Below are 122595 nucleotides of genomic sequence, written 5' to 3'. Positions count from 1 at the left end.
GCCGCCGCCGCCCCCGCGGACCCCGGCACCCTCCCCGCCCGAGCCGCCCCCGCTGCGGCCGGCGCCGGGCTCGGGGAAGTTTGGCCGTGCGTGAGGATGCGGATTTATTCCTTCCCCCCTCTCTTTCCCTGGCCGCCGGCGCTCGGCGCACTGGAAGCGGCGCTGCACAAAGCCCGGAGCGGCGGCGAGCCCTGCGTGTGCCGTAGTTGGTGTGTGTGCGGTGTGTGTGCGTGTGCGTGTGCGGTGTGTGCGGTGTGTGCGAGTGGCGTTTCTTGTTCTCTTGCAGGGTACAATGTTAAAAAGCCACCGCTAGTCGCCCCCAGTGCTCCTACTCTCTGGGTCTTTTTGTCTCTAGTGCAGATTAAACGTCACGTCCGCACTTGAACTTGAATTTTATCCCATTGTACAGAGGCAGCCCCAGCCATAGAGAGACAGAGCGCTCCCAGAGAACCAGGACTCCGCCATCTTCACATTGCAATATATAATAGTAATAGCCAGCACCAGCCCAGCTGCACTGGGGGCTTCCTTCCTTCCAGTCCCAGTGCCAGGCGAGGGGGGAAGAGTGCAAAGTGGTGCAGGAGCACTGGCAATCCAAAAGCACCAGGGCAAAGCAGTGCCACTTGAACTGGGAAAGAGGAGACACAGTTTCGGCTACCCCTTTTCAAAAAATTCTCTCTATATATCTACCCAGCAAGGGTCAATCTTTGAGAAACATTTTTTTTGGCGATCTTTTTTTTTTGAGTGGGGGCTATCCCAATTCTAGTACTTTTCTTCTTTTTTTTAACTGCAGTTTTTTAAAAAAATTTTGATTTTTTTTTAAATTTTTTTTTTTTTTTTTTTTTTTTTTTTTTTTTTTTTTTTTTTTTTTTTTTTTTTTTTTTTTTGCCCTCTTGGTGGAAAAGCGCACTTGCCAATTTGCCAAGCACTCTGGAAAGAGGAAAAGAGAAAAGTGTCACTGGCGGTGCATATCCTCCTAAGTTCAAGAAGAGATCTGGAAGTCCAAGTGGCAGAAGCAGTGGAGAAAAGACAGTGTGTGAAAGAGAAAGAGAGCGAGAAAGAGCTTTTCCTGATGATGATGATGATGATGATTTTTAATTGAGAGGGAATCCCAACCAGTGCACCACAGCAGCAACAAAAAGGAGGCGGTTTTTTTTCGTTTTTGATTTTTTTGAAAGAAGAACTCGATAAAGAAGAAGAAGAATAAAGAGGGGGAAAAAAAAGAGGAGGAGGATCGGCCCCCCAACACATCCCCCCAAACCAGTGCAGCTCTCCAGGCGATGCCAGTGTAAATGCCAGGGCAATGTCCCGTCGCAAGCAGGGAAACCCGCAGCACTTGTCACAAAGAGAGATTATCACACGTAAGTTTGAACTTGGAACCAGACCGAGCCGAAATCGAGAAGCAAAATTAGGGGGGTGGAGGGGGGGAGAAGCCCGAAGTTTGCTGTGCGTTTTTGCAGCGGTGCGGAGGTGAGGCGGCCAGGCAGGCGGGAGGGCAGGCGGCGTGGACGGGGAAGGAGCTGCCGGCGGGCAGAGCGCGGCGCGGGGCTCTCCCGGGGAGCGGCTGCGTGCGCGGGGGGCGGCGGAGCGGGGCGCGCTGCCCCAGGCCGGGCCGGGCCACCCCGCCGGGGCTCCGCCGCTCGCTCCTTGCTTCGGGGGCAGCACGGAGCGGTGGGAAAAGTTGGCCGAGAGCCTCGCCTCGGCGTGACAGCCGCGGAGGGTGGGGGGAGGAGGATCAAGGTGGGCAGCAAGGGAGGGAGACGCGGAAGGGCCGGGGGGACTTAGCGGGAAGCACATGGAGACGGTGGGCCGGCGGCGGCGGGGCCGAGCCCCCCGGCACCGGAGCGCGGGGCAGGTAGCCGGCCAGCTGCGCCCTGCCCGCCCCAGGTGCATCGCCGGCGGGGGAAAAGAGCTCTCCGAAGCGCGGGGCAAGGCAGAACCAGCTCAGCTGGGGCTAGAGGCAGGACAGGGGCTGCCGAGGGGCCGGGTGCGGGCGGGAGTGTCTGTCGGTGGCGGGGGGCGCGAGGAAAGCCGAGGCGGGGACCGGGGATGGAGTGCACGAAATGCGGGTCGGGCAGCGGCACCGGCTCGCCTGCGGGGCAGGAGTGGAGGCTGCACTTTGCTGAAGCTCCCATTGTAAGTGAAAATACACACAAAAAAAAAAAAAAAAAGGAAGGAAAAAATAGAGGGGGGGAGGGAAAGCGGCATCCCCCCCTCCCCCCAGCACCAGAATCCCCCTCCTCCCCGTTCCCACCCCTGAAGCTCCGGGAGAGGGGCGAGTGCCTGCAGGCAGAGTAGGGGGCAGGTCCCCGGGCGGGAGCCCCACTCCGCCGCTCCCGTCCCCGGGGGCCCGTGCCGCGAGGCGGGGGGGAAATGTGGGGGCGCCTCCCGGGGCGTGCGGCCCCCAGCGCCCCGCGCTGCTCCCACGCCTCCGGGCCACGGGGAAGGGGCAGGTCAGGGGGGGTCCCCATTTCCCTCCTATAGCATAGGACAAGTTTGGGGGGTGGTAAAAAAATACCCGGCACGCCGTGGCCCCGCACCCGGCAAGCCCGGCCGGACCCCTGCCCCCCCCGGCCCGCAAGACGAGTCCGCAAGTTGTTGTGCTGCGGGGGGCGGCGGCTCGCACGGAGCCAGCCCGGGGCTGAGCCTGAGCCGCGGCGGATCCGAATATTTATGTTGAGATTTTAAAAAATTTAAATAAATAAATAAAATATTTCCCCGGCTTCTCTCCCCTCCCCTGAAAGCCAAGAATAGGAGCCATCTGCCAGGAGCATTTGGTGCTTGCGAGCTCCTCTCTTTCTTTGTTACCGGTGATAAATTTCTGTTTGTAAGATTTCCTTGGGAATCGAGATATATATGTGTATATAATTTTTCCACTTCCATTGGGATTTTCTTTTCATAGCAGAGGGCTGTTGGGGGACGGGTTGAGTTCTGAAATACAAATTTCTTTCTCTGTTTCTAGGTGTTTTTTTTTTTTTTTCCATATATATATATATGTATATACACACACATACATATATATACACATACATATATGCATATGTATTTTTAAATGTGCGTCTTTATTTTATAAAAAGTACCCCTTCACCCCACCTCTAGCCCATCAGCTGGTGGAACCTTGATGAAGATGCATCTGGTATTCAGCTTTTGCTGGGGGGGTTGTTTTTAATTCATTGTTATTTTGGAACCAGATTTGCATCACCATAAAAGGTGGAGGATGCCCCCCTTCCTCAACTCCCTCCCCTTCGTTAATTGCATTTTTGATTTTAACCATCCGGTTTGGAAAATGTTTATCCTTTTTGTTGGTGAGTTATTATTCCCCCCCCCCCCCCTTTCTGTTTTTTAATTTTCTTTTTAAAAGTATCAACAGCCATCTAAATCGCCCAGTGTAATTTCTCCCACTTGTTTTCTGTCTCACTTGCGAGGAGATGTGGGGTGTTGAAAGGGGGTGTGCGGAAAATCTGTTTTGTTGCGCACGTCTGAATTTGTTTCAATGGGTGAAACATTTCTTTTCTTGCTGATGTTGCTGCTGGGGAGGGGGGGAAGGGGGGTGGAGAAGAGAGTCAGGTAGGTTTGTTATTCCAATTTGATCTCCTTTTCCGATCGCTTTACTTGAAGGTAAATAATGAGGCAGGAGAGTATTCAAAGGTGCCGAGGAGCTGCGTGTACAATGGGTTTAGCGGGAAGGCTGGGGGAGGAATGGAGAGCAGAGCAGTAAGAGCTTCCCTCCCTCCCCTCTTGTATTTATCTATCTCTCCATCCTGAGGAAGCTGGCGGAGAAATCAGGCTGCATACTGAACAGTGGCAGAAAAAAAATGAAGGTATCCAGGGGAAGGAGGTGGTGGGGGGCGGGGGGGAGCTGCGCCGGGCTGGGGTTGGGGCTGGGGAGCAGGAGCGCAGGCATTTCAGCGCACAGGTCTGAGCCTCAGCTGCAGGCTTGCAGGAGAGGGGGTCGCAGTCTCTGCACTCCTCGGGAAGTGTCATTCGTGGGGGAAAAGCAGCCAGGCAGTGTCCTCTCTAAAGAGGAGTTTGGAAAGTAGTGGGCAAACAGAATAGGAAACCAAAGCACTCACAATAAAATAGAGTCAATCCCAAACCAAGCCCCCAAAGCCAGGATGAATTGATACTGTTTTCAGAAATCTTGCTTTTATGTTATGTTTAGCTTGGGCTTTTTTTGCCCTGTCTCCCTTTTTGGCATCTGTAAGGGGAGTTACATTTCAGGATGGATTGGAGGTCTGTGCCAGGCAAGGAAAGAGATGGGGAGAGAGATGGGGAGAGAGACAGAGAGAGAGAGAGAAGGGTTTTCTGACACTGTTCAGCTGGAGTTTATTTGGTTTCATCCACTTGGTGTTTGGAGAACGTTTAGATCCTGAGTGTAAGACAAACAAACTCAAAAAGGAGAGAAAGTGCAATGTAGCTGTGCTCCGGAGTTGCAGCATCTCATTAGCACAGTGGTCTTTAAGTGGTGCAAAACGAGTGGCCTGCCTGTGTTTGCCAGGCTCACCCAGGCAGCCTTGTAACCGTGCAGGACAAAAGAAAGAGGTGAAACACATGGAGAGAAAAAAGCAACTCTGGACCTTTCTTCACCGCTGGTGGACAGAGCAAACTTGGTAGCCAAGCTCATTTAAATGGGTGGACAATGCAAAAGAGCTGATTATGTGTAGGAGAGGAGGCTGAAGTGTTGAGCTGCTCAGTGCAAAGAAATGTTATTTTGGTTTGGTTCAAATTGCTGATTTTCCAGCTTAAGATCTTCCATTTTTAACTTAAGAAATCTGTTTTCAAACTAGCCCTGCATTTTGCATTTGAAGGAAATGTGAAAGGCAAGAGCATGTGAAAAGCTCGCTGGTAGCAGTTTTGCAGAAGGCGGCAAAGCTAGAACATTTCTGTAGAGCAGCAGCAAAGATTGAGAGGCAAAGGCACAGGAAAATCATACAATTCCAGGCAGAGAACCAGGTTTCTCAAGACAGGTCTTCAGTACCTGGTCAACAGGTTTCCTAGGAAGAGCAATAATTTCCTGTATCACTTTGTTTTGTACGTAGTCATTAAAAATCATAACAAAAACCCTATGATTTTTTGCATGTCAAAGTTTTGCAAATTGCTCCAAGGAGCTTCTCTTAAAATGCATTTAGATTTAGCGCAATTAACATACTTTCCCTGCAGAACAAAACCCACACCAATGTAATCAACTCTAATACAAAGAGAATGTAAGCTGTGACTGAAGAATTAGAGAGGAAATTACTATTATTTTAAGGATGGATGACTTTTTCATAATACCTGCATGGCTGTGCACAGCAAAGCACAGCCTTTTAAAAGACATTATATGTGTTTACTTTAAATAGGACAGGGGAAAATAAAGGTTGCATGCTGTCGACTTCAGGTTGTCTTTCATTTGAATATATTTCTATTGGACGTACAAGATAAGTAAAAAAAAAAAAAAATACTGGCACATTTTCATAGTTTCTCTTCTTTAAAAATGTTTTTGAAAACTGCTGCAGAGTAACTAGGTTGTGGCTGGGGGTTGTTCTGTCCTTTTTGCTTGGTGTGTCCGGTGGCTTAAATTGATATACAGTGGGTGAGAAACCATTTTGCAGTTTTTTTCTGGTCGGCAGATGCAGAGCATATTTAGTCAGGCTTATTTAAATACCGAGACATAAAACTCTTCGAGATTTCACAAACTGCCTGCCTTTAATAGAAATGGTGGGAACCCTTGGTTTGCACAAAATGTGTGTTTTTCTGCAGAACAAAGGGTTGTCTTGTGGCATATTTGGCAATAATTATGACTTAGAGAAGTGTGCGCTCGAAGAAGTAGTACAAATTTTTGATATCATTTATAGACTCTGGTTGACTTCAGCTGCTCTTCCCAGGGCTGAGCTCGCTGCGAGCAAACCTCTGCTTCCAAAATGCCTCGCACGCGATATTAGCTTGTCTCCCACATTTCCTACCTGCATCTCTTTGCTCTTTGTGTTGTTTGTTGATGGAAAATACTTTCCAAAATAAACTTCGCCGGCTGCCGGAGCCTGCCGTGTGCCCCGGCCGCCAGTGGCGGGGGTTGGCGACTAGGGGGAGCTCCCAGCCCGTGCGATGGCCGCGCCGGCCCCGCCGCGGGACGCGCGGGATGCGCCGCCGGAGCCCGCACCGCCGCGCCCGGCGCGCACCGTGCTGCCGAACGCGCTCGGCGTAAAGTTGTAGTATTGATTTCCATGCGAAGATCTATACAGAGCTAGCCGAGAGAGGCTGACAGCGAGACAAATCTATTTTTAACTAAATCGCGGCTGATTAATTGACTCGGGCGGACAGGAGTTTTTAATTAAAATTAGTTTTTAACGGTGGTTTTTATTGTCAACAGACAATGTTTAAATTCTCAATTTGTTGTTGTCATATGGTGATAGGGGTAATGATACCTGCACATGAGTGAGCTTCCTGCGTGGTGGGGAGTGGGGGGAACCCACGGAGATCCGTATGTTTGTTCCAGTGGATGCAAAAACACAGAGTGAAGAAGCTGGAGTTGTAGGACAAGATGTGTGCAGCAACAAAGCAGACACACATCTACAGAAGTTGGCTTCTATTACATATCAGAAAGCCGCATGTAATTCTGCGGAGCGGATTTGATATGAGACAGTTTAACGTACTTTGATCCTCAGGTCCTACTGCTATCTGTAGTTCCTGCAAATGAAAATAAGCATTCTTTTTTCCTAGAGAAATAAACACAAAATCATATCTGTCACATAGAAGTTGCTGCTGAGCAGCTCACAGGCTTCTCCAACAGGCTTGTGCTGTTCTCTACTGCAGTCGGCTTGCGTGTCGTGGATGGACTTTAGCAGGACGTTTTCCTGCCCAAATGTATAATTTAGTGGCGTGCACATGGGAAGTTTTGGATATGCGTTTCACTTATCCTGAGAACTCCATCGAGTTACAGCACTATTGACATAGAAGAAGCATCTTACTTTTAGGGTGCAGTATGAGCATGGAGGTTATCCTGTGACAGGAAAGTGCGCTTTATTCTAACCTTCAAGAGAAGTAAATTAGGTCAGACAAAGGATCAGGGCTGTCATCAGCTGTACAAAAACCCTTCACTCTCGGGTAGAGAGGACCAGTAATTTATCTGATGATTTCTCTACTTCATTTAATGTTTGAATTGTGCTAGTTGGAAGCATATAGACAGCAGCCTCATTTGACAGACTGGTAAGCTGAAGAGCACAGTGCCTGGGCCGTTGCTGATGCTAGTGTTGCACAGCCATGGGGAAAACCTTCCCTTCTTCCCTCCCAAAACCTCAGGCTTCACTTACTGTGGCTTTCCTTCCACTGCAAGATTGTTAACTTTTATCAAGAGAAACAGCTATCCCCCTCTCCTCCTCGCCTTCCTTTACCCACCAAGTGCACACACATCCATGCTCCCCTTCCTCTCACTCCCTCCTCTGCCTCCCACCCTTCCCACTCCCTCAGGTCAAAGCCTGGTGGAAAAGCCTCCCTGCAGAGACCTGTTACCCCAAAATGGCTCTTAGCCTCCTCGCCAGAGCATTTCCTACTCTTTGGTTGCAGTTTGGTTTCTCTAGGGTTGCAGCGCAGTTGGTTGAATTTGTTAGCCTCCCTTCGGTACTGTCCAGAGAAAGCATGTAGAAAAATAGAGTGGCTGGGGTTTACCCACATGCTTTAAAGTCGGCAATTCCACTAAAACACTTGGTGAAGCATCAGCATTGTCTGTAGACAGCTTTATATGTATGTATCTTTTTAATGAGGGAGGGAAAAGGCATCAATAACTGCATGCATTGATAAATGCATGATTCATTCAGCTGCTTGTACTATAGCACCTTCCTCCTCGGTGTTTATTTACTTTTTAAAAATGTATCTGGGCAGGCTGCACACCATTTCTCAGCACTCAGCTGCAGCCTCAGAGTCTCCTAAACATCAGTTACATTTTCTCGCTGTCTGCCCTCCTTCTCAAAAAGCTGTTGCTTGCTCAGTACTGTAGACCCTTGCTGGAGCTTTAAGTAGCAGCTTATTTCTTTGCTTTTTTTTTTTTTTTTTTTTTTTTCCAAAGGATATATAAAAAATGCCTAAAGGAGACTATTCGAAAACAAATTAAAGTAGAGGGACACACTTCATGCATTGCAGGCACGCGCCAGTAGAAGGGGGTTAGAAGAATATAATCATTTTACTGGCAAAAGTGACACCAGATCGGGGATTTGATTAATGGTGCAGCATTCACAGGGACTTAGTTCTGTATTTTTGACATATGCAAGTCTTTTGTGTAGTTGCCTCAGTGCAAGAAATTCCGTTTTGTTTTTTTCCTGGAGCAGCTGATAATTTGTATGTGTGCTGGATATGCCCAAGGTACTTTCCAAAGACTAAGCACTAGACAGCACAGTACAAAAAAGGAATCCAAAGTTAAGGGAGAGGAAAAAAACATACTGGTTTACTTAACTTTTTTATGACCCCTTTTACTAAGCCACTGGAAGAAGCCATAAATTCGCTGAATGTTATAATGAATATGCTTCAATGAAAGTAAAAAAAAAAAAAAGAAAATTGTATATGAGCAACAGTGTGCCATAAACAATTGAAAAATGCAGTCTCTTTTGAGTCTGATATTTAAGAAAATAACAGATCTGTTGTGTGTTTAATACATGCTCAGAACTAATTGCTTAATTTTGATCATGCCTTTTAAATCCTTGGGTAAGAATCTCTGCTTCCAGTATTCTTTTCTATGTCAGTTGAAAGCCTGTACCTAAATACCGCTCCTTCTCCTTTTGTGGCACCGAGCACTCCTTTCTCTCCTTGGTTGTCGTTTAGTTTTAAATAAAACAAATGTATTCACTGGGGAACAAAGAGTGCTTTTATATCACATCATCACATCCCATTTTATCTGCAGAGATTTACAGCTTCTGCAGTCTATAGAAGAGCCTATACATTTTCTGCTTTCAAAAGCAGTAAATATTTTTTATGAATGCATAGTTTACTTAAGAAACACACTACTCTCTTCCGTAACACTGTACATAGTTTCTGAAGAAATAACATCTGACAAGTGTTGGAAATTTGTGCAGATTCTTAGATATTCTTGTCTTTTGTCCTGTTTGGGTCCGGCATGGTTATTATGTCATTTTCCTTCTTCTTTTCCCTAAATCCTGATCTGTTGAGTGGCTCTTTGTGGCAATGCTTGGGGTTGTTCTGTCTCAGGTGTGTAGAGTTCAACTGCTGTGAGGGTTAAACTGCTTTTTGAGAGACTCGGTCTTCTGCAAAAGGTGTCTGAGGTACCAGTGCTGCAGCGCGGTCCTTCACCTCGCAGCCCTCGGCGGGAGCTGAAGCGTCGCAGTGACCGGGTCATTTCGCGCACCCTCCCCGCACTCTGCCGCGTCCCGGTGCCCGTGCGGTCGCAGCGGGGGCGGCCGCTCCGTCCTGCCCGCCGGGCCCGGCACCCTTTGTGCACTTTGCACATGCCGGGAAAGCGAGGGGATCACGGTGTGATCCCATGTGTTTTCGGGGATTCTCCATCAAGTTGTCTCTTTTGGCAAACTCAGCCTCGGACTTACATTTAGGAAAAAATTAAATACACGAACAGTTGCTTTGCTGTCTTCAGAAAAATTAAAAATTGGTGTCAGATAAGCGGTGCCTGGTACTGCTGAGTGTGATGCTGGTGCAGTATGTAGGCGTAATCTCAACTCTGCACCTTGTGGCTGCAGGGAGCTGCTGGGATGCTCTGGAAGCAGGTTATTGATAAACTTCGACGGCAAAGAGCCGCGTTGCCCGCTTTGAGCAGCGTTAGTCTTTGTGCAGCAAGGATCCTGACACCGATCTCGGTGATAACCCAGCCAGAGAGCGTGTGATTCGAGCTACTTTCCGTTAAGCATGTTGATGTTACAGTAAATGTGACATGTGGGTGTTGATTGAAGGGACATAATTTTCAGGCCTGCTTTGGGCCAACACCCTCAAGAGCATATCAGTCCTTTGTGCTTGCTCCCCAACTAGGCTGAGCTCTCTGTGCTGCGCCTTCAAGACAGCAGTGACTGTGAGGAGAACTGTGCACTTGACGTGCTGCAGCACATTTCTAGGCTGTATCCTGTACCTGGCTACCAGGAACTGTGTCCTCATGGTGGACTCTGGGTTCCCCAGCTTGTCCAAGAGAAGGGTGGCCCGTGGGATAGCCTGTGCCTTGTCCCCCAGGTGGGCACAAGGGTGGGCAGTGGCTGTGGCAGGGTGCTGGGGCAGGCAGGGCACCCAGCAGCACTCTGCAGTGAAGGCACTGGCAGTGCTTGCCTTCACCACCCCGTTATTGATTTGTGCAGAAAGCAGCCACGGGGAGGAAGCTTCACATGCAACACTTTGGCCCAACACCAAAACATTTCCTCTGCCCCCTTTGCCTCATTTTGATACTGTAGAACAAGAAAAATAAGGAAAAGAATAGCTTGGCAAGTTCTAGATCCTTTCTTACCCTGGTTCTGCAGAGCAATAAAAAGACAAGAAAATAAATGATTGCTGTCTGGACCCAGCCTCACCCAAACTCTGTGAACAAGCATCCATGGTTCTGTCCTTTAAAGCCTTGGAAATGACTTTTAGCAAAACAGCCGTTTCCACTATTAGTGGGTAAAATTTTGAGACAATTGACAGGCAAAAAGTAGTTAGCATTTGCGTTCACTTTAACACTGGGCATGAGAGCATTGTTTGCATGGGGCACATATGCTTTAATGATGTCACCATGCTGGAGTAGGAGTGCTGGTGGCTTTGTGAGAGTGCCTTTATGGAATTAAGGAGTTTGTCCACTGTATTTTGGTGTGGTAGACCTTGGAGATGCTGCTTAGAGTCCAGTCAGCAAGTGTAATGCTTTTTTTGAGTAAAGCAAATGATTTTGATTGTCTGGTTGCTTTAATTTCACAAAGCCATCACATAACAACTGTGTCACTCATGTCCCCAAAGACTGCCCATCGCCAGCTCACTGTGCTCCCTAGGCAGGCAATGCCAAGGCAATCCTCTGTGTAGGAATCTCTGGATGTAGGGAAAATACTGGGCACACCTTAACATGCCTGAAAGAACCAGGGCACGAATCCTGGCTGGAAATAGCTCATTTGGTTTTTTTTTTTTACTTTTTCCATGTAAGCGACATGAGATGTTTTCCCTCCTCCTATTTTGTGTGGCCTAATTTCTTCTTCTTAAAAATATAAATTAATTTAAAATAAATACTTGTGAAGAAACACCCTCCTACCTCTAAACCCATCTACCAACAACAGCAATAAAACCACAGAGTTAAATTCAAATAATGTGAAGCGACTCATTTTAAACCCACAGACACAAGCAGAGTCAGAACTTTAGATTGAGACTGGCCTAAATTGCCCCACTGGTATTAAAGGGCTTCTTAAACAGCCTAAGATCTTGGCTGTTGTATTAACCAGGCATGACCCAATGCGTTATGGGCTGGACTTGCAGGCTTTTTTCTCTTTCCCTTTGTGGGTTTTAAATCTCTCCTGTAATGTTACTTGAATGTAGGTTTTTAATGGCTTAATTGAGTTGTCAATAGGAAGCCTTTTCTTTCTTGTGTTTTTTTATTCTGAGTAAAAAAAAAATAAATGCAAATTGACATGGATAAAATGCATTTGAAGATCTATTCAGTATTTTGTTTTTCATTCTTTTATGTCTGTTTTCCATGTTGTGAATAAGGGGATGTAATATAGCTTTTGCATTGTTGGGTGAATAGCTGGTCTCATGATTGATGATTTATTAAGCTCAAATCAGAAATAGAGTTGAGTAAAAAAAATCTTTTGATAGTTTGAAACCCAATTACTACTGATCACGAGGGCTCGGCGTACCAAGAAAACGAAAAGCTGATTTTTGGTGATGTGACGACTGCCAAAATATGAAGGAATACCAGATGTTATTTTAAAAAAGTGCCATTGCAGAGTCCTTGGAAAGAGAGAGTGAGCGAGTGTAAGCTAATAGGCATATGTGGATTTAACTAATATTCAAATGAAGTGTAGAACTGAAAAGAAAGAATTCGTAACAGTTTAGCTGTTCAAATCTCCTTCATGTTTGCACTGACGCCTGGTCAGGACCCTTATCAATTGCAGCAATTTTGCTACATTTTCTGAAGAGCACAATCTAAATCACAGGCAAAAAAAAAAAAAAAATCCTCACATCAAAAAGATAATAAAGTTGAGATCCGTGCTTTTCTTTATATTTGTTACATATATATAAATGCCAAAATTCAGCCTTTGTAATTTAAGACACAGACTTTAATCAAAAGGCTTTACAGGGATGTTAGTGAAACTAGTAACAAGCATTTTTCCTCCGTGCCATCTTTTATTCTTACGACCCTTGGTTCAGTTCTTGTTTTTGTGTTGTCTTTTCCAGCTCTTTGTCCCATCTCCCACTTGTGTATCTTCGTGCCTGTGTGTCCCTCTCTGTACAGTTTTTTAAAATATTTTGACACACTCTTCCCCCTTAATAGGAATTCTGGCTACAAATTGCGTGCACATTTCTAAAAGACCCTTTTCACAGTCCTTTTCTTTTGGCTCTAAAATGATGTATATGTAATTGGTAATTAAAGGTGCAAGCCCTCTTCAATATAAACAATATTGCTCAATGTTAGATCATTAAGGGAACTGCAGCACTAAATAATTACCTTTTGCATCGTGACACACTGTTCGCAGGTATCCGCTCCCTTCCCAGCAGTGCCTTTTCAGCACAGGGTTATAGTCACATTTTCACTAAGGCAAGGAGACATCTTTTCATGATATAAATTGGTGAATTAATTGCTTAGTATTGTCTTCAAACTCCTTTTAAACCTAGAGTAAGAGGAAAACGGTAATTAATGATTTTCAGAATGAGTGAGTTGGGAAGCATGAGCCTTCTCGTGCCCATCGCTGGCTCCAGCAGGATGGTCCACGCCTGGGCACTGCTCTGGGGTCCCTGTCCTTTTCTGCCGTCGCTGTCGCTGCTGCTGCCGCTCTCTGCTCTGCTGTTAGAGAGCTCTGATGCAACTTGTAATACAGCTGGTAGATATGCTGATCAGTTATTTATTCTGGAAGGCAAAAATGGGAATGATTATTTTCCTAAACTACCTTTTTTCGAGGCTTAACCATTTTTGTTGCCAGGCAATGCATTTCGCCTTCTACCTCTTGTCCGTTTTCTATGTGTTTCTTAGTTTTTTTTTTTGTTTTTTTTTTTTTTTTTTTGGTTGGTTTTTTCCCCCCCAATTGCTGTAGAGTGGGACAAATATCCTTTTGTTTTCAGAATGGAGAAGAGTCCAGGTCTGAATTATAACATTTGTCTATCACAGTTTTACTTTGAGATATTTGTTTTACTTACTTTTCCCAGGAAATCCATGAGGAAACTAATAGAGAACATTTTTCCTCCTATTCCTTTAATCCTGATTCGATTAGAGGTCTCAGCCACTGATTTACATACTGTTAGTTCCTCTGTTTTGTTCAGCCCAAATCCTATAGTCCTTGCAGAGGAAAACCAGCCTTAGGCAAAAGTCAGTGGAAATTTTGCCTGAATAAAGTCCAAGGTTTGTATGATTTGGCAGTTACATGGCAGAACAAGACAAAACAAACAAAAAACCATGTTTTGCCCCAGAAATGGATTGTGATCCACAATTATTTTATAGTGTAAAAATTGCCTTCTAAGTACTGATTTAAAACATACTGGGTTTTATTAATTGTGACATGAGAAGTTACATATTTCCTAGAAACTGATTCAAGTCACCCAGAAATTCTTTCCCAGTCTTTGGGGGTAAAGGTAGGAAATTCAACACGTCTGTGGACAAGATTTAAACAAAAAAAACTTTTATTAGCCTATGTAGCAATGGCAGGGTTTTTGGCATTGGAAAAATAGAGTGGAATATTTCAGGCTCAGCCAATATTCCAGTATGTTAAATAAGTGCCTCATTCCCTTTCCCACTGTGCACACTTTTGAAACCCCTTAACTGCTCACGAGACCATACCCTGGTTGTTTTAGTCTTGCAAGTAGTTTTTTGTAATTTCTGCTAATGGGTGGTCATTTAATCTTGCTGGTAACTCTGTAATGGGACAAGGTGGTAATAATTTTGTATGGCACGGGGAGCCTGGTCCTGCTAGTTTGGTGCATAAAAGCTTTCCCCCTCTCCCTGAAAAAGAAGGAAAGACTTGGGTGCATAAACTTTGCTGGATGGGGCCTTGGCCAGATGGCTGGGAGACACGGAGGGAATGAGAAGGTGGGATAAAAAGAGAGGAACTATTTCAGAATGTGACTCGGGGCTCGAACGCTTGCAAAATGGCTCTTTGCTGATATCCTTGCAGTGCTGGCAGCAGTGGGAAGGAGCTGTCAAGAAAGCTATGCCAGGTCAGCCTTTCCATTTTGTTTCAGGCAGGCTTGGTTGCAAAATATATTGAAATCATTCTGGGAGAGCGGAAAAGCTGAAAAATAAAAGAAAGATCTAATCAGGCTTGGCTCCTTTGAGGGGGGTGGGGGGAGGCTGGGCCTCTGGTGATGCATCCTTCAGAGTCTGTGAACACTCAAAGCAATCTCTTTCTCTTTTCCCCTTGTCCCTTTCCTCCCTCTTTCTCCTTGTCCATGCAAAGCAGAGGCTGACCATGTGGAACCGGCACTGGCCGACGAGGACGAGAGCCTGGCAATAGCAGACCCAGGCGGCATCAGCATCGCCGCAGGCGGGACAGACCCCGACTTGTTAACCTGCGGACAGTGTCAGATGAACTTCCCGCTGGGAGACATCTTGGTTTTTATAGAGCACAAGAGAAAACAGTGCAATGGCACTGGTGGTGTCTGCTATGAAAAGAGCATGGATAAGAGCAGCCCTCCCCCCTCCTCACGCGCCGAGCTCAGGAAAGTGTCAGAGCCAGTGGAAATCGGGATCCAAGTCACACCCGATGAAGAAGACCGTCTTCTCACGCCTACAAAAGGAATTTGCCCCAAGCAGGAGAACATTGCAGGTACAGCACGTTTTACACTCAATCAACTTGCCTAGGTAATCTTTTAACTAGAATCCTCTAGAAAGTGCCATGAAACAGGCTTCAGCAACACGTCTTTATAGGAGCCATCCATCTGGAGGATCCTCACAGCTCTGCAAGGCTGTCCATCCCCTGTTTAATTCTTTGTAGTTGTCTGTGCAGGGCCAGCTGCTGGAGAAAGGGGCCTCTCAGGCAGCTGGGAGAGCTAAGGGGCAGTCTGTACATCTGGGAAAAAGCAGAAAGTTGGGGTCAGAAACCATTTCAGGAGCATCCTTAAGCAAGTAGCAGTGGCAGAGGGATAGGGGACTTTGATGAGGTTCCCAGTTCTGTCCTGTTCCAGATACCCTTTGTCACATGCAGACTTACTGGGAAGGGCTGCATCCTGACACTAGGAAAAGTCCTCTTCCCACTGACTGGTAGTGGGAAGAAGATTTCTTTGTGAAGGCTAAAGCAGGGTTTCATGAAGTCCTTCATTTTCCATTCCCTGGGGTAGATGTCAGCTTCCTGGCCTGCACTGTAGCCTGTGCTGCCTGTTCTGGGTCTCCTTAGATGGCTTGGGTTGGGTGGGTAACACCTCCACTCTCATGCACACCCCAAAGAGATCTTCTGAATAAGGATACAAGAGCATAGGCTGGCCTGAGTGAGTAAATTGCAGGCATTTCTTTTTCTAAAACTCTCACATGTGGTGAAGTTAACGTTCATTCAGTGGACCTCCCCCGCTCAGACGTGGGCAGGCAGGTGATGATTATCCACCTAGGTGAGGTGGTATGCAGTGGTTCCTGTAGAGTGCCTGGCATGGGGTTGCTTCCATCAAGCAGGGTGTTTTTCCCCTCTGCAGTGGTGAAAGGATGACTCTCCTCCCTGCTAGTGAGTGGGGGTTTTATGTTACACAGCAGGATCTCCCCTCAAATGGGCCTTTTTTGTTCAAACCAACTGCATCCCATACAGAAGACCAGTGACAATCTGCCTTTGCTGCCAGTATCCTGATTTATCTAGGAATTGTCCTATGGGATTAGATCTGACAGTCCAGATCCAGTCCTGCCTGTGGTAGAGATGCTCCCATGAGGGGATCCCCAGCAGACAGGTGAGAGGCTCCTATCTTTAAAACTGAAGCTTAAGAGGTTTAGCTTAAGAGCCTTTAGTGTTGGAGATGTCTGAGCAAGTCCCCAGCACCTGTGACAGGCTTGGGTATCACATCAATGAGGGTGTGGGCTTTAAAAGGCTGAGGGCTTCAGACCTTCTGTCTTTTAGGACAGGGCATACAATGCCCATTGATTATACTGTTTTCTTCTAGGACTATTTTTTTGGGGTGCAGCCACCACCCTGACATGGGGCAGCTGTTAGCTCTGGCAGCATTAGCTGTGGCAGGCCTGTGCTGTAGCACTGGAAGCAAACCCACCGTAACACCTGACCCTGTCTTTTCCTCATCCCTTTTCAGCTTTCCTCATCCTTTTGCAGTCGTGAATACATTTCTTGGTAGAGGTGATTACATTGTGGTGAAGCAGATTTGAGGGCTAGATTTCCTTTCCATTTGGTAGGAGCAGAAGGGAAGTATTCAGGACCTTCCCTAGTCTGCTGAAGGCTGCCTGAGTGCTGCTGAGCACTCCCAGAAGCTGTTGATCTGTGCAAGCTGATGGCACTCAGCCCCTTGCGGAGGGTGTGCAGCACTTTTTAGGAGAGCTCTGCTGCAGTTGCAGTCCAGAGCTCATCTCTTACTAATCTCTGCTCAAATTCAGTCCACAGTACCTCAGTGGCTACTCCCAGAGCAGAGGGTGCTGTCCCATCCCAGCTTCTCGGGGTCGGCAACAACATAACCAAAGCTTTTGCCATGCAGAAAATCTGCTGGGGTAGGAGGTCATGAAGGAAATGTTCACATGTGGAAAAGGCATAAAAAAAATTAAAAGCTAATCTGGAGCACCTAATCTCTTTCAGACTAAACTGCATATCAAATGAAAAATATGTAGGAAAGATTTTGAATTGAGAAAAATAAAAGGGTTTATCATTTGATTGGCATTTTCTCAGCAGTGCATGGAGATAGGGACATCCACTAAACAGTGCTGTAATAATACTTTCTCAATTAGGAGCCCAGCTCTGAGATAAAAAGGTGCAGTGTCCTTCCATATTTTTTTTAATAGCAGCGGATAGTTTTCAATAGTGGGATAAAAGCCTCACATTACAGCCATGGAGGGTAGCCATGAAAAACCCACAGAAGTCATTCACTGGAAAGGCTTTAGTGGGATATACCAAACCCCTTATTTATATTTCAATAGAAAGGCTTTCTGCATTAGCCAAGAAAATCAGAATCTGCATTTAACATTAAAGGTATTTCCCAGTGAGCGGCTGTAGAGCATTGTTGTTAGATTTGTTAAAAAAAGAGACTAAATACGATTTCATAAAAGGGAAACTTAATCTCTAAGGCAGCTTTCTCCTACCCTGCCACCCCCTCTCTTTATTTTTTTATTTTTTTTGTAATAATGCAACAGCCTACAGTATTTTTACTTTATATGTGACGAAAGATATTCTTAGCCTTTCTGTACTGCGACAGGAAGAATGAATTTCTTTATTCCACCAAGAAATATGTAAAATAATCCCTTAGAAGTATGGGGAGATATGTTTGTTCAAAGCATTTAAAATGTTATTTTAATCAAAGGCACAAAACACTCTACATGCTGTGTCAGCTAAAGGAGACCATTACATTTTAACAGCAAATCATGTTCTTTTTCCCCCTCCTAGCCAGCCCCCCCCTTTGAAACTAACTTTTTTTTTATTAAATAAAAAGGCGAAAAAGATTAAAGAATAAAAAAAAAAAACTTCAGTGGCTCAAATGTATAAAGTAATTTAATATGGTGGAAGCATTAATTATTTTAGCTTAATTGAATTCTGAGGACTGCAGTAGTTGCATTTTTGTAGACAAGCTCTGTTTATTATTTCTTTGTGTAGATTAACAGTAAAGGAAACATAGATAACTTTCAGTTATTTATTGTAAAATAAATGTGTCAATTCATGTGTAAAGCAAGCTGTTCAAAGATAATTGAGTCTTTATATTTGAAGAGGGAAACCAGAAATCACCCACTCGCCACTCTGGCTCCCTGAAATATGCTGCCACCACTGCTGTCCTCGAAGAGGTTTCAGCTCCTCTCCTTGATCCTGTGTTATTTTTGCAGACCTTCTTATTTGGTCAGAATGATTTGTAAAGCCTTCTGTGGTGTGACAAAGACACCAGACCTTACAGCTTCCCATGGCTGAATGCTCTGAGGGTATGTCAAGTGCTGAGCTTGGCTCTGCCCCATGTACCTCTCGTAGCTCTGGGTGTGAGGATATTGGGATGCAGAAACCGCGCTGAGTATTCATCCTGGCACAGGGTGCTCTTGAGGCCTTTCTTCCTCTCTTTTTTTTTACTTTCTGGGTAGCTCTTCTTGCCCCAGCCACTGAATGCCTCTTGACCACACAACAGACCTTGTGCTGCTTTGAGGGACACGTTGAGGCAGGGCTTAGGAGCCCACGAGAATTTTTATGTATGCAACACAAATCTCTGACAGACATTTCTATATTCCAGTGGAAACAAAGGCAACTTTGTCTCTGCAATCAGCTTTTAAAGATCTTCTGATAATGAAATCTGTCATCTTTCCCTGACTGGTAACTTGCAAATCCAAGTTTTGGAGGTGTTTTCATTTAGTTACCACTGTCCGTAAGATGTGTGGTAGCATGTCAGCTGGCACTGGGAGGACGTGACTTGCTTAGGAGCAGTCTGCCCTGTAAAGGTTTTTTTTTTCTGTTTTGTGAATTGGCTGACCTGTTTGAAAATCAGTTCTGCCTCTTGTACAGAGGGTGTGATAGTATCGAAGAGATGTACCAGATTGTTGCACAGCAAAACATAACCAGGCCAATGAGTTGGCAAGCAGTTATCGGTCACTGCTGCTTTTATTTCACTGCTGGCAGGTATTTTGGAAAAAAAATAGACCACTGTTGTATTTTATACTTCTTTTTATCTTTCATATTTATCAGATCTTGGGCATAACCAGGTGACCTGTCCTGGCTGAAGAATGACCTGGGAAGGTGCTCCCACTGTCGTTTCACAGATGGTATCTCATCTCTTCCCCATGGCCCTGTGGTCTGTTTGTTAGAAGGATTCTCTGAAACTACCCAAGTCAAAAAAAAAGTACCAGTCTGCCTGATTTTAATGCTAAGTGGTTTCACAGAACCCCAGCAAAGAGGAGGGAGCCTCTGTGGAGCAGGCACCACTTGGAGCAGAACTTCTCCAGATTCACTGGCAGGCCTGCACCTTCAGGCCAGCAGACCTTCACAAATATATAACTGCAGCAGCAGCAGAGGTTCACTAAGATGATGAGCTAATTTTTGCAAAGATAGTGCTAGGAAAGAGGAGGGGGTTGATTGGAATTCCTCATTCATCCTGTCCCAGCCACCAGTGCTGGGCTCCATACATTGTAGTAGATGTACATCATGAAAAAAGGCTCCCTGTCAGAGGCAGGATTTAACTGCAACCCCTGCTCCATGAATGTTCATTTCAGGCTTTTGAATGGTAAAACTGCCAGTGAGAGAAACTAAATAACTCGCATGTGCTGGAAACCAGAGATAAACACCGCTGCAGGTTGCCATGAAATGGGCTATTTGATATATTTAGAATTGTTATTTTTCTCCAAATTAAGATTAGTTAAATCCATGTGTGTTGTGTGAGTGACTGTTAACTCAATGGCATGGATTATCCTTTTTTCAAATCTTGACAGCTAATTATTATTGCTGCCTACCCTGAGACATTCTCTTACAATGTACCATTATGGACCCGTGCACCCATATTTAACTGCAGGACTCAGACAGCCATCGTGATGCCTTCACACGTGAGGGGAGGGAAAGGCGAGCTGAAACAACCCAAGGATGGTGACATCAGGCAGGCTGGGAAGAGGTGTTCTGAAGCTGAGATGGCACAGGGCTTGGTGGCTATCTCCTTCCCAAGGCTGTCATGGCACCAGGTCTGCTACCAGACCCTCCCTGGGGTAATGGGTCTTGCAGGAGTGGCTTTTAAAAGCGAGGCAAGGAGAAAACAGCATGTGAAGAAAAAGAGGCTTCTAGAAGTATGTGGTGACAGTGCTTGAGAAACTCAGCTGCAATCCTTTTCATGAGGCTTTTCCAGGCTTGTTTCTTCCCTTGAATCTGCTAGGGTATTCCTGAGTGCAGAGGAGTTACCTGGTCACCTCCTCCTACTCCTTTGCTGCTTCAGCAGGTATTTAGCAACACGTTTTGTTAATTGGTGTTGCTGAACAGTAAGGGGAGGACACATGACACAAGAAAGGTGTCAACTGACAGTGCCCTGAGAGTGGGTTAATGAGCAAGCTTCCAGCCCCTGGGACCTTGTTGAGGTCCTTGCTGGGGGTGTGGAGAGAAAAACAAGCAGGGTGATCTCACACAGAGCCCTGCTTGCACCTGCTTGGGTGGGGGTGGAGGGCATGCTTGGGGAGCTCGGCTCTCCTCTGGGGACAAGGCACCCTCAGTCCACAGGAGCAGCCTGCAGTGGCAGCTGCCCTCCCCTGGTTTGCTGAGGCTTCAAGCTTAAACAAGGGCTGCTGAAATGTCGATGGCTTAAAGTTTTAAGGCTGCTGGTGGAGGTCAGCATGGTGCTCTCTAAGGAACATGACTGTGCCCGTGTGGGTGATCCTAAGAGAGGGCAGTGTGGAGGGTGCCTGTCAGCATGCACCCCCAGGGCTGCAGCCATGGTTCCAGTGTCTCTCACCAAGGCGGCAGCACGGACCCTGCTAACCCCGGCAAGAGTTAAAGGTGAGAAACCTGCCAGTTACAAAACCCTTCCTTCCCCTTGCCTGAACCGCACCACACCCTGGGGCCCCACAGCACCCTCTGCTCAGACCCAGCCCGAGGCCACCAACCACCCTCTCCCTGCTGCCACCTCAGCTTGTCCCAGTTTTGTCCTGCCCAGGGTCTGGCCCTGCCGGGCACCAAGGGTTTCCCGGCATCTGCCAGTAAAGAGTGAAATTAATCACACCGAGTTTTAAAAGCAGATTAAAAAAAATACTGAGCATATTATGCCCTTGATTTTCGCTGCTGATCTTAGCTTTTTGTTTTGTTCTTCTTACCATCCCGTTTTTCAAAGTTATCTTCTGTGCCCTGTATGTGGTTAGTAGGATTCCCACAAGGCTGCAGGAGTGGTGGGGGTCCAGTTCACCCTGCTGTGCCCCTGTTTCACCTGGGGTAATTCCCCTGAAAGCAGCAGGACCCTGCTGGATTGACTGGGTGGCACGAGTGAGGACCTGCATGGTGTGCTGTACTGAGAAACAGGAGCTTGCTGCTGTTATTTTCTCCCTCTCTAATCTCTCCTAGTCATAGTCATCTTCAGTTTTGTGAGTGACAATGCTGGGTAAAACCTTTTCGACAGAAGTGCCATTTTGCAGGCTGATGAGAGGGGATTTAAGAAGGTCATTCAGTACACACAGTTGGTCTTCTTGCTCTGGGGTGAATGCGTGTGAGGAGTCACTGTTTAAGAGCAAAACTTGCTTGCTTGTACCACGTTGGCGCTGCTGTTAGCCTCTTTTAATTCAGTGGAAGAACTCTGAACTTGGAGTTAGAATCCACTAAAAATGTCACCCAACAAAGTGTCTTTTTTGCCTTTATTTAAATCCTTTTGTGAAATTACTTGGGTTATTTGTCCAGAAACTGTATGCATATCTGGTTGTTGTTATTATTAACCATGGAAAGATTGGTAGATTTTCATAGGCAACAGTAATGGTGAATGGTGAAACGGCACTGTTCAGCCAGCCATTACTCATTTTTCTTGACAACATTGTGAGCAACTTTTAAGAGCAAATTAAAAGTAGTGCCCAACCAGCTTGTGGACTGCTTTGGCATTTGTGTGGATGCAACAAATACCAATATACTTGTGCTTGTTGGAGTGTTGACTGCAAGAAAAAATTTATATGTGTTTTCAGGGGAATTTTGGATAGGGATGTAGCTAAAGGAAAGCCGGGTGTGTGGAAGTACTATAAAAGAGAAAAGCTGTCTCCAACTATGTTCTTCTCCAATGGTGGATAAATACTTAAAGGCACAGAAGTGGTTCCTTTGCTTGAGCAGGACAGAAGAGTTGCTATAGCATGGGGTTGCCTCCCTTCATGTGTTTTCCATAGATTGTTTTTCTTTCTCAGCCAGTGTTTGAACTGTGCTGCCTATACACGCAGTGACCAAATCAGCTGTGACATAAAGGTTGAACCTTTCTAGGTTTTTTCTGAGATTGGAACATTTTTCTATCATAACTGGAGAAAAAAAACCAACCCTGTGAAGTAATCATACTTTTTGTACAAGAAAGGCTTGGATTTCTATGTCATGTCACGTAACTTCAAAGGGCATAGATTTGGGGCTGACTTTCAGCACTGGCTTCAGTGGCCGAGTGGGAAGATGGGAGCCTGCAGGGTAAGAAATAGAGGAGAGAGGCCAGGTATAGAAATAAAACCATGTTTCTCAGCAGAAAATCCTAAAAGCCAGGAGAAACTGGGTAACTCTTGTCTTGGGAGATGTGTGTGCTCTCTCCAATGAGAACATCCTTTTCTGCATGGTTTCTTTTCCCCATTCCCTCCCACCCTCCAAATGGTAATTGGTGGGCTGTGCAGTAGAAATGTTATAAAAAAAAAAAGAAGAAAAACTGGGTGGGTGGGGTATCTAGGGATTTGGTGTCTAAGCTCAGGAGTTAAGCCGGAAATCCCAGAGATGTAATGAAAACAAAACGGACTTTTCACTCGCGCTGTGGCATTCTGGCAGTGAGAACGCTTTCGTGAGCCAATGTTTTCATTGTAGGTTTTCTCGAGAGAAGTAGTGGAAATGAATCGTTAACCCCTTAACAGGAATGAATGTGGTTGCTGCAGTGAGGAGAGGAGAGCCGTCTTGGCTCCTAGTTGCTGTGTTGCAGAGCTCGGGGGTGTGTGTATGTTTGTGTGTAGTGGGGAAGGTGGGGTAGATACTGCTTGTAAGGAGTTTAATAATGTTAATGGCAGATGTGAAGTGGTTACTTAGTGGTTGTTGTTTTTTTCTCTTTGCATGTACGCCTTTGCAGAAAGATTCAAGTGTGATCAGCACAAACCACTGTTAAGCCCAACAGCTCTTAAACTCTCTCCTTCTTCTGGCATTTGGTAGCATATTTCTTGAGCAAGAAAAGGGGGACACTGTTCACTGGTCCCTCGGCAGAGTCATAAAAGCTGCAGATGCAAAAGACCTACCAAGTAGCAGATCCCAGTTTTCTTGGAAAGTGGAAGTACAGGATGTGTGTCTGTAGCAGGCACGCTACGTATATAGCTTTAAATGTCCAGCAGTCTTGGATGGTGTGCAGCCTCACAGGAGTCAGCCTCTTCTTTAAAATTAAGGGAGTTTGTAGAGGAAGAGAGCTGGGAGTGATTAATCTAATTTACCTTAACAGCCACTTTTGGTGACAAGATCTTGTATCCTTGTCCTCCATGTTGTGATTAGGCTGCATCTTATTTCACTATTTTATTTCATGTTTTGATCACTGCTGGCACTTACCCTGTTTCTCTCTCCATTCTCTCATTAGGGTAATTTATCTGCATGTATTCTTGCAAGCAGTACAGAGCATCAACCCCACTGCTCTAGCTAAAGAATATCTCATCTACTTTTTAGCATCTTGGAAGAGCAATTAAAATCATTATAGACCTTCTTCCAGCTGCCCTAGACCCTCCAGTCTAGCCCTTGCATGCAGGTTGTGGGACGCTCGGTGCTGTGCAGACTTTGGATGTAATTGCATAGCTGCTGCAAAGAGCTGTGTCTCTGCAGCTGACCTTGCTCAGCGCATCTGGCCTCTGAATAGATGTTTGCCTTCTTTCTTCCCACTTTGACAGCTCCCCCCCTCTGCACTCCAGCCCCTCACTCTGCTCCAGCCCGCTCCTTGTCTCTCATGCTGGGACAGCACGGCGGCAGCAAGGTATTTGTGGCTGAAACTGCCTTGGCAGTGAGGAGAGCTTGAGGAAAGCGTCAGTTCTCCTGCACGCTTTTCGGAGAGGGGAAAAATAAGAAAGGATGCTGTTGAATAAATGATGGTTCTACATGTTTTTTATACCACACTGCTTTTGTAATGGTCATTTAAACAAGGTGGAGTGGTGGGGGAGGAGAGAACAAGATGAGACTGCAGACAAGGATTAAACAGCCCTCTTCCTCTTTTAAGACATTTATTATTTTCAGAGTCAAACTTGTAGTCAGCTAATGTAACTGTAAAAGTCTCCTTTGAATTATTGCCGAGGTGCTCTGAAGTCTTCTATTAGAGCTGATGTACTTGTGTGCAGACAAAATCCAGATTTGAACTTAGCACCTACTTGTTTTATTTTCCTTATTAAACCAACTTCTGGTTCATTTTTTCCTTTCAAGACCCACTTTTTGTTTCCCGTTTTCTAGACTACCCTATTACTAGCTCATAAAAAGAGTTAGAAACTGACGGGAAGTTTCCTGAGCAAGAAGGAATTTTTTTTTCTTCTATTTTTTTTTTCTTCCCCCTATGTCTTGGCCTGGAGCCAACCTGTCTTTCAACAAGTAGAGAGCCATTCCAAGTTGAAATTTATAGAGCAGAGTCCAGGTTCAAGGGCTGAAGCCCGCCAACAGCTCCAGTCTCTTTGTTACTGATTAATTCTGCAAGCGGTTCAGCTGGTTTGCTCACTTCTGCCCGCTCTTCACAGCACCGCAGCGCTTCCGAGCCGCCTGCCGCTGCTTCGCCCTCCCCTGCTTTTCAGCAGGGCTTTATCCCCTCATTGTATAGCATCCCCCCAAATGTATTTAACCCCATGCAGTTCAAGCTGCAGTGAGTTGACTTTTTGACAAAAATTACAAAACATCCTCTCCCTATTTCCTCCACTTTTTTTTTTTTTCTTTTTTTTTTTTTTTTTTCCCCCCCCGAAAGCTGATTTTAAATGTCTGGAGCTTCCCATTTCACTTCAGCTCATATTAATGATTGCTTCTTGGCATCAGTTAGAACCCAAGTTCCCAGGTTTTAATTAGTTTACTCAAATGCACACAGTGGAGCAAAATAGTTTCTTTCAGCTTTACCTGCAAAGGATGTTTCCTGTCTCAGTGAGGGGGTTTTCCTCACAAAGGGATTTGAAAGGCAGAAGTTTTCAAGTGGTCTCAATATGAGGCCCCACAAGAGCGAGTGTGGGAGGTGAGGGGGAGAAAGAGCAGAAAGAGAAAAAGAGAGAGAGAAAAAAAACAAACAAAAAACTAAACCAAAATAGATTTTGGGAAAGTACCTTGAAATGGGGATGGTCCCAATCCTGCAACAAATTGGATGCTGAACCACAACCTTATTGACGTCAATGGGGGTTTTGCCATTGGCTTGGGCGCAGGCCGGATTCCATCCTTAGCTGCACCGAGCTGTAGGTACGCCAACAGCCCTCTGCAGTCAGCGGGATTACTGATGTGCAGAAAGTTAAGCATGTCTGTAAGCGTTGGCAGGATTAAGATCTGTGCTGGTATTTTCAGACCAAGTGAAATGCATGTGGGAGTTTTTTAAAGAAGAAAGTGCATGGGAGTTTTAAAAAAGGGAGAATATAGCCGAGCCTGCCATTTTTAAGTGCCTTGGGGAAAAACCTGGGTTGCTATTAAAAATATCGGAGGACTAATGTGTTACTAATTGTGACACAATTAACTTCTTAAAAGTATTTGATTGTGACTCCCAAGAAAATAAAACGATGGAGATGAACAGCTAGAAATTCAGGCCTGTGTTTCAGTTAAAACATTTCTTTCCTATTAACTAGAAATAAAAGCAAGCCTAGAGGTTCACTTTACCATGCATCTTGGTTACTTTGTTCCTAGAAGTCTACTTTTTAGTGGGTTATTTAAAGAATTAAAAAAAACAACAACACGGAAAAGAAGCTCAAACCCAGTAGCTGTCTGAGACCCCTGTATGTGGCTTTACCACACAGCTCTTAAATTCTTGTTTAAACATTTCTCAAGAGCTGATTCTTGGGAAGTAAAAATGTGTGCTGTTTGTCTCTAGCAGATTAAAAGTTTACCTTTAATGTGACAGCTTCTTAAATCTAGTGTCGGAAACATGCCTCTGTTTTATGGTATTATGAAACAGGTCTGGAGCAGAAACAACGTATTTAAGTAAGAGAGAATGAGATAGAATTTGTGGGTTTCTTTCTTTAATCGTTTATAACCAGAAACCTTTTCTCTGTCTGTCTCTGAAACTTTTGTTCATACAAGTGGCCAGCACATGTAAACCACACTTTGAAATTTAACAGTTAACCTTAAAAAATATTAAGTTCAGCAAAATGGCTTCTTTTTTTTTTTTTTTTTAATTTTTTTTTTTTTTTTTGTAATCTACAGACAGCTCTTTGTAATGATCTGGCAGAGGAATCTAAAGTAGGTTGGGTTTTTTTCTCCCAAACATTTGTAATTTTAGCAGTAGGAAACTGAAGCACACCCGAGCTCTGATAAGGCTCTTTCACATCTGCCTCCGCCTGTGTGCTGATTCCCTGGGGTCCCATTTATAACAATCTAACAAGATAGAATCTGCCTTTGAGTATCAGTAAATATGGCTAAAGATCACAAAACTGTACTCATAATTGTTCAAGACTAAAAGGCAGAATATAGTGTTAGATTAATGTTTATGGTACAGGGTCTTTATGCAAGAAGGAAGTTAAAACAGTAAGCCCCCAAAACTCCCTAGAAAACCCCTAAACCCCCACTCCAGCTCCCAGACTCTGCTGAAGGATGTTATCCTCGTTGTGCCAAGTTCATCATTTAAGTTGGTGCATGTTATTTTTGATTTGGAAGCTGATTGAGAATTCCTGGTTGGGGCTGATTCTCCAATGGGATGCACAAGATGGTTTTCTGTTAGCAGTGCTAGTACAGGAGCAAAAGACATTTTTACTGGCCACCAGAAGCACCCATCCCTTCAGGAGGCCTTGGAGAATGCATTGTCTTGGACTGGCCTCAGCCTTGCCATGCCTGCTCTGCGGGTAAGGAAAAGCACGCTCAATCCTCAATGCTCCCCATCTGACAGTCAACATTCATTAGGAATAATTCAGCTAGGGGAGGTCAAGGGTGCAGTGGTGGTTGGAGACCCCTAGCAAAAGCACCTGCTTGTTTTGGAAGGACTGACGAGCTGGACTGATGAAGTTTGTGGGCTGGAGCCTTGAGGCTGCTTGGGATAGGGTTTTTTCAGGGCAGCCAGCAGCTTGTAACAGGCGTTACCTGGGTGGGGCAATTCACTGGCTGTCCTCACTCCCTCTGCAGGAAGCTTGGGAATAGCTATTGTCTTCACTTTTGGGAGACTTCCCTGCTATCTGGAAAGGTTTACTTTTTTGAGAGCTAGTGAGTGGAGAAGACAATACAGATGGATCTGTTTCTCTTTCATTAGCTCTTTTAGGATGTTTGTTTAAACATGTTTTCTTTGCTTTTCAAATGGTAGATGTCAGTGTTTCAAGTATCACTGCTAACAAAAAATTAATTTACAAACAGATCTTTGAAAATGTCCAGGCCAGGATATTGTTAAAATTCTGGTTTTAGAAATGGCAGAGACCACTCTGGAAATGTACAAAGAGATGATGTGGAGAGGAGTCAGTGCTAGCCTGCATTCAGGGCTGGTCCCTCTCAGAGGCTCCTGCCAGAGCAGGTCCTGGAAGGAGCCAGTGGTGGGGCTGGGTGCTGGCCAGGGTGCCTAGAGAATGTGCTGAGAGAGTGGTTGTGACTTTTGCAGTGAAAACCCCATGATTTGGGGAATGGGGTAAAGGTACAGAGAGAAAACCTGGAAGGGCAGATGTGTGTATGCTCCTGTGAGCTTGTTTCGCGCTGAGGAGGCTCTTGAGGGTGAGACAGTAACTGGAGTGTGCAGAGAACTGTGCTTGCAGAAATACCCCCCCACCGTGCCATGATGGGAGAACCCTGGCACTTCCAGAATCACTTCTGTTTCCCACCCTCCTGTCCCTATGCTTCTCCCAGCCCTGGCTGTATGCTGACAGTGCAGAGCAGAGCCTAAACCCTGTCCCCTGTAACCCTTCTGTAAACAGGTTGGTGTGGTTTGATGGCTGAAGCACAGGGGACCATCAGCCCTTTTTCCCACCCTGCAGCCCCAGCTTTGTTCCTGAGAGAGGAACAAGTCCAGGAATTTTTAGTGCTAGTTGCTGTTGGTTTTAACTCTCCCATCTCTTTGCCAGCACCAGCTTTGAGACGCCTACAGGAGATATGCACTCTCATTTTCCAGGAGGCAGAAAAGATTGTGAATGGGTTTATGTTCCAAAGTGCCCAAGCTGCAGGGACTTGGGGCAGCCTGCAGTGCTCAGCACCCTTCTGGATGAGGCCACAGGTGCTAATTTCCGAAATTCCAGTGGGGAGCAGGGAAGAGCAGCAGAACTGTGCCTGGGAGAGCTGCCCTCTGGTTCACAGCCCTACCCATTTGTGTGTGCATGGATATTTTTGAAAAGCCCTAATCCCTTTGAGCCTCTGTGCTGTTAGCATGCTCCCCCATCCCCAAACTCCTTGGCAAAGATTAAACAAAAATGAAATCACAGGCCAGGCATCGGGGAAGGCGGTGGTGTCTCCCATCCCCTCTCACAGCCTGCACTGGTTGGTGAGGATGGATGGAGGATGGGAGGCTCCATGCCACTACCTGGAGCCTCAACAGCATTGCCACTGTGGGCACAGTGCCAGGAGATGGCCCCTCCCTCATAAATGAAGGATCTAAGAAAATTTACTTGTGAACATGTGATAGGGCCCTTCCCTGTGTGGGTAGGCATGAACCCCAGAGCTGGGTGGCTCAGGTGAGACCTTGTCTGAGTTTGGCTGGGCTGGGACACATGTTTTGCCCTCACCTCCATTCTGGGTGTTGGTCCCAAGAGGAGCTGGCGCTTCTCTGTTCTGTATCCCTGCAACTGGGTGCTGAGGAAGAGGAGGAGGCAGGGGGGCAGCTGGGGGTGGGGAGGGGAAAAGAGAAAAGATCTGTGACAAAATCATGCGACACCCACGTAAATATTGTTTGTATGAATTGGGTCCTTCATCTTTTGTTAGCAGCAGCTTGTTAATTAACAGCAGATTAGTGCTGCTTTCTTCTGACACATGAATATATTTTGGGCTAGGAAATACTTGTACTCCATAAAACTGTGTGACTGAACAATTCAGAAAGTACCAGCGGAGCGCCGTAATGGATTCCCTTTTCATCCCCTCCCCCCTTCCTCCTCCTCCTCCTCCTGCTCTAAATGCAAGCAGATTTCTGCAGTCTAGTGCAGAAGAGACATGTTAAACACAGCTAAATAAATCATGTTTACTCTTGGCGTTCTTGGTAGTGAAAAATCTGTTGGCTGTTTTTACTTCCTTATTTCTCAGCATTTGCTTCCTACCTGTTTTTGAGCCTGTGCCCAGAAATAGTAGTTTTGTCAAACGAGTGGATTATGCCAACCAGCAGTTCCCTCTGCCAAGGAAGCTGCTGGATCGCAAAACCCGGTGACTTCTTTCTTGGAGTGACACTGAGATTCCCACTCTTCCTCCCCCCCACTCCCCATTAGAATATATAATAAAAGTATTAAAATCTGGAGAAGGAGAAAATCTAACCAGATCCTGGCAGTTAAGAGCCCAGATTAAGGAAAGTTGAACTTCTGTTCCAGAAGCCCTTCTTTAAGCTGTTTGTGGAGGTGAAAGTGCTGGAGATAGTAATAATAGGAACCAGACATTTTCCCTTTTCTATTATAATTCCAAGTCCCATTCCCACCCATAAATGGGAGTGGGTTTTCTTTCAAAGTTTTTCTGGTTTTTGGTTTTGTTTTTTTTTTTTTTTTTTTTTTTTTGTTTTTTTTTTGTTTTTTTTTTTTTCCCTTCTCTCTACAGAGAGCTTTACAGCTGGGAAGGAGAAGTAACTAAGCCTTTATTTAACAAAATTGGCTCTGCTGTTGCAGGCAAAGGGTGAACTCTGGTTTTTGGTCTGAATTCTGCTCCTGACCCTGCATTCTTGGATGACCCTATAAACCTCCTGCTTGAGTGAGGGGTTGAGCTTCCTTTGCAAGATGGGGTAAATGCAAATGTGACAAAGCAATGCACAGCGCAGGTATATATCTATATCTATCTACCTATATAAAACAAATATATTATGTAGTGTGGCACATTTGCTGTTGTCAACAGAGCTGTGTAGAGTGGAGAGGAGTGTAGCTCAAAAGATAAATGAGTCAATTTTCACAGAATCCTGGGTGTTACGTGTTCTTCTTTGACCCCAGGTGGCAACTTTTTAGCCTTCCTCATGGCTGTTATCCTAGATGTCAGTGATCCCAGATGTGACTGTAACATGGATTATGAGTCTGGTGGACTCTCCCTGTTTAGTTTTAAAATTAGAAAAAAGATCCTTTTTCCCATCAGAGCTTTGCATGTATTTACTCTTTGATCACATTGGAAGGGCCTTATCCTGTCTCCAGAGAAGCTTTAGTTCTGCTTTCAGTGGTAACAGGGATCTGGCCCGTGCTGAATATTAGCATTTTAATGGTTTACTTAAAACCCTATTGCTGGTACACTCACAGGGCTCCCGGCACGAGGAGAGTCCAGATCTGGGGTTTTGCAAAGCAATGTTGCAGGCTGCAATGTCTCCTGAAAGAGAGGAGCAGGGATGGCCCATTTGTCATAGATTATTAGTATTGTCAATAATAGCATGTCTACAGAAGCCAAATTAATTCCTTCTTCCACTTAGTACTAAGTCCAAGAAATGCCAGATCAGTTTCAGAACAGGGGAAAAAATAAACAGAATCAAAGTTTGTATGTTATGATCCCTCTGAATTTCTGGTGGGAATACTCTGTGATAGAAATGATATTTCCATAGAGGCACTGGCTGCCAGTTTGCTTAATTACATTAAATAGTGGTGTAAACCTCTGCAGAACATAAACCTCTGTTACAGCCAGTCATTAGAATATTGAATCATAAGGAATAATGATACCAGTGCTAACGGGTTACAACAATCTTTATTATATTAGCGATTGAAGTGTTATTTAAAAAATAAGGTTTGTTGTAGCGGTTTAGGTGTGCATGCATATTTTCTCTGATCACCTATTAAGAGACTGAAGACTGGATTTGAATTTATTACAGGCAAATAAAGGGCTTGCTTCGAGGAAGAACTACTAGATCGCTGCTTATGATTTTACAATTTGATTCCACTTGTCCTTAAGGAAGGTTCATAATGCTTACTATGGAAATACCATCTACATCTAGAAAATTAGGGTTAAAAGGATGACTTTGTTGAAACTAATTACAAGCTGGTTCAGTTTTTTAGTTGGTGACATTTTAGAGATTTTGCTCGTAATGCAGGAGGTTATAGAACGATTTGGTTAGACTGTGATATAAAGCAATAAGCAGTCATTGGAGAATATTGACATTTTCATCAGAAACAAAACAAGCCTAGTCAGCTTTATTTTAATAATTTTAATTTAATTTAATATTGCTTCCTCATCCTAACTGTGGATTTTTGAAGGAATTCTCTTGCCTCACCTTGCTTGTACAGTATGTCTGTTTTTTTTATCTCTTTGCATTTTTTTTGTGGGTACACTTTCCTAGGTAAGTGTATTCAGCTTCTGTTTCAAGCAGACTTGATAACAAAAAGCCTTTTTGTCTTATGCTTTTACATTTTGGAGAAAGATGCTATTCTGTACAAATAATGGGTAAATTGAGAGTTACGGGGAAATCTGGTCCTGAAAATAAATACCTCAGAAAAATTCTTTATGTAGAATGGTTCTTGGTTTCTTGTACTTTGCTCTTAGTTTTGTGTCAGAGTGAAAGGATTACAGAGTTCTTATTATATTGCACTTGTGTTTTACCTCTCCTGGTGCAGGGTTCAGTTATCCTGTCTAATTAGTGCTTGTGACTGGCCAAATTCTGTTTGGATCCAAGTCTTTGGGTAAAACTTCATTGTTCTGTTTAGCAGAGGGATTGGGCACAAGTTTCCAGCATGCTTCCTCGTGCAAATGAAACGCTGGTTCACTATTTCTTTTTTTTTTGGCTTACATGATAGTCTGAACTAAGTTCCTGGTTGCTGGTTTATTTATCTGCTTTCTTTCATTATTTAAAAGCTGGTTAATTTCCTAGCCTTTTTTTTTCCATTCAGAGAACATTATTTGCTGAGTTGTGCTGGTGTCCAGTGAATTGAAGACTGAATCTTTAGATCCTCAGTGTTGTTCTTATTTGGTGGATTGTTTTACCATCTCCAGATTATTGCTCTGCTCATTTAATTTGACAGATTCAGTTATCAGACTTGGGTCTACTCGTACACACATAGCTGGAGTAGTTTTCACCTGAGAGATCCAAAACTCAACGGGAACCCTCATTTTAAAAATCTCTGCTGCTCCCTCCCTCCCTACCCAGTCACTCACTCTGTTTTGCTTTTTCAAGTTTGCTTGGTGTTAGTGAATTTCTTTTCTAAGTGTGAAAGTGCTCCATGCACAAGCAAAAATTTGAAAATCATGAATGTGCCTGTTAATGCCCCTCCCTTCCCCCATGTATTTTAAAGTTATATTACTTTAAGTCTGGTGTATGCATTCGCACTAGGCAGGTAGACTATTTTTCACATTGAAATTCAGCACTTACAGTGTCTACACTTACATTGCTTTTGGCAAGGTGTGAGCCAAAAAACCAGAAGCTGTGATTCTCCCCCAAAGCTAATTGTTTCTGTATATTAAGTTTGTCCATCTGTGCTGTGCAGGGACATGGCATCACCTGATGGCTCTCCTTTGCATTTCCAGCAGTGAAGCAGTTAACATTGCTGCTGCTTAATATATTGCTGTTACAGAGTCTTTTTAGTTTCCAGGACATTTAACTAAATCAGGTGGATGTCATTAGCCGATTTTCACAGATGGGGAGACTGAGGCACAGAGGGGCAGAGTGACTTCATCTGCTTCTTTTTCCCCACCAAGTTCCCTCCCATTCCAGGAATTGATTTTGCTGCCAAACAGCTGAAGAGCTGCTAAAGCCTCATTTTGCCTAATTCCTCCAAGTTTTTTAAATTGTTGTTATTTTTTATCGTGAGGGATAAGGAAAAAAACTAGGGACAAAATTTAAAACTACTAGTAGAAGGCAAACTTCAGAGCGAGGCAGATATACTTACCCAAGCAGGAGATCCTGCTGTTCTCTTTTCCAGAGGCCGTATTCACCCTGAGGATACATGTTTGCAATGCAGCATCTGCCAGTGTGTGTGGGACTCAGCTCCGAAAGGCCAAGGCAGAGAAGTCCACTGGTGTTACTGGCTCCTGCTTATTTGTGGCTCTTCCCTGGCCGCTTCAATTCCTTCATTTTAACCTCTTCATCATTCTCTTGTGGTCAAGCCCTCTGATTATTTGTAGTGGTGTTTCTTGCTCTAGCTGCATATATATATTATTTTGCCCTTTGGAAGCAGCTTTTTCCATCCACTGAGTTACTTTATTAATTTCAGGGCCTGTTAAATTGCTACAGTTGTCTGTTGGGTAGCTATATATTTTAATTACATCAGAAATATTTGCTGGTAGATAGAAATATTCATGATATAATCAGGTCTAAAATTTTTAGTACCCACAAGGATTTTTACAACCACTGAAAACTCCCCAGGACTTAATTACAAGAGTTGGGGAAAAAATTGGGAAAATTGATGAACTGTTTATTTTCTACCCTTCATGCCTTTTGGGGAAAAAACCCCAAAACCACAAGCCTCCACGAATCAGGGTAATTATTATTATTTGTTAGTTTATTGTAGTAGCTTCTGGACATTGCAGCTCAGATCAGGCCACCTTGGTGTTAGACACTCGACATTCCCAGAGTGAGAGCTGGGCTCTGCTGGAGAGCGTGTTGGGGGCTGAACAAACCAGACAGACAGTCAGTGGGAAGGTCAGAAGGGAAGCTGAGTTCCAGGAGAGAATGTGTCACAGCCTATGTGATACATACCATGGGGTGTGCACCCCAGCCTTCTTCCCAGCCCAGTGGTCTGCAAGACCACTCTCCTGAGATGAGGAATTTCCTGGTTTCCTGTGTTATATTTCTAGCACATCTATTGATATGTCATATTTACTCATGCCTTATGATGTTTTTAGGCCAAATCCTGCCCTGTTTTCCCTTGCTCTTACACCCAGTTGCTCTCATCACAAAGGGATATGGTCCTCCTGGGGCAAAGGCTTGTGTTGGTGGGGTGGGCACAGGACACAGCAGGAGGAGATGATGAATGCAGCCTTGGGGTAGGCGAGCGTCCTTTTTCTTGTGTGTTTAATTGGGGGTGAGCCAAGATGTTTCAGCTTTTCTCTTTTCATGTTCATAGCACATACAAGGGGTGAGGAACAAGTTTAGATGAGCATCAGGTGGGAGGAGGGTACAGGTGGTCCTGCAGGAGGCCCTGTGGAGACCTGGCTCGGGCATGCTGCCACATGGTACTTGGATACCTCTGGGGACCACCCACCCAGGCCCCTGAGTGGGGTCACTAACAATCCCCACCCCTGTTTTCTAAAAGAGGGGGTTTGGCAAAACAGTTCTGCAGGCACAGAGTGGGCTAATTCCGTGAATTCACATGGTCTCAAGGTAAGTAAAATCCTTCCAGACCTGTCCTTGGTGTCCAAGCCTCCAAAACATTGTATGCAAATACATGGATGACATAATGTGGATTTTTACACAGTGAGAGGAATTGCATGCTCTTTAGATATGTTGGGATATTTATTAACCACATGGGGTGTTCCAAACTCAGTTTATTTATCTTCGTAAAGTACTTCCAGATCTTTGCGTGGAAGGCACTAGAGAAATGAAAAGATTATTATTATTATTATTGTTATTATTGTTGTTGTTATTATTATTACAGCATCTAACTACTGACAGGCAACCACAGCTGCATGCTCAATTCAAACCACTTAAATTTAGGGGCTGATTTTTACAATATGGACTCTTAATGCTTTTTCCCATTGCCTCCATATGCAGAAATGTGTGTTCACCTGCCCTGCAGAAGTATCATTATTCTCCAGAAATATGTAAATGGGGTACTTTTAAAGAAAGAATGAAAGTATGGAATAAATATTAAGTATTCACATTTGCATGGTAGAATTTAATGGCCATTTAAGAAGTGCTTCAAAGCGACCAACTGTAGGAGCTGGTAGTTGCTCCTCTGTCATTAAAAAAGAAAATGCACTGATTAAAACAAAGCCAAAGAATCTTGTAGACAAAGGATAACATTTTTGGTGTTCAGAGGTCTGACACGAGCTACAAAGAGCCCAGGAAATGGAGATCTGAGTTTCACAGTCGAGCGTTTTAATCAGTTCGGTTGTGCACAGCCACTGCCGCGTGTGAGTTATGTAATATCACACTTCACCCGCCCACACGCACTCAGAGACAACAGACATCTTCGAAAGGTCTTGGCATTATTCAGAGCAAAGACTCCCAGCAATACCTCGGCATGGTGTTTAACCTTATCTTTACTTGCATTTAGGCATATTTTTTTTTCCTCTCATTCCTTTCTTTTTTTTTTTTTCCTACCGTTCTTTTCTGTGAAACATCAATAGTGAATAATTTTGTATTTCCAAAAATGAAGCAAATTTAGGGGGAAAAATCCCATTAGCTACATAATGTGTTTTCATGACAACTTTGAAGGTTCTTATCATGGCCATTTTTTGCATTTTCTAGCATTGTCCTCATGCTTCTACTGTTATTATTTTAAGTATAGTTGAGACTTTACATTCTGAAAACAGCAATTAATTATTAAATGGTACCTAGCCTATGCTTTCCTTAGATTTTTAAATAAGAAATAATTAACCAGAGTTTTTAAAGGTCTGCAGAAAAGGCAAACAGGCCTGTGAAACCCCAGGATCTAATAACAAAAAGGTGAGTTGGTTTTCCAGCACCCTAACACTTTGAAGATATCCTTACTGTGGCTTTTGAGTAACAGAAAGAGCTCAACCACATTTCATTCTGGTATAATATAGTCCTGAAGTTAACTGTTTTTCAAAGAAAAACAACAAAAAAATTAGCTGGCTGCTAATTAGATGTATTTTAACTGCAAAGTCATTTTAGCAGCTAATATTGTTACTATGTGCTTCAGTGTGAATCCTTAGTGAAGCTATTAAACTGTGAGAGCCTGAACTTATCAGACATTTTATAATGTGACTGAATTTTTGTATCCTTGTTCAGAAATCTGTGGGGAGTGGAGAACCTTTCTGGCTCAGACATAGAAAACACATTTTTTACCAACTGATTACCAGGGTGGGCACCTGAGACCTCCTTGCATCCTCCTTTTCATTTTTTTCTTGCTTTCTTTTCCCTGGCAATAATATTTCTTGTTTCTGTTGCACTCCCTCCTCTCCCAGACAGCAGTCAAGCCCTGCAGTGTGCCCTTTATCCAAGGAAGGGGATTTAACAGCAGGGACTGGTCTTGGTGATTTCAGGATACTTCTCACTCCTGCCTGTTGTGTACAACAAGTTGGCGATTCTCAGTAGCCAGGAGGCTCTCAGCATCAGGCAGAGTCCTGCTTTTGAAAAGCAATAGCCCACAGCAGAGGGTGGCCTTAGCCATCATTTTCCTATCGGTTTCTGACCCAGGATTCTGACTTTGCAATTGCTGGGTTGTGTTTCTCAGGGTTTGGGTATTTCCCCCCATCTTATTGCACTGGTTGATTTTATTCTCCTTTGCACTGTAAAACAAAGTGACTGATACGATATCCAAACTGATGAAAAAGAAGGTGATTTTTCCCCTCTTTATTTGCTCAGATTTGAATTAGGTTATCTGCCTATCTTGTTTATGAAATTTTGTGCTGTCTTTTCTGCACAGACTGTGACTCCCAAATCTTCCACAGCTCCATTTCCATATTCCTGCGTGCTTGTTCTTTGTTAATCACTTGGCAAGCGCTTATTTGAATATTAAAAATTTCTTTAATCATCAAAGGCAGGAGCACAGCTTCATGAATATTCATATTTTTTCCCTCCTCAGACTGGATTCTAGTTCATTACCCTGCAGTAAAGCCAAACAGTCATCAATCGCGCTCATTACAGCCGCTGGCGTTTTGATTGGCTGCCTGCTGCTGGTAGCCCGCGTCCCCCATCCTCCCGCTCTCCTCCATGAGCTGTCGTGTACCTGCCAACAACAACAACAAAAAAAAATATATCAACAATGCAAGAATAAAATTTCTCCGGTTGAAAAACAACTCTGCAAACTTGTCAAGCAGTCCTCATCACTTTTTTTTTTTTTTTTTTTTTTGGTTTTACACCAAAAATCAAAAAAAAAAAAAATTAGAAGGGAGAAACTTGAGCTTTAGAAATGAATATTTGTCAAGAGAGTTGACGTAAGTTTCATTTGCATAATGACTTTGTACTTCTGCATTAATAAAATTTGCATATGAAGCCATGTTAATTACTCCTGATCATGCTTTTTGCATTCATGCATAGTAATTTTCTCCGACTTGTGAGAATTAATGTCTTGGCATGGGGGGAGGAAGGGGGGGAGTTGGGGTACTGTCAAATTTCTGTGCCAGTGCCCCTCACTCACACTCTTTCTCCTCCTTGCTCACCACGTCTCGTTCTTGATCTATGACTCATTTATGCATTATCATTCGAAATTCTTGGGAGAAAGAAATGTATCAATTCAAAGGGAATCCTGGCCTGCCAAAATGAAAAAATCCCTGAGCAAAATACAAGAAGAAATCTCTTTTCTGCTCTCCTTCTTCTCTACCTGGTGCAACTCTTGCATTTCCAGCTTGAGCAAAGTTTCAGTCTAAGCATCACAATCAGTGTGGGGAAGCCTCTCCCAAAGTGCTGTGTGTGTGCTGGGGGGCAGGTGAAGGCTGGCGTGCAGGTGTGTCTGGCTGAGTGCTGGACTCCGGGTGTGAGTGTGTACAGTTGTGCGTCTGCACACACCAGGGAGTCGTTCTGCCTTTCCTGGGGGATGCTGTGTGTATCTGCCCCTCGCAGGGGGCATTGCTCTGCTGGTTGCTGTTGGAAGTGTTTGCGCTTGTGTGTATTTGGAAGTGTGTCTCTGTGTGCGTACGTGTGTGTGCTTGTGTGTATTTGCTTCCCAACCCTCTTGGTGTCTGCAAAAAGAGACGTGGCAGAGAGACAATACTATCAGGTGGGAACAGTCCACAGGAGAGGGTGTGATGCATGTAAGGCAACTTGTTTTAGAAAAAACTTGGAAAAAAATCTGTTGGAGAGATTAGTCTATCATTTTTGGAAACCTGCTGCAATGGTTCATGTAAAACTCCCCTCAAAACATCTGCAGTATTTTCCCTGAACATGACGGGCACAGGGCAGGGATGATGCTTCAGCCTGCACTCCAAATTTGTAGTCGTACACTGTTTGAACAGATGTTTTTCTTTTTATTGAAAGAGAATTTTTTAATAATGGAGCTGAGCTTTATTCTCTAACCAGCTATTGATTGGATTTTCTGTCACCAGACAGGCACAGAGAAACACATAGAAAAACTTGGTTCGTGCCCTGTAAGCAGCTCACACGTCTGCCTGTGCACGTGCCTGTCTGCCTGTACACGGATACACACCCAGGCACCCACACAGGCAAGCACAGCCCCCCTGGGACACACCAGCTACATGTGGCTGCAGTTACATGTGACATCAGATGTAATGCCAGGTCTCTTAAGTTAAGACTGCTTCCCCTGGTCTAAGCCATGATGAGGTGGGACATTTTGAATGCTGCTTTGGCTCCTTTGTATTTTGCTCAGGGACTTTTCTGCAGATGTGCAGAGGAGCGTGGTGTTTTACATACACCGTATCATATGGCCAGTCATGTCTAGGCTCTGGGAGAGGGGCAACAAAAGGATGCAATTTATGCCTTGATTGTGGCTTTTGTCAGGTTCATCTAGGCTTTTCCATTTTCCATCTGGGGTCATGTCCAATTTACCTTATCAATTTACCTTATTTTCTTCTTTGCAAGTTTAAAAATAGCAGAGAGAAAAAGAAAATTACTCTTAGTGTTGCATTGGAGTCAACATCACCTGTGAGCTACTGCCATGTACAGGTTCTGAGGAAATGCTGAGCCTGTTTAATGCACGAGAACAAAATCTTCCTTTACCATCAGCAATGCAGATGTTTTATTTACATGGTGACAGTCCCTGTGCGTGTTTCACACTCATGCTATGTGCAAAACTCTCCCTGCAGAATGAATGCAGAATATATAATTGAGATCTGCAGTGCAGGTGAGTGATTTCCCAGTGCTGACCCAAGAGGAAAATCGAGCTTCACACATCGTGTCAGGGATGTCCGAGCAACACAGTGCTGCATGTGTGTGCCTGCTCTCCCCAGCCAGATGGGATATTTGCCTCTAAGATTGCACTGCAGTTCTTGTGGTTTGCTTTCCCTTTACTGCTGTTTGTGGCTGTGCCCTTTGTGGCAGTCAGGGGCTCACAGGTGTGTTTTCTCTTTGAAAATGTGATGTGGTCGATTGGATGTAGAATTCCAGAGATCAGCTCCACTCCCTTGCCTCTTGCTGTGTGGGCTGAGCAAAAAACTCTCTGCACCACCTTAAGATTCTATCTGTCTATCTATCTGTCTATCTATCTATCTATCTATCTATCATCTATCTATCTAATCTGTCTCTCTAGCTCTCTTTTTATCTTTGTTCATTTTGTGTTTGTCCACCAGTTGTAGCAGTTAAGTTGAAGAGCCTCCATCTTCATTTTCAGCTTTAAATAGACCCTTTGTGGAATAAAAAATACACCTAGGATCCCACAGAGAGGAGCTGAAGAGATGAAATGGGAATATGTTCCTAGCAAATACAAGCTGAGTGTTTTTGAACACAACTGGTTTTTTTTTATAGCTATGAAGAGGTATCATGTACCTAACGCCTCCTTTTCTCCTAGCCTTTTCTTGAGGCCACTGGGTATGATTCCATCTTCATGATTTTCCACTTGATCTGATTCTGTACGACTGTCCTGATTAGTAACAAAGAAGTAAACCTTAAAGTGGCAGTAAAGGGGAGGAGGAATCACCTGATTTGACTTTGCTGGTAGGGGCAGACTTAAGGCTCCTAGTCTAGCAGCTGCACAATATTTGTCTCTTAGTGATGGGCTTGGGAGTGCTGGTGGTAATCCCTGATCATCTGCCAGAGTGTCTCTTGGTCCACTCTTCTTCTCCCTTACCAATCCGTTCTTTTGTGATACCAGGTTAGCAATTTTTAGATTTCCTCAAATTTACATCTGTCCTGGACAACATCAAATCATAGAATCCGAGAATGGTTTGGGTTGGAACAGATGCCCCTGCCATGGTCAGGGACACTTCAAAGACTCATCCAACCTGGTCTTGAGCACAGTTCTCTGGGCAACTTGTTCCAGTCTCTCACCACCCTCACAGTAAAGAATTTCTTTCTTAAACCTAATCTACACCTATCTCTGTCAGTTAATTCCATTGTCCCTTGTCCTGTCATCACATATCCTGTAAAAAGTCCCCTACCAGCTCCCTTGTCAGCCCCCTTCAGGCGCTGGAAGGCTGCTATAAGGTTTCCAGGATGAGGACAAAAAAACCCCAGACTTCTTAGTGACAGTTTCAGTTTCATCCATTCACTGGCATCTGCTTGATACAGTTCTTCTGGTAAAATTTGGGTACCTTGTTAAAACTGCTTGCTGTTTTGCCCCCAATAGCACTGTTGGGAGGCTCCTACAGGATCCCTTTGACCAGATGGTGAGAAATCTCCTATTCGAGACCTTTATTCCCTTTCCACACTAGAGATGTGCTGAGTAAGATCTGGGAGGGCCTTCTCTGGTGAGAGCGTTTTGCATCTTCTTGCTCACCTTAGGGCTGTGCAAAATGCATTAAATTCATTGCCAATGCATGTATAGGACACACCAGGGTTAGAGAAGAGGCTGTTACTCTCAGGGTAGTGTTGTGTGCCATGGCCCATGGACCTCCACATTAAAGCCCCTTGCAGTGGAGTCAGATGATGCATTTGCTGGACTTCATGTAGTTTCTCTGTGTGATTATCTCCTGCAAAACCCATATAATGATATATAGAGGGCCAAGTGACTGCAAGACCTGCACCCTTAGTCATGGTGAAGCCACAGACACATCTCAGTGTAACTTGAGATTTAGCTGCCCTGTGGTTCTACTTTAAATTCCCATTTCAAGCTGATGAATTTCCAAGCAAGGACAAGTGCTCAGGCAGCTCAACACAGCCTAGCAATTTTTATTATATTAGGAATATAAGATACAATTGTTAAGTCATTGGAGGGAATTTGTACTATTCTTTCCTTACTCCATGAAAAAAGCAAACATTATTCATATCTGTTACAGTGGCAGTAGAGTGGTGCCTACACACATAGAATCTGTGTCCAACATCAGTTTCCACATGCACAGCACACTGTCTTGCCAGAAATGCAGTGTAGGTAGGAACTGGATAGCAGTTATCATACTTGCTTGTATAGTACTTTCAGAGAGATCAAAGAGTTACAAAAGTCAAATAGAGCTCCAAAATAAAAAAAAAAAAAAGTCATTCCTTGTCCCACAAGCCACAGAGATGGCTTCTATTTAAAACCAGTCCTCACAGAACAGCACAAATTTTATCCTCGATGCTTGAAGCTCAAGTATTTACACAGGGAATTTAGACTCTTCACTTGTGGTTTTGGCAAAAGCTTCACACAAATGTTTTGCACTGGTGGTCTCTTAGCCATTTAAGATAAACGCCAAAATCAAATGCAGTCCTTGCAGACTGGAGCACTGGATGCTGTGCCAAGGATGAAGTATCCCCATTTGCCTCACATGTGTAGCTGTCAGATCAACATGCAGGCCTGGTTTCTGAATAGGGACTCTCAAGGTAGAGAGACTCCCTTGGAAAATGTTGCATGTTTAGGGTCAGAAGGAGCATGGATAAATATTATTCCTTGCTGCCACAGTGTAGGTTCCTTCAGGAAATATTTTTTCTAGGGTTGGAGGGAACACAGATAAATATTTCTGCTTGCTGACATGGTATTTGCATCTATCTGCAAGGTGCACACTCATGCACAGCCAGAGATGCCACCATTTAGAATGAAAGCATTTGCCAGAAGGTACCCCACAATTAGCACACATATTTCCTGATCTAAATACAGGGGGAAACTGTGGTTCCTGATCTACCACTGTGCGGTAACTGTTGGCAAATGCCAACTTTTTAATGGCGACTACTCCATCACATTTCTTCATGTGGAAACTGCCTTGATTAGTAGCTACCCTTTAAGTTAATAACTAAGTGGCATGAATAGTTTGAAATGGAGAGGTTGGGATTCCCAGTGGATGGAAAGTGGTGCCATTCACTCAGCTTCCCTTAAAAGTCTGCTAATTTGTGCCAGCCAAAAACGTGACTCCTACATGATTCTGTGTGTGTGTGTCTGTATTTGTGCAGGTGTATGTCGATATTTAAGACTTGTATCTTAGTTTCTCAAAGCCGCAGAGTTCAGTTTGGACTATTGCCAGGAGGAGCAAGCATTTCCAGTGGAGCAGGAGAAAACTCTTAAATACAGCTTTTAAATGGCAGGTGATTCCTAGAGGGGTTAAAAATAAATAATAAGGTTGTAGGTTACAATATCATCTTTTAGCTACCAGGAAAAAGGTTGCTCCCTTCCTCGCAGGCTCAGTAGGGAATCAGCCTGCATAATCGGGGCATGCAAAATGCACAACTGGCCGCAGCTCAAGCGGGAAGGCAGCACATGGCCGCCAAGGCTTCCTTCTGGGAGCTTGGCTCCTGGCACCTCACTGAAGCCATTTGAGCTCTAAGTCACTGCACTTTGTCCGGGCTGGTGTGTGGAGCCCACTTCAGCAGTGGCTCGGCAGAAAGCCTGCCCAGTTTTGTGTCGGCTCAGTGCATTAACACAGCCATAAAACAATTATCCCCCTTTTGATTTGGTCCCTGAGCAAGCGCTGGTGGCGACGTCCGCCGCCTCTGGCTCTGCTCTGTGCCAGGGCTGGCCATCCCCCACCTTCACCCCGCTCCATGCCCACACGGGCCCTCAGCCTGGGTTCGCAGGTCCTCCAGGAATCTTCTTACTCTTCCCCCACCCAACGTGAGCCCGCCGGCCTCAGCCGGACCCAGAGAGGGGTTCAGACCAAGCGTGTTGAGCGTTAGGCAGCCAGCCCCCACTTCGCTTGTTTGATGCCTCCTCTGTCCCTTCAAACTTAGATCCGACTGACAGTTTTTTCTATTGTTTTTTCTCCAGGGCCGTCCAGGCCTGCAAACCTGCCGGGGGCTCCCATAGCTGCCTCCTCCCACCCTCACACATCCGTGATCACGTCACCTCTCCGCGCACTGGCCTCCCTCCCGCCCTGCCTTAGCCTGCCCTGCTGTGGTGCACGTGCAGTCTCAGTTGGCGGGACTCAGACTGAGATTCAGACTGAGACGTCAGGCACATTTGGATGTCATTGTCAGTTGTCAGGTAATAGAAATACTTTTTTTTTTGTTGCTATCTGAAGGTTAGTAGTGCTGCCAAGTGATGTCGTCTTTGCTGTGGGAGAGCTGCCTTTGCTGGGTCGTGTGGGGAAGGCAGAGAAAATGCCCTAACCTGCCCTCCCCACCAGTTCCCTTCCTCCTTCCCTCTCCACCCTGGAAGAGGATGGGGAGTGGGAAAGGGCATGTGACTCCCTCCATTTCCTCATCCCTCCCCTCCTGCCTGCCCGCCCTCAGTTGTCAGCTGCTGCGGCCACTGCTGGGCCGTTTGTGCCATGTTGTGAACAAATGTCTGAGACTCCTTGCAGAATGTGATATCCCAGTATCAAGATTTCATCTCTCTAGGCTGTTTATTTTAAGCTTAATTGGATAGCATTTAACATCTGAAGTATTTTTATTTCCTTCTTTTTGCCCTTCCTCCTCAGTCATTCATATTAAAGGCTCTCCTCCGCATCCATGTGCACGCAGGATGTATGTGCTCCATGCTGTTTTCTCCCTTGCTTTGAGAAAATGCTCCTTGGTAACTCACTATGCATCCCTGGCCTCTTACCCCATCAGTTTTTCTTTTCCTTTATTCCTTTTGGATGCCTGACTTTTATCACCATGAGGAGTGGAAAGTGAAAATGAAGGCACACCAAGCTAGCCAAAGAGAGCACGGACATATTGTCACCAGACCCCATCATTTCAGACCCAGTGATCTCTTTGAAATCAGTGGGTGTTTCTGAGCATGGATCAGTTGCAAGACTCGGTCTATGATGAACTCTGGGCTGGTGAGGTGAAAATGGGGAGGGTTTAAAAGAAAATACAGATGTGGCAAAATCCACAAATGTTTATGGACTCTCACTGTGGTGGGCCAAATCCCACAGCCCTCATTCATGATGATGTGTAGTTTTAATAAGGAGTTCCCTAAATGCTTCTGGATAAGTAAAGCATGAGGGCCAAAGGATTCAGAGAGACAGCAATGACTGTCAGGAGTAAAGCCTTTGGGAAATGGCTCCTCATTTCTCCCCTGAAGCTGGCAAAACTTTGTTGTGCTAGCTTTTTTCTTCCACAAGCACTGGTACCACTTGGCTATACAGTATGCTGTATCTCATGAGAATGTTCCTGTACATCTCTCACTGATGTAAAAAAAGTGAGATATAAAGTTTTGCAAGAAATTCAAATTTGTATCTTGGAAACCCTGGGTCTTGAAAGATAAAATATTCTCAGGAGGAGGCTAAGAGCATTCTTAAGAGCAGGGTGCTGTGTAGGTCCTGGGTGAAGCTCAGGGCACACAGAGAAGGCTCCCTTGCTGCTGGGAAGATGCTCAGCCTGCACCCATCTGCTTGCACTGGTGTACAGGCTCTGGGTTTGTAGCAATGTGCTGTGTGGTGAGGTGCCATCAGTAAATCCAGGATCTGGTTACATTTTCTATCCAAGCTGCTGCATGCAGTATGACAGAGGATGCTGTTTTAATGAAATTCTGCTTCATCAGCCTCGGCAGACTGTCCAACCGGCCTGAGATGGATGTCGAGACAGGCTCTTGCAAATGGTGAACGTTGGATCAGAAAGCTTCCCTGACTTCTTTCCTCCCAGGAACCAGTAAACCAAACTGGAACTGGTCTCATGTTTTGCTGTGTTCTCGTCTTCACTGGTGTAGTATGCATGCATGTGCCTTCCGGAGGCGCACAGTTGTAATGCTGCATTGGATACTCCAGTTCCCTCTTGCTTCTGATGCCAGCAGCTAGTGGGAATGGAAGCAAGTACACCTAAAAATAGAAAAGGAAGGAAGGAATAACTTAAAGAATGTGGTGAAGGTGAGGCTTTTGTACTTTGTGTACTTGGAGTTCTCACTTTGGAGTTGTGTGCTGCGAGTCTTTGGCATTGCCTGTTTGCTGGGAGAGCGCTGCCAGCTCTGTGGAGAGGGAGACCTGTTATCGTGGCTTCCTGTAATTACTGCCGCAGTCTGCGACACTTACAGAATAGGTTTTATCAAAGTGCATGCTACATGTTTATGACAGTAGTTGGTCAAGGTCTGCTTGAAAGAAACATTTTCTTCCCTTGAAAAAGGAGATTATGTCTACTTAACTCTTTCTTAGCTCCCACAGTATTCACTGTATGTGAGCCTAGGCAAGGATTGTGGGCTCTTTCTGTCGCCCAAAATTTTTGTGGAAATGATAGAAAAGTGAGTTCTTTATGTTGATTAATAATCTAGTGACAATCCCTGCATTGTGCCTTTTTTTTTAAATATAGACATTTACAACAGTGACTTGCTCCAGCTTTAGAGATCAGCTTGTCTCTCTGACTTGATTAGCCTTTTATTCTGTCAGCCCTGTTCTTGCTTCTGAGGAATTGGTTACTTCTTTGAACAAAAACCATCAGCAGTTCCCGCCTCCCCACATCCTTCATAATTTCTTACCTTTGCTGTTTCTCACCATTTATTTAATTCAGGACCTGGAGATTTTCCATGCAGTTCTCAAGCAGACTGTGACTCTGATGGCTTGAAGTTGCAGGTACTCCAAAATCTTTACTGGGCACTCACAAACTGGGCCCTCAAGAGTCCCTCACAGCAGTTTGTGCTGGAGAATCCAAATGTCTGGCTGCTGGTGGGATTTGGGGTACACATGTGTGACAACTGTATTTGGAAATCTCCGACCTAGATAAGAGTGATTGTCTGGGATGCTGAGCAGTGTTCAGTCATGCACAGAGGAAGTCGTGCTGCCTCATCTAGAGTTGTTAGTGATCTTTAGATGCTGCTGATAGTTTCAATCACTGCAAATGGTGCTGGGAGGTCTGCTTGGATGTCCACTGTGCTGCTCAGCCAGTGCTGATCCTGGTCCTCTCTGTCTGTTCAATTCTTCGTGTTCAAGGCACCCCAGGATGAGGAATTTTCAAATAAAGGTCCATGTTTTTTCATGTGATTTAAAAAAAATCTCTACCACTGGTTCGATCTCTCTCCGTCTATTTATTTATTTATATCTTTTGCCCCAGAAGCTTTTGTCAGTTGAATTGGGTTCTCCCGTTCAAATGGTTTTAGTGCCTATTTAATTGGAAGTTGGAATAGAGTAATGAAATTCACAGGGTTATGTGGCTTGGATCTAAAATATAGATGGGCAAAGCATTCCTTGTGCTTTACCCCTTGCCAGATTAGGGTACTTTTTTTGAGACTGCTTTTTATTTCATTTCAATGAATTGCAACTGCTCAGAGTAACTGTAAAACACACACAGTTTTTTTTTTTTTTTTTGCATAACAGAGACATGCAAATGATTGTTGAGAGACATAATTATGTAAAGAAAAGTATATGTCTGTGTGCATGCACACATACACTGCAATGCTTTTTGTGGGGCTATTTTTTCACAATATGTCTTCATAAGGCTCTTTTTATGATGCTGATTTATTAATATTGTACATTAAGTCTTAAATTGTCAAAGCTGCCTAAGAGATTTGGATGCCCATTTCCCATTAAAGTTAACGAGAAATGAGCATTGAAAATCTCAGCACAGAAGTGCATGGCACTTTACAGTGTGTTCTCCAAAGAAAAAAGTCCCTGCCTTGAAGATACTGTGGTGCCAAGGCCCCAGGAAGAGGATCGTAATCAGCATAAGACAAAGGGGATTGTAATGGCACAGAGAATAATTAATCCCCTGTGCCTGCATTCAGATATATACCTGGTCCAAATTCTTTGGACCTGGGCCTACGAGTCAGGGTTTTATATACCCCTGTAAAGTTAATTAAATCTGTCCAATACACATATATTCTTCTAAGCAGTGAAACTGCTTCCTTCCCGCATGTAGGCTGGTGGAAGGAGGTGGAAAGCAATTATGATACTTAGTTGCATGTATAAAAACAGCAAGTGGGCATGGACAGCAGTGATTAATGGACAGGGCTGTGAAATTTAAGGTCTAAAATAGAGGAAGGCAAGGGGCCATATCTTGGAAGAGAGGAACAAGCTCCTGCTAATTCAGGGAATCAGCTGTGTTAGTCATTAGGACATTCTGAAAATCATAGTCATCTTGTAAAGTTAATATCAATTTACTTGGCTACTGAAATCCTACTTACTGCTTCATTTAACTAGTCTGGTGTTTTCTTGGCAGAGGTTAAGGTGACAGTAAAGATAAAAGCAGTCCCTGTAACTAAATCATAGGTTTTAAAAGAATACTTTTCCCTCCATCTATTATATCACCGTATTCATTTTATGTTGGTTTTATAACTGGAGTCAGCCAATGAGAAGAGCTAGATTAGACCACCCTGCTGTAAAAAGCTTGATGCAATTAATACAGTCTGTCTAGAAAGAAGTATTATTTCAAAAACTTTTATGTTAATGATATGGTATGCACTCGGCACGTTTCTTACTTGAACAAGAAGCAAGCTTTTGTTCACTCCAGCCTGGGTTTTATTAACACAGGAGGATCAATGGAAAACAAAACAGTAATCAGAGCAGAGAATACAAACTCATCCAGCAAAAACCTTCTAACTCATCGTGTCCCAGGACAAGGGCTGATACTCTACTTTTCATTTTTTGCTGAGTGGAGTTTCAGAAAAAAAAAAAAAAAGAAAAAAGAAAAAAAAAGAAAAAAAATGATGCAAAAAAAAAATTGATTTCTCTTCAGCACTGGTGCTTTTTTGAGAGGAGAAAGAGGAATTTGGTGTAAGTGTCAGAGGACAGACAAAGATCTATAGTTTCCCTGAGAGCCTTTGTAAATGTATCTTTTCATTTTGCTGCATAAATAAGAGGTTTGCATAAAATACTGGCTAACATTCAGGAGAGATGTCCCTATGAGTCATGTGTATTTATTTATTTTAGTGAAATATTTAATGCATGCTATAGTAGAATTGACTTTGTGGACAGTACTTTCAGAGTGCAGGGATGTGTGAGAGATGTACACACTAAAAAGAGTAATGCATCAGTCTGAGTGCACGCATCCATCTTTACACCTATCTATCAATCTCTGTGTTCATTCACCTATCCAAGTATTAAAATCACATGTGACCTGCTGTCTAGGCAGCCCCCTGTCTCACTAGATATTAAAATCAGATCCAAACTCGAAATAAGTGGATTTAACACAGACCGTTTTTTTGACTAAATAGTGTGTTTGCCAAGAGGCAGCGAAGAGACCTTAAAATTGCAAAGAGGTGACTAAAATGAAGGTGCTGCATGGGGCAGGGTCACTGTCATCGTGAGCATGGCTGTGGCTTTGTTCTAGACAGATGGCTGATCACTATAACTTTGTAAGTCCTAATTATGTCAAGTTAAGAACCAGCAGGAGCAATAGTGATATTTAAAGGTTCTTTAAAGCGGATGCTTGCCATTTCCAGACATCCTAGGAAAAAAGAAAAGCCCTTAATTGCAATATTAATGGGTGGAACTGAATCTGGTAGTCTTGGTATGAAAAGGTTCAGGGCAACGTTGCCTGCAGTAAGGACAATGGTTCCAACATTGAGAGAGTTAACTCAATCGCATACCACTACACTGAGCCCGAGAGTCTGAACTCTTCAAACGCTCCAAATGGAGAGCTAAATCAAAGAATCCTGTTTCAAATCCATCCAAGATGTTGCTGTTTTTCTCCTCTGACAGGAGAAGCATTTGGAAGTGCAGTTTCTTTCTTTTTTTATAGCTGTCTTAAAAAGGAGTTTGGATGTTTAGCACAGCTGGTGCTCATTACATTATGCACTATCAATAAAATAGCATGTGTAATTAATTTTTAATGCAGTGCTGTATGCAGCGCTTTAAAGCAGTTACTGTATGGGGAGAGCCGACACCGGTCACTGACATCAGAAATATTGAAATAGAGGGCTAGATTTTGCATTTTTAAAGGGTGTATGTGAGACTGGGGGAAGGGTAATTCCCAGCCAGCAATTCTCTGGCCACAATCAAATAAAAAAATATAGGAACAAGATGGATGAAGGTGATTTTATAATTTGTTTATTGGAATGAATGAATTTTTGTCCTTTTGGAGTTTGCTGAGTGATAGCTGAATTAGGAGAGGTGACTTCAGAATATAGGTAAGGACCAAGGCAACAGATCTACATTTGTTAAAGCACAAACAGGCTTTGGTGGTATCAGGTGGGAGATGAGGTAAAAAGAGAGCTTATGGAAAAACAAGGGAAGGACAATTCTATTCTATCTCATTGAATAGTTTTTTTTCTTTTCATTGCAGGGCTTCTTTCTCATGCCTTATTGTGTCTTTTTGTTCCCATAGTAATTACTCCATTTTTTTTTCCCCTTGATTCGTTAAACATTGGTTGTACTGGTAGTGTGGAAGGGAGAGAGTAGCTTGGTTACGAAGAGGCACCACTGATGACATGGTTTATGCTGCTCTGACAGAAAACCCAAACAAATTAGGGTCTTCTTTTTGCATGGCAGTACTTTCCACAAGACACCAGCATAAGTGAAGACTGCTTTAATTAGGCACAGTAGGAAAGGCTTGGGCACCATCATGACTCTCAGCAGCCATTATGTCCAGAAACACCTTGGTTGACCGAAGGAGGAGCAGACCTCTTTTTGAAGTTGTAGCATGTGTGTCCGTGCTCGGTAAAGGGATGGGAATGGCTTTCATGTTTCTGCAGCAGAGTAACTGCCAGGGATGGTTTTCAGGATGGGATCTGCCGCTTCCCTGCTGCTGCTGTTTTCCCACCCATTTTCAGAGAGTTGAATGCCTCTTGGTGAACACTTCCTAAAAAGAGAAGAAATCAACTGCAGGAAGAGAAGGAAGGAAGCAATCACCTAAAAAGCAACAAAATTAGGGGTAGTGCTTGTCAGGTGCCTTGCCTTTTGGTTGGGCAATGCACCAGCTTCCTAAAAGCTGATTTTTTTTTTTTTTAATACACGTGCACAAGGCATAAATGTTTGCAATTATTCTTTCTTTCTCTCAGCAAATTGCCATTCATTTGTACATAACATATGCTAAAGAGTTCACTTGTACAGCCTCACCTGGCATATTCAGGATGGAGTTTTCTCCTGCCCCTTCAGCAGCAGCTTTTTGTCATCACTTTTCTTCTCGCTTTCTGTCAGATTTGTGCGGATGTGTTTGTGTGCCTGAGCCAGGAAGTGAATTGGCCTGTTCAGTTTGTGAGAACAGAGATGAACCTCTCGTGCACAAATATAATGCTCAGTGTCAAAGGAAGTAGGGCAAACTATGGTGTATGCTGCAGGTAGTTGTGATGAGAACCGCTTTTCAGTTCACAAGCCAGAGTGGGAAAGGTGGAAGAAACAATGAGGTGTTGTACCTTTTGTAGCTAAATCGCTTAATTTTATTTTATTTGTTTTAGAGGAATTTATTCCTGGGGTGGCTCAGGTTTAGGCCAGAAAACTGTAAAAAATTAGCATGTGTCCCTCCAGAGCTAATTCAGAGTGTCCTCTGCATTTTTTTTTCCTGAGTGCTTCATAAAAACAGATGAAAGGAAGGGTTCTATGCTCAGATGGGATGCTTTATGCTCAGAATGGGATTTGAGTCAAAGAAGCCATGCTGATGCATCTTGTGTGTGCCCCACTGTGTTCCTGTGTTCTGCATGTTGGTAGTTCTTTCTGCTGAGCAGTAACAGCTGAGTAACTGTTAGCAACATACCTTTTTATGCTGTTTGCCTTCTTTTGGACAGGCTTTTTCCAAGAATTTTTGCAGTACATACAGAAATCTGGTAGGCTAGTATATGGTACATGCCTTTGGTGTCTTTATTTTCCTCTTGTTTTTGTCTTTAATCAAGCCATTTCTCTGGGCCCCTGTTCCAGTTAATGTAACTTGCCATAGCACAGGCTGGGCAAGCCAGGTTCAATGAGACACTAAAAATTGCACTTGGAAGGAAGCAGGCAAAAATCCCACATAGCGAACGCTTGCATTTTTTATGAATTCAGCTGTATGAGTCAGAGGTCCTGGGACTTCAGGAATGAGATTAATGCAGGCACTAAGCAAGGAGATAGGGAGACAGTCCCTGGAATTGTGCTGTGAAATGGTGCTTTCTAAATTACTGTGTTTGCTGTGAACATAAAGGGCCTCTGGTTAGAGAAAACTGGTTTGCACAGCATACCTGCAGCTTCAATTCTTGTTTAAACGTCACCTGGCTATTTGAAGCCAACAGTAAATGTATTATTTTCAGTGCATCCCCTTGGCAATGTGAGAGAAGCATCCCATCCTTCCTGTGTGTCAGACTGGCTCCTTACCTGTCCTGTATTGACCTAGATTACTTCATGTGAGGCACAGATCTAAACCTGATCCTTGCATCTCTTCCACGGCTGCGTGACAAACGTGGAGCTCCCAGGGTGTGCTGTACCATGCCAACAGTCCACTGAGAGATGGGTTAAGGGCTGCCTAGGGATGCTTGGCTGAGCATCTCCCTTTGAGGTGTTTTCTGACTTCAGTGGTGTTATGCTCTTCTGCCAGTGGTGAACATGGTCTGTGGAATTCCAGGATGTACAGAGATTTAAGTAAGAGTCAGAATGTTGTTGGAAAATACATATAATTTAAAACTGCCCATGGTGATGAGAATAAAACCCAAAAATTAATGGAATCTCATAAGACCTCAGTATAGCAGCAGTGCCTTCTGCCTGCAGGGGAATTATTTTTTTCAGTTTGTATCTTCTAACAGAATTTTGCGTTATTTTTTCATCTCTTCTGGTTGAATAGGGAGAGAATAAGTTAACTTATTATAGCACAGACAGGCTTATAATGCAAAGTATGTCCAAAAATTGGATCTGAGTGTTTATGGATTGATTAATCCAAATCCTTTTTAAAAATGTGTGAACTGTCGATTAAACAGGGAACAGGACCATTGTGGACATACAGTGAGTACAAGACTAGTGAGTAACTTTATCTTCCTGTAAAATCTAATTCAAAAAAACATCAATCTTTCTCTATTTTTTTTCCTTCAAATGGAACTAATTCCTCCACTGTAAATTTGAGGTAGAATCTTAAAAGCTCCACAGTCTATTGAAACCAAACACTTCACTATCATTATCAATAGATACATAGAATAGTTGCAAAATGATCCTCTGAGATTGCTGTAAACTCCTTACCAATTTCCTTCACACTTTCCCTGCCCATTTTCTATGAAGAGTGCTGTGAAAGCTGCATCCATCCTGCTCTTGCCTCAATCATCACTGTCACCATTCATTAGTGCAGTTGAGCACACTCATAAATGTCTGAGCTCTTCCCATATTTAGAGCTCTCTAGCCAGCAAATCTCCCTTTCTGCTCTTCCTTTTTGAGAAAAAACACAGTGGTCAGGGTTTGAGGTGGGCGCTTGAGATATAATTTTAATTCAGTGACCTGGTATCATCCAGAGCTGTAAGGCGGAGAATGAGTGTGGGAGACAGTACCATCAGTGCTTAAATAATTTGCTCTTTGCCCTTTCTGTCTAAGTTTGTCAGGCTGTGTCTTGTGATTATAAACTGAGATTTCTTAAATTTGTATTCTCCTTAATAGGTAAAGATGAGCGAAAGCTGTTTTTCACTTTCTCCTCACTCTTTCTTCACAGATGTCTTTGCTCTCTGAGACTGGCTGGCACTGCTGGGGAGGTATTTCCCAGGGGATTTCATTGCCCCAGGGTTAGATTTCTCCATCTACACAGCAGCATGGAGCTGTATTGCATATAGCTCCCTCCCAGCAAGTCTCAGTGAGTCACCATCCTGCTTGCTGGCTCTCTGATGGGAACAGGATGCTCTGTCCCAGGCCACTCTGTCCATGGAGCTTCTGCCCATCTGCACCTTTCCCTTCCCCTGCTCCACCCTCGACATTCATATTTCTTTCTTATTTTATATAACATTTCAATTTTTCCATCAGGTAGGTCCTTCATTTGTTGCTGTCACTGCCAGTAGTCCCTGAAGTCAGAATTACAGCACATTTTTTTCTAAAAAACAAGTCCAAAGTGAAATTGTTCTTTTTTAGTGTTTTTCTTTTTTTTTAAACTTCACATTTTTTAAAATGGAAATGACTGCTGAAAATAAACACAGTTTGCAATGTACATACTTACTGAGCCAGCATGAATTTCCTTAATAAGCTGGGGTATGTGTGTGTGCATGCATGTGTGTGTTTTTCCCCCTTAGACCTTGGAATAAGAGTGCTGTCTCTTTAAATCCTAACTCAAACTTTACTGGCGATTTTACAGAGCCTGGTTTCATTTATAGTGGAGCCAGACTTGCTGTGTGAGAGCCGTCCGCATGCTGGAATTAGTCTTAAGCTCGCTTCTGTGGCGTTGCCAAATTCCATGTTTGTGTTTTATTTAGAATTCTTTTCACGGCCAGTCGAATCTGTTCAGGCACACATAGGCAGTGTTGCGCCCCATGGAGAAAATAAGCAAGTTTGCGTTTTCTTTGGCATAGGCCATGGCCACAAAAGACTGCGGTCTAAAGAAACATTTTTTAAAAGCTATTTTAACCCATAACAGATGTATAAAGTAGGCACACACATGCCAGCTTCCTTAGTTTTAATTAAAAAATAATTATGGCTTTAATGGGATGCTAGTGACAAATTTGGATGAATGGTGGGTGACATTATCTCAAGGCTTGCTTCAACTTATAAATTAGTGCATTTCTCTTGGCCAGTGGTACAGATGAAATTAAATGAAGGAGCAGATTAATATTTCTTAAAGTTACATTGAACCAAATGAAAAATCCAATCAAATAAAAAAGCATGGTCCCTTCCTCCCTCTCTTCCTCAGATCTCCATTTGCATGAGATCACAGAACACAGAGGAAAGGTTATTTTCTCTGGCTGATAATTGCTCTGGCCAACTGTAAACTGGACTTAGGTTTTCAAGGTGACTGTCTCTTTCATAATTTTGCATCGGTAGCCACACTGCCAAATTATTGTGATTAATGTCAGCAGGTGCTTCCATTTATAACCACATCTAACCAGCTAACACGGTACCTTCGAGCCAGGAAATCTTAAATATAAACCCAACCCTACATGTTGCATGTTGCAATGGTTCTCTCTTCATACCTTGGCTAACTGGTGGTGATGCTGGCTGTGATTTCTCACATCTTTAGGCTATTTTCAATTTGGGGCTTTTAAGGCTCACCAGAACTGGGCTAGATGCACAGGCTTGCACAGGTAGCAACAGTTTATATTTATGAAGAAATAAACAAAGGAGTAATAAACCTGTAATGAGCTAACCCCAGATGGTATCTCTGCTGTTATTAGTCAGGTGTATGTAGAGTTGAGGAAGGGAGATTGAAGGATCAGCATGAGTGGCTCTGGATATTGAAGGAGAGGTAGGATGGGTTCATTGGAAACAGTGTCTTCCTCCTTGCCATGCATCCCACCCATGGACACCCTGAACAGATGCTGAGAACAAAGGCGATAAAGCAGCACAGCTTTTTAAGGCATGCAGCAGAATCACATTTCCTCCAGACCTGCTTGTCCCACCCTCGTGCTCTCCAGCAGCAAAGGCAGCCCCAGCGTGGGATGGGGCTTTCTGGATGAGAGCAGATGATCAGCTTTATGATCTATGGCACTAGCAGATGAGGATCATTTTGGTTTTGGATGGCAAAACCCTGTTTCCTGTTCTCCAACATATTCTTTCATGAAACTTCTCATCTGCTTAACATTTAGCTCCCATTGTAAAAGACAACCCTGGAATGCTGCTGATACATGTAATCTAGATGGTGGGAACTCTTCTTCGCTTAGGCAGTGCTAGTTTTTGCTAATGAATATGTTGAAATGTTTCCTTAATAAAAAATAAAAGCGACTTTTGGAAAAAAAGCAGATTAAGGAAAGAGGGAGAGAGTATCAGGCTCTTGGTGGATAGCTGTGCATCTTCCCCATGATCAGTCCATTCATCTTGTGACTTGTTTTGCTTCTAATTTCCATGCAAATGTGGCAGGGTCCCCCACCTTGCTTGCTTAAAGCTATCTACCATGTTAAGCTGGGAAAATCCAGCAAGAGGAAGCTGCTCTGCTTGGTTTGAGACAAATCTGCAGAATTTGAGCTCTTCAGGGCAATCCATTTGATCCCTCAGGGATGGCAGTGTCTCTTCTTGGTGTGCAGGATGTCCATTGCCTGAAGCTGAAACAATCCAGTCTCTCTAAAGATACAATTCCTAGGCTTTGTTTAACTGTAGCAAAAGAAAGATTTTCCTTTGTCAATCAAATGAGAATTTCTGTGGTAACATTTCCCTGAGCTTGAATTCCTCATGAGTGAAAATGAAGCTCTAGCATTAAAAACATGAGTCATGCAGTGCACATGAGACTAATTTTTGCATTCCTGGAATTTTTGGAAGGGAAACATTACATTCATGATAATCCTTTCAATTATACCTTATTGCTAAAATAATCCATGAGGCATTCTGCAGTAGAGCCCTCTGCTATTTGGTTACAGTGAAGGCTTTGAAAGTAGCACCTGAAAGCTTTTAGACTCCTGTGTGTCAGTATCTTAATTTTCTTTTTATGTTGATGCATGCAGGATGGTCTGCCATCCTTTTTGTTTACTCCTTAGGATTTTTTTGTTTAATAAATAAGGCTAATTTGATTTGTTCTGATCTGTCTCAAGTATCTAATTGGTGCTGTAGAGAAAGATTAATGTCCAGTTGAAAGGATTCCATATCTATAAATGAGAACTGAAAGCAGATGTTAGTTTGATGAACGTGTGCTGCCCATTCCTTGCCTGCACTGGCTCAGAGTGCAAGCTGCTGAGAGACTGCTATCTATCAGAAGAGAGATGTTAGATGCCAAACAGAGTTCAGAGTCACACACCTGTCATGAGCAGAGTGAACAGTTAGCAAATAAAATATCCCAGGTTGGTTTTTCTCTGCTTGGGAAATATTTGCACACAAGAGAGTGTTACCCTCAAATTGTCAGAAGTACTTGACAAACTCTGGTTTGGGGGAAGAGACTGTGAATTGATGACAGGAAGAACTTGGTCTGTGAGTTTTCACTCAGGGAGTAGTGTTGGTATATTGTCCAAGGGCTGGTAAGTTCAGTTTCTTGTGCATTGTGTGCACAGTGCTGATTCTTAAATTAACCCAATCCCTGAAAAACCACCCAACAAAACCAAACCAAAGCTGATGCTGGTGTCTTTGCTATTGGTGGTCTGGCTGGGTGCTCAGGCATTTCTGGCAAGCCAGGCCAAATGCTTTTCAGAGTTTGCTAGCTTGAGCTCATGCAGGTCTGTGGAGAGCAGACACTAAAAGGAATAAAAGACTAAATGACCTGGGAACAAGATCAGTTTTTGTATGATCCAGGCAACTTTGACGTGCACTGCACACAGTAAGTGCAACAGCTTTTTAGATAAAAGCAGGTACAGACAGGATCTTTTTGCATGGGTTCTTCAGTTTAGTAAAGATGCTTTACAGCCCTTTCACAAGTGGTGCTCTCTTGTGTTCTCTGGGCTGCTGGAGTTCCCAGCCACTGTGTAACAGCAGGTTAGACACCAGTGCACAGGGGAGGAGACATTTTTGCCAAGGGCAGAAAATTCTGATAATGGCAGTGGGATTGTCAGTGTTTCTAAAAAGCAGAGAGCACTTTCTTTGTAAAGCCTCTTTTAAAAACATTTCCAGTAGTTTTAAAATGCTCACCAGTATTACTGTGAGCTAGAGAGAAAACTTAACAGATTTAGTCACTTTGATTGTGTGTGTGTGTGTGTGTGTGTGTGTGTGTGAAATAGCTTTTGCATTTTTACTGTTTGTTAAATTGCTATTCAGGTAATGTCTGTGACATGAAAACTGTTTCACAGATGGACAGACAAAGATGTAAAGACCAACATAACTCTTCCTTGATGTCAATAAATCAGGCTGACCTGGGATGTGTGTATGGCAGGAGAGGGAAAGAGAGAGAGGAGGGTAGATGGAAGATAAAAGGCACACAGAAAGGATTAGGAGTCATAGAGTAGGGCAGGTACTGGCATCCCAGAACTCTGTCTATGTCAGCTTTTGTACTGTAGTCATGTCAAAATTACAGCAAAGAAGAGTACTTCCAGTCTTGCCTCCTGTTCCCTTGGAACCTCAGTGGGGCTCTACATACAGCAGCCAGGTGAGAACAGAGAAGAGAACAATTTTTCAAGCTGTTTTTTTCATTTGGGGTGCAACTAGAAAAACAATAATTCCATATATTACTATTTGTGTTGTTATTGGTTTTTTTTGTTTTTGTTTTTGTTTTTTTTTTTTGGGTTTTTTTTAGACAGTACTGATCTGAGCAGTGAGACTTTTTCAGTTAAAGTAACTATACTTTACTGGTATAAAACCTGGCATTCAGATTGTTCTTGATGATTTCCCCTGACCTATATCTACCTGACTGTGCTATGATGTCAACAATTCCTAGCTGATATAGCTCACAAAATGACTGGAAATCAGAAAGTGGAGCAAAATAAAGTAAATGGCAACTCTCTCTATTAGGACATAATTTCAAGTTACTAAAAAACAAAATCTGCTTTTTGTCTTTACTTCTCTTACTTTCTGCACCCTTTTCTTAGCTTTTATTTTCTTATAGGCAGGAAATGGAATTAGTGCAAATATGACTATCCTAAATTAAGCTGGTGCGTTACTCATGTAGCTGATATCATTATTGGTCACTGAGTAGTGCATGGCAAACTTCATTTCTTTGGAGAAGAGTCAGGAGTGAAGTTAAGAGAGGGAGCCCAGCTGACCATGCAGTCAGCAATACAAGTGGCAATTTCTTTGTATCTGGTCTCCTGTCTGGTTGCTTCTACATCGTTATGTGGAGTACGAGAAAATATCTTTAGGAAAAGGGAGATATCTTTTATAAAGTTATCTCCCTTTCCTTAAAGCTATCTTTTATAACATGGTGGCTTTCCTCATTGCAATGCACTCAGCCTGCAGAATGAGCTGTGAGTGTGCAATTTTTGCAGGACAGGGCTTGTCTGCAGTGTTTTATTGTTCCTGGAAGTGGTCACTTGAGCAAGTACACATGTGCTATGAGTAAGTATTGGTTTTCTGTGGCTGCTTCTTAGCAGGTTTTCCTCTGAATGAAGGTGTGCCTGGCCCTGGGCAAATTGTGGAACTCCCTCATCTTGGCAGTGGGAAGGTGTAATAGGGTTGGGAACTTCACGTGGTGCTCATAGCTCAGTGCACACCTCAGGCTTAGCATCAGGAATCTCTCGTTTGCTCTGCATGGACAAATACTCTGATGGCCTTACACAACTGCAGGCATGGCTGTAAGGTTTAATCATGCATCTAAAATCAAAGGAAAACACCGCACAGGGAGTGTTCCTTGGAAAAAGCAGTTCTAGGAGGCCAACAGCAGGCTCTCTGTACAGGTGGGAGAAAATAAAACATTCTTGTCTAGGGGTCCCCAGTAATCCCAATGTAAGGACCCTGTATCTGGTTAAAATAGGAAAACCCAAGTTGAAAAATATTATGAGAGAATTTGAGAATTTGCTGTATGCTTTTATTGTTATCCAGTGAAAAGTACTGATAAGAGAAGAAGATTCTTGCATTTCCTGTCCTATTCTCTTTGGCTGGGGAAATCTAAATCAAGCCTTGTTAAATTTTCCCTGTGATCTTGGAAAAGTTCTTTAATTTCTCCATGGGAAGCATCCTACTTCAGTAAGGAATTCCAACTCTTCACTCTTGGATGAGAATATTACAAGGATAAAGATATGGAAGTTTCTGAGGTGGTCAAATACTAAAATAATAAAAAGCTACTGAAGTATATAAAATGAATGCAAATAATTTAGGCTAATTTTTGATTAATTGCTTGTCCAAGGTTTTATTGGATGTGATGTAAATGACTCTGAGGGCCATTGATGGTGATTGATGTTTATCCAACTGCTACTGTGTTTAAAATACTCACAAATACATAAGAGGTACTGCTGTTACTCCTCTCTGTGAAAACAGTGGATGAAATTATGCTCTCAGGTACAGCAGCTCAAGACCATTGCAAATTAAGCCACTGGAAATCAATGGGGTTGCACATTTGTAACTGAGATCAGAATTTGCCTTGGCCTTGTGAGGTGCTCTGTGTGTTAATTCTTGCATCTGAAACTGGTAGAAATGGCTTTTTTATTACAGCAGTGCTTGAAGAGACCCCAGGAAAGTGAGATGTGTATATTAGAGGCTGCCAACAGCTAGTGGCAGTTTCGGCCTAATAAACTGGAAGTAAATAACTTGGTGATTAGCTGGAATTGGCAGGCCACTTAAACCCAGCACTGACTGGGTACATGGTTTTCCCTGTTCACACCTTAATACTATATAACAGCATGGATGGATGCCTGGAAGATATATGGCGCTCAGAAGAACTTGTTCTGAATCTACCTTGACACTTCTACTTGTAAATGATCTTAATGATAACAACAACAGCAACAAGTACTTAGCTGGAGCTTCTCATTCCAAGGAGCCCAGAGCACTTCTAATTTGAAGAGTGAGCAAAAAATAAACAATGAAATCCAAGACATTATAGCAGGGCTAGCTTTGTAGTTCAAGGGCTGAACTAGGAAGAAGGTGGAAATGGTTTTCTTGCTGCTGCCCCCACCACACCATCTCTCTGTGTACTGTGGCTGCAGTGGGGATGTGTGAGGCTTGATCTCAGGCAAACAGTTTTGTGGATAAAGCAAGCAGTGCAAGAACCCAAACAGGATAATTGTGAATAGACTTGTATGTTCAGAGAAATTGAACCCATGGAGATCCACTCTAAGAAGTAATATGATCAAATAGTGAGGGAATAAGTGAAGTCTTTCAGGGCAGGACATAGATGAAGTCCGTGGAAGTTACCCAGAGAATTGGTTGCTATTGATTCAGTAAGCATTTGGTCAGGTTGCTTGATCCCTGACTGCTAAGTTGTATTTCAGGAGAAAACAGGGCATTTTGGCAAGGGCAATAGGAGAAAGTCTGGCACAGTTCATACATTTTTGCAATTGTCATGCTCTTGTCTCACTTCTCTCACATCTTTTGTACCATAAACAGCAAGAGAAGATTCTGATGCAGCTGTCATTTGCCGCCTTTATGAATCCTACTTTAAGTTCTAATTCATAGGCTTGCTTCAACATTTTGTTTCTCCACTGGATTACTTTACTTTTTTCTTTGTGGTCCTGAGGTTCCTGCTGCAATGAGGAATTCCCCTCCCCTATGCAATAAAATGACCAGGCTGGGTTAGCATTGTGTTCCCAAAGAGAAAGGATAAAAAACACTCAAACCGTGCCAGGTTCCCTGACAGAAGTAATACTTCACAGTATTGTGTCATTCCTGCAGCCTCTTCTTTTCAGTTACCCATCCCTCTTAGTCATTTCATTAGTCATTATTTTTGGAAAAGGGTGTAGCAATCTGGTTTGATTGGAAAGCAGCAGGGTAAAGTGTCCAGCTTTGTTACTTATAGTGGTCATCATGTTGACATGTATATTTCTAATGGTTTAGGCTGTGTATGGGTCAGAAAGTGTAGTGCTTCTTGATTGCTCTGCTCTCTGCAGTATAGAATTTTGGTGGTTTAGAAGTGGAGCAATAATCCTTAAAAATGCTGCAACTTGCCTGAGATTGTGTAGCATAGTTCTTTGTGGTTTCTCCTAATCAGCCCTCACAGGTGCATATGAACATTTTACGGGCAGGAAAAAAACAAAGAACTTGGGCACAAACTTGGTTAATAAGTTCCCAGCCTCTAGAAATCTGGTCTGGTCACGTTGCTGCATGAACAAAAGGTATAAAATGAATTTACTGTTGAAAGTGGTTTGCTTTGGGTTTGGATTAGGCCCATAATCCAGGTCAGCAGTCATCAAATAATCTTGCAGAAGGTAAGAGTATTTTGGCCCAAGGTAGTCAGAATTTAAATGGATGACAGACGTACATCTACAATTCTGGCTTAGGCATGGAGATACTGGAGCTTTTTGGATCAAATGATGGGTTTTAACTTTTACTGTAATTGAGAACATGTGAAATAAATTAAAAAAAAAAAAAGGGGGGCCCTGAAAGATTTAAATGCAATTAGAGATTAAGTATTTAATACCTGAAGCCTGCTAAGAAGGCAAACCAGGGTTGGCTCTAGAGTGTGACTCTCCAGGTTTTGAAGAAGCCAAGAATCCATAATGGCTGCTTTATGTGAGTTTCTTTCATTTCTTCAGCCTCCTGGGCGAAAGTCAGATCTGTGTGAAGGTAGGTGTGCTCAGTGTTTTGCAAGCAGACATGAGCTTGCTCTGCCCATGCTTCAAGCCAACTGGAGCCCAGCCAAGCTCCAGCGGAAGCTGTACAGCTGCCTGAGCGAGGATGTGGAGCCCCAGCCCTGTTTCTGCAGGGCTGGTTAGCTCGGCTTTGGGGTTGTACTAACCACAGCTGCAGGTCCTCTGCATTGGTGCTGGCTTGTTCCTGGCCAGGCTGGAGTGCAGGCAGGGTGAGCCTTGTCAGCCTGCCAGGTACCATGCAGACCATCCTTCCTCACCCTAGGTAGCAGTTTCTCAGGCACTTAATTTTCGTTGAAGTCAGCATGAGCAAACGTTAGTCATCCTGAGCAGTGGCTGCCAAAGGAGGTCCTTTGTGTAACGCATGGATTTAGCAATGTAGGCACTGACTTTGCATTACTAATGTTTGGTCTGCTTTCTCCCAGGCCTTACCACTTTCTTGGTCACTGTCAACCCCCTTTCCTGCTGGCTGCTCCAGCTCTGTAATTGCATGTGACTGCAGTTATACAGTTGTCAGCCCTGAAGAAGTCTCTAGATTTTATTGCTACCCTCCCTCAGGCGATGCAGTTTACCACCAGCCCTGAGAGGCTGGTTTGGAGTCTCTTGAAGTTGCTGAGATCTCAGTAGTGCTTTATGATGATATTGCCCTCTCTCCTCACCTTGAAGAAGGGAGTGGTGATTTAGCCAGAAGCGAACAAGTGACTTCAGCAAGCTGGTGCTTCTTCCCTAGGGAGTATAATGAAAGTTTCACCCTACAGGGTACAAACTATGCTTTGCTGAGTGAAAACAGAGTATAAGAAAAATTGGTGTTGGCTCATGTTTCCGAGTTGTCTGAGCTTTGACTGGTCTCTGTAATTCAAGGAATTGTAGATGTATATTTTATGTTTCCTATCTGATACTAATTCATTAATATTCCTGCCTTGGCTTCTTGCTGTGGAAACCTGAACTTCACAGTGATTTAAAAGCTTGAAATTGCCCAGAAAAAATTAATCCTCTTTCATTTTTTCATGTAATAGCACTAGAGTTCTGAAAGAACCCCCACATGATCTACTTATGAAACTGTGGTCTGTTAAACGCACCAGAAACTTCATGGTGACTTCTGTAGGTTTTTCATAAGGATTTGCATCCTAAGAATTGAAAAGAGCAAATGTTCACTTTGCAAAATTATTAAGGTCTTGTGGACTTTTTCTATGGGAATGAAACCCAAATGTGGAGATTTCTGAGAAATTAAGCTTTCTTCTCTGTTTGTTAGTCAAACACACAGTATTTTATATCTGATGACTTCTGTGTAATTACCAATAATATTTCAGCATTTTTTTCTCACATGATGTGTAGTCTGACAAGAGGAGTTGAACATGGGGCTCAGAACCACTTAGCAACTCTCTCATGCTCAGTCTTTCTGAAGAAACTCCACTGAAACTCAGCTCCTAACACAGGTCATATTAGCTGTCAGGAATCTTTGGTAAAAATGTTCTGAGCAGCTCTAGTTCATTGTCTTCTAACTTGTTTTAACTTTAACCATGTCAGATCTGTAAGATTGGATCTGTGGTGCTCTGTGAGAAGTGGCCTTTACATGTTGACTAAATTGCTTGGCTGGTACAGTTATCATCAAAGAGCCTTTTTTTTATGTGATAGACATAAGAAAAAACCTTCCAATTGTCTCTTCCCTGTCCCGAGTATCCCAGCTAGATTACAAATAGGATATGAAAGTCCAGACATGGGTCACTCAGCCCTGGGGTATTATGGATGCCCTCTTGGATCTGTATGGAAAGTGGTGGAAACATACCTTGTAGGGTGGATGCATTTCACAGTTGGAGACAGGTAACCTAGTTTGTCAGCTATCACAAAACACTCATTTCATTTCTATTGCTACAGTTTCTTCTAGAACTGTTCAAGCCCTGCAGGGTCCAGTTCACAAGGTTGTGTGTGAACTGAACCCTGCTCTCAGGTTGAGGAAGGGTGGGTGGAGAAGCAAACCTTTCAAGATTGCTTAGAGGGATGAATCTGAGAAATTCACACCTTCAGAACTCCTCTTCATCTTCCTCTACTCATATGAGCATTGAGCCCTTTTGTACTCTTTACTCAGGACTTTGAAGTGATCCTGGTAATACTTTCCCTCTACTCGTGTTTCTGTCTTTCTTTGCTGAGTCACTCAGCTGTACAGTGCTTTCCTTAGGGGCCCTGGGTGCTGCCACTAATTAACTCTTGCATTGCTATAACGTGCATTCAGGATCTGCCCCATGCTGTAGGTTACCTTGCTGGTGATTTGATCTTCTCTTGGTAATTCAGATGTGGAATCTGTCTTTCTACCCAAATTCATGAGGAATGTGGGTTATATTTTTAGAAAATACAGTAGGATACACTTCTGCTCAAGCTACTGACAATACTCACCATTGTAATACTGTGGCTTATTAGGGTTAACTGAAGCAGGATCCACATGTGAGAAAACCCCAGCCTAAAATCCAGTAGGCAAAATCACATTAATGTTGCATACCCTTTATGTGGCACATGCAAGGACTCAGTAGCATTTTTAATTCACAGCTGTGCCCCTGTCAGTGTCCCCTTCTTTAACATTCATAATAATTTCCAACTTCATTTCAGTGTTTTGGCTGTTTTCTGTTCTTGCTTACATCCAGTTGATTACTGGGAATTAAATTCTTGTAATGGCAAGACATCTCAAAGATGAGATAATAAAATAACAGGATTTTGTGTATACTTCCAATTACCTTAATGAGTTTATATATTTTCACTTTGGCTGTAGAAATGTTTTAATGTGGCTCCTCAACTTGGCACAAAGTAATTCCCTTTCTTGCTACTTCCTGTAGGTATCCTAAGAAGAAATAATCCAAGGCTGTAGAGTGTTTTACCTGGATGGTCCAGCTCACTTTTCTCACAGTGACAGTATAATTTCCCTGTTTAAGAGCAGTACAGAACATGTGGCTTTGAACATGTGGATTTTGGTGAAAGACAAAGAGATCCCCTCTCCCTTGATGCTAGAAATAGCAATAGCACTGAGCAGTCAAAATATTTCAGTCTCTCATTCTAACTGTGTTTGAGAGTGCCTGTGTTTCATGTCCTGTTATCGTTGCAGCAATGAATCCCCCATTCTTGATAGCTTTTTTTGGTTCCTTTTGCAAAGATGAGAGTGAAGAAGTAAGGGGGAGCTCTTCCACAACAAATATCGCTGCATGCTCTGGGATCTTTTGGAAAGAAACCTTTTTATATTTTTAAAATTTATATTCCAACAGTCCTTATTATTAAGATATTCATTCTTATAAAGAGATGTTAAATAATTAAGCCCGTAGAAGGGGCAACATCAACAAATGCTGGAATATATTTAAATAATGAAGAACATCTTTAATTTGTACATGTAAAATAATTGTGGGCCGATGGCAGGTTAAGCATTCATATTTATTAAAATGTACTTGCCTCTACTTTAGAGGAAGGAGATTGTCATTTCATATACTCTCCTTCAGCCTGAGACACTTCAAGACTTCCTTCTCTTCAGTCAAAAAGAATCAATTATGCATTGCGGTTACTTTCCCCAAAATACTTTGATTGCCTCATTTTGTTTTAGCTGAGAGCACTCAAGTTGTTCCTCTTTATACCGGAGGGAAGAGGGGTGTGGAAATTACCCAGTCTGTAACCAAATAACCTGGCCTTTAGTGAGGATTCCTAGTGATTCAGAATATTGACAGCAATCAGGAGTCTCAGGCTGTTGAAACTTCCCCTCTAATTGAACTGGGAAAGGTAAACCAGTTTCAGTGCTCCGCACGCTGTAATTGCAATAATTTAATTTAGCTATTTAACCTGTAATTCAGTGGTATTTATTAAAGAGCATAGGAGAAAATGAGGCCATTAGGAGCCAGAGATGAATACATTGAAATGAAAATGAACACTTCTAACTGCTAGTTGACCTTCGTTTTGTAGCAGTTTTTATTAGGCTGGTCACGGTAATTACTGGGACGTGAATCATGAAGAAAAGTGAATAATTCTGTAATGAACATTTTTTTTCATTATCTCACATTTTCAGGAATCAGAAAAGTATCATGTAAAAGTATCTCCAATGTTCTCCTTTTGTTTGTTTTTCGACAAATAATGGTTTGTGGACAATAGCCCGGTGCAAAGCATCACTCCAGAGTGAGGATTTGAATCAGACTGAATTGATGGTCCTGCAGCATTCCAAGTGCAGCGTGCATGACTGCAGAACATGCTCAGGAAGACTGAGAGGTTTGTAAATCAAGCAGAAATCATATTAGTAAACATAGGACATGCTGGGCACCCCTGTTAACATTTAGGAGGGCACATTTTGCATCAAAAACTGAGGTATTGAAACTTCCCAATGATTTGTGCTGGGCTCTCTGGGATTGAGTTCTTTTTGGTTTTGTATTTTATTTTTACCCTGGCAGCTGCCAAGGAGCCCTTTTAGGAAGTGTTCTTTCTGACCACCAGCAACCTGTTTTGGGGAGCATAGTCAGCTTCTTGGAGGCTTCCAACTGGATTTTGTAAGACAGGAGTGAAGCACCTCCCAACACCACTCTGTGAGCAACAGAGCATCCTCCATTCCTCTTCTGCTTTAGCCCACTCCAGCATTTCCAACACCAGACTAGCTCTGGAGCACCAAGATCCCTTCCCAGGGTTTGCCTCAGAGAACAAAGGCTGGAGGAAGAGCAGGAGTGGGTGGGTCTGTCACTTGCATGGCTACTCTAGGACGGGTATTTTGGTGGGGAGGAGCCCTGGTGCTGCCTGGCACAGGTGCCTGTGTGCCATGTCACACAGGCACCTGTGCCTCCTGCCACCGCAGCCCTGCTGACTGTGTTGTTTCATTAAATCTGTTCTTTGCTGCAGCAAATTGTTTGGAGTTAGTGGCTCAGCAAGGGAGAGAATGGGCAATGCCTTGGCAGTTGTGCTGTGGTTGGCAGTCTCTTCTCTGCTCTTGAACATTCTCATGTAGTGTTGTTTTTACTCCTCTTGTTTTCTTACTGGTTTTATTAAATGTCATCCTCTATAGGGGCCTGACCTCCTTCACTCCCATAGTTCATAAGACCTGGAGAGAGTTTTAATTTGGTTTTGTGTTTTTATTTATTTTTTTAAATAATTAAAAAAAAAATCTCTAGTTTTGTAAATTGTAAAACTAGACCTCTCTGGTTTTGTAAAACTGCCCAATACAGTGAGATGTAAGTTCAGAGAGACCAGTGTGGTGAGCAGGGTTACTACCCAAAACCCTGCACCTTATTTACACTATTCACAGCCACAGTAATTCTAACATGGACAAAGAGGGTGAATTTATTTATTGTAATTATTTGCCTTGAAGAGGTTGTTAAAAGTTCCAGGTTTGAAGCTCTTCGTGCTGAAGATGAGTTCTGCTAAGCATTCTTTTCTCTACTTAACAGTGGCCAATAAACCTACATTAAGAAGGAGTGATTAAAAACTCCATCTGCACTAACTTCTTAATTTCCTAAAGTGTATGTTTTTTTACTTGAAACTGTTTTTCAGCCTGACTTTGGAAAGAAAGATAGGTCTCATTTAGATTTAAAGTGTTCCTGTGATGCACATTCCCAAGATAGTTTTCCTAATTTCTTCTGCTGTCTTCACTTTAAGGCAGTTCTCAGTCCCTCTGGCAAATCTCTCACTGGGTCTGACATTGACTTGAGGTTTGGTATTCAAATGGTTGAGGCTGTATTGTGTGGGTTTAAGGTAGTAAAAAATAGTGGGAGTTGTAAGTAGTAAGATGTGAATACTTTCAATATTCACCTGGGGTCAGAAATTGAATGTAACTTAAGACCTGAGGTTGGAACCCGAATGTGCTTGCTTATGGAGAGGCACCAAGCACCTGGGCTGAAGAAAAGGAATGTGATGTTTTCCAGCGGACTGATTTTCCTGCCATATCCCCTTATCTGCAAGCTACCTGTTACTGCTTAGTCTAGAATCCCAAACTGGTGAAGATACCACAGTTAGCAACAATTTTCTCTACCTGATACTGATTTAAGCTCTATGTCACCAGAGAATCTAGCTTCTCTACTTACTGAGGATTGGAAAGCACTCACTCCCTTGGAATTTGGCAGTGTGATCTTAGGGTGGTTTGCCAAGTCTTTTGTGGGGGGTTTAGTTACCTATGACTAGTTTTCTTTAGAGTACTGCCTCATTCTTTTGGGCCTCTGTGGCTAAATGGAGATGTACAGACGCATGTCTGACCACCCCCATTCAGTGATCAGCCAGAAAACTTAATCTTAGGTCAATGTAATAGAGTTAAGTTTTATTACTAGTAGTTTTCAACTGTGGCGGCTAGTTGGCAATTAAGGATGATATGTGAATGCTAACTCAGTATTATCAGGATAGTCCAGGATTTGAGAAGGCTTAATAAAGCTCAGAGTTTAAAAACAATTAGCAGAATTTGGGCTGCATTTCTTTTAAGGGTATTTGCCTTGTTTACTCAAATGACTAGACCTGAATGTCCTTACTAGAGACAATCTCTTTGCAAGGCAAGAGTTAAAAATCCTTATTGTATTTTTCTACATCAACATCAAAGATGCTGTAGTGGTGAGAGTTACAGACATATGTGTGCAAATAGATATACATTCCACATATTCCTATTATATTCAATATGTATTTAATACACACACATCTATCTGCATGTATATGTGGGCCAGCAACAAACAATTTTACCAATACATTTTTCTTTTGAAACAAATGCCAGCCGGTGATAATGGTATACTTTTTCTAGCATAGGATCTTTTCAAGCCATAGACTTTGCCACTGGGGATTGTACTATGAGATAATTGACCCACGTGAGTTATGTGTCCTGAGTCTAAAGCAAGGGCACACGTGGTGGCATCAAAATCAATTATCTCACAATACATTCCCCAGTGGAAAGGACTACTGCAGTTAGAATAGACCCATGAAAAAGATTTAGGTATTTTAAAATGTTTTCAGTGACTTAATTCTTACAAATAATGTTCTTGTATTATGCAAAAAAACCCCAAAACAATAACAGTGGTGGATTAAACTGTGCTAAGTGTACCTACTGATGAGCACTGCTCACTGGGGATGAAATCTCACTGGGGTATCAGAGATGGAGTATCACAATGGCTGAATTAACTGGGCTGCCTCCATTGCTGCGATGCAGGTGACTGTCAAGTAGATGCATCTTCATTTCCTCTGTGGTCATCATCCTCTTGCATGTGTCAGGGAGCAGCAGAAGTAGTGAACTGAGCTGCCAAGATCTGAGGACAAAATTCTACCTCCGCCAATCCTTGCAAACCCTTGCCAGGGTAAAACTATTTGGAGAGAGCAGAGGTATTTAAATCAGGGATGGGTTCTCCAGTCAGAACCCGATCACCCAAATGATCATAGCTAAATTATCATGTACTGGAACTTTGAAACTCTTCAATTGCCCTGTTGCTTGGTTACAGGATCATTAGTCATCTATTCTGGTAGCAGGGTGAGAGGTGGGGGAACTGGAGGGAAGGGGGGAGAATATTACATGTGCTGTTGAAAATGCAATGAGCACATTTGATCATATCTAATTCTCATTTATATTACTGTGGACATCCCTACTGCCCAGCTGCCCTCTCAAAGACTCAGAGCTATGGGATTTTTTGATGCATGAATGAAGACTGGGAAGAGGGCCAGCATGCTGTTCATGGGCTTCTTCATCATTTATTACCTTATAGTTTTAATTGTTTTCCTGCTTCTCCTGAGATATTTAACTAGGAGGAATTGTACTATGCAATGCAGACACGCGAGGTGGCAACTGAAGATTGCCTGTTAGCTCAGTGCATCATACAGTAGATGGATCTTAATAAAATGGGGAAGACTATTTACATGAATAAAAGAGGTCCATTTGTAAACCTTTTATTACTGAAGTACACAAGTTTGACTCCTGTTTGTCCATTATAGAAGTGTGGATTATATAATAATCACCACATATCTGCACTGTCTATCCTTCTAGTAATGAAAATCAGATCTTTTCATATACCATGCTGTTGCATCCTATTGTGTCTGCAGGGCTACATTTATCTCTGGTAAAAGGCTCTGGTAGTTTTACAATAGAGCAAAAATTTGGTCTGCTTAGTTTCTCACTGGTAGTCCAGTGGTAGAAAAATTAAACAGAAGCTCGCATAAGAGAGCTTGATAATAGGAGGTAAAACAAAGGGGAAGTTGACAAATGAGGGATAGAAAATTAATAGGAAGATATGAATGGACTGTGTGTTTCACAGAGTGAGACTTGAAGGAAAAAAATGCAGATCTCTTGTTCCCTCTATCTTCAATGGAGCGCCAGTGTTTATCTTTGGGCAGCATTCTGCTGTCACCTTTGCCACCATTTGCCTTCCCTCATCAGCGCCTGGTGGCTTTTTCACAGGCAGTACCTCCGTGGCAGTTACCCTGTGCTGTCCTCATGCTGCTTCCCAGCCCTGCCCTGTCCTGCTGGAACCGTGCATGCCATGGTCATGGCCTTTGCTCAGCACAGAGCTGAGGTGTGCAGAGGAGCTCAGTCTGCCAAAGCCAAGCACAAACACACTGATGTACCCAGGAGAGGGAGAGCTGGCAGTGCAGAGCTGTGTGGAATATTGCTCCAGCCTCCACCAGTTGCTGTTTTGTCTTTTCAGAGAGCCCCACTCTGTGCAGGGGATGTGACAAAGTGCTCCCTGTCTCTGAAGAAGGTCAGAGCCTCGGCTGAAGCAGGAGTGACCATTTTGATTGAGGTCCTCTTTGATTTGAGGAGTAAAAAGATACAAGTCCTTTTCCATGCTTTGAGCGTTAGAGAATTAGGGGTGGTTTCATGCCTCTGTTCCATTTTAGTCTTCAGTAAGGCAAAGGTTTTGCATTACTCCAATTTCTTTTTTTTAAAACATATAAATACAGTTGAGAACAACTGTGTGTGCATTGAGGCTTCAAAGAATTGAAGGCTACTATTTGTAGGGGATCTTAGGTGAAGAAAGTGGCTTTAGAAACTGATATCCTTGGATTGACACCCCAAAAATTATTTTATTGCTTCTCCCAACACTTCAATTACCTTGAGTGTTTATCTCACCTCTTGGGGGAGTTGATTTTGTCTTCATGAAAGTTCATGTTATTCACTGTAGCAGTCAGGACTTTATTTGCCTCATACCTAGAATTCCCTGTTAGTTAATTGGGAGAGTATTTGTTGACTTAGATAGATCTGCTGAGCAGAGTCCATGTTACCAGGTTCAGTAGACAAAGCATATACACCAGATTTATCCATTCCTCATCCATCTTGACAAAGGGATAAATATTGACTCAAATGTTCAATCTTGCTTCCTTTCCATCCCCCTTCCTAGCAAAACCCGAAGTACATGTTTAATGGATAGAGCCAATTGACCAAGCTTAGATAAAAATACCTCGTGCTTGTAGCTATGAAATGACATCAATTAGCCTGAGTTACAGGTCATCTTGCCTGAGACAGCACACATCATTAGGCCTAAAAAGATGATAATATGCAATTTATAAATATATATAGTATGTTTTTCCTAATGAGTTGGGAGAAAACCTTTTACCATCATATATTTTTAATTATGTAATGAATGTTACAGTATGTGAATCAGCTTGATTTAAAAATACAAAAGAGTTGAAGTACCCTAATAATAAATCTGTAGGTGTGTGTTGGAAAGGAGATGAATTTCGCGTGACTGATGAGATATTAACAGTTTTGACCTGATCTCTCAGTGACTGATATTGATAACACTCATTTCTAGAGCACACTGAGGCTCCCATACGGCACAGCCTCTGTTGAGGTTGGAGGGGGTGTGTGCAACTCATGCTGAGTCCAGTGTTTCTAAATGAGGTGCTTGGATCAACCCAATTCATTTTTGTGAATCACAACTGTAAATTTAGAAAGCAGAAAATGCTTGTTTCATAATGCTGCCTGACTTTGGCAATGGGACATTATCATTGTGTACTCTGAAGTGCTCCTCCTCGTCTGAGATGTCAGTGTTTTGGGGCTCCTTGCAAGGGTTTGCTGGCCTCAGAGTTAGGAAATGTTTTCCTGATAATCAGCCTGTACTGTCAGTAGCCCAATTAAATCTCATTACTTCTTCTTATACCTAAGTGGGATCCTCAAACAATTCCTTGCTAGCCTCACTATCTGTCCCCTGTCAGACTCTCCTGTATGATTATCTGGAGTCTCCAACCAAATTCTGGTTATAAGTCAGCCTGATTGCTCTCTGTTTTGTGCATATCCAGGGCCCTTCTTTCTGCTTTGCATCCCATATCCCTCAACTGCATTTTCGGTAAATCTGGTGTGCCGTGATGTTTTGGTTAGAAAATATCTTCTGTGTAGGGTTAAACATCTGCCTGAGTGATAAAGGCAAAACAGTCCAGACTGAATGCTGTCAACCAACCCTTCTGTCACCCAGCTCTGTCTTCTGGTCTCAGGGGTAGAGGAGGGAAGGCTCTTCATCCAGGAACCTTGACACAGAACTGTGGAAATTAATCTTACTTCTCAGTTAAGTACATGGGCCAAATTCAGTCCTTAGTTTCACCATCCAAAGGTATTCTTGAAGTCAGAATGTGATCCACAACAAGACTAAATGGGGAACTATTTTTTCTGCAGAACAAAGACCCAAGATGGCCTATGATTTTGTGCACCTTGCTAATTGGAGAGTGTTGTTAAATTGGAGGTAACTCAGAGAAGAACAACAAAAATGATTAAAATGTTGACAGGATTTTTTCAAAAGGAAAGATGAAAAAACCTAAAAATATATGAGCAAGTTAAATAAAGAGCAGGTAGAGGAATTATGATTGAAGTGTCAAGGAACATTGGTGATGATTCAGTAGTGTGACAGCCCTTCCAGACCCCATTTTCAGAAGGTCTGGAGTGAGGTTTCAAAGTCTGGGAAGCCAAAGACACTTCAGTATCAACCTGATGCTACACATAGGTGTATTTTCAGAATGAGAGCTATAGCCATGAATAATAGGTAGCAGAACTATGTGTGAAATGAGTATTAGAAAAAAAAATCCAGACCATGACTCATTTTCAGGTCGTAGAGTGTTCTTCAAAGGTGGAAAACTGCCAAATTTCAGCAAAGAACTTACAAAACCATGTCTTAGCATTTGGTGAATATGTCTCCTTTGTTTAACCCTCAACAAAGCTAGGAATGGACAAGAAACTCTTTAGTCAATCAGAAATCAAGAGCAAACCAACTAAGGGGGGGATGGTCTGGAAAAGAGCTACCATGTCTAACTTATGCCCATTCCTGAAATTTTCCATTTGCTGTTAGTTAAAAATCAGTCTCCTGTGGGATCAGTAAGAAATAAAGTAAGGATTGTGTAAAATCAGACAGCGTGGTTTTTCTCTCTGTATCTCTAGAGAGTATCTTGTGATGGTCTGCTGCTGTAACCCGCTCAGGTTGCACTTGACAGTGCAAGTGTCCCTGTTTAATGCCCCATGAATCAGGCAGCAGACCAAAAACTGATGTAGTTTTTTTGTTCACAACAAATAGAGATGTGTAACTCATTGCTGCAGGTTCCCCTATGAGCTAAAAATAATGAACAGGCTGGAGTACGATTGATCAATCGTACTCTAAATCATTGATTGCCAGGAGGTCTGGACAGGGTCTAGTTGTGAACTTTTTTCTACCTTGGTTCACAAGCGTTTCCCCTAAGCTTCAGCTGGTGGCCATGATTAAAAATGGGTTCCTGACTGCGGGCATGACCCAGAGGGTTTAGGTTCTTACATGAACAAAAGCAGCAGCCTCTGGCTGATAGTTTCTCACTGATTTCACTCTGTCCAGAAAGAGACCTTGAGATCAGCCCAGGAGGCCATCATCTTTCTCTCCTATGCAAAACATCATTTGAGTCTGGCCTGAACACCTCCTTCCACTAGTTTAGCTAAAGGGATCTTCCAGGCAGATAATCCAGAATACTTCAGGGTATAGATTATTTAAATTGATTGCCATTCCAGTTTAGCTGACCTGTTTTAGCATACCTATATAAATGTACAGTGAGAAATTTCCTGATACAGCCAGTTTTAAGCTGACAGAAATAGCGGCTACACTGGGGTTTGCACTGGTTAAACTGAGTCCTTTTGATTAAACTGGTGCCAAATTCTGTGTGGACAAATCCTCATATTGTAACAAACCCACACATCCTCCCTTTCCTCTGACAATCATATCAGGCTGGTGAGTCCTATGGACCCAATCTAATAGAAATGGAATTTTTACCATGCAAATCTTATTACCTAAAGTGCCAATGAAACTAATGGGATTTTGGATAGTAAAAAATACTCTGTATGTGATACATAGCTTGGAATATAAATTCATGGGGTGGGGGGGGAGGAATATAAGGAAAAGGAGCTGTTATTACGTGTAGTCCTTTGTGACTTTGGAAGACCTATTCCTCCCAACACCTCTCAGCTCCCACTTGATTTCAGTGCGACCAAAATGGTGTTTAATATCTTGCTGAAAATACTGAGCTCCTTGCAGAATTTGGTTTTGAAATTACACAACTAAGTGCCTTGTTTGGTTTAGAACTCATATAAGGGAGGGGAACAGAGATAAAAAATATCCCAAACACTCCACTCCAAGGACAGACATATAGAGGAATACATATTTTTCCATTTTTACTCTGGAGGTTGACTGAATGCATAAAGAACACAGGGAACATTTGGACATATTTTGACAATCTCTCAATTAAAAAAAAAAAGTTAAAGAAAAAAGCTGAATCTATTTAGATAACACTTTCATTTAAGCCCCCTCCCCAATATACACACATATATATATGCTAGTGTCCTCAGGCTTCCAACCTGTGTGGCAGCTCTCAGCCTGAGGACAGTGTCAACAGACAGATCTAAAGTTAATAACTGAAGTGTTGCAAACACTGCGTCCTTTAAAACTGTTTCTTGCAGTTCCTGTGTTGTAATAACACAGCACATCTTGAGAAGGGTTCAACACCCCTTGTCATTACTTGGGCATAATTCCTACTGATTTTTCTGGGTACTCAGTTGATGTGTACATTCAGGTCTAAAATATTTTGAAGTAAAATCTTTTTAATAAACTACAGTGTTGTGCTATTTTGATAGTGATGGTGATTACTCAGTGTCGCTGAGCTTAATCCCAGTTGGCAGCTAAGCACCACACAGCCTCTTGCTCACTCCTTTCCACTGGGATGGGAGAGGGAATCGAGAGGGTAAAATTAAGAAAACTTGTGGGTTGAGATAAGAACAGTTTTGTAATTGAAATTAAATAAAAGAATAATGAAAAATTGTAATCAAAAGGCAAATAACAAAAACAGAGAGGAGTAAAACTGAAGAAAAACAAGTGATGCGAATATAAACCCACTGCTTACTGTGAAGAGAATGATGCCCAGACTATAGACAAGCAGCAGCCTCCAGGCAGCTTTCCCGATAATTTATATACTGAACATGAGGGCATATGGCATGGAATATCCCTTTGGTCAGCTGGGGTCAGCTGTCCTGGCTGTTCCCTCTTCCAGCTTTTTGTGCACACCCAGCCCACTCGCTGGCAGGGCAGCACGAGAAGAAGAAAAGTCCTTCGGGTAAGTAACAACTAAAACATCAATGTGTTATCCACATTATTCTCATTCTAAATCCAAAACACAACTCTGTACTGGCTACTAGGAAGAAAAATATCTCTATCCCAAATGAAACCAGGACATTTGGTTTCCTGTCACTTTGGAAGCAAGGATGCAATTAATATCTTTAATTTTGCATTTATTTTAATGAAATAGGCAGAAAAGGCACTTCAGAAAAGTGTAGGAAAGAGGAGGAGGTCAGATATAAACAACTGCAATGTGATGTACGTTTTTGTGGCGTTGATAGTTATTATTCCCAAAGAAAATAATGCCCTTTTTTATTTGCTTTTAACATTTCGCCCTTGGCATCTGTTCCATCCATTGTGGACTAACCTACACTCTGTTCTCTGACAATGGGTTAAAGCAAGCACTTACTGAAAAGCATTCTCTACTTAATTACTTTTCCTTCTTCTGGAAGCTATTTTTTTATAGTCACATGTTAATTGTGTATTAGTAGGCCTTTCTGATTAGTTGAAAACATAATGAAACCTTTGTAAACAACAGGGAGAAAGGGAGAGAGGGAGGGAGGGAGCGGGAACGGGGGAGAAAGGGACCCGGAGAAAGAGAGGTGTGAACCGGGGGCTGGATCAGTGGGGAGGAGGTCAGCCACTTTTGAAAGGCAGAAATTATGCAAGTGGAAATTTCTGGTTTTTTTGAATGACAACTTCCCTCGCCCAAATTAATCAACTTACTTAACGAGAAATGAGATGCATGGAGATGCAAATTGCTGTTGATCTCCAAAAGCAGGGTGGCAAAGGCAGCAAGTTGGAATGGTGTGGAGGGGGGCTGAGCTGCAGCTGTCCACTAACAAGTCAGTCCTATTTGTAAAGGGCACGGAGCTGAATAACGGTTTTGTTATTGGCTTTTTCTCGTGCTCAGCCGTAGGTAGAAATGCTGCATTTGTTTCCTGGTGCTATTGCAATGAGATAGATGCCCTCCTTTTTCATCTCTCCTGCCCGTTTGGTTTTCACAGTGGAGCCCTGTGTTCTCCATGCACCCCAGCTTCTCCACGATGAGGCAAAAAATTGGGGCACACGAGGAATAAGGCTCAGGTTCAGGGTCTCAAACATGCAAGGTTTGAATTTATGAATTATTGAATTTATGAATTATTAAGCTATCTGGACACCCCTCAGAAGGGCAGGAAAAATTTAAAAAAAGAAAAAAAAGAAAGCACTTAAACAGTACTTAGGACCCAATTCAGTGATGCTCAGAGCCCAGCCTGTGCAGATCAGATTCGGTGAATCAGCTGAATCTTCTCGGAGATGATTTTTCTTTCCCTGGAAAGCTGCTCCTTAAACACAATTCACATTGGTTGTTTTTAAAAGGACTATCCTCTGTTTGCAGCGCTGGATTTTGAACGGGCAGAGCCTCCCCCTCTCCGGTCCTCCGCCCCCACCCCCTTCTGTTGCTGCTTTAAAGAGCTGTGCTTATAGGGATTTTGCAGTTCTCCGTGTGTTATTAGAAAACGTGTGGCTGGGACGGTTAAAATGGGAGTGCTACTGTATGCAAGAGCAATGTTCACTGTAAGCAATCCAAGGAAATCCTGCCAAGGCAGTATATGAACAGCAGCCAAACAAAACACAGGCGCCTTTCCAGTGAAAACCAGCACACTTCTGCAAATAGAGGAAAAATTGACTTTCTGATTTGGAGTGTTTCTACAACTAAGAAGAATTACTACAGTGATTGTTCTAAAAATATTTTTAAGCAGCACATTCTCCAAGGGGTTGGGATGCTTAGCATTGTTTAATTATGCTTCTCTTAGGTGACCAATCTGGATTAGATTTATAGAAATAAAATAGGAAGTTTTTAGGATGTTCTTTCTAGCCAAGATTGACATTATTTTTCTGCAGTGTTACAGGAACATAAAACATCACCTATTTAAGGAGCAAAAGTTGTATTTTTATCTTTGCACTTCCATAAGCATGATTGGAGATAAATCTTTTGCAGCTTCATAGTCATAGGTTGCAATTTAACTGCTTTATCTAGAGCAACCCTCAAGATCCCTACCTCTGTAATTAATGGGTTTTATTTTTCATCAGAGTATTTTATACCTTTCTCCTTCCTTGTCCCCCCGCCTTGTACCCTCCCCATTTAGGCTTTTAAAGCTTCTGTTCATTTTACTTCTTTGTTCACTCGGGCTGGATTTTCCTTAGCAGTACTTCTGAGTCCTGTAGGAACCCTTTGGTGTAAATGTGTCTGCAAACACTCTGGCATTCAAAAATTTCCATAATGATGGAAATTGAATGGAATTCCACAAATTTGTGTATTTTTCAGAAAAAATGTGTTATTAGAAATTGTTTTCTAGTTGCAACAAAAGAATTCTTAAAAATGGAGTTTAAGAATGCAGTTTATCTAAAGTGAGCTAAAGAAATAGGATAGACCTAGGGCGAACTGCTGTTGTCCCTTTTTTATTTCCAAACATCAACATAATATCAGCAGAAGAAAAAGTGACAGAATTGTCAAGGATTCATTTCAGTTTATGTATTTCTTATATTTCAACTGGTTTTCCTTTTAACTAAAGATACATAAGATACTTTGCTATCTGTGTCTCCATTTATTCCTCTAAAATATTTACAGCTGAGTTCTTTAGGCTTGTACCTGCTGTGAAATCAGTTATCTTCTTTTAACTACAGCACTACAACCAGATTTATCCCTATGCTGAAGACAGTGTCTTGAGACTAAAAATCCCACTGTGGAAGAAGACTTGCTTCCAGAGCCCATTGAAGCCAGTGGAAAGATTCATATTGACTTTGGTGGGCTTTGCATTGGGATATTAAACATTCATTTAATCATGTTCTTTTTTCTTTTTTCTTTTTTTTTTTTTTAATTTAACTACTCATTCTCAGAGTGACAGATGTCACTTTAAAAAAAAATCTTAAAGTCACCCTAATTTACTACATTAACTTGGGCTGTCTGTACCGTTCAGACAAAACTGCCAGTGAGGTGAAACTGTTGCATATACTTCTCCCATGGTAAGATCATGGGTTTGAAGGCCTAGTTTAAGAAGCTAAAGAAGGATGGACCTCTGCTCTGTCCAGAGCCACCCTTCTCCTTTGTGCATAATGCTTTGTGCATAGCCAGTCTAATAGAGACCAAATATATTTATACATATATAAACATACGTATATGCATACGTGCACACACACATTTATACATGTGTATGCATATAAAAAAGTTGAAGATGTAATTATTTCTGCCTTAACTGTGAAGGATATCATCCTCTGTGTTCAAATTAGGACAGGGAAGTCGTGGCATATGTCGTGTCTAGGCACAGAGTGCAGTTCTGTGTCTTTAAATGTTGATGCATAGCAGTGAAACCAGGTGAGATCTGGCCCCAGGTGCTGGCTGCTGCATGCATTGTTGAACAATTTTTAAGGGATGCAGATTGGGTGGTTGGAGGAGAAAAAAAAATGTCTTTTTCTAAATACATTTTTTTTTCAGTGAAATATGTTTTAGACTTAATAAAATTATTAAAAAATTATGGACTTAAGCTTCGTACATTCCTCTAATAACAGCTCAGTATAATCTAGGTCTGACCTGGCTCTCACTGAGGAGCAGCACTGTTTGTCATGCAGCCCCAGTTATGCCAAACAGAGGGAAGATTTTATTGAGACCATGTAACTCATTTCACTGGTGGTTGTACATACATGCTGAATTAAGGATCCTTCAGAGAATTATTTAGAAGGGAAAGATTGGATGCTGAAGAGGTGCTCCAAGGACTGCTTCTGCTTTCCCTGTCTGCACATTGAGAGCCTACATGGCTTGAAAAACTGCTCCACAGCAAAGTCCTTTCCTTCATTCCTTTCAATGTAAATCCAGTTTTAAATCATTTTACATTCAAGGTTCAAATTCTGTGGTCACCAGACAAGGGGCATCAAAGTAAATTTGCAGATAATTTGGGTAGTGGCCTGTATTGAAGGTGTGTGGCTTCTAAAACCTAATTAGAGGTGTAGTTTGTTGCAGGCAAAAATTATTGATACACAAGGAAGGTTTTATTCAGAGACATCTGTAGGTTGGCAGCTGTGCCAGCCATGTCTGTTCTTCTAAGTAACGGAAGCCACACAGCCGGGAATAGCAACGTTTTAGTGACAAGTGTTGAGAATATTGGTTGAATTGCACTTTGCAAATATTTTCATTATTTTTATTATTACTGTTCTGCAAGCGGGTTTGAGGTACGTGCCTGCCTATGTCTGCATGCGTGAGCAGATGAGCTGGAGAGGGAGGGCTGTTATTTTTATTTCTTTTTTCAGTCACACCTCCTTAGCATTTTGAACATATCAGCATTCTAGCCGAGCGATTTGCTAATTGCACTGGAAGACCCACTTTAAATTCAGGAATACTGAAACTTTGAAACTGTAACATTTTGACTGGCGAGAATGACCAGTCTTCTTTTCTCTTTCACAGTGAGCTAGTTGAAGGAAGCTGGCATTGTCGCAGAGTGAAAGCTCTGCAGAAGTGCCGCAGGTTTTTCATATGGAAATGTGAAATAATGGGGTGATTAAATAGAGCTGTATATTAAAGTACATCTGACATTAGAATTAGCATAATGTGCTCTAGCCCTAGGCTGAGTACTTTATTTGCCATCTGCGTCGGACCAAAATCCCCTGGGGAAGCGCTAAAATATTCTGAATAAACTCAGCCCGAGTTCTTATTGAGAGTAAAATACCATTTGTGGCACGTCGTATTGATTCGTCTTAATTGCGGTGCAGAAAAGAACATTCAGTTGCTGATGACTTTTGTACTCTGTGACAAGTCGGCTGGAGTTATTCTAACACTGCAGTTGGTTAACCTGAACAGACTGTCGTGCTCAGAGAAGGAGAAAACCTTATCTTCAGTAGCATAAACTATAGTATCATTTCCTGGCTTTACTCCTTTCTATCTTGATGGAGCGTCCTTTTTTTTTTTTTATTTTTAAATTATTATTATTATTATTATTATTCCCTGAAAACAGCAGCCAAAGAACTGGAGGGAAAATGGAGCTTTATTGAATCAATCCAATTCACATTCTTACCTAGTTATTCTCTGCAGTCTCCCTCCCTACACTTCCACGCCCATATCTTTTTTAAAAAAATCCAGGAACATCTGACCAGCTTTCATCTAAGGGAGTGAAAATCAGTGAAACTTGTCCTTGAGGATCCATCTCCAGAACCATTAGTTCAAGAGATTTATTATGTATATTCTGTAAAAAGCTGTGGCTTCTCCTGTGCATAAGCCCACAGTCTTAGCTGGCTGTAATGGTTTGATTTTTGTCAACTCTCTGCTCAAATAGGTTGCTGAATACCTTTGAAAAAGTGCTTATAACATGCATAAAAGATAAATATTTCATCTGAAGGAAAATACTTTGATGCTCCATGCAATTCTCTAACATTCATAAGGTCCAGTTTTTACCCTATAATTGCCTATCATTATACACAATTTACATATTCAAACATTCTCTACAAACCTTAGTCTAGCATGTTTTTATTACAAATTCAGATCAAGGGAATAACCTTTAACTTCAGAGACAAATGAGACAAATTTACAAGTGCATGTCTGCTGTTTTCTTGTGTTTTATAAATCCCTGCAGACCTGAACACTTTTGCTATAACGCCACTCTGAACAATATACATATATTACTACTTGTTTGTAGTGCTTCGGTAATGAGTCCCCTTTGTATTAGATAACCTATATAATTCAGCATCTAGGCCCTCCATAACGTCAATTATCTCCTCATAGCTAAATGTACATTCCATTAAAACAAGATTTACAGCCTTTACAATACTTCTTAGGCTTGAATGTGGAGATTTTGTGGATTTAAAGAAGCAGAGATGGGAGTTAGCATTTGTTAAAGAAGAAATGAATTAAAACAAAAATGCTATTTTATTTAGTAACTATGAATAGACACCTAATACCCTTAAGAAATACTTGTAGTAAAACAGACAGAAGTACTCCTGGGGAAAAAAATCCCAGGAAAATTTGTTTTCACCCTTTGGCTTTTTTTATTGTTTTCTCATTTAGTCTTTGCTTTTCCATTATATGACATGGACAATTTCCTTCATGTACCCTCCATTTAGTTCCTATTCAGATTACTGAGAAGTCTTGACTGTAAGATGAGAAAATGGCACCTTAGAAGTCTGCGGGGAAAAAAAAAAATCCCAGCACTTGCCAGTTTTCAAACAAAACTGCTTACAAGAAACCGATTTAAAGGGAAGCTGCTGGCATATTTCATATGTTGTAGAAAAGACTGACATTATTTCAAATGCATTTGAATACCTTATGCAAAGGAAAGGCCTAAAAGTGTCCTTGAGAAGTACAAGGGTTTTTCATGAGTGCTGTAAATGGGATCCTATATATTAAACCACCAGCCATGGGTAGTCCTATGGTATTTTAATCTCACGAGTGGGTACAGTGCCCCTCGTATCACCATCCCCATTTTAGCTGATAGTTTTCACTATTTTATGCTGCATGTTTGTAAAACATCTGTTCAGTCTGCTAGTTGATGTTTTAGGTTCAAAGAAACTATCTAAAAGACACAAAGCTGTTTAGATGCTAAAGGTGGAGTTAGTTGAAACTGTTGTATCACAAAGGGCTAATTTAAAAGTTAACTCATTCACTATTGATCTTTTAATATTGATTTTCCTATTTGCTCCTTACTTTTCGCACTTCTCCCTTCCTCTGCTTTATAAATTGCCTTTGCATTTTAGATTTAACACCAATTAGGAGAAGGTGTTCAGAGATGACAAACATGTTTTTTATCTTCCATTTAAATTGTGCTTCTGGGTAAAAATCCCTGTGTCACAAGTTCCAACTTCTGCAATCCATTTTTCTTTCCTTTTCTGCACTAAGTAAAAGCATTTCTTATACTTCTGTAGGCTGAACATTAACTTCCAGTAAGCCAGAAGCTCTTTTAAGGAATGAGAAATTGGACATCCAGAAGGAAGTTACCCAAAATGCCTATTGACATTTTATACCTAAAAATATAATATTACCATTTTGTAATGCACTAGAAATTAAACTGAGCTGTACATTTGGTTCATTTATGTGAATCTGGCAGTACAGATCTGAGGTATGATTAAGTCTCACAGAAAATGGGACCATTGAACACAAGCTGCTTCAGCCAAAGGTCGCCCATGTCCATTAAGAAGCAGGAACCATCTGTTTGTGTTATGCATGGCTGTAGTCTGCCTGCAGCCTCCTCCTTTTTTATAAGTATAAATGCCAGAGAGGACATATAATATGCTTCTGGGGAAAGTTCAATGAAAAAAACCAAATGAATTGCAACTTGGTATATTTATGTAAGTCCAGTTAAGATCCTTGTTAGTGACAAGCTGGTATGGCTTATCTGGAAAAATTTGAAAAAGTCTGCATTGGTGATCATCACAGCTACTTTGAATTCATAGCAGGGTAATTCAAATCAGAGTTTGGCAAGGTCTATCAGCTTGATATCACTAAGACTTTCAAGGATTCATGATCTTTGTTCTTGGAGTTCTGAAAGGTTGGCTTTCATGCTATCTACCTTTTGGAAAGGTAGATAGCATGAGAGTATGACTTCTCAGCTCTGTATTGGTAATTAATTCATTTGGTTTTCCCCTAATTTAATAAAATTAGTTAATTTGGCAAAATAGATATTTATTATTACAAGATTGACAAAGAGATTATTTGCAGTTCTGCCTCATAGGAAAAATTGACTGCTGTAATGGCTTCAGAAAATAAAATAGTTTCCCAAAAGTGGGACAGCACTTAATCCACCAAAACTAGAGTTTGATAGTTGGCTTTAGCACAGGAAGAATTAATGGTGCATTGCTAACAGAAGTGTAATATTAACATTTTTTAATATTTGTGTCAACAAGTACTACTGTAGCTATTTTCCAACAGGTAGGAAATGCTCTCAAGAATATTCACATCACTAATCAAAATCAGTGCAGGGAATGATAGGGTCTTGTGGGGTATGTAGGTTCTCTTGGCATAAAGCTTCTTGCATAATCTCTGTTGAGAGCTTGCAGTCTCACTAGTCAAGGTAGAAAGAGGATGGGGAAAGCTGTAAAACATACAGGCAGTGTGTGGGAGAAGAATATTACATGAAGTCGTGATTTTTCTTCTGTTAAAGATGGCACTGGAGGAGATAGGCTATCAAGAGGCAAGGTAGGAAAAGAGAACAGGGCCTTGTATGGGAGGAAATAGGATTCTGTAACTGAGAAGTAACACCTCACGATTACTTCTTTCTTCAGACACCCCTGATTTTCCATCCACCTCTTAAAAACATTTCATTTTTGTTTCCTTGTCACATTCTTTCCTTTCACTGGCCTCATCCTCAGAGTCCCCATTTACAGATGATGACAGGCCCTGTGGCCCCTCATGCTTGGGCTTTTACACCTAAATCTTCATCTGCTCTTGACTGAGATGCACTTCAGGTTGGCTGAGATTTACAGGAGACCAGGGCTGTTTATCTGAGCGTAGAATTGGAGGTGCGTGGGTTGTGAGACTGCAGGCGACTTGTTAAGTCATAAAATACCAACTTTAGCTCCCAATTGACACTAACTTTATGAACTGTTGGTGATAGTCCCCGTAACCCTCAGCAGGATGTGCTGCAAGACTCTTGAGCCCTTTCTTTAGATGAGGCAGTATAGCAATGGATGAACTGTGTTAACTCTGGGGATGGAATTGTTCTTGTTTTTCATCTTCAGTTCTTGCTGCCATCAAAACAGAATTAATGTTAAGAGAGGTGGAAAGAGGTATGGGACCTTTGTGTCTGTTATTTAAAGCTAGTGACTGGCATTGGACTGGCAGTGGTGATTCACACCCAGACTTGGACCCTACTTTACATTTCTGTCTTAATTTTTATTGAGACTGTCAGTCCTTCTGAAATGGAGGTAGCAGCACTTTCAAACAGCTCAGTGAATGTAAGGAGGGAGTGTAAAACTCTCAGTATTGTGTGTGCTTAGATAGTGTTTATTCTGTTATAAACATAGGTGAGTAAAAGTTCTTGCTACCTTGGAAAATTTAAAGTTATAATATGGCTTACAAAACCCCTTCAGAGTAAAAACATATATTACAGATATTTTTGCAGACCCCATCAAGGATCAAGCATGAACTGATATAGGTCACAGAGCAGATCAACACTGCAGACACCTGAAAAAGCATTTGGCCCTTGTCTGGGTGATCTGTCAAACTTATGATGATATATTTTTTTCACCATGCAACATTAAATCTTTCCAGTATTTAATGCCCTTCTTTTTAATGTCAGCTGGTCTTATAAGGAGACTTGTTAAAATTGTGTTCTCAATTATGGCATTTTAATTTAATAATAATTCAATTAAAGGTGTTTTTTTTTTTTTATGGAGCATCCATGCTACTTTTATTGGTATTATTAGAGTAACCATCATAATAACAAGGAGTAATTATTTAAATGTTCATTAAAAATCAAGTGGTGGAGAAGAAAGTAATATTGAAGGAAAGATTGTAGGAACCTGATACATGTCTGTTCCTGAGTGCTACAATAAAGGGTGCCCTTTCTTTAAAGCTTGCAAGTGTCTGCTTTTCCTGAACTTCTAAAGGTACAGTAAACCAGCATTAAAATTCCGTAATGTTTTTATTGCTGCTGTTGTAACTTTGTAAAATGGAACCAGAAACAATATCTGCAAAGTACTGCTAGAGGTAAGGAATGGCAGTGGTTATATGGACCTGACTGCAGGTCCTCACCACAGTCCTGGCAGGGGTTATGGGTGGGTGATTAAAATGAGGGAGAGTTCATTCCCTCTTACTGCTAATGGAATTATTCAGGCATGCTGAGGGGAGGATTCATAAGGCACTGGATGTCACTGTAGCTCAGCAGAAAATAATGAATTCTCAACAGTTCTTATCTCACACTGATTATTGTTTGATGGTATCCAGAATAACTGAGGATATTTTGAGGGAAATTTTTATCTCCAGGGTAAAGGCACTCAGCATTCAGGGTACATATAAAGTTATGTACCAACTGGGCAAGGAAGATCTGCATATCACTAAATGATACAAGTCAGACTGCAAGGGACAGATAAGTCAGGGATTCAGCTGACTGGTGCAGAGGGGGGGAAGTCTACAGACCCAGTCTAGTCTTGTTCTGACCTGTGTTTTCTCACTGTCTCCTGTAAGGGCAGAATTTGGGAGGCAGGGTCTGAATTCAGCTTTGTTTAGAGCTGTTCATGAAAGAGAAAAAGGCTCATTATTGCACTGACATTTTGAATGGAACATAATCTGTCATGCACTAATTGAGGGAACACATTTTAATATTTCTGGAAAAGACCATCTCTTTGTCATAATATGCAGAAAAGGCATCAGTGTTCAATAAGTTCAAAGTTTATAATGACCTGCTTTGGGAGAAAATACTAGAGAGATTTTTAATCTCCCAGGTAAAAATACAGCAAGATCTAATTGTTGGGAGTTGTACTCAGCGATTCGAATTGGAAAGGCAACTTTTTTTCATACTGAAAATGGTCACAGACTACTCCAATACAAAGTGAATTGTCCCTCAACATTTCCAAATCAAATTGGGAGAAGGGGATGCTAAAAGACAGAAAGTGGTTCAGCTGCAAATCCTTGGGTTGGATAATAACTGTGAGGTGCAGACTAACTTGTTTCCTATGTTTTGCATGTACATCTGGGTAGGACAATATATCAAGATCTTAAATTGCAGGAAGAAAGATTTAGATTAGGCACTTGGGGAATCTTGATGATGGTAAAGGAGAGAAGGAATGAGGTAGACTTGAAAAAGATTGTAGGCTCTCCATTTGGTGGCCTTTGAAGCAGGATATTGGAGCAGCTGGCATAGATATGAATAGATTCATAGATATGGACATGTGGTGACAGGACAAAGAGGGAACTAAAAGAAAGTGGGTTTAGATCAGATATTAGGAAAAAAAAAAGCTTTACTATGAGGTTGGTGAGGCACAGGAACAGGTTACCCAGGGAAGTTACAAATGTCCCATCTCTGGAAGTGTTCAAGGCTAGGCTGAACAACCTGATCTAGTGAAAGGTGCCCCATGACAGAAGGGCTAGAACTGGATGAACTTTGAGGTCCCTTCCAATCCAAACCATTCTATGACTCTATTATCCATTGGGTGAGGAATTGGATGAGGTCAAACCTTAGGGTTTATTGCAGTCCTCTCATTCTTTAATTTCACAATGCCTCCTAGCCTTTAAATGGTATTTCTGAATACCTGAAATACCATTTCAGTAGGTCTTAATAGGCTTCAGCCCTACAAACCTCTATCATGTCTAAACTGGCAGTATTTGTTTGGCTTTACTGTAACCTGGAAGCTACAATTTATTGCTCAGGAGTTGTGACCTGGATGTTTCATCTCTGTACATACACCCTATCTACAAACTACTGTAAAAATAAAGAATTATACTTCAGCTCTCAGCCCTGAAATTCAAGCCTAGTTACAGACTGTGGGATTGAAACCATGTGCAATTCACTGAACAGTATTAATGAAGTCTTGGCTTGTGTTTGACTCTAAGAACATGAATAATTTCAACACTATCCAACAGAGCACTTCAGCCTATGCTTAAGTTTCACTGATGTTGATTACTCACATGCTCAAAGTGAAGCACATGCTAAAGTGATAAAGACTGCATATGGCAAACACTATATAGGTAGTTGTCATAAAGTGGGTATTTAGACAGACTTCAGTGCAGGTGGCAAGGGATTAAGACAGCTATATATCAAAAATAGCCTTATAACAAAGACTTCTATAGTGTACGTGCCTTATTAAATATAAGGATCATTCTTGAGCAATACATGGCTGTTTCTGGGCATGTTTAAAATATTTAGCAAGTTTTTGAACATTAAAATTTTCAGAGTGGATTTTCAAAGACTTTTGACATTGTTCTGTTCTTAAAAGTGAGCATCTACACTGCTCAGGGCAACTTCTAGGCAAGATAACCATGAAGTGATAATATGGTAATTAACTTTTTTTCTATTTTTTTTTTTTTAAAGGGAGTCTGGGGAGAGTCTTTGAGGGCTGTGAAAATACATATATATATAGGTATGCATATATGAACATTCATGAATCAGTCAGAGATTAGTAGCCAGGTAGCCTACAGTCAATTTTGCTGTTGTGCTGAGGTCTCCTGAAGAGGAGCCCTGAGGAACATAAAAGCTAAACAAAACAAACAAGGGAGAGAAGACCTATGGCTGCTAGCATATAGATGTTAGATCACTAGTAGCACTAATTTTGTCTTTTTGAAAGAAAACTAAAAAGGTGGGGGCTTACTTTTCTGTCTTGAATTTCATGGAGGTAAAGTTTTGGCTAGCAAAACAAATCAAAATATCTTAGTTCCATGTAACATGTAATAGCAAGCATCCAGCCAGCTGCCATTTTGAGGGTAATTTTTTTAATCAGCCATTTCAGTTTTAGGTTGGCCTTGATCCTCAGCCTGCTCAGGAATTTTCCTTCTTACGTATGTGCCTTTTCTGAAGTAAAAATGTTGCTGTTGTTGTCGCCTAATACACATCTGTTTTCTTCCTCCTGTCAGTTCTTGAGCTAAGCAAAGAGAATGCATGCACATACACAGACACTCAATCACTTTATTTTTTAAAGAAAAAACCCCCACAACAAAAAAAGAGTACATGCTGTGACTTTAAAAATGAAAGAATTGAACAGCTGTGGGTAATAAATCGATTAATTAGAGTGGATAAAGTGAAGGTGAAGGGTGCAGAGCACTCTTTAATTTAAAGATATATGACCTTGTAAGATGCTGCACTTCATTTGTTATTAGATCACACTTCGTAAGGAGCTTTATTAAAATCTATTCTAGGGTGAGCTGAGGTAAAACATATTGTTTAAAAAAGCTTTTGACAGAGTATGTTATATACTTTAGTCTGCTTCAGTGATTTCTGTCACTTTTTATACTACACATGTTGCTGTGCAAGAAATGTTAAAGGTCCAGACATTTTCATAATATTTCTGTAAGAAACAGAAATTTAAATATTTGAAGTAATAATGGGAGCATTTACTGTTGCTTTGGCTGCAAAGCTGACATAAAACTTCCTAACTGCCTCAGTGCTGAGTAGATTTTTGAGGGATAATGTGTGAGTTCCTTTCCATGTTTGTATGTGGCTTTCATTAATGTCAATAGCAGTTACGGGCACTTTTTTCCAAGCCAAGGGCATTTCCCAAACTTGTTTTTTTTTCCAATAGTGATTGTTAGAAATTAATCAAAGCAACTGTGTCTGGTCCATACAGACACAGAGTGTGGGGCCAGGGCATGAGGGCCACATCAGCCAGGCAGAAATATCTACTGTATTGTGTACATTTTTTATTGTCTGTGAAGAGACAGCTTCAGTGAAATCAGGGTTTGAAGCTGCTATCCACAGCAATAGCCCACTAAATCAATAAGTACATGAAGGTTTGCACCACATTTATCACCTACCTTTGTAAATAAGTCTCAATCTGATACATGCTTTTTCCTTTATGCTGTTATGGATGCATATTGGTTGATAAGATTAAATAAACTGACAGGCTGATATGTAGGCAGATAATCTTCTAGCCTCCTTGTCTAAGGTTTTGTAGGTTTTGTTAGCAGCAGTCGTTCCTGCAACAGCCAGAAGAGGGGAATTCAGTCAGCTTCTCTTGAGGTGCCCAAGTTTAAATATTTGTTTTTTGGTTTTTGGGTTTGATTTGGTCTGCTATGAGCCATTCCTCTTTACAAGGTAGTTTCGATAATATGGTTCTGTTCACTTTAGAAAGGCTTTAATTTTCAAGCTTGTGCAACAGGATTTTGGGAATGGCACAGTGCCCCTTCTAGAAAGGCTCTGTTAGTTCAGCTTTGGGTTTGAGCTCCTGTGGAGGGGCTGAATCAGTCATTGCTTGGGTCCTGGTTCTGTCATGGGTCAGGCAGAAGCTTGGTTCAAGTACTGAGCTTTCAGGAAGTTTAGTGCCTTTAGGTTCAGTGGGGCCATTGATAGACAAAATGTGTGCTATCATAAAAAATCAAGCAAGCAAGAAATTAATTTTTGATTTTCCAAAATGGTCAGGTTTTTTTTCAGGAAACCTCCAACTCATTTAAAAACAAACAACAAAACAAATCCTGGATCATGATTTTCAAGTTGACACATATTTATGAATTTATCAGTGTCTTGGAGAGGCTTTGAAAAAAGGAGCGGGGCAAGGAGGGAAATACTTCTTGCAGATACCACATAGTTTACATTGTGCCCAGGACCGGAATTTTCTAGCTAGCAAAATTATGACTGTGATGCAGACTTGTCCACACCTGTCCTTTATGTAAAGCTGAATCAAGGTTAAAGGAATGCTTTCCACCTTTATGCAGCTGTTCCAAAGGCTAGAAAAGCAAACAGAACAGTGTTTTTGGCTCTGGTGAGCATTTCTGCATTGGAGGGCAGGCTCAGGCTCAGAAATTCTTGGGACCTGGTTCAAGCATGGCCCGACATTTGTTACTGTTAATTGCAACTGTGCTGTCGGCTTTGATTACCGGATGTTTCATTTGAGTGGCTTCTTGGTGTTTTGGCAAAAAGAATGTCAAAGTGGTTTATGCAAGGGTATGTTTTCCAAGCTCCTGTTGACTTGAATAGGACTTTTGTGGCTAAATAGCTACATAATATTTTAAAAATGGAAGTGCTGGCATGACTTAAGCATGTATAAATTAAATTCAGCAAGATCTCAGGGGACTGCTGCATGAAGTATATAAAATGAGAGAGTGAAAATGACACTGAAGGTCCTTACAGGTGCCTTGTAAAACCTACCACACCGCATTTTTCTTGGTTTTTGTCCGTAGTCATAAATCCCTTGAAACAAATTCCTTTTTGTGGAATAAACACATGAAAGGATTTGGATCCTTACACGTCATAAAAGAAGGTTTTATTTGCAAATTAGAGGATGTAAACCTATATAGCACAAATGCGTATGTGTGATATTTGTCATACATGTTAAGTGAATAAGTGCGGTGAGTAAATGTGCTGTTCAACAATTTATATCAGTCAATACGTTGCAATTAAATCCTTCTTTCAGAAATGCCAAGGAGGAAGTGTGTTAACAAAATAAAGTGAATGCCAACTGTATTTAAATGTTCTCCGCTGTATTATTTTTTAAGTGTTCTTTCTGTTTTTTCTTTTATAGGTAAAGATGAGCCTTCAAGCTATATTTGCACAACATGCAAGCAGCCTTTTAATAGCGCTTGGTTCTTGCTTCAGCATGCCCAGAACACACATGGATTCCGCATCTACCTGGAAACAAGCCCTTCAAACAGTTCCCTTACTCCACGCATCACCATCCCTCCTCCTCTGGGACCGGAGACTGTTGCACAGTCCCCGCTGATGAATTTTCTTGGAGACAACAACCCCTTCAACCTTTTGCGCATGACAGGACCCATCTTGCGTGAACACCCTGGCTTTGGTGAGGGTCGGCTCCCAAACACGCCTCCGCTGTTTAGCCCACCGCCTCGTCATCATCTGGATCCACATCGCCTTAGTGCCGAAGAAATGGGGTTAGTTGCCCAGCATCCCAGTGCCTTTGACAGAGTTATGCGTTTAAACCCCATGGCAATTGAGTCCCCAGCGATGGATTTCTCCAGAAGGCTTCGAGAGCTGGCAGGAAACAGTTCCACCCCTCCGCCAGTCTCACCCAGTCGCACCAACCCTATGCATCGTCTGTTGAATCCTTTCCAGCCGAGTCCTAAATCACCTTTTTTGAGCACCCCGCCACTGCCCCCCATGCCCCCCAGCAGCACTACGCCTCCCCAGCCTCAGGCCAAGAGCAAGTCCTGTGAATTTTGTGGGAAAACATTCAAGTTCCAGAGTAACCTTATTGTGCACCGGCGCAGTCACACAGGAGAAAAACCCTACAAGTGTCAGCTCTGTGACCATGCTTGCTCCCAGGCCAGCAAGCTAAAACGCCACATGAAAACGCATATGCATAAAGCTGGCTCCATGACAGGCAGGTCAGATGATGGACTGTCCACCACTAGTTCCCCTGAGCCAGGCACAAGTGAGCTCACTGGAGAGGGACTGAAATCCAGTGAGGCAGATTTCAGGAATGAGAGCGATCCTTCCCTGGGCCATGACAACGAAGAAGAGGAGGAGGAAGAGGAGGAGGAAGAGGAGCTTGAAAATGAGAGCCGGCCCGAGTCAAGCTTTAGTATGGACTCAGAGCTGAGTCGTAACCGAGAAAATGGCTCCAAGTCACTGCCAGATGAGAAATCCCTTGTCCTGGGAAAAGTCATTGAGAATGTAAGTCTAGGTGCCATTCAGCAATATAATGACATGTTAGCTGAGAAACAGAAGAGGAGTAGCTTCATGAAAAGGTCCTCTGATCAGCGAGACTTGTGTCCTCGAGACCTCTGTCAGAGAGATCCGGGTGACGAAGACTCAGTGGTAGGAGAGCTGGACCGCACTGAGGAAGGTACGGTCAATGGAAGAAACTTTGGCCCGGGTGAGCCCTTCCCAAACTTGTTCCCCCGCAAGCCAACACCTATCACGAGCCCCAGTTTAAACAATTCCTCTAAAAGAATAAAGGTAGAGAAAGATTTGGACTTGCCACCAGCAACGATAATACCTTCCGAAAACGTTTACTCCCAGTGGCTGGTAGGGTATGCAGCATCGCGGCACTTCATGAAGGATCCGTTCCTCGGATTCACAGACTCCCGACAATCCCCCTTCGCGACCTCTTCCGAGCACTCATCGGAGAATGGGAGCCTGCGTTTCTCCACTCCGCCGGGGGACATGCTGGACGGGGGGCTCTCAGGGCGCAGCGGCACGGCCAGCGGAGGCAGCACCCCCCACATCAGTGGACCCGGCCCTGGGCGACCCAGTTCGAAGGAAGGACGCAGGAGCGATACATGTGAGTACTGTGGCAAGGTCTTTAAGAACTGCAGCAATTTGACGGTACACCGTCGGAGCCACACTGGAGAGCGGCCTTACAAATGCGAGCTCTGCAACTATGCATGTGCCCAGAGCAGTAAGCTGACGCGCCATATGAAAACGCATGGCCAGATAGGGAAGGAGGTCTACCGCTGCGACATTTGCCAGATGCCCTTCAGTGTTTACAGCACCCTGGAGAAACACATGAAAAAGTGGCATGGAGAACATTTGCTGACAAATGACGTCAAAATTGAGCAGGCCCCACCTCCACTAGGTTAAATTTCAGGGGTCTAGGTAACATTTTATTTGTACAGTTTAACTATTGCCAACTGAGAAAAGATGACCTAACTTGCCTCCGTAAACATAACTTAGCATAACTATGGTAAGGTGCCAGACTTTGGCACTTAAATATAACCTGTGTCTACAAAGTTCTATTAAACCCGAGGGTTGATTAAGGCAGTAAAAATTGTGGAGCCTTTTAACTGTGCAATAATTTCTGTATTTATTGGGTTTTTGTAATTTTTTGGCATGTGCAGGTACTTTTTTTATTCTTTCTCTTTAAATTTCTTTTAAAATTTTGTTGGGTATCCCTTTTTAATTTTACCCAGTCGTAGCCTGAGATTACTTGCATTGTAGGAGAGAAACATATCTTTTAAAATTATAATTTTTGGGCCGCTGCTTTGTTGAAATTTAAGCTAAGTGTGTGTAATTTCTTGTGAGGAAGCCAGCATTTGAACTGAAATCTCTCTTTTTTCTTTTTTCCCTTTCTTTCTTTCTTTCTTTCTTTCTTTCTTTCTTTCTTTCTTTCTTTCTTTCTTTCTTTCTTTCTTTCTTTCTTTCTTTCTTTCTTTCTTTCTTTTTTCTTCTTTCTTTTCTTCTTCTTTCTTTCTTTCTTTTTCCTTCCTTCCTTCCTTCCTTCCTTCCTTCCTCCCTCCTTCCTTCCTTCCTTCCTTCCTTCCGTACTTCCTTCCTTCCTTCCTGCCTTCCTTCCTTCCTTCCTTCCTTCCGTACTTCCTTCCTTCCTTCCTGCCTTCCTTCCTTCCTTCCTTCCTTCCGTACTTCCTTCCTTCCTTCCTGCCTTCCTTCCTTCCTTCCTTCCTTCCCTTTTTTCATTCCTCTTCTTAAATAACCTTGAAGATTAGGGAAAACAAAATTGTACAGCGAATAACAATCTTTAAAATTAGCACTTTCTTTCGAAATTGGATCAAATACATAGCACTGACAATGTCGCTGAAGATAGAGGCCTTTTCTAGATGAATTTCAGCACTAAAGTTATGGCAACAAAAAAGACATAGATGCAGAAGGCTGCTACACTCAAAACCTAGAAACATCCTTAATTGTGCATTACTATAGGATAGTTTCTTCTTCTTAAAAGCTATGGCAACATAATGATGCCAGTTTGTCACTTTCTGGAGTGTTTTTCCCTCCTTCTTCCCCTCCTGTGACTCTTCCCAGAGACAATAAAAGTACATCTTGAGCATTTTAATATTATTTTCAAACCTCAGAGGAGCCAAATGCCATCTTTTTTTTTTTTCTTTTAAAACCACAAAATCGTAAGTTTGAATTTAGGACATCTACTTTAGTCCATATGTGCTGTAGTTGATTACTAAAAGATAGGAAAGTGTGAATTTCTCAATGAAAAGCCTCAACTCAGGCATTTGGTTTATGAATAGGAATATTAGAACTATCTTAGATGCTGTACAGTGATGTTATTATAAAGAATGGAAAAAATAAATTCACGTTGATTTACCTGTCTTGGCAAGATTCTGCTCCTACAGAAGTCGGTAAGATTTTTTCCAACCTAATTAGGAACAGAATGAAATTGTATTCAGATAAAAGCATTATGACAGAGAAAAATTAAAGCAAAGAAAAATGCACCTGCTCTACTTTCAAATTCCAAATTTTTAAAAGCCTTTTTCAACTAATATTAGCAAACAGTAGACAATTATGGCTAGACATTTTAATTATGTTGACCCGCACTTTAAATCTTTTGTTTGTGGTTACGAGAAAAATGGCTTCTCAACAAGAAATTACATCATATTCTACTTGGCCCAAAGGTGGGTTAAACTGTAACGGAACAGCTGAGATTAAGTGTCAGTGTTGCTAAGCATGGCATTCACAATACTGGCACTATAAAGAAAAATAAATAAAAATAATTTATTGGACAGTTTTTCTACTGCCATTCAATTTGACGTGAGTGCCTTGAAAACTGATCTTCCTATTTGAGTCTCTTGAGACAAATGCAAAATGTTTTTGTGAAATGGAAAGACTTTAAAAATAAAAGTAAAACAAGAAAAGTACATTCTTTAGAAAAAAAAAAGAGCCACATTTACTTTAAAAAAAAAAATTACTGGTTGAAGATAGTGGACATGAAAATGCCATAAGACCCAATCAAATGAAGATGTATACCCAGCACAACTTCGGACATACATTAGCTGAATTATTCTCAGCCTTTTTTTTTTTTCAGGACAACGCTGCTTAGGAAATGGAATGGAAATGATTTACTGCTGAATTAAAACTCAAATGACACAAATTATAAGTTGCTATCATTGAATGAGAAAAAACAATTCAGGAACAACGGCTAATTTTTTTTTAAAAGTTAAATTTAGTGCACTCTGTCTTAAAATACGTTTACAGTATTGAATACATACAAGGGTAAAAAAGAAATTGTGTGTATGTGTGTTTGAGCAATCTTTTTTTTTTTCAAAGTTTGCTTAATAGGTTATTAAAAAAATGCCATAATGGCCATGTGTATATTGTTTTCTTTTGGTGACGGGGTTTTAGTATATATTATATATATTAAAATTTCTTGATTACTGTAAAAGTGGACCAGTATTTGTAATAATGGAGAATGCCTGGGCATTTTACAAAACCAGAAAGAAAAAAAAAAATTTCTTTTTTCCTTGAAAATGTTGCAGTAAAATTTAAATGGTGGGTCTATAAATTTGTTCTTGTCACTGTAACTGTAAAGTCTTGAGTTTTAGTAAATTTTTTTCTGCCTTGGGTGTTGAATTTTTATTTCAAAAATGTATAGAATCTTGTATTCGGGGATTAAAAGGTGATTGCTACACCATGTAGAAAAAGTATGTAGAAAAAAGTGCTCAATATTGTTATTGCTTTGCAGAAAAAAAAATCACGTTTCTGACCTGTACCTATTTTTCTCTTTTTTTCTCCCCTTTCCCCCTTCCCTTCCCCTTCTGGAATGGATATTGATATTGGTTGATTCATATGATGTAGGCACTTGCTGTATTTTTACTGAAGCTTGTAATTTTTTAACTGTACGCTTGTCCTTTTAAAGGGATTTAATGTACCTTTTTGTTAGTGAATTTGGAAATAAAAATAAAAACAAACAAACAGGCTGCCATAATATATTTTTTTAATTTGGCAGGATAAAATATTGCAAAAATAAAAAAAAATTTGTATGTGAAGTCCTTATTGTACAGGAAAAAAGGGGGTTGTTAGACGACCTTTGAGTAAAAGAAACAAAACGAAATAATTAAGTGCTTTTTTATTTTACTTTTTTTTTTCTTGTTGTCGTTCACAAATAATTTTAGTTGTATATATATTTTTTTGTCAGAAATGGCCTACAAAAAAGTGCTGTTCCCACAGGGCTCTAAATAACTTCAAAGTTGCCTGGACCCCTTGCATCAAGGTTTTACCAGGTATGGTTGAACCAGGCTGGATGGATATTGCCTATTTGTGTGAAAAGAAATTCCGTTCCTGGAAAGGTGTCTGGGGTGACATCCCACAGCTTCCCTGCAGATTTGAGAGAGAGAGAGGAGATTTCTTCCCCTCCTTCCAAACAAGAAGATGTCCAATACATCTTCCGTCTCCTGGCCAACTCCCACTCATTGCTCCTCACACCCTGCCACTGCCCTCTGGAAGAAAGTCTTTTTATAGCAAAAAGCGAGAGCTGCTGCATCACTTTGACATAAAATGGTGAAAAAGCCTGCTGTTGGTACAGCTGTAATCGGGTTGAAGTAAAATTAGTCCAGGCACAGCCCTCCTCTTCCCTGTCAGAACAGGATCAACTCCGTGTACAGGTCTTGCCAGTCCATGTTATTAGCTGCTTTGCTGCTGTTCACTTCTAATTGTACATTCCATAAATTTCTGAATGTTTGAGGGACTGGGATGAAATCCTGTACCTTTTTATGTCTCTCTTCTTTGCAGTTATTTTTCTCTCTCTCTCTCTCACTCTCTCGCTTTTGGGTCGAGGGGAAGACGTGGCAGAAGAGGCACTAATGCTTTAGTGAAGGGGAGGAGAAAATGATCACCGCTCTTGCAGAAAATGACGGTAAAACTTAAAAACAAGAAAAAATATATTGCCATGCCAAATTATTCTGCTTTCATCATTGCAGAACCACTGGAGCAATTGGAGAGGCATCGGTGTGACAGTAGGGACGGTTTGGTCCACCTTATCAGATAGATACATGCCTTCCTGGCTTGAATGTTGCACCCTTAAGTCTTCTGGACAAATTCTGTATCTCAATTAAACTGATATTAATCAGGAATTATTCATCACTCTTAGTCTTGGATTTTTCCAGCATAATTGAGGTTGGAATGTGGTCCCTTAAAGGCACATTTTCACTTTTTGGTGAAAATTCAGATCTCTGGCTTTTGTATAAATCCAGTCATGCCACAGAACTCAGAAGAATCTCTTAGACTTGCATCAGTGCAATGAAGATCAGAAGTTAACTGCACGTTTTCAGTCCATAATTCATTGATTTAAGAAAGAATTTCACTTTTCATTTTATTGTAAGTTGTTTAGGGATTTCAGTCTCACTGTTGTTTTTAATTATCCAGGATAGCTAACACCAGCACTTGTCTAATTTTGTGACTTAGATCACTGAAACTAACAATAAGTCACCCAAAAGCACAAGGGTTGTGTTTCTGCAGACTGTAGTGATACTGAAATGGCCCTCCTTTTCTTCTTGCTTAGAAGAGCCGTAGTTTACTAGGCCATAAGCACAATATAACATGGACATAGCTAGAATGCTGCCGTAGTTGTTTTCACACTTTTAGTTTTACATTTTTTTAAGGTTGAATTTATTACTTTCTTTGTGTCTAGTCTTGCTGCCATTGAAGTCCAGAACAAAACTTCAGTTGACTCCCTGGCAACAGGACAGGTGCAGAAACCTGGTTTTGGAAAGAAAAATAGAAATTTTTAAGGAAAGGGTCAAAAAAATCAGCATTTCATCCCAGTCCTATGTAAAAGACAGTCCAAGGTTTTGTTTATCACAGGCAAACTCATTTTTATGGTGCTCTTTGTATTTTAGAACTGCAAAGCAAAGTAACATTGATTTAAGTTGTTTGCATTTGTACCGGCAAGGCAAAATATTTTTATTACCTTTTTCTATTACTTATTGTATGAGCTTTTGTTGTTTACTTGGAGGTTTTGTCTTTTACTACAAGTTTGGAACTATTTATTATTGCTTGGTATTTGTGCTCTGTTTAAAAAACAAGAGCACTTTTTTTTTTATTATGGATAAAATGTTGAGATGGCTGGAGGTCATTTCAATATGGCTTAGTGAAATATTTATTGTTCCTTTTATTCTCTGTACAAGATTTTTGGCCTCTTTTTTTTCCCCTTATTGTCACAATGTTGAGTTCAGCATGTGTCTACCATTTCATTTGTACGCTCGTTCAAAACAACGTTTGTTCCAGTTTCAAGTTATAAAAATAAATTGGACATTTGACTTGATCTCCAAATCTTGTCTTTACTGTTTTTTTGAGATGGAGGGGTGGGAAGGGGAAAAAGAAGGGAGCAAGGGGTTGAAGCCTCAGTACAGATGATAGAGCTCCTGCCATATTTTCTGTCAGTTCTCATGAGAGTCCATCAGGAGAGAAATCTTGTTTGAGAAGGATATGTGAGACCCTGAATGATGCTAAGCAGATGCTCAAGTCCTGCTTACATCCCTTGGACTTAAATAGAATGCAAGGTATTTCCTGAATAGGGGTCTTAAGAGAAAGTGGTAGAATAATTCTTGAAACAGACACATTTCTCATACAAAATTGTGTTATGTTTGGGAACATTATCTCAGTTTTCTGAAGGTGCTGAGAAGTGCTTTGCTCGTGTTTTTTTCCTTCCCTCCCCATAAATGTAACCGTATGGTGTATGCACTCAGGTTTGTTACCATGTTCTGCTTTTTGGATGCCAATGCAAATAGGGAGAACACTTACAAATTCAACCAGGACCTGAATTTGGGCCACAGACTATATTATGTGAGAAGTACCAAAATGTAACTGCAGCTAAACATCTGCTCCTCCTTCTCAGCTAGGGACAAAGACATGAACATTCAAAGGCAGAATTTTGCACAATTTGCATTTTGAGCTGACAGCTACAGGCAGTTTACTGTCCTGATGCTCTTTATCAAGCCAACCTGTTAGCTAATGCAAGAAAATCTTAAATAAGAGAATTATTATTCAAACCATTATTGGAAAGCTTGGGAAAGATTTGGAGTGTTGGAGACCAGATTCTGGTTTCCTGGAGGTCTTGGTCCAACAAACCATGTAGCAGGCTTTTGATTCAAAGCAGGCAGGTAATTGAAATTCATTTCAAAGGAACTGCTCCTGGACTTTAAAGTATTTGGCTCAACTCAGAAGTCAGGAGGGGAAGCTAAGTGGTGTGTGCTACAGAAGAGCTCCTACAGATGGTCCCTTCCTGATCTCAGGCTCCCTGAATCTACAGTCTAAATTTAGGTATGTGTGTAAGCGCTTTGCTGGATCAAGGCTTCAGAGTGATATAAAAGTTACAGGCTTTGAAAAGTTGCACTCATGAAAAAACAGTGAAAATGAAGTCAGAGCCCGACGCTGACAATTATATTGGGCAATAGTTCACGCTATAATTTCCCAAATGCCATGTTCATTTTGGATGCCTTCTGAAGTGAGCTGTGAGGGCTGTTACATTTTACTTCTAAGTTTTGTACAGTTTGCATTTGAATGGGGTGTTTTTGACACCCCATAAACATGACTTCACTACAGCTTTACACTGCCATGTCATTTTGCCGGCTGTAAAGACGCTGCAGGCCTTGCAGATGTTGATGTGGTGCTTGAAGATTTAGCAGCAGCAGCCAGTGCTGTGCATGGCAGCTTGTGGCTGGGAGGGTTTGGAGATACAAGGGGTCTCTGTCTACTGCCTCTGCTAGGGAAAGTGATATATGCCTGGCAAGGAGAATCCTGGACCTCTTGGAAGTTGTAATGCCTTAACTCATCACCACTGGATATGCTAGAACTTGTCTGTCAGAGCCCTGATTACCCACATACATTGGCATGAAGGGAAAAAGTAGAATTAGGCCCCTTTGACAGAGAAAATGTGAGAAATCACACAAATAAAGCTGCAAACAACTAAATCTAAATGAGTCTCTTTGTGACATCCTTGGATTGGTTACTCCTGTTTCACACATGCTTGTGTAATCCAAGAACTCCATTATAACTGGTAAAGGAAGAGGGCTTAGAAAAGTCTTTGTGAAATACAAGTGAAACCAATGTATTCAAACTTTGGTATGAAGGGAGAGGTAATTAAACTCAGCATTGTAATTATAATGAAAAATTGTTATAAAGGAAATTTGATTTCTCAAGGTCCTTATTCTTCACACTGGTTGTACACCATATTACCTCTTTTACTCATTTTACATTTACATTTACTCCTGATTATCAGGAGTATTCCATGGACTTGAATCTGGTTTAGTGGTTTTGTGTACATAAAACTCACATAAATGATAGGAACATACAACAGAACAGCAGTGGTCATTGAACTCCAAGACAATAACTGAGATTTTTCCATCAGAAAGTTGAGTCCAAGAGTTACATTTAGCCTACCAAAGGACAGAAGGATGCCATGTGATCTGTACGCCCAATTAAAACAGCTTGAAAACCAAGCACCCAAAATGAAAGGCTTGTGAACAGACCAATAATTACGCACAAAAATCATTCAGGAAATAATTCTGAATAATGAATATATTTGAGAAAATTGTGATCTATTTGCAGACAACTTGTAAGCAAAAAAGAAGCGGCATTTGCCTAATAGTTGATTTGCTCTGAATTATTCTCCTAGCTCAGCTAAACACTGACCTTTAGCTACTCAATGACAACATGCATTTCATTGTCTAGCAGATGACACACCATTCTCTGAGATCACACATGTGAGAGATGGAAAAGACCAGTTCACTCCATTTGCCAATGCTTTACCAATGCAAGATTATTTCTTTCTGTACATTTCCTAAACAAGCTTTTATGTAGAACAGAATCAAATGTAATTGTACACTGGAAAAAAAAAAAAAGGTTGGTAGGAAAAGATTCTTCATCCAGTCTTGTCACTGTCCATTTCCCCATGGCTTTAACAACAGGTACTAAATTTACTGAGAGTGGACACACAATTCAGGGTTTTGTTGGACTGCAGTTTGATGGTGAGACTAGTTTAAAAAAAAAATCTGTTCTGATTCTTCTACTTCCCAGACTAATGAGGAGACCATTGCATTATACAGACAAGGTATTGATTCATAGATTACTTCCTCTGCACAAAAGTTAAGACACAAGTTTCCTTCTATGTGCATCTTTTAAATTATTTCTTATTCTGTCAGGATATTTGTGACAAACTTCCGGTGCAAGTGAAGATCACTTTTATGTTTTCAGATAGAGCTGGATGTGCCTGTGCTGATTATGGTAGAAATCACAGGTATCATCCGGAACATAAAAGCTAATGAGAATCTGAAAGAAAACAATGATGACTTAATTGTTCCTGAAAACTGACTATGAATTATAGTAATGCAAAAAAAAAAAAAAGTTGCTCTTCAAAAATGTTTTAGACTTAAAGAATAGATACCCAATGAACAACATGTTAGATGTGTGTAAGTGTGCAAAAACAATGTATACATCTCTCTGTGCCTAACTTAGATATTTGTGTACCTATAGAAAGCTAGAGTATAATAGTGGTTTCATCTGAATTTCTCCTAATTAACAGAAAAGTGCAACTGAGCTCATTTTAGTCCATCACATTGTGTTCTTAAGATTGCCAGTCACTTTAGTGACTGATTTAAAATAGATATTACAATGATAAATGAAGACCTCTTGCTTCCCTGCTAGAAATCACAATTGGAGCACCTATTTCATGTGGACAATGTCTATATAACATTCTATGAGACACTATTAAAATAGCTAAAATGCTATTTTTCACTAGAAACCAATAGATCATAAAGCAAATCCAATGACTAGCCAAGATAATTTGGTACATGCTAAATTTCCACAGTAGCAAAATAACACTAGGAGGTATGTTGATAATTCTTTCCCCCACTGTATTTATTAATTTATATGTGAAATTCATATAAAACTACATGTGGGACTTCACTCACCAAGTTAAATAGGTCTTCCCAACAGGGTGATATGTAGAGAGACAAAGTGAAACTAAAATAAATTAGGAAAGCCAAGGAGACGTGAAGCACAGAACAAAGAACTCAGGACAAACTCTCATTTAACTCCCTGTGGTGCAATGTTGAGAAGAACTGTTGGAGTGAAAAAAGAGGCCAAAGGAGTAGAGTCTTCCTATAATATATTTCCAATGTGAACCAGAACCAAAACCAAGGAAAATTGATATTGATAGCAATAGTAGTTTCTATTGGTGATGTGGCTGAAGCAATCTAATCAGAATCCAGACACTTATTACAGAATACTCTGAATTCTTAGCAATGATGTAACATAATGCAGCTTCACAGGGAAAAGCATCATTCCAGCAAAATACTCCCAAATGACTGACAGAATGAAATGACACAATTACAGAATTAGGAGAGGTAAGGAGATGTTGAGAGATATAAACAAGGGAGAAAATCATGTTTCACATGGTAATCATGTTCAGATGAAAGGAATGTGTTGGAGGATCATTGATGAATCAGGACTGTTAGACATTTAAAAATACCTAAGTGAAATGGGATTTTAAATCACATTTTAGAGGTAACTTGAGTTCTAAGACCCACTGATTTTTAACAAACTTTGTATTTCCAAATGAATATTGAAAAAGGCAGTGGTCCAAAGCTATTTTAGAAAAAAATTCTTGTCATAGGTATTATTCTGCTCATATTCAAATGGCTTATATTATTGCTTTTAATGTCTGAACATTTTAGAGGAATTGAAATGCCAGATCTATCCTGTTTCAGTTTGTGGCTTAACCTCATCTTTACTAAAGAGAGACATAACTCCTAACTCCCCATGTTTCTGGTGGAGAAACCCATCACTGTACCCAACAGATAACTCAAAATTCAGGGTAAGCAGCACATGGCCAAGACAGTGTTTTAACCATTTCACTGGATATGAAAGGCTGCAGAATTATCTTCAGATCCATAGGGCTTGTAAGTGTTGCAATAGTCCTGTGAAACTCTTGGAATGACACCCTGGTGGATACCACTCTCTACCTGCAGGAGGTTGAAATTTAGATGTGCAATTTGGTTTATTGCACAGACTTGAAGTATGAAATCTTAGCTATTTAACATGCCCAATCTACAAGTGACAAAAAACATGAACTTTCTTGTTGAGGGAAACACATTTTTAGTCAAAAATTCATGTCTCTGCGTGAAAAATGTTCTCTGATGGAAATGTTGCTATGTATGCACTAGTTTTGAAGTTTGATATGTGAAACATTTGCAGTTTACTCCTCTGCCATAATTTATTTTTTCTATAAAAGAATGGCAGTATAGCTCTCATAGGTGCTCCTTGTTCCCTCTAGTGCAAGGTTGATTAACCACATCTCTTCTGGCAGATCAAGCTAATCAGAGAAAAATAGAGGACTTCAACAGTACAATTTCAATTGGCACACCTTATTCTGCATTACATGTGTGATGATGGCTGTAGAATGTCTTGCCCATCCATCACACAGGGATACTCCACAGCAGATGTATGCAGAACAGTGGTAATGACCTGTGGAGATGGGGCTATGTCTATGAAGAAGGATTATCTTCCCAGATGTGGATTTTAAAAATGTTTTTTTTTTTCCCTTTTTTAGTAGTAAGTTAGAGAAACGAGTTTTCTAATTCTGCTTTGTGGAGGAGCAAACTAAAGTGGGATATGTGCTGATGTAAATCAGCACTGCTTTGTTGTGCCAAGGCTATCCAAGTCATCTTGGTAAATGGTTTTAATATTGGATATATTTTTTTAAAGAGTACCATGTTCTTCAGACTTTTTAAAGCAAGAGGTGTTTTAAACCAAATTACCTGATTGCTTTGTGATACTGAGTGTCAGTTCCCAATAAGTCAATCCTCAAAAAAGAGTGAATAGTGGAAAGCAGTAACTCTTGGCAAATTAAGTCTACTGTCATGTCAGTAGGAACTTCTGTGAGGTGTGTGAATGATCAGCCAGCAGAATGAAGTAACTTTTTTGTCATTTCAGTCTGATGTAATCTCTCAAGCAATTTTTCCCAGAAGTATATACTTGTCTTGATATGCAAAAACCTTGGCCAGAGAGTTCACATGATTTTCCATACTCAGACTCCTTCTTTTGTTAGCTGTTATTCCAATGTGATTTCATGTTACCACTTTAACCTGGTGATGAATGATTCCTCAATGTAAAATCAGTATATTTCTCTTCACCATGCTGTTTTCCCACAGATGAGGTTTCAGCCCTTCTTTCTCTGGCTGGGCAAGACTGGACATTGATTTCTCCCTAAACTGCTAATGTGAAGTAATTTGTACAGGTAATTGTGCCTCAAGTGAAGTTTCTTGATCTGTGAAACACTTCTGGCCCAGGGGTCTGGTGATCTGCTTCTGCAGTTGTCCCACATAATAGCTGCTTAAGTGAAATAGGAGCTTAAAGAAAAATGAATTCAGATCCTCTGGGCACAAAGGACACCAGAACAACCTGCATACCTACAAATAAAGTGTTGTTCAGCTTGCCTCTGTGTCTACCAGCCAAATATCATATCTCAGTTTGCTTGTATTACTACACACTCCCAATTTTCTTTTCAAGGAACCTTTTCTGTTCAGGAAGAGAAAGACACATACAGCTTGAGGGGAACAAAGTCATCTTGGAGGAGCCACTCTCAAAATAGAGCAGGTTTTAAGGGGTCAGTACTAGGGCCAGTTCTGTGCAATTAAATTTAATTTCATGACATCCTTAGGTGATAGAGTGAAGACAATTTATTATATTTGTAGACCAAACCAGGTTGTGAAAGATCAATACCATGTTGAAGGCTGGTGGTGGTGTTCAAAGTGATCTTAATATTTGACTAATTTACTAAACAGCCATTGGTCAGAGAAAAAAATAAAAGTGTATGAAGGGCCATAAGTGACAGGGAGACAGCAATATGCTCTTGCAAAAAGAGAGATACCACTATGGCATTTATCAACCAGAGCAGCCCGTAAATGGTGTGTTGTGCCTCTGCCCAGCACTGGTGAGGACTTTGGACATCCAGCTATGGGTTCAGCTCATAAGAAATGAAAAAAATGCAGTCCAGTTGGAAGGCTGACCTAAAGGGAGCAAAGGAAACGGTGTATGTTTGATGAGGAAATGTTGGAATACTTTGGATCATTTGTCCAAATATGAGCAGAAGCAGCCAAAGTAAGGAGGAAGATAAATCTTCTCAGGTAGGAAAAAGAATGTTGTAAAGGTGTTCTCCCCCTCTGTGAGGAATCATATGATTCCATGGTATCTGGAAGAAGAAACAAATCCACTGCATCTTCACAAGGAATTTCACCTTATGTCACTCTCAGAATCCTTGGCAAACCTTTCCTCACAAATTAGTGACCATGGCTCCCTTGAATGGCATCTTAAAAGAGCAAGGGGTTTTGGGTTTTTTGATGTTTACTAGCCACAGAAGTTCAATGGCAATCTTGCCTTCACCCAGGTTTCATCAAACATAAAAAAAGACCTGCGGACCAGATTCAGACCTGGGGTAAGCTAAAGCAACATAATGTTTGAAAGAATTCTCCCTTCTTTCACCAGACCTGATTTTAGCCCCTAAATTGACTCAGAGAAAATTAAGCAAATTAGCCTAATTAAAAGTACAGTTCAAGCAATCAAGATACTGGTTTTTACTATATAGATCTATTTTAAAATATCAACATAGGACAGTTAAAAGCAAAGGGGGCAATTAATGTCTTTCCCTGGAAAGGTGTGAAAGGTACCTGTCAGGTTTCATTATGTGTATTTATTCTTTCCTTTCAAATTGTCTCTGTTGAGCAGACCACTCTTCTGGGTTAATGCTGATAGAAGACAGCAGCACTGCTGTAAGCATTCTATACAGCAAATGTAGCCTGTTAGTGAAAGATGGGGAATCCTAAAAATGAATTACTTTATAGCTGATGACTCTGAAATGCCCCATATGCTTATAATTGTCCCAGAAGAGCAGTGCTGGAACTTGTTACCTCTGCTTTTAGTGAGACCTAATATCTTTGGGCAGCATGTATAAACAGTAAGAGAAAAACCTATTATAATAGTTTTACAAATGAATCAGAGAAAAATTAATTTATTTGTTGAAGATCATGCAAAAAAATTCCATGAAGTAACCAGAAATTTTGTGCAGGTCTTCCAAGTTCAGCTCTGGTGGGCTTTGAGCTTATTCCTTAATCCTAAGGGACATTCTTTGGGAGACATGTTTTTATGGCATGGTTTTTATGTCTCGAGGTCTAAGAAATTAGGTTTTTTCACCAAAGAAGCTTCACCCAGAGATTGCCTAAATCAGTGAAAAATGTCCTGTTGGTTTCAGTGGGCCAGCTAAAAACTTCACAGAGCAAGGCCGTTCCCCACCGTCGGTGTGAGCACAGCGTGACTGCATTAGACCACAGGGGATCAGCCTGACCTTGGCCAAACAAGGCACCTGCCCATAACCAGGAGAAGCTGACCTGCTGTGGAGAGGGAGAAGGAGATGGGGGGAGTTTTCTAACTGGACATGCTGCAGTGGAAGGGATGGGGCTAGCAATAAAAGAAGGGAGAAGAGGCAATGGACAAAGAGTAGAGTCTTTGTGTACTTCCCAGTGACACCTGTGCTGTGGCTTGTGTGTGTTTCTGTCTGTTCCTCTGGAGCAAGTACTGCAACACTGTGATCACAGCCATACACTTTGCAAATAACCAACAAATGTGAGCAGCCATAGGTCTGCGAGTTGTGACCTTTGATGGTGGAATAGATTTCCCTTGTGATGCTGAGATTCTTTGACAGCTGAGCCTGACTTTGAGTTTACATGTTTTGTCAGGCCAGCATCTCTCAGGGTTTGTGGTTAGGGTGGCCTTGGTGACAGTTACTGTTTTCAGTTCAAGAAGTGAAAGAGATGCTTTGCTATAGCAGTAATTCTTTGGATATTTCTCCAGCTGAAAATCTGCACATCTCTGAGAATGACATTTTCTTCTCGGTAGCTTTTAATGCTATATGGATTTTTAAGGAGTATAATTTATATCAGTACCATTTAACGATGCACCTTTAACCAAAGATAAAACACTACCCACGTTGCTTCTGATTTAGCCTTTTTGGCCTGGTTGCTGCAGATCATTTTAGCAAGGGAAAGGTTGTCTGCAGTAGGAATCCCCCAACCAGTGAAACTACTTTGTCTTAATTACCTCAGGACGAGAAAGTGCCCCTGAAGCAATCATCTTTGTTTGTTAACACACCCTATCTGCTGCGCTACTTCCCATAAATAAAACATGACCAAGATTACAATGTCATGTTCCCGTGGACTCTAGACCCTGGTAACTGCTCAAGTAGAATGCACAAAAACATCCCACAGCAACCCTGTGCATATCGGAGGGCATAGCAAAAGGATGTTTCTCATTCCTAAGCAACCACATGCATACCGGCTTCTAATATTAAACACGATGTTTGCTCGAATGCTAACAGGATGCATAAGACGTATTCTTTCTCGCGTTTGTCGCGGGAAAACAGCAGATCTCAGGCCAGATCTGTAGGTGGTAAAAATCGGCAGAAGCTCTGAGATCCATCCCAAGTGTTTAACCCCTTGCAGATTGCCTAATTGGAGCCCATAACCTACCATGTTAGCAATTAACCTGGAGCTGGTGGCAGAGGGCTGTAGGTGATGTTGAAGAAGATTTAGGGATTTCCAAGTGTTTTGTCTTGGTTTTCTCTTGTTTTTCATTGTAAGGGTTTGTCCATTAGAGCTCTGCCACTGTTGGTGCTGTCCCCAGGCAGGGTAACACTTGACTGCTTAGAGTAGGATAAATGAATACTATAAACAAATAGATTGGACTCTAAAGTATCTGAAGGGGTGGTAACAGGTACCAACTGTTAAATGCTTGTGAAATACGTCCCAGGCTCTGATTCTTAGAGGCAAAAGTGGAGGGTAGGGTCACTCCTGCCCTGAATAGTGTCTTAATCTGTGGTTAATCTCACTAAAATTAAGGGGCACTGTGGAATTAAAGATGGTTTAATGGAGGTTAAGATAAGGGCAGTGAGAAATCACCTCTTCCAAGAGAGATTAAGAGGGGAGTGAAGCTACCTAAGTAGCTCAGAGGAAGGCAAATCTTGCTGCTATCCCCTAAGGGGCTTTCACTTTTGGTGCAGTGGCAACCTGGGCCGGTGTGATAAGACAGTAGGGAAGATGGGTTGGTCGGAGATCTGGCATCTCCTGCCTGTTCCACTGGGCTGCTTTAGCATGATGGGGCTTCATAGGAGTCGAGGGCACCTCTTCTGGTTTTCTCTTTGTACAGAAAATTTCTATTAAAGAAATGCTGTTACAACTGCATTGCATTTCTACATGTATGTCAGGCCCAAATGAGTTAATTTCAATGTACTCTCAAATCTCTCCTGCCTTCTTTTTCTGAAAGAAATATTTTCCATTTTGCTGCCCTCTGTCACTAAATCCGCCCCCCCCCCACCCTGCACCACTAACACAGATACAAAACTGTCTTTCACTGGTCCTCAGATCAGATACAAGGACCATTGGTGGTATTTGCTTTTTCAAGTGGTTCATTGTGGTTCTTGTTCAGAGAAGGTCTACAGGGAAGATGCAACATATGGAAAGAATAATTAAGGCAGGGTATCTGCAGACCATGAAAAAGATATTTGAGGTTCTTAAAACCATGTTAGTTTATATGGATGGAGAAATGATTATGGCTGGAGGAGGTCAGAAGTCATTTTCACCCTACATGCAGGTAAGCCAAAGCACTCCTTGATTCATCTCTTTATAAAGGTTTACATGCCTTAAAAGGAAGGCTTTGCCAGAGTGCAGAAAGGAAACCTCAGGATTCCTGAATACATAGAATCCATCTTTGGTCTAAGAGGTTGCTGAGGGACAAAGGGCTGAGGACTGGAAGACAATAGAAATGTTGTACATGCTCCCTTGATCTTAGATACTTCATATGCTCCTGTATTTGGACACTGTTGGAGAAAAAACGGTGCAGACCTTTGTTCTGATCCCACACATTGCTGCTATGGTCATACTTGGGAGCTGAAAATCAAATGTGGAAGGCTGGTGTATGCACTTCATGGCAGCTTGCTAAAATTTTCTGAAACAGTCTCATAATGGCCTTCCTAGCAGGGGTCATGCTAAATGTTTGTAACTGTGATGCTGTATTTGTTCATTCAGAATATCTCTATGTCTCAGCCCATATTATATATTAAAAAAAAAATTAAAAAAACATCTCTGTGCCCACTCATTTCTCAGTGACTTTGCTCAGAAAATTAGTTGTGCCAACTGCCCTGGTATCCTTTGTAAGAGAGACAAGTATCTCCTGCACGGCGAACCAACAGCTCTTTTTCATACAGGACACTAAACAGACATCAGAACGAGCTCACCACTGTCTGACAGGCTGTTGCATGGATTATCAAAGGCAACTGCCTGCCAGTGCCTTGACCTACTGTACACTTTGGTCAGGCCACGCATTTCATTCATTTGTGAATTCAGAGGTGCTTTTTGAAGGCAAAAACTCTTTTCTTGACTAGTTGCTATAAACGCAGGACTCCAAGTCTCTGTAGAATACTTCAGTTCTTTTAATGATTTGTGCCCTGTCACTTACAGAGTTCTGTCTTTTTCGCAGTACTGCAATAAAATGTTATTTCCCTCTCTTGTGCTTTCTTTCTACTACCATACTTTCAAGTTTTGTTTTGTTTGTTCAGTGTTGTCTTGATAAATTCCATATTGTTTTTCCTGGTTTTCTCTCTCATCTTTGTCTTTATATCTTTGTTCTGATTTACAAAAACCTGCTTTATTTCTTGAGTTTAAATCTCTATATCTGCCTTCTTATCTCTTGCAGTTGCCTTGTTTCCTCAGATACATCCCTGGCTTTTCTCTGGCATCTCACAGCCTCTCTTGGCAACTTTCTGCAAAGTGTCTTCTTTCTTCATTTGTAGCACCATTGTTCACACTGGTTTTACTCTGAGATTTGCTGGCTTTCATTATCATTAGTCAGAATGGCACACTGGAAGTTATGTAAGCAATGATTTTTTTTTTTTTTTTTAAATTTAAAATCTATCAGGTTAAAACACATAAAAAAGAAGGGAGTGAAAAACAAAAGGGTGGCCAAAGCAATAGAATAATCTCCAATCCAAGTCTGTTGCTAGAAGACAAGAGCTTTGTTTTGCGGGGAAATATAGGGGGAGCAAACACCCAAACCCAAACAATAAAGCCAATCTCCATTTTGCATGAAGTCAGCGTGGCTCTAAGTCTCCACCGCTGAGGGTTTGGCCCTGGCTCTTAACACATTCATCTTGCTCAGAGACCTATCATCTGAGAATATTTCAGTCATTTTGCAGCTGGGAGCGAAACCTGTCGGGGCAGATCAGTGTGTCCGTGCAGAGGAGTGCGGATGTTGCGAACCCGCCTGTGCCCAGGTGCGCGGGTGCGGCTCCCGGCTGCTCCCGCTCCCACGGGCAGCGGCTCCCGGGACGCCGGGGCTCTCACGGGGAGCATGCTGGTGGTAGACAGAGCTGGTTGCCCCGAGGAAGGGGCAGGAGCGGGGCCTCGGTGCTGCCGGGCTGTCTCCGAGCAGCTCAGCCTCCCAGGGCTGCTCCTGGGCTGACTCGCCGTCATCACCTACTGCTGTCCCAGGGCTGCGCCTGCGGCACGATCAGAGCCATAATTTGTTGATGAAAGGATCTCTTAATGTGGAAAGTCTGAGTTACTGACCTCTGAGTGCTGTTAATTAAAGTTTGGTAATCCAGGAGGGAGGAGAACCTGGAAAAATCACACTTTGTCCTACGTAAATGTTGGTTGCAGAAGGCCACTGCTGTTACATGCTGGCACTAAGGGAGACTCCAAAATGAACGGTGGAGTCAGCAGACAGAAATTTGCCTTGTAAATCGGAATTGCCAGTTTTTGTGACAATGAACAAAAATGTATTTTTTTAACCAAATGTATGTGTCATAACTGGGTGACCTCAGTGAATGTGCTTTAATTAAGTTCTTTTGTTGCTTTTTACCCTTTTCCCGCAAGCAATTCCAAGTTTTTGAAAACAGCCAAACAAAGTCTGTTGTGATTATTATGTATCTGACAGAACTGTGAATGACCCACAACTATAAAAACATAATATAGCAGCTCCTGCCTTTGGCCTTTAGGCAGAACTAGCCATAGCCATTACTGGGGTAATGAGAACTTCTCGGTGTGATGTGGTGCAGTTATCCCCTTGGGCAAAGCTGCCTGTGAGCTGCTCAGCTGCTTGGAACCTGCAGCTGAAATCAGGAGAGCCAAGCTGATGCATATCAGATTCAGATTTGGCCCAAAGACATCTGCTTTTGTCTTGGGAAAGGGATAGTCTGTAACTGTGCCATTAGAGTTGCAAACCTGACCTAAAGGCATATAGCAGAGGAGATTGTGGGAGCTACAGGTGGGATGGAGATATGGAAGCCCTTCAAACGAGTTTGAAGAAGAACTTCAGAAAGCCCGGGTGATGAGGAGGATGCAAAATAGGGCATAGGCCAAAAGAAGCAAGGAGAGAACAAGGAATGCATGGGAATGAAATCCAGACCAGGGAAGTGATGGGAATACAATGGGAAAGAGCAGGGCTTTGTAGGAGGTGAGGGTCAGCAGAATGGTTAGGGAGATTTCACTGCTGGGCACCTGAGCAGGAAGTGGGAAAAGGGGGAAAGGTTTGGAAATTGGAAGTACTCATTTCATTTGAGATAATAAGACATGAGAGCCTTATTGGGAGGATCCAGCAAGCCAGGAACTGATGTGATCTGAGACACAGGGCTATGACTGGGTCTGGTGAAGTGTGTCTGAGTTTACAATGCAGAAGCAGAAGGAGAAAGGAGCTTGACTGAACAGGCAATTATTCTGCTTTTCCAGACCTATGGAGCATTTTCTAAACTCAAAAGAGGACCACAGAGGCATAGAATATTGAAAATAACTAAGCGCATGATCTCATTTCATTATTTTTAACTCCCTATACCATTGATAATTAATTTGTCTGTAACCATATTGATTTTCTGTCTCATGTTTTATTGTCAGTGTTTTGTTTGCAATATATAACTGGTAAAGTTACAATTAACCCATATTGCCCTGTCCAAACACATCTTGACATGTTTAGAAGCACAACACAAATATCATGGCTTGAACTGGTGCTTGCAATGTAAAATAAAGTGATCATGTCTGTACAAAAAAATTTATGATGAAATGCTTTCATGGATGAAGGTCAAGTTAGAACTGAGCCCAGTTTAGGGAATGTAGTGTAGAGATATCTCCTCATGAAATTATTCCTGTTTCACTCATATTTAGGACAAAAGGTCTGCACAAAATAGTTTTCTGTAGATTTTTACCTAGCTGGTTAGTGTTTCTAAGGGAATACTTATGCTCAAGCCAAATCAGGATACTTTACATTTTTTGAAAGAAATTCCCCTCTGATAACACTAAAAACCTTGATATGCACGTGCTGAACATGTGATTCTCCCAGCTATTCTTGATGGTCTGATATTTATTTATTGTCTTAAATGTAAGATTTCTTGCTACTAGAACAATTAACCTTGTTTTGAATCTTCAGAATAACTAATATGTGTATTTACACATACGCTCACTTCATTTCCTTTGACTTATTTTTTGGTTGCACACTGTGAACCTCAGCCACCAGGTACAGCAGTTCCTTTGGGCAATTTGCAACAGAATCACTGAAATGCCAAACCTGAACAAGCAGCAATGCCCTCCTGTGTGCCTTGGCTTCTGCACTGTCAGTTCTGCATGTCAGAGTGGCTTTGCTTTGCCATTGAAATTCACAGGGTCATCCAGAGACAGTCTAAGAGAAGCCCCCCCAGCCATGATGAGAGTATTCACAGACCCCTTGTCCTCTCAGCTGCTCAGTCTCCTGCAACTGAGATACCCAGACCTTCCAAAATGTTTAATCCACCTGCAATTTCCCTGACTGCCCAAAACTGTCCTTCCCAGCTGCCAACAGCTCTCACTACATCCTGGACACGCTGAGTAAACATCCTCTTTCCTCTCATGATCTATGCCAGCAATCATGGCCATGCAGTGTTGTCACATCTTGCAATTGCTTCTCCTGAATTTTACATAATATTATGGTCAGTAAGTCCTTAAATTCATTCTTATTTGTGTGTAGGTCTGTGGTTATCGTTGGTGTGATTTGTGTTCATGCTGGCATGAGGACACTGGCATAAGAGCTGGACATCTGGGAGGATGAGAAGGCTCCTAGCTCTGAATTCCCAGCCTATAAACACATGGGAGTTTGGTCTTAGTCAGCAGAGCTCTCTCCTGAAGTTAAATAGTGTCAACATTTATTGCAGAGGTTGGTTTGGGTGCTAAATAAAAGCTACAGTACCTTTTGTTGCCATGGTCCATAGTGCAAGGATCATTAGACTTAGTAATTTCTAATCGGAAATGGGACCAAGCCACGACTCCTGTCTTGAATTCTTTAGGGAACACCTGGGGTTTATTCACTGAATTTTCTAGAAAGCTACATAAATGACATTCTGGTGGTGGACACTGATCGTTTTGCTCCTCTGGCTCAAGAGAGCACTCTTCCATTTGGATAAAGCTTGTCTGAGAGGGAAACAAAGCCTTTGGGAAGGTCTCCATCAGTTAAAACAAAAGCCTAGGAAGCTAAGGACTATCACAAGCCTCACAGTCTTCCACTCCAAATGTGAGACATGCTTTGTGACCTTGCCTTATCCAGTATGCAGAAACATGTGCAGTCAAAACCAGAAAAAAACCAACAATCCCTAGGAAAACAAGAGGCCTGGCGCCACATACTCCTCCTCCATGGGGAGATGATGAGAGAACAAAGAACATGTGATGGATGTGAGACACATCCCATATTGAGATGTCCTCAGATATTCAGATGAGCAAGTATTTAAGATGCAACAGGACAGAAGGACACGTGAATTTCTGCAGGAGATTTTAACAGAAAGTGAAGATTTTGGGGTGAGTGTTTCAGTGCCATGGTGCTCTTCTTGCAGTGAATGTTCATGGAGTTCGTGAAATTTAGTGGTTAGTACAGACATGTTTTCTTCTGGACATTTCATGGCATTCCTGACTTTATTAAAATCATGTGTTGTACTGCTCCTTTTTAAATTTTTTTTTTTATTTTTATATTTTATTCTTCCTTGTATGTAGAATGTCCTAGTTTGACTGCTGGTCTGGTGGCTATTTTCCAGGAAAACTGTTTTGTAACAGCTGGCGCACGTTCCTCGACTTTAGCTCATAGACTATCAGAGTTGAAAGTCTGCCTGTAATCATGTAATGGAGACAGGACATGTTTTTAACTTACATAGTGAGGCTGAAGCTGTGACAGCAAATATCACTTTTCTTACAGAGGAGGCTATGGAGAAGCAGAGGGAAAAAATAATTGTGACCAAAGGAAGAAATTCTTCAGTTCTGCTCCCTTACTGAGTAACTGGAAGTCTGTAGGTGCACATTGTGGGTACCTGCTGTGTTTCCTTGCCTGTGGAAGATAATTTTCACACAGAAGGTTTAATAATAAGCAATTTCAATATTTCCCAAAATCAGGAGCAGTTTTAAGTGGGGGAAACAAATTTCTTAGTTGCTTTTTGGAAGTGGAGCTTTGAAGAAAATTCTTCTGGAAATTAAACTTGAGAAAACGAACAGCCATAGTTTAATAATAGTCTCATGTAAATTATACATGGAGAATTGAAATGATAAAGGGATTTAGGAATTTGCTGCCCATAACCATCAGACATATTAGATTCAATCTTCAACCATAGTTATATTGCAGAGACAGTTAAATGTGATGCTTTTTACAAGGTCTGATCAAGGAATCATAAAAGGTGATTTTTCAAGGTGTACAGGAAAGTTTAGTTCGTTGGACAAGAGATGTGTGTGAGTTACTCAGGGGAAAACAATTAACATATTCCTTTGTCCCTCTGACTGTTGTCTCACTTGGTGAGGATTTGTGTATGAGAAGGCATGATGGGGTTATTGGCTGTTGGAATCTTTCTGTCTTTTTCACTTCCTCAGCTGGTCCTTCTCACATTATTTATATTGTTCTAAAAGGACAGGGCAAAATTTCAGGGCATTTGCAGTGGCTCCCATACCTGCCTTTCTGAATTTGAACTGACAGGGCAAATTCTGGCCTCAAAAGCTGACTGGAGCTGAGAATCAGAGGCTTACCTCACCTGTGGCAATTTGTTGCTCTGCAGGCACAACACACATATCCAAATCTGTTCACCTTGTTTGCTTGTATTGGGGTCCTCAGCCCCTCAGCTTTTTCTCTTGCATTTCATCCTTCCCTACAGAAGGCAGCTTTCTGGGTGCCATCTCTTACCAGATACCTGCTGAAATGAGACATGCTGATCTAGCACAGATCCAGCCTGCCTAGGGTACAGATTCAATCTGGAAAGCAGGCTCCAAGGCACATAATTAAAAAGGAAGTTGAAAATTATTTAAACATGAGTCTTAGCAGGGGAAAGCTGTAATCTGAATATGTGTTTTCACTCACTGCAAATATTTAGTGGCTGTAGATACACAGAATGAATCCAATGGCTTGGCTTCCTCTTGTAGGTGGGTGTATTGATATGGGGTTTGTGCTGCACACTCATTTGACACGTAGGAGGACATAACCCTGCTGAGCTGCAAAAAATGGAACATCATAAACAGTGGGACAGTTTTCTGCCTTCTTGACGCCAGCATATTTGGGTTCATTATCAGCTGGACTTATGTCAGATTTAATACTTTGTTAGCTGTGGTTGAGTGGAGTGTGGTTGGCTGAGGACACTGGCACATCGTTCATTTCTGCCCACAGTACAGCACAGAGGCAGGCTATGTGATTGTTCCTATGCTCAGTGGAAGTTGGTCTCAATGGAAAAGTTATTTCAAAATATTGGCATTTTCTGCAGCAAAAAATAAGAAATGAAATGTTAAATTTTGGGTCACAGTGTACAAAAACACTATGGGAAAAACAGCATGCATTGTTCCTGCTGATGAAAACCCAATAAACAACAAAACAAAGGCCCATGGAAGCCAAAGGATCTCTTAGAGACAAATGTGAAGTCCTGTTTCAGAGGAAAGAAGCAATAAGTCTGCACAGCACTAACAGGTAACACGGAAGGTGACAAGTAACATGTCTCTTCTGAACTTTAGACAATGTCTTCTCTTTTACAGCTGTTGTAATTTCATTTGAAGGACATTAGCAGCTTCATCTTTACTGCACTCTTGGGAAGAAAGGACAAGAGACAGCATCTAGAAGTTACACTTCCCCAAAAGGATGTGTTAAGTGTTATCTGGTAAGCTTGAAAAGGTGAACTAAAAGTGAACTATGTCCTTGGTGTTTGATGTTCAAGCACAAAAAGAGAGAGCCAAAGTGGTGCATAGTTCAGTTTTAGTCCTTCCTACACATACAGTTAGTGTTGTCTATCATAGGAACTTCTTGAAAGAACAGATTTTAGAGAAATTATATATATATATATATATATATATATAAAAAAGATATAAACCAATCACATAAGCAGCCTATCAAAACACAATATCCCCTCTTGGAAAGCCACCTTTCCTAATGTGATTCTTACTGTACTTAAATCAGCAACATTAAATGTGGTTAGCAGAACTTTCTTATACACTTAAAATTCTCCTCAATTATATAACTTAACACTGTTTCACACCAACAACAAGTTCTTTCTTTGATAGCTTTTGTGAGATTCCAGTTTGCTTGGAGAATTAACTTGTTTTCTTCTGGGTTTAAGAGAGTTACTTTCTCATGCCAGTATTGTACAAAGCCTTGTGTTTACCTTGCAGGCATCTTGATGTTGGTGCCAATGCAATTTATTCTTGTGATGATAAGAGGCTGGCTTGTACTTGGTTCTTCTGTTAGCAGGGTGTTTTGAAAGTCTGTTCTGATGTTTACTGGATGTTTTTCTGCTATGTTCCTTTCCACATCCTGCAGATTGAGTCTCAGTACCACCTTCATGTTAATGTCCTGAGTTTGTAATAAGTGTGTATCTGTGATTTTTGCGAATAATATACCCAGCCACTGCTGTGTGACATGATTGAAGCTTATCTGTTCCACACACGGATCTTCCTCACAAATATATTATTTCTCATGAGGTTGCATTTGATCCCAACAGGGGCTCCTGATGGTAGTTTGAGATGTTTCTGGTTCATCACCTATTGTATGCTTTGGAATCAGGACGTCTCAATTTTTGTCTTACCTATCCTTTTGCTGTTGGCCCTAATAAAGCTCTAACAACACAGGGACTATTGGCATGCATCTGTATATCAACCTAGTAAGATCATTTCTGTGAGAGATCCTCTGTTTTGTTCCTTGTTTAACTTTTCTGTAATAGGCTGGAAATATTTTCCTTTCTCTATTTGACCAGCTTTCACATTTCCTGGTAAATTGCTCAAACTCTTTGCTAACAAACTGGTGTCTATTGTCTGAAATTGCACAGTGTGGGATAACATTCGTGATGAAATGCTTTACTGCTTTGTTTATGATGGTCACTGTGGTAGTGTCTGACAGCTTGTCTTGGTGCCAGGAGGAGGGTTTTATATAAACAGTTTAGCATGAGTGTATCCCTTGTTTTGACCAGATCACTTTTTCTCAAGATGCTTCTCTCTGCAGTGCCCTGGCCAGACTCCAACTCAGGGAATAATTTTCTGTCTATAAAAATCCCTCTCAAAGTTACAAACAGTCATGTCCTAAAGACTCTTGAATTTAACTTGTCAGGTTAAGGAAATGTCAGCTTAAGATAATGAGGAGAAAGTCTGAGATGTTTATTCCCTTTTTTCATTTTTTCTAAATTTTGAGGAAATCGAACTTTAGCTTTTATTAACTGCAGAACATTTTCAAATGGTGAATAAATTTCTCCTATTTGTTTGACATATCTTCTGTTTCAGGCAGCTGCTGGGGTGTGTATCTCACAAATCAATCTATACTTCTATCATGAAAAAGATGTTATGCTATTGAACTCTTACATCATTCTGTAAATCACATATTCCTGTGTGGTGGATTATCAATTTAAAACAGTTTTGTTGTTTTGTGTAATAAGCATTTTGTTCAAAAGTTAAGTTTTTTTGAAAAAAAGTATTGACCAAATAAAGAAAATTCTCACTTTTAATTTCCTTTTAAAATTTCTGTTTTTACTGACTGAACTGAGATTTTACTTCCTTGCAAATCCTTTCAAAATAAGATTTTATCAATTTTCTTATTGCATAACTAAAATTGCCCAACCATCTCCATTATTTGAGCAAAAGGTTTGCAAAATTCCTGCAATGAAAAAGGCAGGTATGATTTATGAGAAAAATTTGGCTTGTACTTAAGCAAAGGTGCCTGTTTATCAAGACTGCAGGGAACCCCAAGACACTGGAAAAAAAAAGTCCCAAACAAATGGGACTGCCACTTTGGCAGTTTCACAAGACCAAAAATGGTAGTAGGAAATTTAAGTATGTATTGTGCTGCATGGAACAAAATAGTTAAAGGTTGACATGTTATTTTTTGGAACGAGAAAAATGGAATTACTGACAAGCCCCTTTGAGATCCTTTGGGATGGAAGATGGCACATAGTGGCAGGATGCACAGTATTTGCTGTATTATTATAATCTTTCTAATTGTTCAGAGAAATAAAATGTACTTTGCTTGCCATCCTGTCCCTCAAATTTCCATCCCCTCTTAGAATATGCATTTGAACAGTATAAAATGATGTTTTGGCAAGCCCTGTTGAAGATAATTACACAGACACTTTATTTAGGTCAAAGCAACTGGGACTACAGTTTCTTCTTCCAAGTTCCTAGAGATTGTTATTTTTGCGGAGGGGTCATCTGCATAACTTAGAAATGAAGAGGCCCTTGCATTGTATATGAGGCATAATTTTGTTTTTTTCCCATTTGCCTTTGATCTGCACAGAATGAGGAAAACCTCCTCCAGTCTGAATTTCAGAATTACACAAATTCCGAGTTTGGAGAATCACAGTGTGCTGGGAAGAAAGGGAGAGCTGCTTAATCCTCTGTAATGCTCTCTGGATGAAAGGAAGGAAATATCTTAATAGCATGTTGCAACACCGAGAGCGTGGTGTGCGCGGGTGCACGCGGGTGTAGGAGAACACCCTCGTGGCCCATGGCTGGGGCTGGCACAGAGAGCCCAGCTGACACACAAAGCTCTGGCATGTTGCATTAACCATTGCTGCTCCTGGAAAACAACTTCCACGGGCTTTAGTTTGTAACACCCACGCAGTACTCGGGTGGTTAGTGCTCTTCTTCTGGGGAAATGTTTTGTAAATCGCGTGTCATTTCTCTAAACAGAGGAAGAGAACCTAATGTTGGGGTTCTCCAGATTTACAAGGTAAATTTAGACATTTGTAAAAGCCAGTGCCAGGCTATGTACTAAAAGCAGCACTTATTGACGCATCCTAAGTAGAACATGGGGCTTGTTTTAAAATAAAATTGCCAGTAAGCTATGAGCTTTGTGTGATGTGTGAGCATAGGAAAAGCTATGGCAATTCACCTATCATACAGTTCAGGGAAGTTCTAGCAAAGATTAATTTGTCTCACCCCTTTTTTTTCAGGAGGGTAATGGGATGTCATATGTGTTGATAGTTTCTAAAGAATTTAACTATGATCTCTTAATACTTTTCCACTAGCTGTGTATGTGTCTCATATGAAATTATTAAATAATGGGACATCATGGGCACAACTCCTTTAGTCCCTGACATTACAGTAGATAATTTCCCTATGTTTTAATATAGGTCTTATAGAATACCTATATCCTTATTCATATCTACAAAAGAATAACCATATAATTTATGTGCTTATAATATATCTGTACTTGTAAAAAGTAATGCCTTTATATGTTAGTTTAGATTGTTTAGATTGTTTATTTATAAATATAATAAAGGATCTTAAAAGCTTTTATTGTCTTGAAAGTGGAAAACAGGTTGTTTGGTTGTTTTTTTTTTTTTTTTTTTTTTAATAATATCACAGAACTCCAAAAATCCTTCTGTAAAACTGCAGCTGTGTGGTGCTCTTTGGCTGATAGCCTGTGCAGTGGAGGGATGGCATCAGACTCCTGCCATTACTTACAAAATTATTCCTTCCTTGGCTTAGTGATTGAAGCATATTCTGTTATCCTAGATATTTATACAGAATATCTTAAATTTTTGAAAAGAATGCAGGCATTCTTTAATCAGAATCAGGAGAAATTTAACATATAATTAAATAAGGATATATGGAGGTGTTTTTTTTGAAAACATATGTGCCCCAGGGATGTTCAGTTCCATAACATTTTATTTATTCTTCAGAATTGTTTTTCATTCTTGTATTTCCTACCTTATGATAGGTGCAGGAGCAGAGGGTCATCAAAGACTAAAAGGAAAAGAAGAAAAGGAAACAAAACTTTGCTAAGATGATGGAAGTTTGTACAGTCCTTTATTTACTCAATCAGAGGACTATATGGCAGCCCTGTGAAGTGGAATCATTTAATTAGGAGATGGTACAAGTATTCAACCGAAGTGCTGCAGCTAAATTCTGTAATTGCCACATGGAGCATCAACTGTGTCTTCTTGTATGCTGTCTGCTTCTATAAGATTGCATCAGTATGATCTATTGTGCCATCAATATTGCTTCCCATTTTCAGTGGGAACTCCAGTGAGATTGTGCAACATAGTAACTCTTGAATAATTTGGAGTTAAGTAGGATAAAACAGGATCAATTATTAAAAAAATTATGAAGAGTGTTATCTACCAAAATTGACTTCTGATAGTTACATTCTGATAGGTACATTTAGTAGGTTTGATTGAAGTATCCCATGATCCAGAGAGATTCTGTTTTCAGATGGCAATTGAAATTCAGTGGTGGTAACTGCAAAATAGTTACAGAGAGGGAAGAATTCTCCTTAAAATCCTTTTCTGCTCATGTCTATGTGTATCTATGGACAGGATGGTATAGCTGCACAGAGATGTTTAAATATTTTTAGAGAGCTGTTCAGGGTCAGTTCAAGAAAGGCAAATGGAAGATTAGGAATATTTAGGTAAAGAATAGTGGGAACAATAACCTTTGTTATGTTCTTATTCATGTTCATGGCATATCTGTATCTTAAATACTGAATGCAATTATGGAGAAATATGGTGTGTTTTACCAGATGCAGGAATACCTTTCTTACACTGTGGACTGGAAAGAATTGGACTTTTTAGCTTGGAAAGGAACTTTTGAGGCCATATAATTAATATTGCAGAGAATGTCATTAGGAAAGGATTAGACTCTGATTTTCACAATTCAGTGAAATTACTAGGTTTAAAACAACAAAGCCTTCCTTTTTTTATTTTTTTTTTTTGTGCACTACATAAAAAAATGGAGAATAGGATGTGGTGGAAGTGAAAAACAAAAATGAGTTTAAAAAAAAGAATTAGACATATTCATGAAATTCTGGTGGTGGCTGCTAAATCATATGTTTCAGAAGTAAACTCTGCTTCGTGGGATGTTTAGAACTGATTGAGGGAGGCTTGGCAGGTAAACTGGGGACAAGGCCCAGCCTGGAGCTGCATCTCTGCTGCATCCCCAAATATCATCACTGAGCACAGGCTGGGCAGATTGCTGTCTGATCCAGGGTGGGTTTTATGTTCTTATGTGTCCAGAGCTCAAAAAACTTGCTTACATTTATTTTATATTTTTAATAGCCTTTTTAGACTACTTTGAGACCTGTTGTATGGTGCTCTTCCCACCCTCTTAGTCCAGTCAAACAAATCAGGGAGACAGTCTGTGTGCTAATGGGCTTGAATATAAAAAGAAGCTGTGAGAGAGACCACAGGAGTCTGGAGCAGTGACTTGCAGTTGCTCACACAAGCACGAAGAGCTAGTGAGGAACAACTTTATCTATCTGTGGTGAGTTCTTGACCTTGTTAAAACCACTCGCATAACTACCCTTGGCTTCCAAAAAGTTAGCTCTTCACCCTTTGTAATGAAAATTCTGTAGACATTAGTTACTGTATTCTGAATTATGATATATATTAGAATAGGCTAGTCCAGGCTAGAAAAGTAATTAAAGAATGCTCTTTCCAATTAATGGAAGCCTATTTACCTTGCCTTCAGAAACTCTGAACTGCTTCCTTCACTGTGTGTGATACTTATCACAAGCTGCCTTGGTGATTATCCAGTAAGAGGCTGCAATTCTCAGCTCACAGAGAGCTCTGAGAACCCAGGAGAGGCAACAGACAGCCCTTAAGAGACAGAGTGCATCTAGCAAACACAGTTTTAAAATTAGTTCATCTTTTTTTTTTTTTCACGTGTATATGAATTCCAGCCCTGCGTGTTAGTGCTCTAAGTCTCACTCTGTCTAAATTTTCCTCCTGCATAAGTTAACTTCAGCATGGAAAACCCCTGGGGAATATAGCAGTGCCTGTGAAAGGGGGACCTGGATATTCTTGATTATGAGATGTGTATCTCAAATAGAGTAGGAATGATTTTAATCCAGATTATGACATTTGTATTCTTTTCATGTTAGTCTGCATAAGGGAAAACTTATTAACATCTCAAATCTATGGTAGAAAAATTATTTTTCATACTGAGATAAAAATCTTCAAGTTAATTTTAAATGTTACATATTTTTTTTTTTTTTTTTTGTTTTTTCTTTATGAGATTTTTGTTGTCCCAGTGCATTTCATGAATAATAATCTTCAGTCTTCAAAAGAACAATAGCACTTGGATTTTCTTCCACATTAACTGGACTACATTTTTTGAACACATGCTAGAGATTTAGAGCCACATCCTTGTGAAAACTGAATCAAAGGAGCTTTGCTGATTTACACAGTCTGAAGATTTTTCTCTGTGTTCTAGGCTTTGCTGCTAGCCCTAGATTTCATGCTACAAGAAACCATGAGAGTTTCCATCATCACTGTATAACTGGCTCAGTGCTTCCAAAAGCTGGGAGAAGGAGAAATACAAATGATCTGGAGAATATTAGTACTAGAAATTTGTTTAAATTTAGTAGTACAAAGTGCAAAGTACTTCCCTTAGGAAACAGTAACAAGAATTTCTGCAAGAAAAAAGGAGACTCATTTAACCAGAAGACATATGCCAGCATCTCAACCATTGCAAACTAATACACAGAGATGTGCCTAAGCCATTGGCAATGACGTGGCTATAAAAAAGGGAAATGAAATCCCAGGTAAGACAGTAGAAATAACAAATTATCAATGATACTACACATGGCATAAAAAGAATCTCTGGAATAGGGTGTACACTGCAATTGTTCATTCTTATTGACTAAAGATTAATTTAAGTGAGGGAAAATGTATGCATTAATCCACTGGGAAGAAGGCAGAGAAGTAATCTGTTTCAGAAAAAGAGATGGAGAGATGTCAGTAAGAGAAGCCAGTGTACTTCCTCTGCCCTCCTGCCTGAAATCTTTATTTCTAGCTTCAAAAGCAAAAATGGGAAGAAATACCCCAGACCACCATTTGATGGTTAAACAATGGTAGAGAATTTAATGTAGACCCTAAAAACAATCACTTCCTATGTACTTTGAGATTTCACAGCTTGGTTTCTCACAGATGAATTTTAATATATCCGTCAGTCTTCTTTAGATAGGAAAAGTAGGCTACAGTATGCAACACTGAAACTAT

General features: G+C 41.5%; 1 protein-coding gene across 1 annotated transcript; it reads left to right on the top strand.

The window, feature by feature from the left end:
* The first annotated feature begins 1168 nt into the window (after window positions 1-1168).
* On the top strand, window positions 1169-93078 carry BCL11B (BAF chromatin remodeling complex subunit BCL11B). The gene is made up of 4 exons (XM_041398408.1): window positions 1169-1358; window positions 14541-14909; window positions 89923-91641; window positions 92799-93078. The coding sequence occupies exons 1-4, from the start codon at window positions 1301-1303 to the stop codon at window positions 92801-92803; spliced, it is 2151 nt and encodes a 716-aa protein (XP_041254342.1). The 5' UTR covers window positions 1169-1300; the 3' UTR covers window positions 92804-93078.
* The last annotated feature ends 29517 nt before the right edge of the window (window positions 93079-122595 follow it).

The sequence above is a fragment of the Onychostruthus taczanowskii genome, unplaced genomic scaffold, assembly GCF_017590055.1.
Source record: "Onychostruthus taczanowskii isolate IOZ18803 unplaced genomic scaffold, ASM1759005v1 scaffold1, whole genome shotgun sequence".
NCBI classification, from domain to species: Eukaryota; Metazoa; Chordata; class Aves; order Passeriformes; family Passeridae; genus Onychostruthus; species Onychostruthus taczanowskii.
The sequence above is the reverse complement of the archived record's forward strand: the minus strand, read 5'-3'. Positions and strand labels throughout refer to the sequence as shown.

Bases quoted from the DNA above. Each gene is read 5' to 3' on its own strand.
- BCL11B (XM_041398408.1), top strand. From the start codon at position 1,301: ATGTCCCGTCGCAAGCAGGGAAACCCGCAGCACTTGTCACAAAGAGAG. The intron at 1,359-14,540 runs GTAAGTTTGAAC...GTCCATGCAAAG, and splicing joins ACAAAGAGAGATTATCACAC to CAGAGGCTGACCATGTGGAA. The intron at 14,910-89,922 runs GTACAGCACGTT...TTTCTTTTATAG, and splicing joins CAAGCAGGAGAACATTGCAG to GTAAAGATGAGCCTTCAAGC.